We start from the raw sequence: 144,179 nt of genomic DNA on the forward strand, positions 1-144,179 counted from the left end.
CGTGAAACTGGTGGAACATCTTTTCTATATCGCACATTAAGGCAATAGGATGTTGCCGGAATCTCAAGAGAATGCCAGTCAGATTGTTTATTAAGTCTGGCCCTTGGAGGAGATGATCATTGAGACTAGTTCCATTGTGTTTGGCTGAACAGTCAAATACGACACGCAGTTTTGTGGGCTTTTTGGGGTGGTAAATCCCATGATGGGGGATGTACCATTGTTCACCTTGTATTCCTTCATTGTGTACTTCTTCCACGTCTCCTCTTTCAATTATGTCGTTCATGTATGCAACATAATCATTTTTGTAGTTCTAATCCTTGTTCAACCTTCTCCTTAAGTGTTCCAGTCTGATCTCTGCAAGTCTTTTGTTGTCTGGTAAGTTTGGCCTTTGCTTGAATGGAAGAGGCATCTCGCAGTGTCCTTGTTCATTTTTCTTTATCCCTTCCTTAAGTTTTTCCAGAAAACGAGAGATCCTCTTATGAGACCGTTTTTCACATGCCTTTGTGTCCTTGAAATCTGATTCAAGAACATTGATCACGTCCATTGGTGTTACAGCAGGCATTTCCTTTACCATGACTCTATGGCACAGACTTGCTTCAGTTTCATTTGGCTCTGATGTAGAGCCACCAACAATGCTCCACCCTAGATCTGTCTGTATTGCAAATGGCTCATTGTCCTTTCCGAGTAGAACCTGTTTTGGAGCTAGAGTTCTGGGACAGTTAAATCCAATGAGCAGTCCAACATCACAACTCAGGAGAGGAGGTATCTGATCAACGATCTCTGACAGATGGGGCCATTGTTTTGCAGTTTCATTTGTGGGTATGTTGTCATAGTTAAATGGAATGTAGTCCTTTGTGTAGGAGGGTGGAAGGTCAATGTGGACATCTGAATTATAACCTCTCACACGTAACCCTGCTACTCTCTGACTTTTGACTGTCATGTGAACTCCCAGCATCGTGGTTAGTTTTAGCTTAACTGGATGGGATACTGCTTGTAACTGGTTAGTTACCTCCTCACTGACAAATGTGTTGTCACTTTGTGTGTCTAATAACGCGTACACAAGCTGCTCTTTAGATGGACTCTGGGTAGAGGAAACCCACACAGGAACAATCATGGAGGTACTACCTGATTGACCCACCTTAGTAACATTCAGAGCTGTGGCTGCCATGGTGTCATTTTCCGTGGTTGAAGCGACGTTTATAGAGCTCTGAGGCCTTTCGTTTGCCATGTGACTCTCATTGTGCAAACAGGTGGGGTGTCATCCTTTGCAAGTGTTACATTTGTGGCGATGACTACAGTCTCTGGCATTGTGGCCCACCTTTAAGCAGCCGTACCACAGTTTATTGTCCTTCACAAATGTCCGTTTGTGGTCTAGTGACTTTTCTGAGAAGCTTGGGCACTTTGACAACTGATGACTTTCATCTTTGCAGAACATGCAGGCCACCTTTATCCTTGTGTCACTTGACTTAGTTTTTTCTCCTTGTACTGTGGCTTGTATTGTAAAGACTTGAGTCACAGATCTGTTTGGTTTGGTCTCTCTTGTGTATCTTTTCTCCAAGGATGAGCTGCATGAATGGAGTGCATATGAAGAAGTCACAGGATTACATGCAATTTCTGCCTCGAGTGCTACAAACTCTGCAAAATCCTTGAAAGAGGGAAAGTCTTTGCCTTTCATGAGAGCAACTGTGACTTGACGATTCCAACGTGTTGTGAGCCATTCTGGAACCTTTTGCAATAACTTTTGGTTTTCCTCACAGTCACTTAGTATCTCTAAGCCCTTTAAATGTGGTGTTGCTTGCAGACAGGTTGTGAGAAAATCAGAAAAGGCCCGTAGACCTTCTGCATCTTTTGAGTGGATTTTAGGCCACTTTGACAATTTGTCTCTGAATGCCTTTTGAACAACAAATGGCTGACCGTAGCGTTGGTCAAGTCTTTTCCATGCATCTTTGTATGCCTCTTCATCACTGCGGTAGAATGTGCCCTCAAGACACTTAAGAGCAGGACCAGTGATATACCTTTTTAACAAATGCAGTTTTTCAGCTGGAGATATACCTTTGTGGCCCACCAGTGAGATGAAGGAAGCCTTCCATTCAATGTAGGTGATGGGATCTGCGCTGAACACAACGGGCACTGGCACTGGAATTCTGTTTACTGCTATGCTGTCTTGAATAGCTTTAGCCAGCTGGAATACATCTGTGGGAGGCGATGGAGTGACAATTTGCGAGTGCAGTTGTTGTAGAGGATTATTGACAGGGATGGATGCATATTTTTCCACATGTGGGTGATATGAACCTGTAGAGAGCTCTGAGGCTGGTTGTGCAAAGCTTTGGTTGATAACAGACATCCCATTGCTCTGTAACATTAACTGACTGTCCATATCAACTTTAAATTCCTTGTCATAAATCTCTAATTTTGCACGTGCTGCTTGCCTTTCCTTTTCTGCTTGTAAACGCTCTAATTCAGACTTTTGTGCATCCAATTCCCTCCTGTGTTTCTCTTCCATTTCTCTTATTTTTTGTTTTTGTTTTATTTCCTCTTGTGTGATTTTATACTGAGCTTCTTTTGCAGCTAATTCTGCAACAGCATCGATTCTTTTGGCTGCAATGCTTGCTTCAGATTGGTAACTTGACTGTGATGCAGTACCAAATATGGACTTAGCATGTTCATAAGCTAAGAGCTGATGGAGGCGCTGCCTTTCTCTATCTGCATCATACTCATCTATAGCTGCTAAACGCTCAGATATGATTTTCATAATGTCCTTTGTCACTGATTCACAAGAGTCCATTTTGCGCCTTATGACATGGGATGGTTCATTACGCTCTCTGTATTCACTGTATGCTTTCATCATGTCATTTACTGTCCTTTCAATATCATCAGCCATTTCTGCTAACCGTGAATCTGATAAATCACTTTTCAGGTCTTCTCTGTATACTCTGACCTGGCCTTTCCAATGTTCATAAATGGTTAGCAGTTTCTTCTCTCTTTTATTCTGTTCATCCCTTTGATATAAGAGCATTTTCTCTGTGGGCACACTGGGCCGTTCTGATCGCCTTGGGAGCGTTTCATTAGCTGTTTCATCGGCTTCGCATGTCAATTCCTTTCGTTGTTCCTTTTGGTTTATCTGATCTCCTTCTATATTTTCCATTTTGAGAGCAATTGATTGTTACCGGACCGTTGCTGTAGCTTGCTGCTCCGCACCGTTCCGTTACCATTCCGATTGCAGGAAGCTCTCTCTCTCGCTTCTCCCGGAGGTAAGCTCTTACTGCTCCCGGAGGCAAGCTCTTACTATAGCGAACCCCCCCGAATGAAGGATGACACTTTACTGATGAAGTTTTGAAGGTTTAATGGCAGTAAACCATCAATCTCACCGTAAGAGCTGGGGATGTATACATAGAAACAACGTGTAAGCAAAAAAAATCCACACTCTTACAATCGTAAACATTATAACATAAAGTACGTTCAACGTAACATTTAACAAATGTAGCCTCTGTCACAAAAACACCTAAACATGTCCTTATTTATATCATAACCATACCTTGTGCCTCTATCAAGGGGGCTGCTAATAACAAAAGAAATCTCCATATGCTCCGTTACACCATGACATTTCAAACTCCCGCGACTGCTGCTGAAAACTGCGCCAAAAACAGTCTTACAGGAAATCGTCCCATCAAAATAAAAGCTTCTACACCCAAACAGGAAGTTAGTAGTAGAAAACAACAATGAGTGTCAAAATAAGGTGCAAGGAACTAAATAAAGGCATTTAGGGTTATTTACAATTTGTATGTATGTATGTATAGAGCACATCAGGACAGAGGTACAATCTGTCTATCTATCTGTAAAACACACTGGAGGTTATGTTGTGGTGGGATCATCCTTATTTCCATCCCATTGAACATGATCACCGTAAAAATAAAAAAAATTCATCAACTGAAATGTAAAAAAAAAATCTGTGCAAACAACCACAGTAATGTGTAAGAATCTGACAGAGTGGGAGACACATGTTCTGAACCTTTTAGTTCAGGTTTAATGTACAAGAAAAACAGTTATTTCCAATCATGCGAGGGAAGGAGAGAGTTGCAGGATGTACCACTAACACAGCGTTTAGCAGCAGAAAATGAAATCTACAGGGCACACTGCAAACTGCCTTCATTACTGATTCCCCTACACTGTTTGCTGACAAGCGGAGAGAACACTACATCCTCTGTAAAAACCTGAGAGGGTCTCATTTATCTGGTAGGTGAGGTAACCACTGTTAGGTACATTTGTGTCATAGAAATACATAAATTAGCATAACTGCAATTTGCTTGCAGTCTTATGCAGCTTTGCAGGCATATCCAAGCTGGAAACCAAAGACTCAATGCCTCCATCTGTGCAATCATCAAGGGACCAAAACGCAGTTCTTCTGTCTCCTACTACCTGCACTGGGTCGAGGATTGGCTCATTGACCTCTGAAGAAGCAAGACATACTGGCAATTCCACACGATTTAATACTCAGGGCTGTCAGTAGCAAGCGGAAGAGCCATACACAGCCACAAACGCCTGGCACCTTGTACTCATGCTGGTCACTAGCTTGGTCACACACTGCAGTGTGATAGCATCCCATTCTTCAACTAGCATTTGGCCCAATTCACTTATTGTGTTTGTGTTAATCACTTTAGCACAAACAACACGCCTAGACTAATCACAAAGGGTTCAGTGGGGTTGTGGTCGGGACTGCAGGCAGTCCTATCCACTCCCAAATTCTGGAGGTAGCCTCTGACAACCCCCACTCTGTGGACCGAGGGTTTGTCATCCTTTGGGACAGAGTTTGGGCCCAGGCTGTGGAGATATGGCACTGCCAGTGGGAGCAGAGTGTCATCTTGATATCTCCAATGATGTGTGAGTACAAGAAAATAATTATTATAATATGATGTGTTAAATTTGTTTAGATCAGAGGAATAAGGAAGGATTTGTGTGCGTTTCAGTTCGGCTTAGCTGTAGGCCTGAGTGTGTGTAATTGTTTAGAGGGAAAGGAATTTATGGACACTGGGGGTCTGCTGTCATAAAAGGAGACAGGAAGCTACAGTTGGGGGTTGCTGATGCTGATGCTTGTACCTTTAATAAAAACTCATAATTGTTATAACTTAGAAGTAGGTTTGCAGGAGACTCTCCACCTTAAATGTAAATGTAAGACAGCAAGAGGCCATTGGCCCAGTGGATGCAGAGTGGGAGTCTCAGTGTTTGTAATATGTTAACTCTGTTTTCAATGTTGTCTAAAGGAATTTGGTGTCGCTTGGGTGAGGAGATTACTTTTATGACCGGCAGGAAGTCACATACACAGAGACACACACAGTGCTTTGACTGTTACGATGCACCCACACCTACATGCACACTCACTCACGTGCACTTACATAGACATACGGGTACGCGCACACACAGGCACTCACATGCTCGTGCATACACACACAGACACAGAGTTTGCAGCACACCATGGGGGTTTTATGATGGGGTCGCTTCCATAAAGCTGACTGTAACAAACCAAGAGGTGGAGATTTTGCAGAGGGACACCGGCCTTGCACGTCTTCCCTTCTAGAAGGTGCATGCTTAAATGAAGATGAATAAAGATGAATAAAGGTTTTGTGAGATAACTACTGAGTCCGGTGCTGTTTCTGGATGCTCGAGGAATAAAAAGAACCGGGGTGAAACTGATTTCGCAACAGATGGCAAGCAGTGATGTAGATGCTCCAACATACTAATACACACACACACATATGTTTGTGTGTGTGTGTGTTTAATGGACCACGATAAAGTCATCACATAGATATTTGTGCATATATATAAATGTGGCTCACCTCACAATGTTAAGCACTGAGTGATCATCCATCCATCCACTCCAGCTCTCATATGACAAGAGGCAGGTACACAATGGACAGGTCGCCAGTCAGTTGCAGGGCACACACCTTCTTATCTTTCAGATCTGCTTTTACCACATGAACCCTCGCGGACCCTGAGGTCCTCTGGTACTGGCCTTTTGATTGTCCCTAAAGTCAGGACACATACTCACGGAGAGGCAGCTTTTCAGTGTTATGGTCCTCGTCTGTGGAACAGCCTGCTGGAGGAGCTCAGGGCCGCAGAGAACGTACATGTTTTTAAGAACAGGCTCAAGACCCACCTTTTTAATTTAGCTTTTAACTAACGTTTATTTATTTTATGCTTATTTATTCTAACCTGTTATTCTATTTATATTATTAATTTAGTTTTTACCTAATATTTATTGATTTTATTCTTATTCATTTTTTATCTTCTTACTCTGTTTATACTTATATTTATATTGTATCCCACTCTTATTTATTTTATCTCTTTATCCTGTTTATATTCTTATTAGGTTATATCTCCAGTGTTTCCTCGGAGGGGGCTCTCTGCACCGGGGCTGTGATCGACTGTGGCTGCTGGGGCTCTGTGGGTCTTCTCAGCCTGGCTGGGGGGCTTCTTTGCCTCCCTCCTGCTGCGTGCCCAGCCTGGAGGCTGCGGTCTGTGACCGGCTCCCGGTGCAGACGGCTTCCTGTGATAGTGTTTCCTCACTTGGCTAATGCGTACCCAGCTTAATATCATTCTTTAAGTGTGTGTGTGTGTGTGTGTGTGTGTGGTGGGGGGGGGAAGAATGTGTGTATTCATGATCGTTTCTGTTAATGAGAGTGTGGGGAGTGAGTGGGAGGGTGGGGTGGGCTGCTTTTAACCATGTAAAGCACTTTGTGCTACAGTTTTTTTTTTGTATGAAAAGTGCTTTATAAATAAAGATTGACTGATTGATTGACACAGAGAGACAGACAAACATTCACACTCACAGTTACCAGCTAACCTAACCCCACTAACTGCATGTCTTTGGACTGTGGGAGGAAGCTGGAGTACCTGAAGAGAACCCACAGGGAGAACATGCAAACTCCACACAGAAAGGCCCACCAGATGGTGGAACCAAACTCAGGACCAGCTCGCTGAGTGGAAATTAACAGTTCGTCTTTCATGTCATTGAGCAGATCGTGATCTGTAGCTCAGCTTGTTTATTTAAAAACCTTTTTTAGTAAAGCTGCCATGCTGTGGTTGTTTATTACTTTCATTTGTGGTTATTACCACTAATTGTTTAATATTAATGTGTACTTCTGATTAATCAAATATTATCTCTACTAGGTTAAGTGCTTTATACTATAAACTATAACATTATCATACCATGTTTCTGATACTATGTTCCACAAACCTACACAAAAAAAAGAAGATAGAGTCCAACATTGTTCAGGCAGCTCTGTGACCTCCCACTGATGTAACAGGGTGTCATTACTGCTCATGTGAATTATTACATTTATCCTTAGCCAACAGTTTTAGGGTTCCTTTAGTGTCACCTGCTCTGGCCTCTAGAAGACAATTATTTATGGTTGGTAGTGTCTCTCGAAGAGCCGCGTTTGTTAAAACAGAATAATCTTGTCCAACCAAACCAGGCGTTACCTCATGTCTCGCTGACAGAGCCTCAGCTTAGTCTGGAAAACATGCTGAGTCAGAGAGACATTAATATGAAAGATTTCTCAGCAGAGCATTGCATTGTAACTGTCTCCGGTTTGTTTGGCTGACTGGTGTATTCACTGCTGTTTGTACCTGTATAGCTGATTTCAATACAAACTGAAATTATCATCATTCAGCAGCACTGTAGCCTGAACTGCCCCATCACAACAGAGAAGCTCACTCCATATAGATCTTATAAGATCTAATGTTGGTGAAATTAAACACTATGTAGTGATGTTAGGAAGAAACAAGGGCAAACACATTATAACAGATGCAGATCTTCAGTAGGCGGATGTGGCTGTGCCTGCGTCTGTTGGCTCTCGTCAATTAAAGATGGACTCAAATGATGGTAAATGGACTGATTCTTATACAGCGCTTTTCTACTCTCCCAGAGTACTCAAAGCGCTGTATACAACATGCCACATTACCCTCAATCACACCCATTCTCATAAGCACTGACCCTAAATTGAGTGTTTTTCTAACGACATTCACACCCCGATGGATGCATCGGAGAGCAACTTGGGGTTAGTATCTTGCCCAGGGACACTTGGCATGCAGACTGGAGGAGCTAGGGATCGAACCACCAACCTTCCGCTCAGCAGGTGACCTGCTCTACCTCCTGAGCTACAGCTAAATGATCTGACTGAACGTTGTGATTTCTCTAGGATTATCTGCGTGAGTACCTCACCCCCAGTCTGGATGCTTAAGGACAGATGTGCACTTCCTGTTTCATTCCACTTTGAACTCTATGCACAGCCTTCACTCTTTGACTAAGAAACGCGGTGAAACGCCGGGGACATGAAGTGAAATACACTCACAGGCCTATTGTGGTGCCGTTATAGGCTGTAAGCTATTTATTTGTGCTAATGTGGATTTTACCAGCAGTTACTTTGCCGTAGATACTGTGTTGCGTTTATCTCCGTTAAAGCTGTCGGGGGGCGTTTTTGCAGGATTTTCCCTCTGCTGAATTTTTCCCCTTTGCAGCATCAGTAGCACAGAGCCAGCCTCCGACCAGACTACGCTGTTCCTGCTTGCACTGTGGGATTTTTTTTCCTAAGGTCTGGAACCAGGATTATTAGGCACAAGGACGGCAAAACAAACCGGCCCGTCTGTTGCTGCACAGGAGCGTCACAAGTTCGCGCAGATTCACGTTAGAAAAACAGGTAGAAACTTGGGCTTTATTTGATGTTTCATGGCTCAGCGCATATCCGGATTGACGGGGACGCGTTACTTTCCGTGTCTTGGAGCCTCCGTGGAAAACGAAGGGGCGGGTGGGTCTGCTTTAGAGAAAAGGCTCGTTCAGGTTCATGTCTGTGTTGTACGGTAACACGCGGGATGTGCGCGGAACCGTTAAACGTTGAAGCTGCTACATTGTGCCGACCGGACCTAGCTAACGTCCGCTCGTAGCTTCGTGTTCACGCTGACTTCATGTCCGTGAAGAAATAAAAACACTTCTCAGTGGGAGCGAAGCCGGCTCCGACACTTTCAGTGAGCCAGCCGTCAAACTAAGGCTTCTGTGGCGACGCCGTAAAGGTGCTGGCTCTAACTTAGCTCGGTACAGTAACGTTAGCCTACATGCTGAGGTCGCGTTCCCTTCTTTTTCCGTTTACACTACACGCACGTACACTATCCCCACTATTAACGCTAGCGACGTGATGCTGTTTGTACATACGTGGGAACGATGTGCGTGAACTTCAGCGGCGCGGATGCAGGCCGCAGCATATCAATAACCTTTCCACATAGCGTGGCCGGGTATCATGTGGCGTGGAAAACAAACACTGTGCCCTTCATTATGACACCAGGCGCACACATAGCGACACGTGTCGGGTTTCTCAGTAAAAGAATGTTAAATGAAAGCACACGCAGCTAAAGTGTTCACGCGGGGACTGAGTCTCCCACCAGCACCTGACTGACGTCAGAAACAATGTTCTCACCTGAGCATCATGTATGTGGAGCACAGCTGTGAACAAATGCATGCTTGAATATAAAAGCTGTCAAATAATAACTCGCTGATGTTTTTGATTGAATTTGTGTAATATACATTAATGTACAGTTTCCATCTAACTCTGTATGTAATTCAGTTAGTGTTATTTATACAGCACCAAATCACAACAATAGTTGGCACTTTATACTGTAAGGTAGGGTAGACCCTACAATAATACATACAGAGAAAAACCCAACAGTCATATGACCCCCTATGAGCAAGCACTTTGGCGACAGTGGGAAGGAAAAACTCCCTTTTAACAGGAAGAAACCTCCGGCAGAACCAGGCTCAGGGAGGGGCGGGGCCATCTGCCTATTTACAGGCACAGGGTGGAATTTTCCTGTTCTCTCTGTTCCCCTGTGTTACTGCTGGATACTCCAGCTTTCTCCCCAAAGTCATGCTGATTAGTTTGTGATTCTAAATTGGCAGTGGCTGTGAGCTACATATAAACAGTGCATTCATTTACAGTTAAAATGTGGCATGTCATCAGGATGATGAGAAAAGGGGTTATTTACATGCCACTGCATTGATCTGGTTGCACTGCAGCTGAGTGTTGTGGAAATTGTGACGACACGTATTTATTTAGTACAATTTAGAAGAACAGAGCATCCTGCTAACGAGAGTTTCATTATTGTTAGCATGTGTTTGTTTCAGTCACTGGCTGTTGTCGCACTGTGTCCAGACAAACATGTCAGCCAGAGGAGGAAAGAAGAAGGCCACCAAGCTGTCCCGTTCAGCCAGGGCAGGTGTCATCTTCCCGGTGGGGCGCATGATGCGGTATCTGCGCATTGGCACGCACAAATATCGCATTGGCATGGGGGCTCCTGTGTATATGGCAGCTGTCATTGAGTACCTGGCAGGTAAGTTTAATACATGACAACCTCGGGGTTTGTGAGAGCACATGAGTGTGTTCAGTGTGCTGTGGCATATCTAAGTGATCAGTACATAATTCAAAGTTGAATTTCTGCAACACTCAGAGATCAGAATACTTTGATAAACCCTTATGTGGGTAACAGTAACAGACGACACCAATTATAATAATATGTTACAAAATTTAGCACTAATAAATTTCAAATCACTCAATTTTAAATATCAGGAATATCACAGAGGTGAAATATATATGATTGACATTTAACCTGTGAAACTTTGTCACATATAGAGGCAGACTGACTCCAAAGAACAGCTCACAGTTCTGATACATTTCTGACTCAACATTAATGAACATACTGTTAATTAAAGCTAAACTTTTTTAACCTCACTGGATCTGGATGAGGTGAAAGACAGTTCTTCTATGTCATGGACCTGTAACCAACTAACCTAATTATGTATCTTTACAGCCTTTTCAGTTGTTTGTTGCCCGTCTCAGCTTCTTTGAAACATGTTGCTCGCTGTAAATGTGTCACGTTTGTTGGATGAAACCCCGGAGGAGGCCTGGGATACAACTTTGCCAGATCAAATGTGTGATGCTACCTGCTGTGGTGACTCACTGCTGAATAAGGGAGTAGCCTGTAAAACAGTAAATGTTTCACACTTTTAATCTGACAAATGTTGAAATGTACTTTTGAATCAAGGTTTGAAATACATTAAAAATGACTGAAAACTGAAAATAATTGGACTGTAATTTATATGTTATGAAACCTTTGGAGGGCCATACAGACTAGCACATGCTACAGTCATGTTTGGCCATGAAATGAAAATGACGACATGTTTACAGGTGCATCATAACACACAGCTGTGGTGGTCACATGACATCTGATATTATTTAAATCTTGACGGCTGCTCCAGACAGTGTTTGTAACAGAGACGACTTGGTGGAGTGAAAGGATGGAGGATGGACTGATGGATGATTGTCTCTATATGTCCAAATAAGAACAAAAAATAGGAACAACCAAAAAAATAGAAAGCAAAAATTACAATGAAGGATCAAACCAAATCACAGGACTAACATCTTACATCTCCAATGCATCCAAGATCTTAGTGTTTCTGTTTGAGATAACAATAAGGAGATGTAGTGAAACACCAAATATACATTTACACTGTACAGCATAGGTGTCCAACTCCAGGCCTCGAGGGCCGGTGTCCTGCAGGTTTTAGATGTGTCCTTGATCCATCACAGCTGATTTAAATGGCTAAATGACCTCCTCAACATGTCTTGGGGTTCTCCAGAGGCCTGGGAATGAACTCATCATGTGATTCAGGTGTGCTGACCCAGGGCGAGATCTAAAACCTGCAGGACAGCGGCCCTCGAGGCCTGGGGTTTGACACCTGTGCTGTACAGTAATCAGTTAAAAGGTTCTTTGTTCTCAGTCTGGTGTTTTAGACAGAAAGGCCTACCAGGCCAAAGAGTGCAGTTATATATACTGGTGGGTGTGGCCAACAGATTGACATGTGACAGGATATGACATATGGGTGGCTGTAGCTCAGGAGGCAGAGGAGCCAGGTCATCTACTGATCAGAAGGTTGGTGGTTCGATCCCTGACTTCCCCAGGCTGCGTGCCAAACATCCTTGGGCAATATACTAACCCCAAGTTACTCTCCGATGCATCCATCAGAGTGTGGATGTGTGTGGATGGCAGTTAGTGCTGGTGTGAATGTGGCATGTTGAGGACTCTGGGAGAAGTTATATAAGAATCAGGCAATTTAGCACATGCTGCTATCGTGAAGTTGGAAACTTCATGTGATTGTAACACTCCTCACACTGTTGTGACTGTCATACATCTGACATGACTTTACAAACACAACAATTGGGAGCACAGGTTTGAACTTACTGGAATTTTCCTACTCCATGCAGAGCCAGAATTATACACACAGACTGTACACATACACTCACGTCAATATTTTAATCAGTGGTGCTGAAGGTTTTAACTCATCAAGTTACCAGTAACTCCGACTGGTGGTTTCTCCTGGATTCTCTCATTGGATGAGATAACACTCGGAACAACCGGTGAATTCAGTGAAGCCCTGTGAGCAGACTTGTACACAAGTCGGGAAGAGCTCACGGAGCCATTTCTAAACACCTGCAGACTCCAAGATAAGCAGTTGGGACAGCTGTAAGTTATTCCGATGTGTAACCACTTTGCCAGGGTAACTGTCATTCTCAGATGAGAGTAACTAGGTTAGAGTGTTCAGGAACAACCCAGGAAACATCAAGGCTCAAGCCTGCCATGAACTGGAATATTCAGCACTGGTGTCCACTGTGAAGCCAGTTTAACATCGTCATGGATTGAGAGGGCGTCGAGCAAGAAACAGCCTCTGCTCTGAAATCGTCACCTTTAAGCCACGTGCCTCCTGAGAAACATTTTGCCTCAGTGAGAGAGGTCACTGCAGGAGTCGAGGCTTTTCAAACCTAACAACACCAAAAGTCAAGCATGGTGGGAGCATCATGCTCTCGGGCTGTTTGGCTGTCAGTGGTACAGGCACAAAATGGATAGCATAGTATAGACGGAGTGGGACGTCCATATTCTTCAACTTCTCCTCAAATCACAGCTAGATGGCTGAAACTTGGACATAATAATTCTAAGACAACAGGGATCCCAAACACACTGGAACAGCCATGGATAAATCAAGCTAACAGTAAGCTTCAGGGTTTGGCTGACGGCTGTGAAAAGCAGACGAGCTCCAATCGGCTAAGAGACATTTAACCAAGCATCAGTGGCTGTGTAACTATAATAATAATAATAATATTAGATTTTATTTATAGGCACCTTTAAGACCCTCAAGGTCACCTTACAGTAATATTCAATTCAATTTCAATTCAATGTTATTTATATAGCGCCAAATCACAACAGAAGTCGCCTCAAGGCGTTTTATATTGTACAGTAGATCGCACAATAATACATACAGAGAAAAACCCAACAATCATATGACCCCCTATGAGCAAGCACTTTGGCGACAGTGGGAAGGAAAAACTCCTTTAACAGGAAGAAACCTCCTGCAGAACCAGGCTCAGGGAGGGCGGGGCCATCTGCTGCGACGGTTGGGGTGAGAGAAGGAAGACAGGATAAAGACATGCTGTGGAAGAGAGACAGAGATTAATAACAGATATGATTCAATGCAGAGAGGTCTGTTAACACATAGTGAGTGAGAAAGGTGACTGGAAAGGAAAAACTCAATGCATCATGGGAATCCCCGGCAGCCTACGTCTATTGCAGCATAACTAAGGGAGGATTCAGGGTCACCTGGTCCAGCCCTAACTATATGCTTTAGCAAAAAGGAAAGTTTGAAGCCTAATCTTGAAAGTAGAGATAGTGTCTGTCTCCCGAATCCAAACTGGAAGCTGATTCCACAGAAGAGGGACCTGAAAACTGAAGGCTCTGCCTCCCATTCTACTTTTAAATACTCTAGGAACAACAAGTAGGCCTGCAGTGTGAGAGCGAAGTGCTCTAATAGGGTGATATGGTACTACAAGGTCATTAAGATAAGATGGGGCCTGATTATTTAAGACCTTGTATGTGAGGAGCAGGATTTTGAATTCAATTCTGGATTTAACAGGAAGCCAATGAAGGGAAGCCAATACAGGAGAAATCTGCTCTCTCTTTCTAGTCCCTGTCAGGACTCTTGCTGCAGCATTTTGGATTAGCTGAAGGCTTTTCAGGGAGTTTTTAGGACATCCTGATAATAATGAATTACAGTAGTCCAGCCTGGAAGTAATAAATGCATGAACTAGTTTTTCAGCATCACTCTGAGACAGGATATTTCTAACTTTAGAGATGTTGTACAAATGGAAGAAAGCAGTCCTACATGTTTCTTTAATATGTACAATGAATGACATATCCTGGTAACAAAGAATTCACAGCATTACTGGAGGCCAAGGTAATGCCATCCAGAGTAAGAATCTGCTTAGATACCATATTTCTAAGATTTTCAGGGCCGAGTACAATAACCTCAGTTTTATCTGAATTAAGAAGCAGAAAGTTAGCAGCCATCCAGGTCTTTATGTCTTTAAGACATTCCTGCAGTTTAACTAATTGGTGTGTGTTACCTGGCTTCATGGATAGATAGAGCTGCGTGTCATCTGCATAGCAGTGAAAATTTATGCTATGTCTTCTAATGATGCTGCCTAAGGGAAGCATGTATAATGTAAACAGAATTGGTCCTAGCACTGAACCCTGTGGAACACCATAATTGACCTTAGTGTGTGAAGAGGACTCTCCATTTACATGTACAAATTGGAGTCTATTAGATAGATATGATACAAACCACTGCAGCGCAGTACCTGTAATACCTACAGCATGTTCTAATCGCTCTAATAGGATATTATGGTCAACAGTATCGAACGCAGCACTGAGGTCTAGCAGGACAAGCACAGAGATGAGTCCACTGTCAGAGGCCATAAGAAGATCATTTGTAACCTTCACTAAAGCTGTTTCTGTGCTGTGATGAGCTCTGAAACCTGACTGAAACTCTTCAAATAAGCCATTCCTCTGCAGATGATCTGTTAGCTGTTTGACAACTAATACAGCAACAGTAACAACAGCAAAATAAAATGTAAACATAAAGTAACTATAGATTATATATGTGTGTGTGTGTGTGTGTGTGTGTGTGTGTGTGTGTGTGTGTGTGTGTGTGAACATTCAGACTTGTGTACCCAGGTGTTGTTGTTATCTAAAGTAATTAAAGATGTTTTATGTTACACACTGGAAAAAGAACCAGATTTGTTCATGTCTGCGAATTTCTGACCACAGGTGTTTTATACACAATCAGAGCTTTGTGGATATAAACTGGAGGTTATTTTCATGAAGAATACATAGTTTAGAAAGTATTATAGATCCATAAATGCTGTTAACAGCTCATTCTACCTGTTATTAGCTATGATTATGCTGCAATGTTTATTAGCATGTAGGAACAAAATGAAGGAGTTTAATGGATCGGACAGCCAGTGTTAGACACAGAATCAGTGCTGCAGTCGTGTAGTTTCATCCCAGTACAATCTGTTACAAGGAAAATACAGTAAATGTGTTAAAATACTGTTTGCCTAATGAGTGTGCACAATGTGTTTCCTCTCCTCTAAGCTGAGATTTTGGAGTTGGCAGGAAATGCAGCACGGGACAACAAGAAAGGCCGAATAACTCCGAGGCATATCAAGCTGGCTGTGGCCAATGACGAGGAGCTGAACCAGGTACCACAGTCCTCTCTATACGTGACACATACATGTACGCCAGCATGTTTTACACCTTTGTTCAAAGTTTATTGAAGGTTTGACCTTAAAGGTTGTCTAAAAATTGATGCATGTTTTCAGGACTACCTAATAAGAAGACAAACAAGGAGAGGCTTAAATACTTGCTGATGTACCAGGACCCTTGATTGGTTGATTGATTGACTGATTTACACATAAATGTTTAAAACAAATGTTAATATTAGAAAACGATGACCCAACTAAAAACAAAATTCGGTTTGTAATAATGAGCTATCCACACCCAGCTGGCCTGTGTGGAAAAAGTCACTGGTTTTTCCACCTTTGGTAACAACAGCTGTGGTCCAGGGATGCTGAGTCGCTCTCTGCAGAGTTCACTGGACAGTTTCAGAGTATGAAGGCCCGTTTAAGGTCGCGCCGAAGCACCTCAGTCTGATTTCAGTCTGGCCTTTGACTTCATTTAGTTTTTTCTCTTTTTAGCCATTTAGAGGTTTACACTTGCTGCTGCGCATGCTTGAACTTCAGGGCATGAACCTACGGCTGGACACTCTCCTTCAGGATTTTTTTAGTAGAGACAGAATTCGTGCTTATGGCGATTCGTCCTGAAGCAGCAAAGCAGCTCCTGTCCATCACACTGCCACCATGTTTCACTGTTGCTATGATGTGTCTGAGTTACTTCAGATATTACAGGACTCCATTTTTCACACAGAGCTGGTAGGTTTGGATTGCTATGTTAACATTAAAATGAGTTTGATGATCAGAAACATTGAAGTGTGACGTAAATGCTAAAGAGTGAGAAATCAGCAAGGAGCCAAATAAATGAGACATTCAGTGCTTTAAAAAAACAACCAGCTGGTTCTTCACCTGTCTCTCAGGTGCCCTCTATCAGGTGCAGTCTCTCAGCACACTGGTCGTGGGATCTCGGGGCTTTTCGTTGTGCCTGTGTGGATTTTTCTCTGTCTGCTGTGGCTTCCTCCCATAGGCCATTGACATGCCAGGGTCACTGATGATTTGAAAGTGTCTGTTGGTATGAGTGCAGTGAAGCACTTGGATATATGGAATAAAGTGCTCTGTGAATGTGTGTGAACAAGCTTCCAGAAAGCTGCTTCCAGCTGTTCCCTCATTCAGCACAGTGGGTGGATATCTGTGATTTGTCTGCTTTACCTTCTAATGATATATGCTTTGTGAATGTAGTTTGTCAGGACAAAGGTACTGCCCGTCATTACACGGGGGGGGGGAATCCTGTTGAGATTGTAGGTTTGCTCACCAAAAACTGAACTGTCTCTAATTTTATGGCAGTTTCATTGTAGTTGGACAGAAAACACGCTACATGAAGGTTACGGCTCGATTTGGACGTCAGTGAGTGAAATCATCATTTGATCCCCGACAGCCCGACCAATCGCAGCTCCCACAGACTACAGTGAATCTGATGGTAGGATTATCCAGAATAAGATATGAAATAAGCATCAGTCGCTCTCAGTCTGGAGCTGCATACAACATCCTCCTTCACAGGCTGAGGATGATGTTGCTAAATTGTGTCCTGAATGTTATGTAGCTATCTGCCACCAGATGGCGCTGCAGTTGTGACGTTGTTGATCCAGGCTGACCTTTTAGTTGTTAGTTTGAATGTGGCTTCCTTCAAAAGGTGGCCGACCTCATTGGAGAGGGGCTCCTGCTCCTCAGCAGAGGTGGTCACACCTTGGGCGAGGTGTTCGGGGCACGTTCCCCCAGGGCTGACCCGGGACACGGGGAGATTATGTCATCGGCCTGGAAAGCCTCTGGCTGAGGAGTCGAGATCTGGGCTGCTCAGACCGAGCGTGCTCAATGCTCCGCACTTTGACTTTGACTTATATTAGCTTCTTGTATTTTACTAACAAGTGAACATCTTTTTATATCTTATTCAGTTCTTCTTCTCAGCTGTATGTTTGAAGTGTAATGTTCATGATAATTCCATTTAAATGATGAATTATTAGTGAAGAATATGATTACCTTTTTTTTCCACCATGGGCACACACATATTTAAAAAAAAATCTCTATATACACTAATCTCTCTCTCACAGTACAGCCTGTCAAACTGGCTATGGAGTGATTTTTGTATCATCCTCAAATAAAGACAGACGTCACCACATGGTCCCTCACATGTGTGTGCACAGACGTTTCTTAACAGACACATCGTGAGTTCATTTATTAAAACGCTTCTTCCATCAGCTTCTGCGAGGAGTGACCATATCAAACGGAGGGGTTCTACCTCGTATCCACCCAGAGCTGCTCTCCAAGAAGAGGGGAGGCCGAGTGAAAGTGGACAGCCAGGCATCTGTCACAGACAAGCAGGAGGAACGCTTGAAGAGCAAGAAACCCACCAAAACCTTCAAAAAGGTTAAAGGCAAACGAGGGCGCAAGCCAAAGGTCAGTGTGCCCAGCAAAGCCATCTCTGCTGATGATGATATGCACAGGTGTGAGTCTCTAACCCTTCTTCTGTTAACAGCAGGGCCCGTGTGTTCTGTACATTTGTGTTAAATAGAGGATTTGACAAAAATGTTTGTGCTTGATTTGTTCGATCAAAGAAGAGACAAACCAGAGTTGGTTTAATGCTGCTGCACTAGAGAAAGAACCCGAGTCATTGTTATTTGGCTAACTTAAATGCTTCTTTATGATGTAAGTGAATGTTTTTCTCTCCATCTGGCAAAGAGCACAGACAATGACAAAGAGGCTGTATCAAACTCCACAGTGGAAGACGGTCCCGGTGATGGATTCACCATCCTGTCAGCAAAGAGTCTCTTTCTCGGACAGAAAGTAAGCCGTGTTAAAACCCCAGCTGAAAGTCACAGCACGTTGTGTTACTGCCAAAAGCTGTTTGTCACTCTGTCTTTGTGAATCCACAGCTTTCATTAACAGAAAGTGAAATGAGTAAAATTGGAACAATCAAGGTGGAGGGAATTATTAACCCAACCAATGCAGAGCTGGACCTCAAAGATGGTGTGGGTAAGCAGCATCGGTTCATGTAACGTTTCTGCTTCTTTCATGCGTCCTCATGCTGAGCGGCTGCTGTGCTGGTCTTTCAGGCAACGCCCTGGAAAAAGCTGGAGGTCGAGAGTTCCTGGAAGGAGTTAAGGAGCTGAGGAAAGCACAAGGGCCTTTGGAGGTAGCATCAGGTACACAGCTGTGTCATCATAGCCACTGAATCACATCCGTCCATGTCCACAGTAGGATGTAGCTGATGAGACAGCATGATACATGCAAATCTGGGCCTTGTAAATAGAGTGCACAGAGATCAGCTGTTAGACTGGGTGCAGTCATGTTTTTGTCTGAGGAGACGGTGGTCACTCTAACATGCTTTCATCCTGCAGTGGCAGTGAGCCAGGCCAGTGGAATGGCAGCCCGCTTCATCATCCACTGTAACATCCCACAGTGGGGCTCAGAGAAGTGTGAGGACCAGCTAGAGAAGACTGTGAAGAACTGCCTCTCAGCAGCAGAGGAGAAGAAGCTCAAGTCTGTGGCTTTCCCCTCGCTGCCTGCTGGACGGTGAGCTCCATCACACACAGCGTGTCGCCTCATAGACGTGTCTCTTTGGTCCCAGACAGCGTCGCCTTTTGTGGGTTAGACATGAGTGTAAATGAGCATGTAGCTGTGGGCTTCACGGTGACCATTACAGTAACATTGAGTGCATATCTGCTGATCTCAGCTTGTATTCTGTGTGTATAAATGGGAGAGCACACTCACTCAGGGCCTCAGCTAGCAGTGTGAAGAGCACAGTGTGGATCTGCAGCCTGGTACACTGTTTGTACCTCACAGTGTAACAAATACGTCCAGCTCCACTGATCTGTGTTTAACAGCTTTAAAGTGACCGTCAGCCTGCAGACCGAACACGTTTGCAGTGCTGACAGATTTTTAGCCGTAGCTGTCCCATTCCCATTTTCAGCTACTCTTCATCACAAACAGCTGTGTCGTTTGTCTTCCTCAGTCTTCACTTGTCCAACCGTCTCCCACAGGAACGGATTCCCAAAGCAAACAGCCGCTCAGCTCATCCTCAAGGCCATCTCCAACCACTTTGTGTCCTGCACCAGCTCCTCTCTGAAAAACATTTACTTTGTGCTGTTTGACAGCGAGAGCATCGGAATATACCTTCAGGAAATGGCCAAGCTGGATGCCAAATGAGGATTGCCGGTTTGTGCGTGCGTGTGTGAGCGTGTGTGTTTGGGGGCTATTTTTTTAACTGTTGTTTGTCACTGTTGGTATAGGTAGGTGATCCCACAGTAGGGCTTTCCATGTGGAATGTGTTAAAGAAGAAATCTGTGTGTGGAGTGCTGTTCACATTTCTGTTCCACTGTCCCTTCAAAAATTGTATTCTTTCTAGAGTAGATAATTTAAGTGGGTAGAGTTTGCTCTCTTGGCTCCTCGTTTCACTGTTTTTATATCCATGTACAAATGTAACAGTTCTTTCGCAGCCTCGGTATTTTCTGATATATTTAGTTTACTAATTCAAACCTGTGGTTGGCATTCTGCTTTGAAATAAAACTGTTTTACACCAGAGGTCTGCTCAGTGTCAGCACCTCTTCTTACCATCTCCTCTCATTTTTCACAATATTGTTTTAAAGTAGAACAAAGCACAGCTGGAGGCACGTACACCCTGTGTATATAAGAGGCTTTTTTGGATTTTAGAAATGCCATTTGATAGAAAACTTCATCTGTGATTCTACCGACATTCTGTCTCTAATTGATCTGGGTTGCTTTGGCTTCATTCTTGAATGACCTTTGAAGTTTGTTACTAGTGCACACTGCAAAGACTCTGTGTTTGTTAGTTACAACAAATATTGGTTGTATATGTCTTTGTCTCTGTAGTATTTTTTTTCCTCAGTTGAACAGTTTGACTCCAAAATAAATTGGCGTCATTTCATTTTGTTGTGCAGAGTAGTCCATCTAATTGTCAAACCCTGCTGTGGTCACAGGTGTAACCACGAGTACGAATACTGGAAAACGTACAGGGCTCAGCTCAGACGACTGTGAGAAGCTGCTAAGATGAAACATGTTGTGGTGCCACACCGATCGATCAGGGATGAAGGTAAAAGGGACAAAAAAGAGAATATTAGAGTTATTTTACACATACACATATGTATATACACACAATAATGTTATATATAAATATTAGTTATACCAGTTGTATTGTAAAGTATTAAAGTGTGAGACGCACCACGCCAGGCAAGACCCCAGGTGCAGACTGTGCAAAGATGCCCCAGAGACAATCCAGCACATAACAGTAGGGTGCAAGATGCTAGCAGGCAGGGCATACATGGAACGCCATAACCAATTGGCCGGCATAGTGTACAGGAACATCTGTGCCGAGTATAACCTGGAGGTCCCGAGGTCAAAATGGGAGACGCCCCCAATGGTGGTGGAGAATGACCGAGCTAAGATCCTGTGGGACTTCCAGATACAGACGGACAAAATGGTGGTGGCTAACCAACCGGACATAGTGGTGGTAGACAAACAGAAGAAGACGGCTGTAGTGATCGATGTAGCGATACCGAATGTGTCGCTGTTGTTTTTGCTTACTCCCTTCATTAAGAGTATTTTTCTGTGTTCTTAACATGACATCAGTTGAGAAAAGTCTACATTTCAGAATAAAAGAAACCATAGGCAGACACCAAGAGGAGCACTTTCTTACAACATATTTATTACATAGTAAAAAGTACATTACCTTTCATTTATATACATTAGACATTATATTCACGTAATTTCCTGTTCAAGTCACAATCAGCTTCTGATAAATCTACGATGCCATCCAACAAATAAACACTCCGCTTACGTGTTGGTGGCTCTATAAGGCCGTAGTGTTACCTGACTGACACACACACACTGCATCTATGCCATCGTACAGCAGCAGTCCCGTCTATTTTCAATAAATAACACAAAACATCAGTGAGAGAAGCCCAGGACTGCTGCAAATGTTTCCAGTCAGTTTGACATCAGATGGTCATTTAACCAATGAGTCAGCACATGTATGGAAGCAAAGAGGAGCAGCTGACTCAAACCGAGGACGTGTTGTGGAAATGTTCTAACTTCTGTTGGCAACCTCTCTCTAGAAAAGAGATTGTAATCTCAGTGAGCCTTTTACCTGGATAAATAAAGGAGAACAACAAGAAAACCACCGGTCTACATGTGTGATTCCTCTTTGGTACGATGCTGCAAACTTTAGATGTTTTGTACAAGTCTGTCAAATCAAAGATGCAAGTCAGGAGAAGGTGACGTGACAGCGTGGCGAGCTCTTCTCAGACTATTCCTCATGCATCTGCCATCATGTACCAGAGCAGTTACTGTGTGGAGCGTGCTCACTACAGACTGACACTTGGGAACGTTTACGCCTCCATCTGGCTGCTTGTTGAAGGTTATAAGGTGCAAGCTTGGGGCAAAACGATGAATGGAACTTGGCCATTTTACATATGCTGATGTGACTATGTTGCCATGCCTTCTGCAACTGTAGCCAAGGCTCTGGGAATCTTCTTAAAACATGCAGATTGTATAATCCTAACAACTCACTGTCCTTCTTATCTTTAGGTTGATGTGAAGCACAGGCATATATGAGCAAAGCTATGAGGTCAGCCTGGGGGCAAAGAGAGGACTCCTGCAGGTGTTTCTGCTGTAAAAACGTAACAGTGCTCAGTCTAGATGAAATGTTTTCATCACTCCCAACATGAAGCTAATCCTGAGGACGTTAGCATGAGGTGGTGAATAAAGGGGCCATGAAAACACTTTGGAGAAGCTATTTACAAGACGGAGCTCTGAGCCGATGTTTGCTGATATCCAGAGCCAAACGACACACAGTCTGGTACTGAATAAGCAGTGTGTGTATCAAATATACAGGATGTGCAGTCTGTTTTTCGTCTGTACCGTACGGCTCCATTCTTATGTAAAAACTGTTAAAGCAGTGAAGCACAGTCCGACCCCTGAACAGTCACTGTGTGTATCACGACTCAATCCCAAACAGACGATCATCATTGGCACTACAAAACTCTTAGAAACAGTCCTTAACACATCTGTACTATTTATTTAAAAAAATAAATAGTAATCAAAGTCAGCTTTCTGAACCCATCACCCACCGAGTTCAAAGAGAACAACTAACACGTTGTGTTGTTGATCTGTTTACAGACTTACAACAGTAAAAAACAAAAATATATATCAATGGGGATAAGTTCCATCTGTGGGTTTAAAATTACTGCCTGACTTAAAATATACGCACGGTGAAAGCTGCTGAAAATTGTGGAATCAGTAAATTGCTCTCAGTGTGTCGCACTAACCTCTCCTCAAAGACTGCGTGCGGTTTCTCCACCAAACCTTAACCTGTTGGGTTTTTCCTACAGTAACATCAGTGCTGAATTTTTATTGGTGTCACCAGGTTTCCATTCTGGAGGATTTCTCCTTTAAATGTGGTACTACTCCTCCAATTCACCATGTCCCATACATCTTAAGCTGTAGCTCTTCCAGTTGTTAAGGAGAGAACAGCACGGCTGGGGGGCAGCTGGACTTTACTGGACCTCGTCGGAAGGAGTTGTCGATCTGGGAGCAGGAAGCAGTGGTACAGGGGATGTGGCCTCTATGAGGGCGGGATTAAGAATGATTGGCAGGGACATGGGTGGGACTCCCACCTGCAGAGGAGAAGCAAGGGGCTGCAGAATGAGGGGGGACTGGCCTAAAGGTGAAGGACCCTGGACAGGAGAGGTTGTTAATGGCACTGGCATGGGAGGAATCGGGGGGGGGGCCGGAGATGATCGGCCTGATCCTGGAACACAAAACGAGAGAACACGATGATTCAGTCTCTGTTCTACATCAGTTATCAGTGTGAATGCCTGGAACATGGAACATGAGGCCTACACGGTCTCACTTGGAACAGTTTTTGTTTTTCTTTTGAGTATGGATGGTCTGACCTTGGGATGAATGTGCTGATCCACGGCTGCAAAGACTGACAACAGTCCTGAATGTTTCTGATGGAAATCAATCTTTGATGGGCCATAACAATTCTTTAAGACTCATATATACTTGGCATTGGGTTACCACAAACATGAATACTCCAGACCTGCAGACTGCAACATTTCTGACTACATGGATATGAGATGGTCAGTTAATCAAAGTGCATCTGATTACCAGCACCTGGCTTCTAATTACCCACCTGCAGAGGCGGCAATGATTTTCCTCAGGTTTTACACACTACTATTAATACCAACAGTGTGTAACATGCCACGTTCATCTGAGGTTATTCACTGTATTGCCTAAAGGATTCGTTCACCCACCCAAATAATTTATGTGTTCCAGCTGCTTCCATCCAGACTGCTTTTACAACCATGTGTGTAAGAATGGGTGAACAGCATCCTACTGTGATAGGACGCTATTCATGCAACGAGTCCAGTCATCCAGTAGTTTCCTCACTGCTAAATATTCCACAGTTAGTGGTAGGCCACTCATGACCATGACCTCAGCTGAATAGTGGCTGAGCCATTCGGCCACGTGGGTTTTCTAACATCAGGTTCCAACTTACACACAGACAGTCATTTAGACCATTTAAAAGTTTTGCCATTTTATCCATCTGAGGTTAAACAAATAAATATCCTACATGTATTTGTCCCCTGACGGAGATCATACTGTGCTATAATAGAGGAAAGTTTCAGAAGTTTTACCGTTGGCACTGGCTGGTGGAGGCTCCAGTGGTGAGGCCGGCCTGCTGGAGCTTTGAGCCACTGTAGAGTTTACTGGGGCTAGGGCGGGCGTTTGCATGGGAGGTGGAGACACCTGAGGCGATGGAGGCCGGCCTGCTGGGGTTGTCAGCTGCACCGACTCTGCTTGAGGATTGGGTACTGCATCTACAATGAAAGATGATACAACGGGGTAAAACTCTTGGTGACAGTACAAGCTCAAATTTACAGGTCGTCATGTCAGTGCCTCACACCTGGTATGATAGTCTGTTTGAAGAGCTCCTCCCTCAATAAAGGCAGGAAACAGACAATTCTTTCCCAAGTTATTTCCCACAGGTCCGAGTATCCTGTCCTAGAGTCAGCACTGTGGAAGATGCCTGCTGTGTCCATAACCAGCAGCATGTTCTTCAAAGACTCGGGGATGGCTTCCAACTACACGCACACACACACAGGCAACACAGTCAACCAGTCTACACACACTTTTCTCACAGTGACAGTCATAACTACCATGGCATTTTGTTATTGTGGACATAAGGATAATATTCTCCTTACCAACAAGTCACTTGATCCAGCATGCATGTACTTATCCATGAAGTCCAAAATAGTGAGCCAGAGGGCAGCAAAGGTAGGCAGGGACAAGAGAGGAGAGAGGTGCTGTAGGAAAACCTAGAAGACAATCACATGTCAGAAGAAATTGTTCTATTTCACCACCTAAACTCAAACTACAGCAAAGAGATGTGGAACATGTAGACAAAATGAACCAATGACAGACAGCGACTTTTATTAACATTGATTATCCACAACATTAAAGGCACTGACAGGTGAAGGGAATAAAATTCAGGATCTTGTTGGAATGTAATGTTCTTCCGAGCAACCCATGTAGTGGGCCTTAACTTTGACACATGGTACCACCTGAAAACTGCTACAGGCAGTGTTTATGTGAACTGTATCTGCCCGCCAAACACTCAAGACAATCCCATTCTTCACAAGAACAGGCCAAATCAGGGGAGCTGCCCTGCATGCCCTGTAATGACCTGTAATGACCCGCATGCCCTGTAACTGGACGGATCAATTGCTTATGTTTCAGTGCCCGACACCACAGGAAACATTCTAGGCACTATATCTATATCTGTCATATATATCTGGGTTTAGTGCTGTTTTGGTGGTACTTAGGGGACTTAAACAATATTAAGCTTGATTTAAACTTCTTCAGGAAATTTATCACCTAACTTGCGCAGTAACCGGAAACTCCTTTTATCCTAACACTGCAACCTTCCATGCCATTCAAATTGTTGTGGTATGCATGTAGTTTACCCGACGTGTAGTTATATTTCTCAGGTGCACGTCAGCGTAGGGTTAAAATGGGGTTCCGGTTACGATGTAGATCTGACGCAGGTTGGAATGTTGGTTTAACTTGTGTAACTGTGGTTGTGTGCAGTGCAGTATGTGATGCTTTCAACCTTTGACAACAGCGTGCACGCTCTCATTCTGGTCTCCTCCATACCACCGACATCTGCTGGGCTAATGTTGTCAAGCAGCTTAGTCAGCAGGGGGAAAAGCACCTGACAACCAACAAAAAAACACGAGTTAAAAAATTAGTGAACAAAGGTGTCTTCACAGTCCTGAAATAACGCATGAACATATTCTAGCAAACATTCAGCATTTACCTTGTTGAAACAGGACTCCCATTCAATTGCATCAAGTGTCTGCAAATCATGAACAAGCAGCGCCCTCTGGAGGTAGGTGAGGGCCTGCATGCGAACCGGTCGCCTGGCATCACAGCACAACCAAGCAATCCCTGTGGGAGTGACAATGGGTGGAGCTGTGACGAAGACACTGATATGAACATAAACTAGATTACAGAGCTGAAGCAGAACTGAAATCTGAGAGAAAACTAAACGTTTGGAAAAAAGAAAACTGCACCTAAAAAAAGACATATCAACCGTGTACTAGAAACAGTAACACACATACACTGAAAGAGCAATCTTGGAAAAAGTCTGAGATCTTTTATAACAATACAGATCTACCAGAAATTCAAAGAACGGATACTTGTGTCTTGTAAAAAGCATGTTGTAAGACAATATACATGACTGTGTATTTGGTCTACATTAAGAACAGAAACAAAAAAAAAAAGTTTATTCTATCTTAGCTCCAGGATGGTGCACTTCAGTGATCCTGCCAATTCCCTGAGTATCTGAACAGGGACTAGTTTTCCATAATGAGGGAAAACAAAAGTCTGGTCACAATTCTTCACAAAATACATTTAAAGAAATACAGTTTCAAGTTTTGAGTTAAGAAATTTTGCCCAATTGATCATTTTCCCATTTGTAAAACATTAAATAAGACTTCTGAACTTCCTAAATGCTGATCTTTATTACCAAAATCCCTTTGTTCATCTAACTGCCAAAAAGACTTAAGAAATCTCTAGTTTTCTGCTCCAACCATGCTTTTTACTACAAGTCATATTTACACACACACTTTGTGAATGTGTGCACGACAGTCAGAGAGCACAGAATAGTTTCCTACCTTGCAGCAGGGGGCACCAGCAGCTGGTCCACAAAGTCTGAGAATCAGCCTCAATCTTCCTGCTGGAAGCCTCCAGATGGCACTGCTCCTCTGCCCAGGAGTTGTAGATGCTGGCAGCCCGGGTGTGCAAGGTGTGCATCAGATCTAAGAGCTGCACCCCCCCACAAAAACCAGCATTAATAATAAGGAGATGCCCAGCTTTATGTCTGCAGCTCAAGCTTGACGAATGAAACCACGTAGAGACTATTTAGATGTTTAATCAGTTACTACTAGCAGCAAGGAGGCAGTGAGTTAATGTGTCTGTGACAGTAAACGGTTTGATGCAATTGCATAACAGGAGACTATGCTATATGTTATACAGACGTTATATTATGAAACTGAAAAAGGTCCTGCAATTAAATAAGAATACCACAGTGAATAATAGTGAGATTATTCATATTTATGCTTTAATATAAAAGCACTGCTCTTCTTTTTAATGGTTTATTTGGTCAAGGCATTTCAAACCAGTTTATATGGAACTTTAGCTAATAATTAATTTCATCATGAACTAATATGCTGACTATTTCTTCTATGAATTTACAGGAAAATATTTCAAAACTACTGGTGAACACAACAAAGTGGTTTAAATGTTTGTCTAAACAGTTTTCTGTCATCTAATTTCATCATAGATGAAGGTACATTTAATAAGTTCTTCATAAGCTGCTCTTTATGTGTCATTAGTTGGTAATGACATCAGTAAATGTGATCAAGGAAAACAAACCATGTTTGTCTGAGAGGTGCTGAACTGTCCTTATACAAAGAAACGACTCGAATAAAACAAAATAACCTCAAATTTGTCCACAAGTATTGTAGTTACAATCTCCCACTGACTACAAAACAAGGCTCTTTAAAATAAGAGAATTTTAACCCATGTTAGTTTAACAGCCATATAAGCAGGTACAGAAAGCAGTGAAGATTTGTGTTGAAGAAAAGAAGGGTTATGTGTGTGTGTGTGTGTGTGTGTGTGTGTGTGTGTGTGTGTGAATACATTAATTTGAAGTTAAATCCAGATCAACAACACAAAAATGTTCAAACGTTCATCCAACTCTGAACATGCTGACTAAAAGCTCCAAACTCTGATGTGCACAGACGGATGGGATCAGGCACTGAAACAGCTCTCAACTCTGTATTTAATGTGTAAACACTCTAAACACAACATGTTCCACCTACTTACACTGACGTCTGTGACTGTGTCTAGAACACTGACATGGAAAAAGAAACCGACACACTGTGTGTGAGTGAAATGGTCTTTGAAAACTGCTGAAAACTGGGGAACACTGAGAGTAACAATGAGAACAGGTAACATCCTTTAACCCAGTGTTCTGACTAGAGATGGACCGATCCGATATTACGTATCGGTATCGGTCCGATACTGACCTAAATTACTGGATCGGATATCGGAGAGAAATAAAAAATGTAATCCGATCCATTAAATATCAAAAAAAACACCTCACAAAACTTGCTACACGGCGTAACTCGGCTCATAACCGTAGCGTCGGAGCAGTATGTGTCAGGTGATAGAGGGCTGTGTGTATTTGTAGCCTCGCTACCAAACCAGCATTTCATCTCCGAGGAAGTTATCCCAGAGAGAAGTAAAGCAAGTGTGTAAGTTCATCTCTGAATGTTTGTAAAGCGTTCCCATGTTAAGCTTAACAACCGATATATGGAGCGACTGACTCTCTCTCTCCCTCACCTTCCTGCAGCTACTTCAATCGTGAAACTGCTTAATGATCAGCTGATCGGCTTTTCTGTCGCGAGTCCGTCTCTCTTCTTTGTTTTTGGCCCACTTTGCACCAGAAAGAGGAAACCAGCGGCTGAACAACAGCAGCACGTTTAAGCTTGATAAGCTGTTGTTAGAATGTATTTAATATTACTTTCTACACCAGGATCCTTTTCTACGTAGCTGACGGCTGGTAACTGTGCAGGGGCGGATCTAGCAAAGTGTAGCCAGGGGGGCCAATAGGGCATTAACAGGGAAAAGGGGGCACAAAGACATACTTTTCTTTCTTATTCTCATTTAAAATGTCTAGCTTTTAATAAATAATTATCTGAATCTTACACCCAAAGTTTTAATCTGATGTAAAATGTATAGAAGTCCATTACTGTATATAGTAACTGTTAAGTCTAATATACCCTAGTAAGCTATAGTACTTTTTTCTTTGAGAAGGTACCATCTGTGAATTCTGCAATTCTGTTGAAGAAAGATGTTGAATCTATTTAATTATTCTTGAAAAATAATTTATTTCTGTGCATTTTTTTCACCCTGCATCAAATTAAAGTTGATTACATCGATTAAGCATCATGAGGTGGAGGGTGGGGGTGGTTCCCTATTTTTTTGCTGGGAGTTTGCAACCCTATTAGTTAGGTTGCTTAATATTTCTGCTAAGTACTCTTTAAAATACCAGAATAGGGAGGATGGAGCAGGTTTAAGTTTATTAGATTGATCAGTGTTGCTGAACTATGAAATATTTTGGGTGCAGTGTATTTTTTACATACAGGTATAACAGAATAGCTTTAGTGTTATTGTTTATTTAAACTTGAGTATGAACTTATACAAAATGCAGCAAGATATTCAAAAAACAGTTTTATTGATTAAAAAACACACTATATCGGATTCATATCGGTATCGGCAGATATCCAAATTTATGATATCGGTATCGGTATCGGACATAAAAAAGTGGTATCGTGCCATCTCTAGTTCTGACCCATCACCACATCAGAAACAGAACAAATGGGATTCTGTCAGGAAGAGTGTGATGCTACATTTACAGCTGACATGGATTTACAGCTTAGCTCTATAACAGCTGTAAGAGTCCTGATGCAACACTTTGATTATGAGCTGCACCTAAAACTCCGTCTGTGACCCAAAACCAGGGGTCCTACATGCTGACACTACAGTGTCCTGAGTGGGAGGAGTTTCAGTGCTGCATTAAAATGCTCAGACATGTGTGGGTAAAACAAGATCCTTTTGGGAGAGCTGGGTTCTCATCAGCATTAGAAGGGTAAGGAAGGGTAAAGAGGGCTGTTGTACTTACATCCTGACTAACCTGTAATGACACCGTGTGGTAACTGGCTGGGACACCCTCATCCTCCTCATCATCACTGTAGGAACGTGATGGGCGCTGGCTGAAGGTCCTGCTGCTGCTTCGCCTCACGCTGCCTGCGCTGTCCTTTTCCCTGCCGCCTGCCTTTTTCCTCATCCGAGACTTGGAGGTGTCATATTTGTGGCTCTTCTTCTTGTCGTGGTTGCGGTAACCTGGAGAAGTATGAGTAACAGAGAGGAGATTCTAATCTCATTTGTAATCTACCAGAAGCATGGGTGTCTGAAATATTTGCCCTTCCTGCTTAAAGGGTTAAAAACATGCTATAATAATGGAAACAATTAAAGCCACAAGCAGCTAAGAGAGAGCCCTCGCAGCTTGGTGCACATCCAGGATGCTGCTGCTTGGGTGTGCTGTTGATGTGGCCACGTGGATGCAGTGTAGTTTACCTCCTAGTCTCACTAAATGGCGATTGAAAGTACACTGTAATTACACGACACTGCTTTATATCATCCATGAAACCATTAATGAAAATCAGCTCATTTCTGCTGCTTGAATCCACAATCTGTAAGCTTTTGACCACATGTGAGGCACAGATGTTTCATTCATCATTTCTTGGTACTTTCCCACAGACACTGGAGAGAAACTGGAATGTGAATATATTATATGGGTTGATAGATAGATCTGTGTGTCATCTGCATAGCAGTGAAAATGTATGCTTTGCCTGCTGATGATACTGCCTAAGGGAAGCATGTATAATGTAAACAGAATTGGTCCTAGCACTGAAACCTGTGGAACTCCATAATTAACCTCAGTGTGTGAAGAGGACTCATGAACATAAAGTAATGTTTCATTATTATACAGAATTTATGGACATCTGTGGTTTGATGTGTTTCCATGTGTGGACTGGATGTGTAGTTACCAACATCTGGTGAGAATTTCATGCCAGTCGCACCTTTAGAAATAAATTGGTGATGTGTTCAGTACTCTTTCTATAACTAGTGACTGACCTGCTATATTTAACTCAGTGTGTTTAGTACTAAGTAAACAAAGTTTAGTATTAAGTTCTTCTGATAAAACCGTCCAGATTTTAGTGTCTCACCTCCATTGAGGCTGGCCTCCACAAACACCCGTATCGCTCTGACACACAGTTCAAAGTTGTCAGGCGTGACGTGGGCAGCATCTCGAACGATGAAAGAGAGCGTTTCCACACACTTGATGAGAGACTTTGTGTCGTGCTGGCCAAGGTCCTGACCCAGTGTCAGACTGTACTGGTTGACCAGTGGGTGATTCAGCTGAGCCTTTGACCCTGGTATGGGGGTCTTACTTATCTCAAAGTCATCCTTCCCAACCTATGGGGGGGGGTAAAGAAACATCTGAACAAGCATCCCATGTTCTTTCCATAAATTAAGCTTTCGATTAAAAATAGGAAAAAAATAGGAAAAAAACCCATAACCATCCCTTTATATATGATACTGTTACAGTTTCAGTGTCATATACAACATACTGTTACTCAGTATCCAGGTGTGAGTGTGTGTGTATGTGCTAACCACGAGCCATCCACTGCTTGCTACATCCACATCAGTGGCCGAGCGTGGGATCCTGGTCTTGCTGTGCTCAGTGTAGACCTCTGAGTCCGATGTGTAGCCTCGGTCTAAACTCACTTCACTAGGATGATGAGACGACAGCTCACTGTCTGACTGGGCACCTGCAATAAATACCAACAAAAACATGTTCATGTAAACTGCTAACATGTTGTTTTTATGTATTTCTATTTGCTCTTAGGCGCTTGTTCAGCTGAACCTGTGTCATTGTCAGCTGTGGCCGAGGTAAGCTGGAACGCGACAGGAGGTTTCACTCCAGCTCCGATGCACTCCAGCAGTGAAAAGAGCGTGTACCAGTCATCTGTACAGTGGATATTGGCTGCATTAGTCTTCAGCAGCTCATGAAGGCCATAAGCCACCTCCCTGCTGACCCGGGAGAGGACATGAGGCTTCATCATCAGCAAGAGGCGGAGGGAGAGAAGAACCTGTGGGCGCACAGCGAGAGAGCACTGTGGTAATCGAGTAACAAACACTCGAAAGATTGTGTTGTGGTGGATAAATACTTTGTCTTATTAAAGAACAACAATATTCAAAATAGAACAACACAGGTATTTTAAAATGAAATGCTAATTTGTTTCCATTTTACAATTGGAATGCTTTTAATAATCTGTAAAAACAAACAAACAAACTAAATAAACACTTTCAAGTTATTTAGATGCTAAATTAAAAGTTAATTGAGTGCTGGTCAGATTACAGACTAGAACTGTGCTTGGAGTAAGGTTGGGCGATCAGACGAATATATCGACGATAGGCCGATCGTTTTCACAAGAGCGATTTATTTATTTATGTGCCCATGAGTAAGTGCCCATCAAAAAAAAAAAAAAATCACCTGTGTGAATACATCGCCTGTCGTTGGTTATTGGACTGATGAATCTAAGGAGCTTGGAAAGAAAAAGCATCTGGACGTCTTTAAGCTTCTTGAAGACGTTTCATCAGAGAAGCTTCTTCAGTTCTAAGAGCGACTGGTGAAGAGTCCCACCCTACTGGGAATGTCCCTAAGAGGGTTGTGGACCCATTATTGATCATCCGCCTAATCACATGCCCCACAAGCTCCTTTCAAAGCTCCTTAGATTATCATGACCATGATGACTGAGAGCCTTCACTGCACTTTGGGAGGAACACCCTTCAACTGTTGCGGGAGTATGAAAGGGAATCAAGAAAACTAGCCGATGATAGGAACCATCTCCATTTCAACCTAAGATGCAGACAAGACTTGTTTCCAGGGTCAGGAAACACAGAGCAGAGCTGATTCTATGGAGAGCACAAAGCCAACTTCTAAGTGAAAGGATAAGACGGGTCCATTTCATTATAGATGCAAGAGCAGTCACACTCTGCAGGAACTCACCCCCCGCCTTTACAAGAAGTTTGTTTGTGCACAAGGCTCAACAGGCCCAACAACACGTTGAAAGAAAACACAACTCCGAAATTTCCACACTTTGCTAACAACAGGGTTGTGTGGCAGCTGTATTGTTCTAGTTCTCAGCCATGCTGATCGTGGCCTTCACTGACCCAGACACAGGAGTCAAAATACACTGAAGAACTGATGGTAGTGTGTTTGATCTACAGTGGCTCAGACCAAAATCAGAGCTGTGAGGGATCTTCAGTTAGCACACCACAGAGCACTTCTACCTGATCGTAAACCGCTTTGCTTAAATATTTTGGTCTGACATAGAGCTGTGCGATATGACCAAAATCTCATATCCCGATATTAAGACATCTATCGTCCGATAACAATATAAATCACAAAAATGTAACATTTTCTGTAAATTCTGTGAATCTCGGGCAGCTCGACTTGCGTGAAGTGTTTCCAGCTGGGCGTCGCGTACCTGGAGTCCAGTGTTTTAACTGATGCATGAAACGATACATTTTTAGACATAAGTTGTAACAGCCGCCGTTTTCTTTGTATTTATTACACAGCGTGCTGCGGGGAAAAGCCTGTTCTAACATTTGAGTCTAAGGTTTATTTTTTAGCACCTGGCGGCTCTTTTTGCTTCTCATCCGTAAACACTCTGCATCTTTCACGTGATTGAGTTTATTTTGAAAAGTCTCAACAGGATCTTGAGCTTTATTGTGAAGGGTTCACGTGGAACATAAGCAAGCGGACACGCGATGGTTTTACCGTCGTTGTTGCTAACGACAACGCATAGAAACAGGCGCTTGTCCGTCCGTAGTGTGGTTAAATTAAATATTAAATATAAGAGAAAGAGAGAACTTTAAGAAATTAATATATCCACTACAGTGACCATCAAAATAATGAAAAAATATTGCCGTAAACAGTTTATTTTGCGACACCACGAAACAAACGATATCGTAAAATGAAACGATAGACGTTTTTGTATCGTCATCCGATATATATCGTTATATCGAACAGCTCTAGTCTGACAATTAGCATTAAGAAAACTGAAGTGAGTACACCAGGGCAGCTATCTCTATATCACCAAATGAAAATAGATGAGCGCCATCACAAGTGTATGGACACATTTTGCTGCCTGGGGAGCAAAGCGTCAAAGAGCCCCCTAGTAGTCCATGGAGTCTCACAGAGAGTAGCTAAAGCTAGCACATCATCGGCAGATTAACATTTGAATTAGGAGGGAACACAGGGTCAACACCTCGATCAAGGATCAATGTACTTGAAACTCAGAGCCTTTATCAAACACTCATAAAAAACTAGAAAGCTTTCATCTGCACAGCCTGAGATGGTTATGTAACATCAAATGGGAAAATTTGATTCCAAACACTCAAGATGTGGGATCACTGGCATGACTATGAAAGTCCAGCTATGCTGGGCTGCACATGCAGACACCCGGATACCAAACATGCCAACGTAGTTCTTGTACAAGGTTCTCTGGACACCCACAGGCTGACATCCAAAGACATGTGGAAGTAAAACCTCCAATAATGCGAGACACACCCAGCATACACTGGCTCAGGACAGATCCTACTGGTGATGCATCACAAATGGACCCAGGCATTTCTGTTACAGGAATGTGCCAGCCACGAGGCTGTAGCATAACTTAACACAACCTGAAGACCCGACCTGAAGAATCTAATGATCTCCACCACCTGTCCTGTTTCTCATTGTGTCCTATTGTGCATTTAACAGTCAGGTCAGACAATCTATGTACAAACCAAATTCTATAAAGTGCTGTTCATGGTCCTGTACAACATGCCACATTCACCCATTCACTCCAGCACGTTCTTTTATGCTTTTCAGTGCTTTCTAACTAACATTCACACACGTTCATACTCTGATGGACGCATCAGAGAGCAAAGTCATCGTGCTGGTCAAAGAGACCAACATCACAGGTGGCTTTGGACCAACAGCATCCAGCTACCTGGGTTTAAGCTGCCCTAAACTGAGACTGTCTGCTAACTTGAGATGATGATCCGAGTCTGCAAGACCACATCTGTGTGCCGGAGTCAGGAAATAATTTAGCATCTTTTTATACCTGTGAGCTAATGTCTTCTCGTCGTAGCAGGCGAATCGCGAGTCGAAGAAGTCCCACCACAGCTCGTTCCACCAGGAAGCAGCTCTCATTAGCATGAACACAGAGCTGGCAAAGGTGGTCGCGCACAGTCTGCCACACACAGGACACACGGTCTCTGCTCACAAACGCAGAGAAACAGCTCTTTATTGTGTTCAAAATCACTGATAACACAAACAATGTCACAAGAGTCATTCCCACCGGTTCTCAAGAACAATGCGCAGCAGCATCTCCAGGCAGAAGGCAGCATCCTCTTCATCATAGGTCTCTTCATCTGGGGTGACTGATATCAGAGCCTTAACAGGAGAATCCAGGTCATTTAGTGTGCTTATGGTGAACCATGAGGTGAATGGGAAACACTAAGCCAACACTTAGACTCTTAAAACAAGTATGTGCTGAACAATAAAAACCTTCATGAGCTCTTGTAGAGACTCCAGCTTCAGGAACTTGCTCTCGGTGATCAGCTTTTCAGGGTCACATTGCTGGAAGAGACAAACAGCAAACCTACTGATGTTGATCTGATAGAGTCTCAGCTGTCTGAACAGTGATGGTCAAAGTGCACACCTCAATAAGGTCAAATGTGTTAAAGACTGTTGGTTAAAAATAAACTATTAAGCAGGCTAACGTTGTTCCCATTTTCACAGATGGTCCCAGTTTAAAAACCAGTTTGTTGAATATCTGACTGTGACGTTCATATTATAACAAACCAAAACCATCACTGGTGCTGTTGTCATATAACTGAATGAAAATCAGACACTGTAACATGGGGCTAGTTTTAATTAGGCACCAATTACTGTACATACCCTAACTACAGGTAGTCTGATTACTTGGAGCATTTGCACCGTGTCATTGTTGCTACAATAATAACCCGTCAGTTGAATTGTATTTGTAATAATGCTGAAGATGACAGCAGGTGTTTCGCCTGTGTTCAGACATCATGGTGAATCAGTACCTTGATGCAGTGGATGGCAGCCTGTTTGGCTTCCTGGTTTTCTGTGGAAGGTCCTCTGAGTCCCGACTGCTCGGCTCCACTAAGCGTCAGCCAGTTGAAAACACTTAGCACTGCTGACTCGCCACTGAATGTAACAGATGAGGAGAAAACGTCCTTTTACTCTATGGCCTCTTAGCTAACACATGCCTTTGTACTGGTTTTAAAGATCCAGTCTGTTCTACGGGGAATTAAACATAAAGCTTGTATTTCACTCATGTCAAACATGTGGAGCTAACCACTGAGCATGGGAGCAGTTGAAAGCAGTTCTAGCAGGTAAAAAAAAAAAACACAAGTTCACCAGTATTTGGGAAAAAGTCACTGTGTGGTGACACATATTGATCTAAAAGATGGAGGATGAGATTGGTGTGTACCGATTTGAAGGGGTTTCCTCTCTCTGAAGAGAAATCTTCCCATTGGGCTCTACAAAGTCTTCCACCTGAGGACACAGGCAACAGTAGGTGTTAGCACAACACGTGAGACTAACTTTATGTCTCTCTTTACAAATGAAAACCCCAAACAAACAAAGAGTAGATGCCACTGATTATTTATGCAGTACTATCAGAAAGCAGAGCATGGACAGAATAACGACCTCAACCATGGCTTTGGGCAGCAGTTCAGCTCTGAACAGCTGTAGCAGGGAGTCCACGATGTTCTTCCAGCCCTCCCTCAGGATGTTGCCATGCCGATGAGCGAGGTCGAACACCGTCTTGGCGGCTGTCTGGGCCTTACTGTTACTGCCAAACACGGTGGGAAGATTCTCCACAGACTGTGTGTGGGACACAAACACTTAGACTTTCCAACACTATTTACACATCTGAATACATTATTGTTACTGAACAACATGCAGGACAACACAATGTGATTATTCACAAACTCTGTTGTTTCTGTAGATGTTTAAGAAGCTGAGAACTCTGAGGAAGGTTTCTTTTAAACAAAGGTCATTTTAAGGTGCTGACAGTGGGGACAGTGCATCAGCAGGTGGAAACACAGGTAACAGGAACATTGAATCAAATCTGGATGAATTAATTAGTGACAACAAACGTGTGTCTGTAACAGTTTAAACTGCTGTGTTCACACTCATCCTCACTACATTTGGCCATGTGTGTGACCATGGCTCAGTGTTTGCTGTGGAGTACAACTGATACAAAAAACTCTGGTACATTTTCTCACAATCACGGTTCAGTTCACAGTACTACACTGCACTATTTATGTGTGTTAGCAGTATTTATATATTAGCAGATGCTACATTTTGTACACATTGTTAAATGTGGGTTGTGTATCAGTGATTTCAGTTTGCTTCAAAAACCACCAAACGATGATTGTGTGAACCAGAACATCGGCAGTGACAGTGGACACAGTCAGCTGTGTTCTTTAATCAGGTCCTTAAACTACGACCCGCCTCAGCTCGCCCCACTGACTCACCAAAACACATGACTGAACTAAGCAGTGTCACATGTGCACTTACTGTGTGTTAAAGGTAAAGGTATGGCAGTGTCTTTGGCTGTGAACAGAAGTGATTAAAGCAGAGCGGTGGACCCACCTCGCTGCTCAGAGTGGTGAACTTGCAGAGGGAGATGATCAAATTGTCAAACACATCATTGAAGCCGTAGTGAGCTGCAATCATCGCACATTTCCTGCCAAACACAGACGACTGCACACTTTAACAGCTGACAAGCACAAACTGTTTACACTGCATTCTTTATTTCAACTTAACAACTGTACTCCTGTACTCCTTACGCCTGTTTTAAAATGTGTATTTTTTGTTGTTTGGAATCGAGGGCAAAGTTTATCCTACAGTAATCACATGATTTGTCCGTCCACAGTTAATACCAGTAACTTGTGTGTGGGTGGACCGTGTTTCTCCTACAGGCTAACCTGTGGATGTGGACATTTAAAGGCCATTTCCAGCCAGCAGCCTGTACTACAACGCACAGCGTCTCCTAGCTTTTACCACTGACTACATCTGAGTGTTGTATACCTGAAGCCAGTGATGGCCTTCTGGATGATGACGTCATCGAGGCTCTTGTCAAAGACATAGGAGAGTGCAGCAATAGTGGGACCCCAAGTCATAGTGAACAAGTCATTGTCGTAGCTGCCGGGCGGCAGGTGGAGAAAGATGCCTTCGGATGAGGCGCCGCGGTGCAGTAAGACGCTCCACACATAATTCTCCTTCACTAAGCCTGTCTGCTCGTCCGGCATCACAATCTCCTCGTTTCTACAAAGGAAAGAACATCAGTCTATTCATATGAGCCTAGGACAATTCTAAGAAATCCTGAACCAGGATAAGCACAGAAATGAGACTCAGGTCTGGCTGCTGACAGCGGATGCTAACACATCAGGGGGGTAATGCTGTGCGCCTTACTTGATAGCATTGTAGATATCCTCCAACATGTCCTGGTCAAAGTCTTTGTTTCCGTTGACTCCCTTTAGATTTTTCTTGAATTGCTGTTTCAAAGTAAAACATCATGTTAGCAGTGATCGGCTTCCCTCCACAAACTCTATTCAAACATGTGACCAGTAGACTTTTATTTCCACTCACACATCAGTGACAGCATCTAAGCTAAGATACCCAATCCTCTGTCATGTAGTGCTTTGTTCACAGAGCATCAAACCAACAGTTAAAAGGCCTTGGTTGGAGACGCACTCATGTGTCATTTAATATATTTTAGGTGCATCACTAGTAAAACAGCGATTCCACAGAGAGACACAGAAACAGGATGCTGCTGAGGATCAGGAAACTCACAGTGGTCAGTCAGTATCAGCGCTGGTCTGGGAGCAGCTGCTGGGTTTTATGGACACAGTACCTACCATCCCACTGCCCTCAGCTGAACCTCACTCATGTCATGTTATTGTCAGGGAACACGATCTGTGTGCACACAGCCATAGTTTTCCCATTCCAAAAATAACTGTGGTGCCAACACATGCTGTGATGAATGTTACATACTGCAACAAGCTCCTCAGTAAGCGAAGTGCTAGGCGCCACTTTTATTGGCCCTGTCCAAACTATTGTGTGGACGTCTGTCTGTTGTCTGACCCCGAGGTCGGTGAGTTTTCCCCCCAAACTGCATGGAAATGATTTCAATACACAACAATAGTATGATGAGGTCAGACTCTGGAAACACACAAGCTTTTATTAACTATGTGAAGAAGAGATATAGCAAGTGTGTGGTGTGTTTATCAGTGAGTGCCACAAACTGGTCACCAGACACAGAGTTTAGGTTTTGACACCATCAACCAAAGGCAGAGAGCAGAGACATACAGCCCTCCTCCCTGACTGTGTGGAACCAGTGACTACAGCTGTGGGCTCTCTGAACCACCAGCTTCACCAGTGCAAACACTAGCTTTGCTAGAGGAATGTCAAATCACCAGATGTGTCATGTTTAACAAAAATAAAATGATACGACCGAGACAAAAACTGTGGTATTGTGTTAATATAATAATAAATGAATTCACTGTGTGATTGTGTAACTTTATTAGCAGCGTCCTCCTGAAATGCGCCAACAACATTGAGAGTAACATCCTCCTCTCTTAATGCTCTCTGGTTGCTATAGTAACACGTAAATATTTCTTTCAAAATAAGACACACAACTACAACACGTGAAAGACCCCGGGAAACCGAGTTAACGATAAAAACCCTGAAAACCATAAATTTCACACCCGAGCCTAGACTCTCACGGCCCGGTACGGGGCCGTGGACCGGGGGTTGGGGACCGCTGGTCTAAACAATCATTTGACGTACTTCTCTTTAATTTGCTGTAATGCTGAATGGATTCATTTGTGTTCATGGATTTTTCACACATGCATGTCAGAAGCAGTGTTCTGGTTTTACTCTGTCTCAGCCTCACCAACATCCGACTGCATTCTGCTGGAATACACTGCTGCAAAGGTCAACAGCAACATTCATTTATCATTATTATTATTATCATTATCAGTAGTAGTATTATAATCATTTTTACAACATTTATGGCAGGTTTCAGTGACAGTGTTGTGTTACAGTCTATTTTTGTGGTGATGTGGTATCGTGTATACTCTTGTAAAAAGACTAACTTCAGCTGTACCAAACAAGCTGTGCAGCTAGTTTCAGTTTAAACGTCTCTATTAACTTGAGATCGTTCACTGAACTGTAAAATGAAACAAAGATTGTTCTTATACTGACTGCACCACCTGACATGTATAACAGCTCACCATTTTCATTTAGCTAGTTATATCTATATTTAAGAGAGCTGCAAAACTTTATTGACAGCATGATTATTGTAATCAGGATTCTGACTTTGTTATAGAAATGATAATGAAGGTATAACATAAAACAAACAGAATCATGCCAATGCATTTGACTTTTCATTTCTTATCATTGAAACACAACCTTAATAGTCTTCATAGTGTTTCCATGAACAGTCTCTCTACTCAACATGTTTGTGCTTTAAAACATTGCACAGAAATAACTCAGCATTATGACTTTTCTCTGTTAATGAGCTCCCTGCTGACCACTGAGTATTTACTCGATTACTGTGGGAAACAGTAGCAGCATTTTACACTTCATTCAGCCATTATTGCTCATGTACAACAGGCTGGTGAATGAATGTTTCCTATGGTGTCTGCAGCTGTAAGAGCTTCAGTTCTTCTGAAGGACAGAAACACGTATGTGAGGCATATACTGGTGTTGGACTACAGGACCACTATAAGACCAGTCAAACTTCTTCCACACCAAACTTATTTATTCACATCTTTATGGACTTAGTCCACTGGTGCACAGTCAGGTTGGAAGTGAAAGGGGCCACACCTGAACTATTCTCAAAACGGGAGCATGAGATGATCCAAAATATCTCAGCATGTTGAAACATGAAGTGTTCTGTTCACTGAAACTAAGAAGCTGAGCTTGAACATCAGCCCCACACCCTGATCAGACAGGTCCTGTTCTCCTGGCTGCTGCTGAACCCAGACTCGTCCACTGTGTAAGAAGACGGTGAATGATGATTCCTCCAGAGAGCGCGTGCACTGCTCCTGAGTCCAGAGGTGGCATACTGACTTATGGGATACTGATGTGTTGGATGCACATCACTGCAGCTGATGCTATGCCTCACACTTGGTGCACTAACACTTGGAGTGCAGCAGTACATGAAGTTTGTCGGTGTGTAGGAAGTGATTCTGCAGAAAGTTGTCTGCACACTACACGCTTCAGGTGAGATTCTACCTGGCCTACCACTCTGGTAATAATAGCATTAACAGCTCACTGTGGACTATTTAGTAGTGAGGAAATTTCTCGACTGCAGTTGCTGCACAGGTGGCATCCTATCAATGTGACCCTGCAGTCTGCAGCTAGAGGCTTGACTTCATGCACCTACGACCACGGATGTGAATTTTGACAATATAATGTAAACAAATGCATAGCTGTGATCATTAGAGTTAGGTAATTATCATTAGTAGACCATATGAATATATCTTGATTCCCATCCATGTACATCACAATGGTAGGTCGTCCCAATGTTACCACTGTTGCTTGGTTACATTTTGGCAGTTAAACCTGGTTTGATGAGAAAAAGGTTCAAAGTACAATCCCTGTGACACTCTCAAACACAATCATCATTTCAGATTCAAGCTCCTTACTGAGGTCTTTATTTTTATATCCTGTTTGACGCTCCTGTTGGAGCGGTTTTGTCCGGTGACATTTTCCATGTTTGGGCTTGCGAAACAATGAATCCGAGCTTTTGGGATAACTCAAACACTTCTTATACGTGTTATCTTATTTCAAAGCTCCGTTCTTGGTGCTATAGAGGCATATCCTTTCAGACCAGTGTTGGGGAGACCACTGCCGTCCATTAACACAAACTGTCATGACTATTTCATGGTTCACAACCACACACAGGTGTGTGATCACTTACCTCTACGGTCATGGGGATGTTCTGCTTGCGGACATTGTGGTTATGCTGGTCAGTGTTCAACATGATGACAGCGTAGGCCAGGGCGAAGCCAGCATCGTTGCTCATGAAAGGAAAGCCGTTGACTTTCTACAAACACACAGAGCATGGACCAAATATCACACAACAAACAGGGAATGCTTCCTGTTCACCTAATCAGAGCCTGGTGTGTCTCTATGGCACACTACAACTGCTCACCTTGTTCTGACCTCCAGACTCACCTGACCTCTCAGCTGATACCACACTGACCCCACAGAGTGGAAAACCCATTTACAGTGTCACTGCCTAGAATTAATCATCTTCTCTTTCAAAGCCTACTCCTGTGTGTCCGGCTGGCCTAAAAAAAGGGACATTACTAGGAATAGTTTCCAGGTCACATGGCTCCTCCTGCTATTTTGAGGCGTCAAATGTTTCCCCTGTGCAGTTTGTCCTTTGCCCGTCATACTCTATATGTGACTCTGTCTTGACACTTATGTCATCCCACTGCTATAATCTAGACAATCTGCAGGGTTGACCACAATACTGAGTGCTGTCTCTTACAAGTGGAGTTACCTTCTGATGGACACGCTTGGTTGTGACCAGGCTGGAAACATGAACGTGTACCGAGTTTGTTTCCAGGTATGATGGAACGAGTAAAAGTATTAAACTATAAATGCACTGCACTAGGATTAGGGTCTATTAGGGCACACTAGACAATTACATAATTCATGTCTTCCCAGTGGTAACATTATTAGCCAAAGAACAATAGAATAAAAGAGTATAATAGTACATCCACTTTATCAGTCTTTTGTTTGATGCCCCTGCAACACGCTGGTGAGCTGTTCAGGTGCATGCCTGCTTTTGCCCTGCGACAGCTGGCATAGGCTCCAGAGGCTGCCTCCTCTTCCTCCAGCACCGTGCTGCCACTTACCAGTTGGTCTGTTCTTGGAAGACTATTGTAGGAACTCCCCCCATAGCTGCTTTCAGACACATGCACCGTCCTTCCGGTGACTGAAGCACACTGTTCAGGCAAGCTCTGATGGACACATCCAACCTCACAGCATCCATCTGTCCATTTTCTGCCACTTATAATGGGTCAGATATCGGGCGGAGCAGCCTAAGCAGAGACATCCTGGGGCAAGATGTGCCCGAAACACTCAAACTGGGGGCAGCCCAGTCAGATGGGTGACTCTACCTTGAACCTTTCAGAATAAGAAAGGGAGAGCCGAGCCATGACGGAGGAAGATGATATCTGTGATCTCATTCTTTCAGTCAGTACCCACAGGCTGTGGCCATATGTAAGGGCAGGAACATACACTGACCACAGAATCAACAGCTTCGCTTTCAGGGTTTTCACCGTAACAGGCCAGTGTCCACATCACTGCAGACACTGCGTCAATCGGTGACTGTTCCACTTCACTCCCCCTCACTCGCAAATAAGACCACGAGATGTTTAAACCCTTCCACTTGGGGCAGCAAACTGCAGCCCTACAAGATCCAGTGACCTTAGAAACTCAGGGCGAACCTCGTCCACCCAGGGGTGAGGTCCAGGGGACCACCCAGTGGACATGACGTCTCCAGCCTCACTGTTAAAGCTTTTTTATTTGTGGGACCTGAACTGGTGCATCAGTGCAAATGACAGTCAGTACCTGCTTCCCTGCCCTGACCTGGAGGGAAGCAACCCCCTCGTCCACTGGGGAAACTCCCAACATACAGGCACCAAACTGGGGGAAACCAGTATACCAGGCTCTGTATCCCAGGCTCAGGCTCCTTCTCCACAAGAGCGCTGACATTCACATCACCACCCGCCCACGACCACAACCCAACCCCTGAACCTCTATTGGCCCTAATGTGAGAGGCTGATAGGAATCTAAACCTCATTATTACATTATTACTGTTGTACCTGATCCAGCTAACAGTCAGCTGATGCTCATTCTCAGGTCTGTTCTGTTTAATCTCTGATCACGCTCTTATATGGCTCAGTAACACCTTTGCAGAGGTGTCCAAACTTCTTTTAGCTTTAGCATTCAAACTAAGAGTGAAATAATTTAATCTCTGACTCAAGTGTAGCCTAGACCATGTGTGGCCTGACATCCTGTGTTAAAGCAGTAATAATGAATTGTAGGACATGTCCCTTACATGCCAGTTGTCTGTGAACGTTTCCAGGAGTCTCTGAATGACAGGAGCCTCTCCAGGTAATCTGAAGGCCTCCAGGTAGAGCCGCAGGGCCTCATCAATACGAAGCCCCTGGAAGGTAAATGTGCTGGAAAAGAAACCAGTCAGATTATTGTTTGCTCACACGGTGCATTACTGATTATTGTTGCTAAACGCACATGGCTCCACCTGTGAAGAGCAAACGTTAAAATGAAAGGATGCTAAGCCTACTTCACGAAGCTGTCCAGGAGTTCCGTGTTCTTCCGATCGCTGATGTACTCGCCAATCATTTTCTTGTCCAGTCGGGGGTTTTCTCTGAGCCACTGGGCCACCTGGTTGTTGTCTATGGGGCTGCTAAGGAGACCTTTTTCCTGCAGGAACTGGATGCCTTTCTTGGGCTTCTGGTTAAACTGCTCCGTGCCTGTGATCAGCAGCTTGACACACAGCAAGAAACGCTGCTCAAGCACATCTCATTCTTTAAGTTACTCACATTAAATGAATTCCACGTACCTTTTTCTTTGTTCTAATTTCCATTAACTCATGTGAATCAGGTAAACAGGACAAGAAACGCTGAGGCTTTTTCAGACTTCTCTTCTCAGCTGGAGAAAAGAATTTCTGTTAGTTTCAGCTGAACAGTTTCCATCCAGCGCTTAGACAAACTTTAAAGAAGACAGAGGCCTCACAAGGATCGCTGTCTCCCTGATCCTGTCTGCCCAGTCTCATCTTCTCGGCCATTAGATGTCCACTGGTTGGAGGATACACTGGTGCCTTTTCAGGCTGTGAAGGACTCAAACCATTGGTACTGCCAAGTCTACTAACGTCTGAAAACAGAAGGAAAAATGTGTTTTTACTGAAGCTGTCTGTTATGATTTAATGTTGTCAGTGTTTTGTTTTATGTTATGTTTAAGGATTTGTTCTCGTTTCCTGTTTTATTGTGAAGGTCCGCGTCTCATGTGAGTGTGTTCAGTTTTACCTCTGTCTCGTCTTGTTGATTATTCCCAGCTGTGTTCCCCACCTGTGTGCAATCTCCCTGTGTTTCCCTGTGTATATTTAAGTCGCGTCCTCTGTCTTTGTAGTTTGGGCTGGTCCGTCTGTGTATCCACTATGTTCCACTCGGGTGTCTGGTGTTAGTATTTTAGTTTTGTAAATAGTTGTAAATAGGCTTGTCATGTAGCAGTCGTGTATTTTGTTCACCTTGTACATATTCTTCACTGCAACAGCCTAGTAAGCGTGAGAAGCCATTTTTGTTGATTAAGTTTTCTCCTGTTTTTTTGGTTAGAAAGTTAGGTAAGTGGATTGTCTTTTGGTTGGTTTTATTTTGTGTAGGACAGCATAGGGACCAGTAGGGAGTTTTGTTTGTTATTTTTGGCACTGCTCACAGCTGAAGTAAATAAATGGCTGCTTAGCATTTTAGAAGACATTGTTGTTTGTGTTCTTGCTTTGGTGGAGCGTGAGTGGGCCAATTTCTTGTTGCGTTCATACACGCCTAGACAAAGAACGTAACAGAATTGGGGGCTCGTCCGGGATCCGTCTGTCTTCGCTGGAGGGCCCGAGGGGCCCGTCCGGGATCCGTCTGTCTTCGCTGGAGGGCCCGAGGGGCCTGTCCAGCCATCATTCGTCTTCGCTGGAGGGTCCGGAGGACCGCTTCAGCATTCTGTTTCAGCTGGAGGGTCCGAGGGGCCTGTCCAGCCTTCATTCGTCTCCGCTGGAGGGGTCCAAGGGGCCTGTCCAGCCAACATTCGTCTTCGTCTCCGCTGGAGGGTCCAAGGGGCCTGTCCAGCCAACATTCGTCTTCGCTGGAGGGTCCGAGGGGCCCGTTTAGCCTTCGTCCGTCTTCGCTGGAGGGTCCGGAGGACCGCTACAGCATTCTGTTTCAGCTGGAGGGTCCGAGGGGCCTGTCCAGCCAACATTCATCATTCGTCCAGCCTTCATTCGTCTGTCTTCGCTGGAGGGTCCGAGGGGCCCGTCCAGCCTTCATCCGTCTCCGCTGGAGGGCCCGAGGGGCCTGTCCAGCCATCATTCGTCTTCGCTGGAGGGTCCGGAGGACCGCTTCAGCATTCTGTTTCAGCTGGAGGGTCCGAGGGGCCTGTCCAGCCTTCATTCATCTCCGCTGGAGGGGTCCAAGGGGCCTGTCCAGCCAACATTCGTCTTCGTCTCCGCTGGAGGGTCCAAGGGGCCTGTCCAGCCAACATTCGTCTTCGTCTCCGCTGGAGGGGTCCAAGGGGCCTATCCAGCCAACATTCGTCTTCGCTGGAGGGTCCGAGGGGCCTGTCCAGCCTTCGTCCGTCTTCGCTGGAGGGTCCGGAGGACCGCTTCAGCATTCTGTTTCAGCTGGAGGGTCCGAGGGGCCTGTCCAGCCTTCATTCGTCTCCGCTGGAGGGGTCCAAGGGGCCTGTCCAGCCAACATTCGTCTTCGCTGGAGGGTCCGAGGGGCCTGTCCAGCCTTCGTCCGTCTCCACTGGAGGGTCCGAGGGGCCTGTCCAGCCAACATTCGTCTTCGCTGGAGGGTCCGAGGGGCCTGTCCAGCCTTCGTCCGTCTTCGCTGGAGGGTCCGAGGGACCGCTTCAGCATTCCGTCTTCGCTGGAGGGTCCAAGGGGCCGCTTCAGCATTCCGTCTTCGCTGGAGGGTCCGAGGGACCGCTTCAGCCTTCCGTCTCCGCTGGAGGGTCCAAGGGGCCTGTCCAGCCAACATTCGTCTTCGTCTCCGCTGGAGGGGTCCAAGGGGCCTGTCCAGCCAACATTCGTCTTCGCTGGAGGGTCCGAGGGGCCTGTCCAGCCTTCGTCCGTCTTCGCTGGAGGGTCCGAGGGGCCTGTCCAGCCTTCGTCCGTCTCCGCTGGAGGGTCCGAGGGGCCTGTCCAGCCAACATTCGTCTTCGCTGGAGGGTCCGAGGGGCCTGTCCAGCCTTCGTCCGTCTTCGCTGGAGGGTCCGAGGGGCCTGTCCAGCCTTCGTCCGTCTCCGCTGGAGGGTCCGAGGGGCCTGTCCAGCCAACATTCGTCTTCGCTGGAGGGTCCGAGGGGCCTGTCCAGCCTTCGTCCGTCTTCGCTGGAGGGTCCGAGGGACCGCTTCAGCCTTCCGTTTCCACTGGAGGGGTCCAAGGGGCCTGTCCAGCCAACATTCGTCTTCGCTGGAGGGTCCGAGGGGCCTGTCCAGCCTTCGTCCGTCTCCGCTGGAGGGTCCGAGGGGCCTGTCCAGCCTTCGTCCGTCTTCGCTGGAGGGTCCGGAGGACCGCTTCAGCATTCCGTCTGCCTGCAGAATAGCGGCCAGTGCCTTGTGCGCTGGTCCTCCAGGACTACAGCATTCATGCCTCTCTAGGTCATGAATCAAACATTTTCATTTGGGGTTAAATGTTTGATTTTTGGGTGGGGGGAAATGTTATGATTTAATGTTGTCAGTGTTTTGTTTTATGTTATGTTTAAGGATTTGTTCTCGTTTCCTGTTTTATTGTGAAGGTCCGCGTCTCATGTGAGTGTGTTCAGTTTTACCTCTGTCTCGTCTTGTTGATTATTCCCAGCTGTGTTCCCCACCTGTGTGCAATCTCCCTGTGTTTCCCTGTGTATATTTAAGTCGCGTCCTCTGTCTTTGTTTTTTTTGGGCTGGTCCGTCTGTGTATCCACTATGTTCCACTCGGGTGTCTGGTGTTAGTATTTTAGTTTTGTAAATAGTTGTAAATAGGCTTGTCATGTAGCAGTCGTGTATTTTGTTCACCTTGTACATATTCTTCACTGCAACAGCCTAGTAAGCGTGAGAAGCCATTTTTGTTGATTAAGTTTTCTCCTGTTTTTTTGGTTAGAAAGTTAGGTAAGTGGATTGTCTTTTGGTTGGTTTTATTTTGTGTAGGACAGCATAGGGACCAGTAGGGAGTTTTGTTTGTTATTTTTGGCACTGCTCACAGCTGAAGTAAATAAATGGCTGCTTAGCATTTTAGAAGACATTGTTGTTTGTGTTCTTGCTTTGGTGGAGCGTGAGTGGGCCAATTTCTTGTTGCGTTCATACACGCCTAGACAAAGAACGTAACATGTCCATGTCCAACATGTGTGTTATTCAATCACATGACAAAGGTGAAAAAGACACAGTAAAATGACACCCAAACTGGAGACCATCTATGAGGTATTAAGTTATCTGTGAAAGTGTGCTTATACCGGCTGCAGAGTCCGTCTCAGCTTTGGCTGCACCCTCTCCGTCTGCCAGCACAGTCTCTGCTTGGTTTTGCTGAGCTATGCTGTTTAGCACCCTGGCCTGGCAGTGAGCTTCGATGCTGTCGATCACTGTGAGCAGGGCCTCCAGTGACAGGAGGTGGGTGGTGTACAGCTGCCCCGACACTGGAAACGCGTTCTACCGCAAAGGAAGAAAAAATACTTTCACATAATACTCACATTATAATCTACAGAATATTAACCTGTACTTGTCTAAAGGTCTATTATCCAGGTACATAATACTACCTTTAAATCTACTACTACTATACTACTAAAATCGTATCATTCCTCTGATTGGACATGTTTGGCTCTGTTCTGACTGATCTTTTGTTTCTGTCTGCTTTGCTTGGATCATCTCTGGCAGCTCTGAGGTCTGAGGTCATTTTGAAGTTGATGGACTATTTGACCACATGTGTACCACTGTGCAGCATCCTCTCTTCTTTTAAATGTCTGGAAGCTGAGGAGCCTGGCTGGGGGACTTTGGGAAAGGAATGTCAGGCTGTAAATACAGGATTGGTTGGGAGACAGCTCTCTGCAGTCCTGATTAGTGATGTGATTAGTGCATGTTGTTTTTATTTACGTTTTACACAGCCCAAGATTTCGAGACTGTGTTTACACATTGATTCAACATCACTGCTGCACAGCAACCAAAACAGCTGATATCTCCAATGGATGAACAGGACGGTGGTGCAGTGAAAACAACTGGTTTGGAGATCAACGCAAATCAAAAACAGCCATGAGCTGCATCTGCTTTCTGTTATCACCTGTTTGTTGTTCATATGACCTAAAAACACTGATATTTTTCTCTCTAGCTCTTGACGAAGGCGGTCACACTTTTCTCCTCCTCCTCCTCTCCCTTAGCTTCCCTGCTTAGCCTCTTGTGTCCTTGTCTAGTCTCGTGTTTTCTGTATTACTTTTCCCTGGAACACTCTCTCACAGGCTGTTCTCTAAAACCTGAAAGAGGAATTATGGATTTGATCAATTGGTCTCTGAATGCAATTGACACCCTTTTCTCAACGAGAATTCTGGGCTCGGGTGAGCCTGAGTGCTGAAGATATCTACCTATTCGGAACCATGATAACAGGGTTCTTGCTGATTGGAGCTGGCTTGGCCCTGGCTTATCGAAGAATTAAGGAAGCGGAACCGGCTGTTCAAACCCCCACAAGGCTGCCCGCTGGGATTGAAACGATGGGACGAGGCGTGAGTTTCTCAAAATGGGCTCATTGAGTGCAGCACGGATAAGATCTTGGAGAAGCGCACGGCTGCCGTGAACACTCAGAATAAGACCTCTGAGTGCAGACTGGATCACATCTTGGAGAAGCTCACTGCGGTCGTGAGTTCTCAGAATCGGCTCTTTGACCACAAGAATGACAACATCACGGAACGTAAGTTTGATAACATCATGGAGAAGCTCATGGCTCTCCAACGGGAGATTGAGAGACCAGTGCTGGACTGTAGAACTGCTTGGAAATTCTTATGAGCTGTTTGCACTAAAGTAAAAACCATCATCATTTCATGCGGAGACCCCTTCGGCGCCAGCTGTGGTCTCAAGGCTGGAGCTGAACAACAACACCCTGATAACGACTGTGCTTTGACTGTTCTTCCCATTCTATGCAAGGCCACCTGGGTTGGCTGGAAGACTGTTTACTTAGCCTGGCAGGGCGAAGGACACTGTCTCAGCTGAACTCTGGACACACACACACACACACACACACACACACATACACACACACATGCACACAGACATATATACACATGCAGACATACACTCATCCCCCCTCCCCCCTCCAAACTCCTTCGACGCTTATTCCCTTCCGATGCTGACGGTGGATCATGGAGACCAGCGCATAGGCTGCAGGCCCGGATGTACTGTCTACACTGGCTGTCTCTCACCCTTTACCCATCCCTGTTGCTTGTCATGTGTTTCTTTGGTGTATGAAGAGTTTTTTCATGTGCTATGTGCAGAGGTGTTTTTTTCTGTTCTCAAACTGATCTCCCTGTTGGAGCTCAGTCTGGGGGGAGTTATTTTTTTCTCCTTATCTTTCCTCATGTTGTGCTTTTCCATGTTATACCCCTCTGACCTGTCTTCCCCATGTGATGTTTGTGTAATGTATGTATGGTCGAATGGGTAAGACGGCGCTGGCACGGCTGACAGCCTTAACCCAATTTCCCTTGGGATGAATAAAGTATGATCAATCAATCAATCAATCAATCAATCAATCAATCAATCAATATTTTACACTAAAAAGTGGTGATTAGTGTCTAAACAGAGCGAAACATTTTCTATAGAAAACATTCAGCAGTAGAAGAAATGGAGGATATTGTAAACCTCTTCTAATAGAAAACTGGTTTCTATTATTTTGCCATTCAAATAAATGGAAGCAGAACAACTGCAGCGGTCTGTCCTCTGTACAAAAAAGAAAACAAGGGCTTGTTCATCACTAGCAAGCCTTTCAGGGCGGGTTACCTTAGACAACAGCTTGGTGAGGTCTTCAAAGAGGTTGGAGCAGTAAAAGTCACAGTCATAGTTAATGTAGAGCTCAGTGACAAAACTGGGGATCCTCCATAACTGGACCAGTGCCTCCAGAGCCACCTCCTTCATCTCGTAGGGCATCTTAATGTTCTCTGAAGTGATGATGTCTATGAGTTTCTTCAGGTACATCTGAGCAAACAGAGACATGGCCATCAGGTCCTCAGGGGTTAACACTATGAAAGCTCAATGACAGGAGTGTGGATCAATGAGAAGAGCTACCTCTAGCTGAAACTTCAGGTGTGCTCTCATGCTTTCAAAGAGCAAGAAGCAAACTCGTATGGATGAAGCATAGAGGTTCATACGGTCCACACTCAGCAGCTGGAACACAGATGAGGTACTTCATCAGCAAAACCAGGCTTGAGGCCTGGTTTTGCTGAACTACACCAGTGTACTGCCCTGCAGAGGACTCAGGGCTCAACAAAGAGAACTAATCAGTCCATCTGAGGTCAGATAAATCAGTCGAGAAGGTTAAGAGCAGATATCTGGGTTTATAACCTAAAAACACTCCAGTCATGTGTGTCATTAGCACAAAGTGAAACACAAATATATGGTACACAGTTTTAGCCATCTCAGTAAGGAACCAGGACCAGATGTTTTAGTTCAATAAAAAGCCAATAATCACTGAAAAGACTCAGATCAGCACAGAGTTACCCAAATAGGACCGCAGGTTTGACGAGGACTGCTCCTCACTCAACATCGTGCAGCAATGACATCATCTACATTTAATTTACCTGGAACAGGTGTCTACAGAGCTCGTCTTTGACCAGCACTAATAAGGACTGGTAGTTAGGGATGTGTGCTGATTCAAGGGCCACAGTCAGCAGCTGCAGGCCCATGTGCATCATGGCATCAGTGTTGTGGCGGTCATGAGGGTTGGTCAGTGAAATCAGGAAACGAAACAGCTCTCTGAGACACGGCAGGCCATACGGGATGAGGGATGCTCCTACAGACACGAGGCAAAAGGAGAAGAGGTTAGAGAGAACCACTCTACAGCTTTCTTTATGCATCACAGAAATGTGGAACTCTCAGATCATCTTCTGCCCTTCTTGCTAAATTCAGCTGGATCCTACCATCTCTTTGCGTGGACTGTGTGAAGCGGACGCCTCTGGGGTTGACGTAATCCATATCATGGACAGAGGCACTGTCTGACTGCTCTGTAATGGAGTCTTTGTCCTCCAGAACCTCAGGGATGGACTCCACTGAGGCTGACGGGGCTGGTTCAGCCTGCTGGGCCTCAAACTAGACAGAAAGAGGCGCAGCACAAGAGATTAGGGAGAAGGACAGGGAGAACCGAGGAAATACAATCTCTCTCACGCAGCTGAAAATGCAAATAACAGACATTAGAAACATGTTCACCTGTGCATCTGTAGAGCCAGACTCAGTCCCTGTGAGTGCAATGGCTGCACCAGCGGTTGATGCAGAGCTGCACTGATCCAGGTCAGAAAGGTCTTCCCTGGAAGTAGTTTTTGAGCAGGTGCCCAGGCCGCTGTCAGTGGCTGTTGGGCTACAGATAGATGAGGCAGAGCTGTCTGAGACGGGAAGGCTGGGATTGGACAAGCCCTCCTCCATGAATGGGACACCACCTGAGAACACAGGATCCAGTCATACAGCGTTACACCAAAGACCTGAAAGCCAAGCTCGGCTTACAGACGGCTGTGAGTCCATTATTACCACAGTGTGTGTCCCACCTGAGAGGTTGTTGTTGAGCGTGCTGGGCTGGCTTGGTTCCATCTGACCGGAGGAACTACGGACCATGTGCCGAGGAGGTCGCGGGGAACGTTTCTGTTTCTTCCACTTCGATGACTCGCTCATGCCACCGGCACGCATCTTCAGCTGGAGGAAACACAGTGGTTCACTGAGTCAGCTGGTCCATCATCACTGAGCAATGACAATGTTTCACTTCTCTTTAGATTTATATCCAGATAATTTACTCATTGGTGAACTGTCTCCATACTCTTTCACGCTACTCTTGCTTAGCTAGTACAGCTTTGTTGTGTCAGCGTCTATTTGCCACATAATTTGCACAGCACAGTTTTCTGCTCTGTGTCAGACTTTTCATGTTACAGTTTAGAAACGAGCTCCTTGATTTGTCTGGCTGGTCCTCCTGTGGCGCACTATTACAAACCATCATCTAAAGCAATGAAAAATTATTGCATTGAACAGAGTATAATATGAAACGATCCATGCATGTAGTCGTATCACACAGCCCTGCCCCAGTATGAGAAAGTGTCTGCAAAAAAAGAACAGGAAGAGACTTCTGCTGGAAGAATATTCCCAAAGGTTTTACTCCTCTAACTATTTATTTATTTAACACTTGAGATAGTTGGAAGTCTGTTTTAAATTTAAAAAAAAACAAACGCAAAAACACATACAAAAAAAGCTATCTGCTAACAGCTGGGACACATATTGGCACATGATATCCAACAGCTGAGACAGTGTAGCCCAAATGAATTCCATCATTTAAAGCGAAGTATGATAATCCAGATGTAATGTGAGTATTACACAGTCATAGACTGCTATGTGTCACACAATGACCAGCAGGATCTGCAGGTCTGCTTTGTGTTTATGTGTCATGTTATGCCTCCATCTTCCCAAGGTCACAGGTAAAAGAAAAGAGGGTAAGTCAAAGGTTACTGGGAGAGAACCTCTATACTGGCCCAGCCTAAATACTGAGAGTAATCTTCCTTACCTGCACACGTTTGTTTTTCCACAAGATATTGTAAGCCTCAGAAGAGAAGGGGAGCAGGCAAGGCCCATGATTAGTGATGGATAACATTATCAGCAGATAAGTGGGACCAACACATAACACAACTGAGCATACACATCTATGCACAATGGGAGGAATGCAAACAGTGCTCCGGATCAGAGTGCACAGTCACTGTAGGCTGTAACCAAGAGCAGCCAGCACAGATGTGTGAGTGGACAGGCAGACCATGCAAGAAGCAACAAGTGATAGAACTCTGGGAACACCCCAATCTGCATCTAATACACATATGTGACGTGACACATAACCAGCAGCTCGAAGGACAAAAAAGGGTCATTGTTGTGTTGTGGAGTATATGGTGTACAGTGCTGTACCAGTCAATGCTTCAGAGGCAGGGACATTCACAGAAAGTCCAGGTTGAACCACAACAGGCATTCATAAAGGTGAGCTTAGCAGAAGTAAAGCACTGCTGACTGAATGAAGCCGTTTACTTTGCCTCATCTGTACGTTTGACTTATGGAACTGCTTTGCAGTGATTGAATTTACCTGGAAGGTCAAAGTGTCTTCATTTTTAGTCATGTGATACATCTTCAAATTACATTAAATATGTGTAAAAGAGATGTAGTTTACACATTTAAAGCTGTAAAGTGATTTTGCCCATAAAGCCGGTGCGATGTAAGAATGAGCTTTAGATTAAAAACTGCCATAAAAAGTTGCAGAGCAGTCAGCAGCAAGTGTAAAGAACAAATGACACCACAGCCACTGCTTTAACACCTCTCAGGGGCAAAAAGAAAAAACTCACCAAATTATTTTTGACAATAATTTTGCATTTACAGTACAAAGGATTCAAACAGACACACGGATGCTGTCTTTAACAGTGCAATAAAATAGCAGCATCTGATAGATAAAGCCAGAGTGTAACTAGTTCTACTGTTAACTGTTCTTATTCTCACTTAGTGCAACTGCAACATGTAATGCACTTGTAATTACAGTCTACACCACAGCACCACTGTGCTGCTCACTGGTGGATACTGCCTCTGCAGAACCTCTGAACCTCTGCAGACATGTTGAGATGCTGATGTTTGATTCAAATACATCCTTATCACCTTGTTTAACACTCATGCACTCCCAACAAGAAGCCATGCTAACCTTGCCAATTAAATACCCTCTCTAGCCCACTCTGACTTGTGTTTCTATGCTGCTCTGCACAAATAACATCCTGAGTGTCCAGTATGATGGATAGGGTCTATGGGAAGGAAAACAGGGACACATACAAGTACAGGAAACTTGAAAAGAAAACTAATAGTTACAAATAATAAAGTGAATCCAAGCACAGGGGGAGGACACAGACTCAGACAGAAGCTTAACAAAGAATAAGAGAAAGCATGATAACAGCAAGCAGCACACATTCACAATCTCAGCCATGTTACCTTCTTCATGTTAGCACCAACATAACTCTTGGCCTCCTCTTTGAACTGGGGGAGTCTGTAAAGAAACATGCACATGTTAAAACATCCCATCTACAGTCTATGACATAAATCACCAACCTATCCCAGCCGCCATCCCAACCTCGCCCACACCGTGCATCTTGATGTAAGTGATGATGTAAGTGAATTAGAAATGGAAGCAAATACACCAACAGTCAAAAGACTGGACACGCATTCTCATTTCATGGGTTTTCTTTATTTTCATGACTATTTCTATTGTAGTCTACGGAAATCATCTAATCCAGGTTTAAGGTCTCATCCCAGACACCTCGATGTCCACTCACATCTTGGGTCATTTGGTATCAATAAATCACATGATAGGGCGGGGCTAGGTCTCCCAATGGGTTCACCCAAAACCTTGGCTGATACTGACCACACCTGTTTTCACACTTTGGCACGTCATTAGGCAGATGATCAATGGTGGGTCAACGACTCTCTTAACCCTCTGGGGTCCAGGGTCTGGCCGTTTTTCACTACTTTTGATTTTACCTCTATATTTCACTTTTAACAACTGTTTACCTTGCCTTGTTTGGTATCATTATTTTCAGCACAACCTCAAATATTTGAAATTGGAATTATTTTTTCCATTTTGACATACTATATTAGTACAATTGATCTAAATTCAGACAAAAAATTAAAAATCTGAGTAGAAAAAAGTTCTATTTTTTACAGTAAAAACCACAACAACTGATACACCTCCTGTCTGACAGCAGGAGGTGTATCAGTCCTGTTTTCCATGTGGAGACAGTGTTTACACTGGAATCTGCCTGCTGTGGCTTTTTTGGATCAACTGTATCATTCAGCAGTATAACTGACACATAAAACAAAACAATGACTACACTACACACTAACTACAGCCTCCAAACACAATAAGCGTCACTAACGTCTCACATAGGAAAACTCGCTCTCTCTCTATTCTTTTTTGCTCGCCCGCTTTCTCTCACCAGCGTCGCTCCTAAAACTTCCCCTTCTTCCTAAACAACCAAATGCCACATGTTGCCATATCATTTTTTGATTGGTTGACATGGCACACTTTAACACCAATAGGGAAGGGGTCTTTTTCCTTTTTTCACTCGCAAGCGGAGAGTGTTTGCTTGCGCTGTCCGTAGAAAACGGTGTTTTTACTGTTCTTCCCGCTGTAAACACCACTGTTTTGTTCAGAAAAAAACATTGTGTGTATTTTTTAATCATAATTCTGGTTTTACGTGGCCTATCAACACAATTTAAAAGCTACTATATAGTTTGAAGTCCACACTTTTGACCCAAGTTACAATGGAGACTCTGGGTCGCTGCATCTTTTTGCTGTTTTGACGTGTCATTCGACCCCAGAGGGTTAAAGGACACTCCCATAGAGCTTAAATCTGGGACTCTCCACCAGTTCCTCTTAGAACTGAAGAAGCTTCTCAGATGAAACATCTTCAAAAACTCATAGAAGTCCAGTCACTGTTCTTTTCAAGCTCCTTCGATTATCATGACCTGGCTGATCGAGGACCTACACAGACATAATAACCTTCGCTCTGACTACCTTCCCTCTTTGTTATCATCCAATTACACTTCTCCAGTCCAAATGACACTCCAGTACCTTTGCTGTTTTACTGAGCGGGTTCAGGCTTGCACAGGACAGACGCATCCCACACTTGATAGCGTTGTGTGCTTAAAGTAGGCCTCTAGTGTTGCTTGCCACATCCCCACCGACTTCCTGATGAAGACTCCTAGGGTCTTGTTGATCTTGTGGAGTTCTAGGAACTCCAGGATCTATCTATGAGGCATTTGTAGACTTTCTTGTACTGACATATTCATGTACTGAGCCATGTGCCTGTTCATTATGTACTCTGCCACTGAGAGCACACCTTGGATGGCGGAGTGTAGAACAGCTGGTTTATTCTCATGACTTCCATCTCTGGTATACCTGCTCAGGCAGTAAGCCAAGGCCATGCTTTGCTTGGCAGTTTCTAAGGCCTAAAGTATAGAAGGTAAGGTATTCTTCATCGCACCTTTCTCCAGCTCCAATAGTTGCCCAGCTTTACTCCACACTGCCTTGATCTTAGACAAATCTTGGAGGGTGAGGATGATGATATCTCCCCCCTGATGTCCTGGCTCCTCCTTGCCATAGCATTTATATTGTACATTGTCAATATCTAGTTGTGATAACATTTGCTTCTTCCGAATGTTGGAATGCTGAGCTACTAGTTGTTTCACCATCAGTCTGGACATTGGCTGTCGAAGCAACCATAGACCCACATCTTCTTCATGTAACTGCTTCCCCTGGGATTACATGCGGAGTAGCATTCAAACACCTCCCCATTCCCATGCCCTCTCCACTTCTGCCTTCATGTTCCAGCATCCCACTTCTGCTGGAACAAGGGCATCCCACTTCTCATCAGTGCGTCTTGGTCAACACCTGATGCAGACTCTGACAATCCAGGCAATTTCCGAGCCGGTATGGCTTCAGTTATATATCTTGCACATACTCTGAGATAGGCTTGGGTAGGTAGGAGGCCTAGCCCGGGGTCTTACTGGATACACGTCGGGATTCGAAACCCTAACCTGTTGTTCCAAAGAGGAGCACGGCTGTGTTTGGCAGCCCCCAGGTGCCCAGGTGGTGACTTTAGCTGCAGTGTGAGTAGACCTGCAAGACGGGAAGATGATGAATCAAAGGCTTATGTCCCTTACAGGTTGAGAACCGACTTCCTTGCAGCCAGAGATGTTTCCATGAGCCCTGCAAACTCTGCTAACGCAGCTGGTTCTCCATCCCACATCGTTTTTCCTTCATCTTCCTTGTCTCGTCAGGCGTCTCTGTACAGTCTTCAGTTCTTCCTTGTTTTCTGACCTGAAGCCTCTTTTTCTGTTTAAGGGCAGCGTTGATGTCAGGAGTTATCCACAATTGTTGTTTGAAAAACACTGTACGGTACTGGCTGATACAGCGTTATCCACACAAAAATTCATGCAGTCTGTTATGCAAACCACCAGATCAACAATGTCCTCTCAGTGGTTATAACAAAGCACTTCCCACACAGCTGTCACAGTAATAGAGTCTCTTCGCTCTCCTCAAACCATCTTTTCAGTGACTGTTGACTCCCCATGTACTAAATCAACCACTGACCTCCGTCATCTTATTCGCCAAAATGGTGAAACCAGCCAGCCACGCTAACACTGCCTGACACCAATGTTCAGCACATATATCCAAAACAAGGAGCAAAGTGTTGTTGTTTTTTGTTGTACAGCGACGGTTGCTTTTATCACAGTTTGTCACATGATAAACTATAAACAGCTTTAACGATTATAATAAATGTAGTTATTAAAGAATGCAGTGCAGTGGCTCCATAGTGTTTGGGATTACACATTCACCGATCAAGTGGAAAATCCCTGGTTCAATTCCAAATATCCAGGAAAGGCTTCCAATAAGGAAAATCTGCCAAATCAAATATACATAAGTACCTGCTGTGGTGAGCCCTGGTGAATAAGACGAGGGAAAGGTAGCTTCTACAGTTAACAGCCCATTACAGCAAATGTAATGTATCTGGATGACAGAGCCAAAGAAAAACAAATTAAAGCTGTTTTCAATCAAATTTGACTGGTAGTCTTTGAAAAGTGTCCAGTGACCGATTTGTTGAAGCCACAGCAGTCACAGCCATTCCTTTATTAGCGTGTATGTGTGTGTGCGATGTACACGTGCGAACACCAAAAGTTCTACCTCTATTTAGACAGAGATTTAAATAATTGTTTTATACTGGCCCAGAGGTGGTAACTGGTTCATACAAGGACACTGCTTTAAAGTTATTTAATGCATCCTTTAGCCCTGAACCAAAGGGCAGCCTTAACTCTCACAAAACACTAACAACGACTTTTTGATTAAAACTCTACAAAAGTACAATAATAAATAATAAAATCCACAAAAAGAAGAAACGTATAACACTAAACACAGAGCCTGTGATAAGCTGCTTAAGAGGAAATATTACTGTAAGAGTCTCAGCACATTCAGCCCAAACCACAAATGTGAGGCATCACATACAGAGTGTGTTTGTGTGCGTCACCAGGTTTCTGTGAAGCTAAAGCTTCACTAGAAAATGATGAGATCTCACCAACAACCAAGCACACACACACACACGCACGCAAACATACACACACACACACACACACACACACGCGCGCACACACACACACACACACACACACACACACACACACACACACACACACACACAGCCAGAGTGTGTGTGAGCCAGCAGCCTTCTCCTGACATTAGCTCAGCGTTAATAGTGTTGTTCTGTAAGCACGATTATTGGATGATCTGTGGGTCCAACAGATTAACATGCTTAATACTTTCAGCAGCCAATCTAAGACTGAGCAGAGCTGCTGCTCATTACTCTCTGATGGAGGTGGGTGAGGGTGGAGGGCATCCCAGACTCACATCTCTATTATCCAGGGTCTGTGGACAAGCAGGGGGCTGGGGTTGAACACGAGGGAAATGAGCTGGGAGACGTGTGTGTGTCTGTGTGTGAGAGAGTGCAGGATGAGAACAATAGAGTAAGAAGTCCAGACTCATTCATAGCACCTGCTCATGTGCTGAAATGTCTGTTAGGGAGATTTATGCTCACACAGTAAAGTCTTGTAATAGGACTTGATAACAAGATGCCACAAGAGTCCTGGCAGCAAATAACAACAGGACTGCTAGGAGGAACTGGCAGCAAACAGCAACAACCTCAGCAAAACCTAATACTGGACTTCACTGAAAGGAAGATAAGCTAGCGCTTTGTAACAAATCCCATGTCAAATAGTCTTAGTTAAGAATGCACAACATCAGGGAGGAGGTGAAACAAATCACACCTTTAATTTAAGCTCTGTTTGTTATCCAGCTGCAGTCCGTGTCACTCACATCAGCAGACATGCTTTTGCTGATTGCTTCTATGTGGCATTGCTGGCAATGCTAACTCTCAGTGCGTGATGTGTGTGTGTGCTTAATATTTATGGGGGCTGGAACATTGCTGCTGAATCAGAGAGCAGCTTTATCTATATGCAGATCATACGGCATGCAGCTCAAGTGGCTCATCCCTTTGTCTGTGACCAAATGTGACTGGCACTCCTAAACACGAGGTGTGGACGATGGTGCTGTGAGTGAGTGAGAGGGGCGTTTGATTAGACCAAGGCTAGACAACCTTTGCTAAAGAGCATCTTTTCATCCAAAGCATTTGTGTGGAGCTGTCAAACATACCTTAGCCTTACAACTCCTAGTTAGTGTTGGTATTTGTTACGTATGTGCTGTGGTGGAATTACATTTCTTTGTATCTGTTCTAACATCAGGATCTCCCAACTTGAAGATAAATAAAAAACATCTCCTCTAATCTCATCCTAATGATGGCGACACAGACTATTAAGCATAATTTAGGTTATCATCATTCACTGTACTTTTACCCTCTCTTACACACATACTCAGTTAGCACACCTGCAGTTAAATCTGAGCACAGTTTAATGCAAAATGTCAGAAACTGTCCAAACACAGGAACCTGGAGCCATTAATCCCATTCTTCAATAATGAATCATGCTGCTGAACTGTGTGTTATGAATGGCAGGTTATTGGCCGGCAGTTGGATGGTACAGGTCCCTACTGGAGATCTTCGGGGATCAGGACAGTCCAGCCTTCAGTTAGCCATTAGCTATTATGTCTCACACTAGCAGCTGGTTCATTTGCGCTGCCAGAAGCAGTACAGTCAGCTTCTTCAGCCTGAATCATGTCAGCCTGGCACTGTTCAACTCTTCATACCTGAGATCCTTTTTATGAATGTCTGCCACTGTGGTGGTTACTGGATCCTGTTCAGGTAGATATGGCCTGCTCTTAGATCCACTAGCTACGGAGCATTGCTGTTATGGGTTGTGTCTTCCATCTCTCTGGTATATCTCTATAAGCAGCTGGCCAAGGCTGTGAATCTTTGCCTGGCCGGTTCCAAGGCCTCAGGTGTGGACAGCTACCTGTACTTCTTAGGCACCGCCTTCTATATCGCACCTTTCTGCAGCTCTGATATTTGGCTAACTTCCCTCCACACTGCCTCGATCTTGGCCTCTAGTCTCCTCCTCCAAAGAGGCTACTGCTCCTGGTGTTCATCTCTGTGATCACTGCTGCCGTTATGTAGATCAACTTCTCAGTCTTGATGATGGTCGCAGTAAGGATTGTTCGTGATGCTGCATTCACATCTTCTAGCAGATCTCCAGGGTACTTCACATAGTCTTGGCAATTGGCCACGGAGGGTTCGAGATTCCAGCTTCGCAATGACCCTTTCTCTCTCTCGCACTCATCAGGCTTTCGGTTGTATCTGGGGCTTGGTACCCAATCCTGGGTGGAGATGATATTATCTTCCCTCTGACCTGACATCCTGGCCCCCCTGTACCTCATCGATCTCTAGTTGTGCTAGCAGTTGCTTCTTCGGAATGTTGGAACACCGAGCTACAAGTTGTTTTACTGTCAGGCTGGATTGCTGGAGATTCTATCCTCTTCCCCTAACCCCTTATGCTGGGGTTACGTGCGTAGTAGCATTGGAACAGTGCATAAGCAGTCTTAGCTAATTATAGGCCAATCTCCAACCTTCCTTTCATATCAAACATCCTTGAAAGAGTAGTTGTCAAACAGCTAACAGATCATCTGCAGAGGAATGGCTTATTTGAAGAGTTTCAGTCAGGTTTCAGAGCTCATCACAGCACAGAAACAGCTTTAGTGAAGGTTACAAATGATCTTCTTATGGCCTCTGACAGTGGACTCATCTCTGTGCTTGTCCTGCTAGACCTCAGTGCAGCGTTCGATACTGTTGACCATAATATCCTATTAGAGCGATTAGAACATGCTGTAGGTATTACAGGTACTGCACTGCAGTGCATATCTCAGAACAGACTCCAGTTTCTTTGTGTAACTGGGGAGTCTTCTTCACTCTCAGGTTAATTATGTTCCACAGTATAATTTACGTTATACATTAAAAGTAGAATGGGAGGCAGAGCCTTCAGTTTTCAGGCCCCTCTTCTGTGGAACCAGCTTCCAGTTTGGATTCAGGAGACAGACACTATCTCTACTTTCAAGATTAGGCTTCAAACTTTCCTTTTTGCTAAAGCATATAGTTAGGGCTGGACCAGGTGACCCTGAATCCTCCCTTAGTTATGCTGCAATAGACGTAGGCTGCCGGGGATTCCCATGATGCACTGGGTGTTTCTTCTTCACTCCCTATGTGTTAATAGACCTCTCTGCACTGAGTCATACTGGCTCTCTTCCACAGCATGTCTTCCTCCTCTCATCCCAACTGGTCACAGCAGATGCGACTAAATATGAACCACTTATATGTGTCCATCTTTGTTATTGAGGATTCATAAAATTAAGAGGATAATTTTCATTTTCATGTAGTTTTCTATTAAAGCCAAAGTGGAGACTGACAAAAAGCCATGATTTGAGAACCCAGATTAGACAATGAAGTGGCTGCTATGCAATAATTTTACATTTTAAATATCAGAATAAACTTGTCAAACTTCATATATAGAATCTTACATTGGAAGAACCAGACTGAGGTAACAACAGCTTGGGGTGAGTGTTCTGGTCAAAAGACAAACATTTAAGACAAAATAACCATTTCTCTCACAGATCTTACTGAACTTGTGATCATGTACTTAATGTGGATACAAAGCCTGTCAGTGAGCCCAAAGCTAAAGGGCCCAGCTCACAAAGCTCTGCATCCACTTCTGAAGATTCTGCCATGAAGTGTAACCTGTATCTCTGGCATTTTGAAACTTACTATGGACATTTATTTTAACAAGTTTCCAAGACGAGAGTGTTTGTCTTACAACCTTTCTCGTTTATATTAAAGACGGTCAGCTTGTTGTAACAAACAACCAACACAACTACTCTCTCATTTATTTACCTGGAGAATAATAGCTGCACCATGTCAACCAGTGTATGTTCAGCTGTCTTCCTGAGGAGCTCTGCACACACAGACATTAGAGACATGAGAACCAAAAATTGAGAGAGAGAAGACGTCTCTGGGTGGAGACAGTTTAAGACATAATTTGATATTTTTATGTCAACAACAGGACTGGACTAGTTGAACCTCACAGAACACAGCGGTACAGCCAAAGAACAGGTCGTCAAACAAGATGAATAAGATGTGAAAATGTCTTCTGTTATCAGGCTGAGGCTAATCTCACACAAACACTGTACTTAGTGTCGAGTCCTCAGGGTCAGAACAATTTAATATTCTTATTAATTTAGCTTTATTCTTCACTCTCAGACTGTTTGAATACAATTTCACAGGCATTAAATGGTGAAATGATGTAAAATGTAAAAAACACTGTGCATCAAAGGAATCATACACACAAGCTGTGAAATACTGTGTTGTGAAGCAGCTGCTGGAATATGCCAGTAAAACTTGATCAAACTGTTTCAAATAAGGATGCAACGCTTCCTGGAATTAGCTGCAAATAAACTTACCACTTAGACGCATCTCAAAGCAGATCCTGAAGCAGGACTGCATGATCTCACAAACAGACTCGTTGGTCAGGTGGGCTCCCACTGGTGTCAGCAACAAAGTCCTCAGGACCTGAAACAGCAGGTATAACTGTACTAACATGCATACTGTGGTTCATGACCTTCTAAGACGATGACAGTCAAAGACTATAATGGCAGTGACAGTGCTGACCAAACAAACGGGACATACCTGTAGAATTTTCATAAGGACAACTTCATCACTGGCCGGGTCTGTTCCTACAAATCTAGCGTGCGTAACGGCGTCTGCCATGTTCTCGATGGCCTCCGCTGCTGCCTCGTGGTTAGCATCTGCCAACAGACAACAAACACAGAAGGTTCTCAAACAGTCACACTGTCGCCACTGAAGGCAGCGCCGAAGAGAAACTGACTCTCAGACACACGTTCATTGATGAGGTCCAGCTCGACCGGACTTCATGCTACATAGTCTCCTCTTCATCTTCAGGTTTTGCACAGCTGGCTGAATAAAGGAAGACTTGATTCAGTGATCTCAAAACTTATGATGGCCAGTTTTGATATTTCCTTTATTAATAATCAATTATTATTTTTACTGCTGCAGAAAACTGTGGCACACAGCAGGATACACAAGCATATTAAAAAAATATGTAGCACAGAGCACCGTAAAGTGTCGTATATATGTTTGAAAATGCTTTAAAATAATGCAGTAAATCCATGGCACACGTGTGTACCCTGCACCGAAGGCTCAAGAAGCTGCTCCGGTATGTGCTGACAGAACAGGAATAATCCTGCTTCTGTGGAGCTCTTAGAGTGCTGTCCACCATCACATCCATAATGTATTTGCAGTGAGGTCAGTGACTGCTGCCTTTGGTGGGCATGTAGGTACTGCATGAGTTCATTCACCAGATTTTCTTTCTTAATTTAAAACAATGTTTAAATCTGAAATCTGAAATATATATGAAATATATATAAATATATCATTTTAAAAGCTTTTAGATTTTTATAACAAGCAAGTGGTTGAACTGATGTGGCCTCCCATCTCGACTCTGAGGCTTCCAATACTTAAGACTCAAAAAGGACATATTAGGAACCCTACACATGTGCACTGTGTTGCTGGTATGAGCAGTGTATAAATATCCTAAACCATGACATGAATTAAGTGCAGAGTTTCTGCTTGCATGAACCATTTAGGAATTAGTGCAACTTCATACAGTACACCGTTCCCCAGTCTCAAAGGTAACTGGACAAACTAACGTAGTTCTACAGTTAGAGCATTTTTCCTCCAATCAATGTCTGCCAGATGTTCAGTGGTGACATAAATACAGTCTGAGCCATGATATCCAACAAGTGGTGGCAATGATTGTTGGTGAAATGAGCAACTATGAAGACATGTTCAAACAGCATCCATCGACACGGTGCTTCAAACCGTGGATCTAGTGACAGATGTGGCCCTTTATTGAACGTAAGCTTGGACAAACAGCTTACATCCACCGGCTCCTGGCAGAGCAATAGACCCCAGTGTTTCTGAAACCAGAGTGCCTGAGCCATCTTGTTTTTCTTTCCCACCACCCTCACGAGCAGCAATTCATTAACTAATAAGCAGGGGGGGGGGGGGATGGGAAAGATTAGGACTATCCCAGCAAGGCAGCAATGCAGCCTGTCAACATTAAGACTCTGACAGAACCTTTCCCTCTGAACATGTGTTTACTACATGATATGTAATTAAAGTTAAGGACGCTTCTTGGGAATTTGCTCTTTGACAGATGGTGTGGAGAACAAGATTCAGACGTTTGTTTAAGGCTGAGAACTGGTTTCAGAAAAGTCCAGGGAGATGGAGTCATGCTGACATCCCTCCAGAGTCGAGGGTGACAACAACCGTGGAGGTCGTGTTGGAAACATCCAATACCCACATAGAGAAACTGGTGCCACATGGGGATAGAGCAGAGAGACAGAAGTGATATAAAACACTAATCCTTCCTCTGGCACAGAGCGTAGGCAAGTGGTGCCCAAAGGTGGGCTTTGGTGGGGGTGGGGGGGTTTAAAATAACACTGAGGAAAGGAGAGGCTCAATGTATGTGTGTGTGTGTGTGTGTGTGTGTGTGTGTGTGTGTGTGTGTGTGTGTGTGTGCGCGCGCGCGCGCGATTGGGGTAGCAGGGGTGCAAAGTCAACAGGGGGCTGAAACAGCTGCCACATGAAGTCGAGTCTATCAAACTGTGTCCAAACACACACAATCTGAAATGTGGCGTAACAGAGTGGGCACAGAGGCAGGGACACACAAAAAGACCTCGAGCTGCACTCTGCATGACAAACCACACACAGGGAACACTTACTTTATTGGATTTATACTCATTCTGTTCCTGAACACAGTTTGTTCACCGTTCGTCGTCCTAATAGCACACCATGGCTGCTCTGCTAACTGCTAACTGTGAGCTATGTTTTCTTCACAGAGCGTGGGCTGAATTACAATGAGCTTTTCATACACTGAGCATGTGTCCAAAAAACTCTGACTGTATTTTCACTCATTTTTCTCATTTCAATTTCTTTAATGCTCTGACGTAGAGATTCAGCAACTGGCCTTGTTGTTTCATTATAACAGGCAGTTTATTAAGAAAATAAGAGTTTATTCCAGCCTCAGCCCCAGGCAGGCTTCAGCTGTACTCTAAGCTCATCTCTTCTGGCAGTCCCTGCAGCCTAAGCCTCGGCTGAGCCTCACTCTGAGCCCTGTGAGGTCCAGTGACCACGCGGCTGCTAGCAGCACAGTGTGGGACTTTGCTGACTACAGGAGAAGCTGAGAAAACAGAAGGGGCAAAGGAGGAAAGATGAGCAATAAGATGAGAGTGAATAGACCCCATTTCTGGATATCTGTCAACAACCAGGCTTAGTTTCCGCTCACTCTGTGCCAGAAACCTCAGACCACAGAGAGAGGAGCCACTGCTCTCTGAGTAAAATTAAAATGTGTGTATCTGTGCGTCTTACAGTCATTTCCACGTAGATGTCTGTAGACTATTCCACTATTAAATTGTATTCCATTGTAGCCCCACAGTGTGCTGACCTTTTTGTTTTTGTATCATATTTGTGTGACTCCTACGTTTTTCCTGAGCGTGCGCAGGCTGTTCTCTGTCTGCACTTAGACAGGCCTGTCATTACGCAGCATCTGTCTGACTGCAGGCAGCTCCACAGACTCACAGGCAAACACGACGCTCAGTGAGGAAAACTTGCATCCAGAAAACAGAAACCCACCAAAGTCTTACTCTGTGGTGTCTGTGTGGCCAGCAGATGGCAGTATGTGACTGGAACAGTCATGTTTGAGTATTCTGTCCATTTATCTTCTACTTGCTCAGCTACATAATGACATGCAGCGTCTAAGTATCAGGTTTTTCCTTAGCTGGCCTAGATGGGATTACCAGCTTCACTTGCATTAACAGTGAGTTGAGCATTACTGTACATTTTCACAGAGTACAGTCAGTTCAAACACATAAGGGAATGACTGGAGCTCCATAACCACGAGGTTCATTTGGCGTTCACTCAGCATCTATCCATCAGTAACACCTCTGTCAACTGCCCTGCAACTCTGCACCGACTGAAGCTGCTCCCCAGTTTTATTCACATCCTTCAAACACACGAAAGCTTCAATGTAAAGAAGTGAGCACCGAGATAGTTTCCCAGCAGGGTGAAACACTGTAGTAATGGCTAGCTCTTACTGGTGCCTACAGCTGTTTGACAGCACCATCACGCTGCCTCAGACCCTGCTGCATTTCACACTGGGCCATATTTCCCTGATGAGGCTAATGATGACAGCGACCTCCAGTTCATTCTGCATCAGCTATGAAGAACAGAAACATTCCAGGCGTTCCTGGGCCGACTGCGCTCCTGGATTTCATCTGAAGTTGGTTTCCTCTCTTGTTGGCGTCATAAAGAAAATCACTTCAGCCAAGTATTCGTATTCTTTCATCTGCTGAACCAAGTTACACAGACACAGCCACATTCTGTCCTGGATTTAAACTAGAAAAAAGGAGGCTGCTGGTGCTAGCACACCACAGTCAGCCACTATTCCAACACTGTGTGCTACACATGACAACATCTGACATACAATCTGAATATTGAAGAATGTAATTCATGGTTTCAATGGCTCTTACACACACACGTCTGACCTCACATTTAACTGTTTTTCTGCTATTTAATCAATTAATTACTAGGAACCCTCCTGTTATTACTATTAGACCACCAGAGAACCACTCCCACACCAGTCTCACCATTTGAAGGAAATGTGATTAAACTGGGAAACCATGCTTTCTCAGCCTGGACATGAATCAAGTTTTGGGTTTGTTTAAGAATTGAGTACATTCATCAGCATGTTTAGTTTTCACATGAAGCCGCTCCACTCCTATCTGGAAACCAGGTAATTTTCATATACAGGTAAGGATTTTCTTACCTATAAGGCCATGAGACAGGAACTTGTTGACAGAGGTAAGAGCAAGGCCTGTGATCGGTCCGGTGGTGTCCTCGGAGCGCACAACTTCTAGGAAAGGCCTCAGGAAAACATTGGGTTCAACATCTGACAGCTCTGAAAAACAATACAGGCACACAAAATCAGGCACACGGTCCTCTGCAAAGGGTTTACCACTGTCACGATCCAGAGCAACAGCGGCCAACGTTTCACGTAGTTTCCCCCGACACTCGAAACGATGGTTTGTGCCAACAGCTGTGCTGATAAATCGATGAGGAATTAACATGACGGGAGGCTCCGACCTGTGTTTTACTTGACGGTGAGAGGATGACGAAGAGGGTGGAAGATATTTGATACACGCACTGCAAAGGCAGGGAGAGAAGTGTGCTAACAGTAGGCAGGTTAGCATTTGGGCAAAGAGGCTCCACACTCCACATTGATCTATTTTTCTTCATTTTTACCTCCACCAGTGTTTTTAGAGTCAATCTGCAAAACCCGACCAAGGAACAACAATAAGACTCTGTGATCACCGCAGGGCCACCAACACTCTAGTTTTTTATATCACACATTTAAACACAACAGATAATGATCAAAGTGATGAACAATAAGTAAAATGAATCAATAAAATGATTTAAGAGCATATTTAGAAAGGACCACTACCCACTCAGTGTGCTTCGAGAGCCTGAAAGCTTTTCCCACAACGTTGGAAGCTGTCTCCGTGTGCTGCAGCAGTGTGAGTGAAACTAAGGCTACGTTCACACTGCAGGCGAAAGCGCATCAAATCCGATTTTTTTGACCCTATGCGACCCATATCCGATCATGGTCTGACAGTGTGAACGGCACAAATCCGATATTTTCAAATCCGATCTGGGTCACTTTGGTATGTGGTACTGAATCCGATACATATCCGATGTTTTAGAAAGCGACTGCTGTTTGAACGGTCAGGTCGCATTAAATCCGTCTTTCACGTCACTGACACAAGACAGACGCCAATTATCAGCGCCGGAGAAGACATCACGAACGCTTCCTGGCCATCCAGTGTAGATGTCAGTGAAACTGTTGGGAAGACAACGTTGGAGAAACGTGAACATTTTATTTTTACTGTATTTTCTGCAGATTCTGACAGAAATCTGCGACTATCCTTTGAAGCACCGCTCCTCTAAAACAGCAAAAAGGATCATTATTAGGTTATTTACATTATTATGTAAATAACAACATAACTTAAAGCAAAAATTGGGAAACGTAAAGTCCCAAGTCTTTATATTAAGGGCCATCAGTCAAACAATATTGTTTGCTCTGGGTCTAAACAGAGCGCGTTGTGTGTGACGTCTTCCTTTGCGCATGCGGGCCGCTTTGAGCGTTCACACTAGAGCGCGTTAGCTGTCGCATTTTATTTGTAGTGTGAACAAGCAGACAAAAAAATCGGATTTGATCAAAAAATCGGAATTGAGCATTAAGACCTGCAGTGTGAACGTAGCCTAAGAGCCCGACTACAAGAACCCACACCATACCAGCACAGTGCAGTCAGGTGCTGTTCATCAGACTGTCAGAAGCATCATTTCTCACATGTCTCCACTGCTTTACAGTCCAGTGGTGGCTTGTTTCACACCACTTTCACACCACAGTGGTGGCTTGCACTGCACGTGGTGATGTAAGGCCTGGATGTAGCAGTTATGGAAACCCATCCCATCACGGGTCCTGAGAGCCGTTCTTTCACAAATGTCTGTAGAAGCAATCAGAAAGCCTCGGTGCTTACTTTTAGTAAGAGATCATGATATGTCTGCTGCTTTGAGAGCTCCATCAGCTTTCTACAGGAGGGTGTCAGTGGTTTATTACTTTATATTCAAACACGTTTAGTTTAAGTGGAGGAAGGCTGCTGTCAGCAGATCCTGAAGACGACTTCATCAGAGACCATCCAACAGTGAACACAGGGCTGAATGGAGCCTCTCTGTGGGCTTTGAGAAGTCAAGGAAAATAAATAATTATAGCTGCAGCCAAGGTTAGACTGACCTCAGGATGACACTGACCAAACTACAATAAATAAATGAGTTTTCAGTCAGAGGTGCGTGTTGCCTTCTATGAGCTGTGTTTGCTGGATACAGTCTATCTTGTACACAAGTCCAACTGGAGTTGAGCTTACTTGGAGACAAAAAGAAAACCAGTTTGTGAAATGAAGCCATTATGATTCACCATGAGCCTGATCCCATCTACCTTGACTTGCTGGAGCTCGTCTCTCTGCTCAGAGCTGTAGCAGAGGATCCAGCCATGTGTGCATTACCTTCACAAATGGCCCTCGCAAAGAAAGGGAAGAGAGCCGGGAGTGAACCTCTGCCCCCAGAGAGCACATCAGGATGAGGCAAACTCTCTGAACAACAGAGGCCATCTTTAACACATGCGCATCTATTGGCATTGGAGCAGAAAAGCTTAGAGCACAGGGAGCAACTACAGCAGATGAATCTGAGCTGAAGACACTGTTCAGACAAAAAGGACAAACGCAGAAAGCAAATGCTGGAAATGAAATGGAGACAAAATCACACGCCTCTGTTTATCACTGTGGTGTCTTTGTAAGGCTTTCTAAACAGAGTCGTGGAGCTCTACAATCCCAAAACGCAGGATCTAAGCACAACATGGAGTTCTTCTAATGATGGAGACTCACTAACTTCCATGTATCCCTTTAAGAGGGAGTTACAGGGCTGACTGGACTCTGTGGGAAATAAACCAGAACATTGCAGACGTCTGCTGATTTTAGACATTTGTTGCTATTTATAAGAACAGATATAAATGAGGCCACAAACACAACAAAGTGTGGCGTTTTTCTCCCTTCTACATTTGCTCATGACCATCAGTGCACAGTCAGCACTTACTGTCCCGTTCATGTATCAGCAGCATCCTTTCACTGCCTACTTCATGCTGCTCATTTTCCTTTGCAAGTCTGTCAGTCAGAGGTCAGAGGTCACCACATCCCTGTGACACAGTCTATGTTTAATGTTCTTCTACATGATAAAGAAAATGCTGCTGTGACAACCAAACAAATCTGTCAGCGCGACTCTTCATTTATCATAAACACATCTGGAAAATTACAGAAAAGTTTTTGGGGTTTTACACTGTAGTCGTAAATAAACAGAACTTTGTAAAGTAGAAACATTTCTGTCATTTACTCGTTTATTTCTTAATGACTTTGTGTGGTAACATGCACACACTTCTGCATATAGTTTATTTTATGGAACATTCAATAACTGTACATTTAGTCTTTTTCCATTTGGCCAGCTCCTAAGAAATTCTGCGCTCAGCTCATCCCCGTTATCACTGAAATGCAGTCAGAAGCTGCTCTCTTCACGTTCTCCCGACACGCTTGCCTTTAAACCCACCTCCCCATGTCCCTGTGTACCTGGCCTGTACCACTACAGTTGCTGTCTTTGGAACGTCTGCCCCCTTTTCCTCTTTTACATAATGGTATGATCCCAGTCTGTCGTTGCATGTGATTGGCCACATGGTGTGCCCATTGAAATAGAGTCCCACCCCTGCTTGCACTGATTCTCAGCAGGGCTGAACACTCGGCTCCCACACACCAACGGGACACTAATAATTGACATATGAAATTATCTCGCGGGGCAGATATAATTGTATAATTGGGCCATAGGTTTGACAGGCCTGCTGTGAGGTTTGCCTATGTCATTTGTATTTATTAAAACTGAACAGAGATGTTAAGAATTTGATATATGGACAGGAAGTGTGTAAGAGCAGCACAGAACCTGTGTTATAAACTGTCATCATCACTAAACCGACCGATGATGAGTCATGTATCTGTGGGAGCTCTGCCAGGTCAAAGCATCAAAATAAACTGCGCTACAACAGCAGCAAGAGAAGTGAAACGCCCTCTACCACAGACGCTGTGGCCCGGACCCACACACTGATAACCACCAGTGTTACGAGTAAGAGTCAGGGTCCGTGAATGCAGTGCTGAGGCGCCACATGCTAAGGCAAATATATATAGCCCTAACCCTATTAATTTGAGTATTTATGACCTATTATTTTGGAAAGGTTGTAACACCTGTCCAATCACCAAAAGTTTGAATGCTGTTTGTTGGATGTATGGACTGTAATACAGCTGTGCTAATCTGTTTTAAAGCTAGTGTATGAATACTCCTACATACACACCTACAGGATCAGCCATGATGAGCTTTAGATGACAGAGAAAGTGTGACATCACCACACAGCTGTGGGGACCGGTTGCTATAGCAATTAAAGCCACTGAGAGGAGGGGGAGGTGTGGAAAAAGCTGCCGTGTGGGTCACTGAGACAGAGACGTTTCTGCAACTGAAAACCTCCAGCTCAGTGGGGCAGAGAGGAGAATGTATATATTTTACGTATACTTCACTACGAGACTGAATATAACATCCTTATGTGTAAAGTGCAGAGCCTCTGTGCAGCACTCCATGGAGGCCTGAACAGTCCCATCTAAGGATCCCTGCAATGGGGGTGAACATAGCTGTTGGTGATAATGTGCACGGTGGGGCTGGTTCTTAAATGAAAAGAACAAATTATAATTGTTCGAAAATGACTTCTAGAGAGTTTTTAAATGTAACATTTTACTAAAAGTCATGTAGCTCCATGTTAACGTGGTAGTGTTGTCTGCATCAGGGAGAGACACAGAAAAGGGAGGCAGACACAAATGTGGCTCTGAAATTAAAAGTACAAATTTTATTTGAGAAATCTTTTCACCATGAGTGACACCAGCCACCCAAGAACAAAATACAAAATTTGCACATTTTTCAGCCAAAGTCTGAGAGCGCGCTATGGGCAGGTTGGTTGGAGAAGGTCGCATATTATCATTATTACCGTCAGGTGAGAAAGCCTCAGATATGAGATGCACGTATCATTAAGCCTCCCTTAAATCTTTGATTTGTCTAAAAATGTAGATGATGTCCAGTTATTACTGCTGCCAACAGAATCCTGTTTCCAGTCTAAAAAGCAGAGCTAATAAAAAGGAAGCAGGTGCATTATTCAGCCAGCATGACTTTATTACCAAACCGTGCCTAGGCCACAGCCTGCCAGCCACTGTGCTGCTCTGCACCTGTTATCCTGTACATAAAATGTATTTTCAATGGTGCATACTTTGCACAATGACTACATTATTCCAGCAAGGAGCTGGCTGGGCCCCAGCATCCACTTAATGTGTTTCACAGTCTGCTGTCCCCTCTGTGATGGATGAGCACTAGTCACGGTCACTGTGATTATAGATAACGGATGTTTTATCACAGCGAATTAAAACCTGAGCACATACGAACGGTTCTGTACTAATGGGGGTGTTAAGAGGGAGATATTCTGCTGCACACTGAACATCATGTAAAATGTCATTGCTGACATATTCTATCATCTCTTAAAGCATAAGTGCAGCCGCCTGATTCAAATGGCTCCATTTCATTTGGATGCATAAGTGTTTGCTTGTAGTATCACAGTGAGGTGCCCTTCAGATAAGATGGGCTCATATTATCACCTCTATTTCCAGAAAAACAAACAGTGGAGAGCAAGACGCACAATTTCCATCCCATCTTTTAACCATGTATCCTTGCCAATGTCAGTGTGCGTCTTGGTTATGATGCAGGGCAGGGAAGGGGGGACAAACTTCAGGTGGGCAGCAGGAGCGACAGCGCATAGAGCCGGGAGTGTGTGAGGTTGGAAATAGTACATGGTAAGGCTCTGGACTGTCATTCAGCAGGATAAAGTAATACACGTGTTCAGGCTCAGACTGGATCGTGTCAGTTATCCACGATACAGAAATGAAGAATGCAGAGTCAAAGAATGAATGATTTAAAGAAAAGTGGAAATGCAGGGAACGTCAAAGTATCCACCACATATCAGCAGGCATGAGGACAAGAAAACAAACAGCTGATAGGTAATAAGATGCTGCACTGGAAATACTCAACTCTACATGTGCCTTTAGACACACACATCTAAATGATGTGGAATTAGACTGTTGTGTATAGAATAGCAAAAAAACTAGTGTGAAACACCACTGTGATCATTTTCATACATGGTGATAGTGCTGGCACTAACATCCAGTCTGCATGAGCCAAAAAGAGGCATTAGGTCAAGAGCTGACGACAAAAACAAAGTCAAAGTTGTGACTAAAGGGTAAGGGAGGGTGTGTGTGTGTGTGTGTGTGTGTGTGTGTGTGTGTGTGTCTGTCTGTGTAGCTATCATCCTTATTTGTTTCACCTGCTGCTCTCCTTCAGCTCCCCATTAATGGCATTCCCAAGGAATGGGAGAGATTCCAGAAACCACACACTGTGCAAGCTGACTGTGTTCACACACTATGCCACTCCCCCACAGGATCACACTCCAGGCGCACTCGACAAGAAACAACGCACAGCCGCTATTAACGACTGATGCAGCGCCTGAAAAACTACCATTGAATTGTAAAGATCTCCTTATAGGCAGTTCTCCACAATCACCAAGTACCATTAAAGACAGGGGCAGGGAAGTCCAGGCCTTGAGGGCGGCTGTCCTGCAGGTTTCAGATCTCACCCCGGGTCAACACACCTGAATCACATGTTGAAGTCATTAGCAGGCCATGGAGAACTTCACAACATGTTGAGGAGGTCATTTGGCCGTTTAAATCAGCTGTGTTGGATCATCATCTGAAAGCCACAGGACAGCGGCCCTCGAGGCCTGGACTTCCCCAGCCCTGATTTAAGAGAACCACTTTTAGATCTGCTGTCAGCACCTATTCTAAAATTACCCGTGTTTATGTCAGGCTAAACTGAATTAAATCTATTCAGTTTGACCTGAACCAATTAAAAACAAAACCCAACAAAGACTTAAAGCTTTAGTTGGATTAAAGTGAATCATACATCTAAAGAGGAAAGACAAAGGCAGGGCAACCAAAGACTGTGACATGTATGCCCAAAGTAGCATGGAGTTTGTGGAGGAGCAGCGGCTCTACTCTCCAGGAGAAGCTGGGCTCTCTGTAGGAGATGGGGTGAGCCTAGCTACTCTTCAAAGGACACTAATGTTGCTGCCCCGACCTCACTACCCAGAGCACCAGGCCTTAGGTGATGGATGGTATGTCTTGAACACTCAGGTGAAGAAAGGTGCTTACGTTTGGTAACTAATGTTACTTTCAGTAGTAATAAAAAGTCCTTATTCCTGCTAATTACACAGAAAGTACCACAGGTGTTTCCTGTAATTGTCACGCTTCTTGAAATTTGCTTTAATAAACTTGTAGTATTAACCAGAAACAGTCAGTTTTACAATTTGCAGCTTATTACACCAAACCTAGCACACACTACACGTTACATTTAATAAGTCAGAACAATAAACTAAATATTAACTTTACTGCTTTAAGCTGAGCAGAATGCTGGCAGCCTAAGTTAGGATTAATTTAAACATTATAATCTGGTAAAATCCTGTTACACTAAAAGAGTAGCCCATAAGGTCAGTATCATTTAAAGCACACACATTACCTTCTTATTGCTGGCAGGTTATCAAATTGTTACCAAGGGATTACTAACTGGTTTTGCCTCATGGACCTAGCTCTGTTTCTTAACTTGTTTTTGGCTCCTCTTATCCAATGAAACATCTCAGTGTGTTACTGCTCAGTCATCCATTTATATTTCTCTAAATCACCCAGTTATTACTCTGAGGGGTAATAACATCCAATATCCCATAATAATACCTTTAGTTTCCACCTTGCTGCTGCCTTGTCTATACTAACATGTCATATTCAGATTTCATCATGAAAATCTTCCAAATCAGAACCACTCTCCGAACTGGAAATGCATCCACAATCCAAACATCACACCTGAGATGGGTGTGTTTCATTTCCCTGCCAAAGAATAATTATTCATCTCACTGTGATACCACACACACCAACTGTCACACATGTTATGTGATATTTGGTTAATATAGTTATCGATATATTGACAGAATTAGATGGGAGTCACGGCTTGAACATGTCACAAAGTCTATTCAGAAAGTGTGTTCTCAGCTCCGTTTGCCTCACACCAGTCAGTGTGACAGAGTGCTGCCCATTCCTGAGCCCAGTTTTTCCACAGGTCCTGTTAAAAGTACCAGAGAAGATCGTCTGATTCTCTCTTCCAACACAAAGCACCCTGAGAAGGCTGCTGTGCTGACTTTAGAAACAACACTCAGATAAATAAGTAAGAAAAAGGAACACCAGCATGCAAATAGTTACCACATCCTATGCTACCCACTGAGTACAAATACAGGTTGGTAAACTGACACACAATCAAACAACAGGAGCCTACATGCTAGCTGGCTGCAATGCAACTCCGATACTTGGACTAAATGCAGGAAAGCAGGATTCAGTTGAGAGTCATCCCATTTCATCCCTCCCTCAGTTTGAATGTAACCACTTACAGCACAGCTCATCAGTCTTAATAAGCTGATACCACTGTATTTAGACGTGACGTTCGCTTTATGTCCACACTGCATTGACAGCAAATCCTCTGTGTGTTTAATAAATCACAGCAGTTAGGTGGGATGGCTTAGTCTCAAGTCACCTAATGACTATATTATAAGCTACAGCATTAAGAGGGATGAATACTAATCTTGGCTGTTTCAGTTTACCCTGGGCTAAAGGGGAGGGTGCTTTGAGCAGACAACGGAGCAGTGTGTGTTTCCCTGGCAGCCAGCGTGTCAGCCGCTTTCCAAACACAGCAAAAGTACATCACTGACTTAGTTCTGCATGCTAATCTCTGCCATCTCACTATGTTTGGGGATGGTGAGGGTTCACAGCACCCACATACTTAAAAAGCTGTCCAACATTCAACTCCTCACCCCTGCGCTTCACAGCTGGGATAAGTACCCAAACACACACAACTTGGGATTGGATACACAAAGGTGAAAGCCTTTGGTCCTCGAGGAAACGTTTGCCTCATTCTTCTAAGAATACTTCACAACTAGGACTGCTCGATTATGGCAAAAATGATAATCACAATTATTTTCACTGAAATTGAGATCTCGATTATTTGACAATATTTATTTAACAATAACAATGTATTGAATAATGGTTTTAAAGATTGTCAAAAAATAGCATAAAATAGTGTGCAAATAGAAGTCACTTGGATGAGTGACGAAACGTTTCTCCCACCAAACGCTACGTCCAGATGAACAGATTCAACTTTTGGAGAGTGTGCAAATACTGATTACAGTGGAAATGTTTGCAATATAAAAGATAAATGAAAAATGTAAACATCTATGTTTAGTGAACTTCAAAATACTGCACAATATTTGATCCACGTCTGACTCCGCGAACCCATAATGTTTCCACACCACTGAAGTCGTTTTACCTCTCTTTTCAACCAGCGGCATTCTTTCTTCAGCAGCCATTATCCTCTCCTCTCCAAATAACTTCTGCTTAGCTTTCCGAGCTTCCCTCGGGTCCTCTTAAATGTTGTGACGCGTGTTCGAAACGCAGAGAGGTGCGCTTGATTTGCCACACGGAGCAGCGCGAGAGTAAAGCACGAGGGAGGTGCTAATAATCGGCTCAGTCATTTTTAATGATCGTTGAAAGCCCAGATCGTAATCTAGATTAAAATTCGATTAATTGAGCAGTGTTACACACTGTTACAAAGTGTTATGCGCTGTCACTAGTGGTGCAACAGATCAAAAATCTCACGGTTCAGATCGGATCATGGTTTTAAGTCACGGATCGGATCAATTTTCGGATCAGCAAAAAAAAGAAAAAAAGACAAAATTTTAACATTTACTTATTAACTTATTTAAGTATTTTTTGCCTATTAAAAACATTCAACTCAAGACTCATTATTATATATATATAAAACACCCAGCACGCCCCTGCGGGCGGTTTATCCTTCCTTCAAGCTCGGGTCCTCTACCAGAGGCCTGGGAGCTTGAGGGTCCTGCGCAGTATCTTAGCTGTTCCCAGGACTGCGCTCTTCTGGACAGAGATCTCCGATGTTGTTCCCGGGATCTGCTGGAGCCACTCGCCTAGCTTGGGAGTCACCGCACCTAGTGCTCCGATTACCACGGGGACCACCGTTACCTTCACCCTCCACATCCTCTCGAGCTCTTCTCTGAGCCCTTGGTATTTCTCCAGCTTCTCGTGTTCCTTCTTCCTGATGTTGCTGTCATTCGGAACCGCTACATCTATCACTACGGCCCTCTTCTTCTGTTTGTCTACCACCACTATGTCCGGTTGGTTAGCCACCACCATTTTGTCCGTCTGTATCTGGAAGTCCCACAGGATCTTAGCTCGGTCATTCTCCATCACCCTTGGGGCGTCTCCCATTTTGACCTCGGGACTTCCAGGTTATACTCGCACAGATGTTCCTGTACACTATGCCGGCCACTTGGTTATGGCGTTCCCATATATGTCCTGCCTGCTAGCATCTTGCACCCTGCTGTTATGTGCTGGATTGTCTCAGGGCATCTTTACACAGCCTGCACCTGGGGTCTTGCCTGGTGTGATAGACCCCAGCCTCTATGGATCTTGTACTCAGAGCTTGCTCCTGTGCTGCCATGATTAGTGCCTCTGTGCTGTCTTTCAGTCCAGCTTTGTCCAGCCACTGGTAGGATTTCTGGATATCAGCCACCTCCTCTATCTGCCGGTGGTACATACCGTGCAGGGGCCTGTCCTTCCATGATGGTTCCTCGCCTTCCACCTCTTTCTTGGGTTTCTGCTGCCTGAGGTATTCACTGAGCACGCTGTCAGTTGGGGCCATCTTCGTGATGTATTCGTGGATGTTTCTTGTCTCATCCTGGACTGTGGTGCTAACACTCACCAGTCCCCCTTCTTGTCTATGTCTTTGTCTTTAGTGGCTTCTATCTCCTCCTTTGGCCAGCCTATTACCTCAGCAGGGTACCTGATCACGGGCAGGGCGTAGGTGTTGATGGCCCGTATCTTGTTCTTACCGTTCAGCTGACTCCTCAGGACTTGCCTGACCCTCTGCAGGTACTTGGTGGTTGCAGCTTTTCTAGCGGCCTCTTCATGGTTCCCATTCGCCTGCGGGATCCCCAGGTACTTGTAACTGTCCTCTATGTCTGCAATGTTGCCTTCTGGTAGTTCGATCCCCTCAGTTCTGACTACCTTCCCTCTCTTTGTTACCATCCGACTACACTTCTCCAGTCCGAACGACATTCCAATGTCATTGCTGTATATCCTGGTAGTGTGTATCAGTGAATCGATGTCTCGTTCACTCTTGGCATACAGCTTGATGTCATCCATGTACAGGAGGTGGCTGACAACCGCTCCGTTCCGTAGTCGGTATCCGTAGCCAGTCTTGTTAATGATCTCACTGAGGGGGTTCAGGCCTATGCAGAACAGCAGTGGGGACAGAGCATCTCCTTGGTAGATCCTGCACTTGATGCTGGCTTGTGCTATGGGCTTGAGGTTGGCCTCCAGTGTTGTACGCCACATCCCCATTGAGTTCCTGATGAAGGCTCTTAGGGTCCTGTTGATCTTGTATAGTTCTAGGCATTCCAGTATCCAGCTGTGGGGCATTGAGTCATAGGCCTTCTTGTAATCAATCCAGGCTGTGCACAGGTTGGTCAGTCTGGTCTTGCAGTCTCGGCTGACTGTTCTGTCTACCAGTAGCTGGTGTTTTGCGCCTCTGATATTCTTGCCAATCCCTTTCTGTGCCCCGCTCATGTATTGACCCATGTACCTGCTCATCTTAGCCGATATGATGCCTGACAGGAGCTTCCATGTAGTACTGAGGCAGGTTATTGGTCGGTAGTTGGATGGGACCGGTCCCTTCTTGGGGTCCTTGGAGATCAGGACCGTCCGACCTTCGGTTAGCCATTCCGGGTGTCTCTCGTCAACTAGCAGCTGGTTCATTTGTGCTGCCAGATGCTCATGGAGTGCAGTCAGCTTCTTCAGCCAGTAGGCGTGAACCATGTCGGGCCCTGGTGCTGTCCAACTCTTCATACTGGAGACCCTTTCTTGGATATCTGCCACTGTGATGGTTACTGGACCCTGTTCAGGGAGGTCGCTATGGTCTACCCTCAGATCCACTAGCCACTGAGCATTGCCGGAAGAAGGAACACGAGAAGCTGGAGAAATACCAAGGGCTCAGAGAAGAGCTCGAGAGGATGTGGAGGGTGAAGGTAACGGTGGTCCCCGTGGTAATCGGAGCACTAGGTGCGGTGACTCCCAAGCTAGGTGAGTGGCTCCAGCAGATCCCGGGAACAACATCGGAGATCTCTGTCCAGAAGAGCGCAGTCCTGGGAACAGCTAAGATACTGCGCAGGACCCTCAAGCTCCCAGGCCTCTGGTAGAGGACCCGAGCTTGAAGGATAAACCGCCCGCAGGGGCGTGCTGGGTGTTTTTTTTTTTATATGTATAAAACACCCAGCACGCCCCCTAGACCCCCTATGCTAAGTGAGCCTACCGCAGACATGAGCGAGACAGATAAATATGAAGGCATGCCGGCTCGGACGTCGCCCGGATCAACAAGGTCCGCGTCAGGTGTTGAGGAACCAGGGCACCCTGACGACAAGTTGGCTACTGGAACAAGAAGGCATCGGTGGGCAAGAGACGAGATACATATCTATATATATATCTATATATATATATATATATATATATATACATACATATCTATATATATATCTATATACATATATATATCTATATATATATCTATATATATATATATATATATCTATATCTATATACATATCTATATATATATATATATATATATATATATATATACACACACACACACACATGTGTGTGTATATATATACATATACACATCCATCCATCCATTCGCCCGCTTATCCTTTTCAGGGTCGCTGGGGCGCTGGAGCCTATCCCAGCTGTCATAGGGCGAGAGGCGGGGTACACCCTGGACAGGTCGCCAGTCTGTCGCAGGGCCAACACACAGGGACAGACAACCATTCGCACTCACATTCACTCGCACATTCACACCTAGTGGCAATTTTGATTATCCAATTAACCTATCCCCACAAGCTGCATGTCTTTGGACGGTGGGAGGAAGCCGAGTACCGGAGGGAACCCACGCAAACACGGGAGAACATGCAAACTCCACACAGAAAGACCCCGGCCTGATGGTGGAATTGAACTCAGGACCTTCTTGCTGTGCGGCAACAGTGCTAACCACCGTGCCACCGTGCATATACACACATATATACATATATATATATATATATATATATATATATACACACACATACATACATATATATTATATATTATATATATTATTATTATATAAAAACAAATTAAGGTGCAGTATAGGGCTTTGTATCTACCACTCCGCTGTGATATAATGAGCGGTCACGGTGACGTAGCTTTCCGTTGACCTGGAGCTCCACCCATTTGTAGTTGGGCAACAGAAGATGCCTGGGACAGTTCAACCATAACTTTAAACTTTTCCTGCTCATACACGCCTGGGTACGATCTTGTCACTGAAGTGGACGCGCAACGGGATATCATAGCGTGGCTCAAGCACGTTCATCACAGTTTAAACCCCTTGTTTTGCACAAGGGAATACGGCCTCCTGTCTGCAGCTAAACACCCCAGTAGCTTTTGTAATAGCTTTAGCCCGATCGGATTGGGGAGCAAAGGGCTGCTTAAATGCCGCAAACTCCTCTGCTCCTCCACTTGGACCGCTAGCGCTGGCCATAACTATCGCTTGACAGACTGACCACGCGCACCATACGCATACTTTTTTTCCTTCTTTTTCGAATCTTCGGATCACGTGCGTCCCGAACCGTGGAGTGGGATCGGTTCGGATTACGGATCAACTGTGATCCGTTGCACCACTAGCTGTTACACACTGTTATTCACTGTTACAAAGTGTTATGCGCTGTTACACACTGCTACACACTGTTACACGCTGTTAAAAAGTGGAGAAACAGAAAAACAAAAGACAGAAACGATACAGAAAACTTCTATCCACTTGTTATGTCACTAATATATTTGGGGAAATTTCCTGATAGGATTTATAGAAGCCTTATAGGATTGAACTGAAAACTGGTGCAGGTAAATAGAAGCCAGGGCTAACCTGAGAAGAGGCATCAAGATTGCCAAGCAGCAGCACAGGAGGCGCATCGAGGCCAGGTTTGAGAACATCACAAACCCAAGACAGGTCTGGGAGGGCATCAGGGCTATCACGGACTACAAGAGGAGAACACCACCACCCTCAGCCGACAGTCCTACTCTGGCTGAGGACCTAAACCTCTTTTATGCCCGTTTTGATAGGGATAACACCGACCCTGTCCTGTCTCCACTCCCCTCAACCGACCCTGCTCCAGTCCTGAGCGCTCGTGAGCTGAGGCGGGTGTTCCGCAGCATTAACACCAGGAAGGCGGCCGGACCAGATGGAGTGCTGGGCCGGGTGCTAAAGGACTGTGCTGCGGACCTGGCGGATGTCTTCACCTCTATATATAACACCTCGCTGTCCTGTTCACTGGTACCATCCTGTTTCAAAGCAGCAACCATCGCTCCCATCCCCAAACAGTCAAATGTCACATGTCTGAACGATTTCAGACCTGTGGCACTCACCCCATTCCCGCCAAATGCCTGGAGAGACTGGTCATTAAACACATCAGAGCTGCCCTTACACCACCTCTGGACCCGCACCAGTTTGCATACAGGGAGAACCGGTCAACTGAGGACGCGATCGCCACAGTGCTGCATACACTACTGGAGCACCTGGAGCACAAGAACACCTATGCACGGCTCCTCTTTGTAGACTACAGCTCGGCTTTTAATACCATCCGCCATACAAACTCCGTCCCAAACTCCATCAACTGGGACTCAACTCCTCCCTGTGCAACTGGATTGTGGACTTCCTCACTAACCCGTAGACAGAGCGTCAGAGTGGGTAAGAACACCTCTTCCACCCTTGTGGTCAACACCGGTGCCCCTCAGGGGTGTGTTCTGAGCCCTCTGCTATACACTCTCTTCACTCATGACTGTATTTCCTCCTGCGCGTCTAATCTCATTGTTAAGTTTGCCGACGACACTACAGTGCTCGGACTCATATCTAACAACGATGAGACAAACTACAGGACAGAGGTGCAACAACTAGAGTCATGGTGTCATGACAATAACTTGGTCTTAAACACCAAAAAGACCAAGGAGATTATTGTAGATTTCCGGAGGAAAGGTCACAACAACCACCTGCCTCTCTTCATTGGCAGTGAGGCAGTGGAGAGGGTGAGCAGTTTTAAATTCTTGGGGGTAACTGTGACTGAGGACTTGTCCTGGGGCAACCACATCACCTCAGCTGTACAGAAGGCCCAACAGCGCCTCTACTACCTGAGGAGACTGCAGAGCGCACACATTCCCAGACCTCTGATGTTGAACTTCTACAACTGTGCCATCAGCAGCGTTCGGACGTACGGATTTCTAGTGTGGTTCCCCAGCTGCACCAAGGCCGACCAGCAAGCACTCCAGCGGGTGGTGAAAGAAGCTGGCAGAATTATTGGAACGACTCTGCCAGAGATTAGCAACATCTTTCCCACTCGCTGTCTGAGGAGGGTGCACAGTATCCTGCGGGACCAACATCACCCTGCGCACCACCTTTTCCACCTGCTGCCCTCAGGGAGAAGGTACAGGTCCATACAGGCCAGAACGTCCAGATTGGCCAACAGCCTGTATCCACAGGCTGTGAGGCTCTTGAACTCTGACCCCCCCCCTCACGGACATTAACCATATCCAACCTATTAAGAGCAGTGAACTGGTCTGAAAAATAGACAATTATCATATCTCACAGTACAATAATTGAACGGGTTGCACTGTTGCACTTTGTCATATTTCTCAGGTCTTTGTCTGAATGTCCCATGAACATTACCTGTCATATTCTCATGTTTTTGCTAAGGATCGTCCCATTGCACTGAAGTCACACTGGGTTAAATAGTCACACTTGGGTCTAAGCGGAATTTAGTATTTATTATTATTTGTTGTAGAAGCTCCAAACACAATTTCATTGTTCTTGACAATGACAATAAATAAATACTTGATACTTGATACTTAAACTCCAGTTGGCAATAACGTGTCTTACCACAGTCCTTACCAACTTTGTCTGTTAAGCAGAGCTTTCTGCTTCCATTAAAAACTGTCCTTTTAAAGTCACGTGACAAACAATCCCCAATCAGAGACATTATCAGAGAATGAAGGGGATAAAATGGAGATTGAAAATCTTTAAGAAACACAAAAAACATAACAAGAAAATAAAGCAATGTTGGAAAGAAGACAACAGATGACTGAGATAGAAAATGTGGTGAAATAAACATGTAAAGTCCAGTGAATAGTTTTGCTTGCACGCTCAGAGCTGCTGTTGATTTCTACAGTGAGAGCGGGGCATCATACATTTAAACATTAAAGGTCACCATCCCACAGTCGGTTAAAGAAAATCTCTTTAGTTTGTCAGCAGATCAAAATGAATTGAATTTTAGTGACTGAACAGGTATTTCTGTCTCCTATGTTCTCTTATCTGTAATTCCAGCAGCAAGCTTAAGCAGCAGATTACACTCAAGTATAACAGCATTTATACTTTTCCTGCATTACAGAATTAATAAAAGCAAAAATACAGGGAGTGCAGAATTATTAGGCAAGTTGTATTTTTGAGGAATAATTTTATTATTGAACAACAACCATGTTCTCAATGAACCCAAAAAACTCATTAATATCAAAGCTGAATGTTTTTGGAAGTAGTTTTTAGTTTGTTTTACTTTTAGCTATTTTAGGGGATATCTGTGTGTGCAGGTGACTATTACTGTGCATAATTATTAGGCAACTTAACAAAACCAAATATATACCCATTTCAATTATTTATTTTACCAGTGAAACCAATATAACATCTCCACATTCACAAATATACATTTCTGACATTCAAAAACAAAACAAAAACAAATCAGCGACCAATATAGCCACCTTTCTTTGCAAGGACACTCAAAAGCCTGCCATCCATGGATTCTGTCAGTGTTTTGATCTGTTCACCATCAACATTAAGGTGCAGCAGCAACCACAGCCTCCCAGACACTGTTCAGAGAGGTGTACTGTTTTCCTCCTTGTAAATCTCACATTTGATGATGGACCACAGGTTCTCAATGGGGTTCAGATCAGGTGAACAAGGAGGCCATGTCATTAGTTTTTCTTCTTTTATACCCTTTCTTGCCAGCCACGCTGTGGAGTACTTGGACGCGTGTGTGATGGAGCATTGTCCTGCATGAAAATCATGTTTTTCTTGAAGGATGCAGACTTTTTCCTGTACCACTGCTTGAAGAAGGTGTCTTCCAGAAACTGGCAGTAGGACTGGGAGTTGAGCTTGACTCCATCCTCAACCCGAAAAGGCCCCACAAGCTCATCTTTGATGATACCAGCCCAAACCAGTACTCCACCTCCACCTTGCTGGCGTCTGAGTGGGACTGGAGCTCTCTGCCCTTTACCAATCCAGCCACGGGCCCATCCATCTGGCCCATCAAGACTCACTCTCATTTCATCAGTCCATAAAACCTTAGAAAAATCAGTCTTGAGATATTTCTTGGCCCAGTCTTGACGTTTCAGCTTGTGTGTCTTGTTCAGTGGTGGTCGTCTTTTTCAGCCTTTCTTACCTTGGCCATGTCTCTGAGTATTGCACACCTTGTGCTTTTGGGCACTCCAGTGATGTTGCAGCTCTGAAATATGGCCAAACTGGTGGCAAGTGGCATCTTGGCAGCTGCACGCTTGACTTTTCTCAGTTCATGGGCAGTTATTTTGCGCCTTGGTTTTTCCACACGCTTCTTGCGACCCTGTTGACTATTTTGAATGAAACGCTTGATTGTTCGATGATCACGCTTCAGAAGCTTTGCAATTTTAAGACTGCTGCATCCCTCTGCAAGATATCTCACTATTTTTGACTTTTCTGAGCCTGTCAAGTCCTTCTTTTGACCCATTTTGCCAAAGGAAAGGAAGTTGCCTAATAATTATGCACACCTGATATAGGGTGTTGATGTCATTAGACCACACCCCTTCTCATTACAGAGATGCACATCACCTAATATGCTTAATTGGTAGTAGGCTTTCGAGCCTATACAGCTTGGAGTAAGACAACATGCATGAAGGGGATGATGTGGACAAAATACTCATTTGCCTAATAATTCTGCACTCCCTGTATGTGACAAAGCAGCACTTCATTCATTGCTTTTATATAAACTGGCCTGTAGGGAATCAATATCACCATACTTTCAATGTGTTTGTGGTGTGTTGCACATTATAGCAGTTTATTTAGTTGATTTGTTACAGAGATCTGATTAAAATCTGGGATGTAAAGGTTGCATAAGGATTGGAAAGTCTCCAAAAACTGACACTACAGCATGAAAGACTGTGGAGATAAGCTGTGGTAGGCTTGTTCTTTGGTAGCTAACAACAGCTGACAATGCTCCAAAAGACACCGACAGCACAGTGGTAACATGCAGTGACACAATGAGCAGGAATGAGGCCACAGACAGATGCCAACTATAACTACTGTTCACCACAGTTATCAGTCATAGAGGCAGGTATACAATCAAAGCTGGAAACACTAAACCAGTGTATGTATAATTGTGTAAACATGCTATTTTAACAAAACCATGATGGGATTGTACAGGGACTGTTTGTACTGGTGCACTGGCTTCATGCACACGTTGGACACTGAGCTTAAAGTTTATGATCCAACCCACTCATCTATTCCCCAGTGTTGCCATCTATTTCAGTTCTACATGACCATGATCTATACCAAGGGTATAAGACAGGGGTGTCCAAACTCCGGCCCGCTGTCCATTTTTAATTGGCCCGCAAGTAATTTTATAAATAGAATAGAAAATGGCCCGCACTTCAACTTTTGCTTGAGTGTATTGCACTTCTTAGTTTTAACACCAGGGGGAGCTACTGTTGATCAAGGCAGTTGCTCCACCAAAAAGGACAATCACAGAAGAAATTTATCCTAAGTTACTAAACATGGCAGAACCAAAGAAGCGAAAGGTAGAAAGTGAATGCAGAAAATTTCAGACACGGTGGGAGAGTGAATATTTCTTCAAAGAATTCAAGGGGACGTGTGTCTGTTTGATCTGCACTGAAACTGTGGCAGTTATGAAAGAGTATAATGTACGACGTCATTATGAAACCAAACATCAGGCCTATGCATCCTACACTGGTGCTGAGCGAGAGCAGAAATTAAAGCAAAGGGTAGCTCTCCTGCGGGGTCAGCAACAGTATTTTTTTCGTGCTCAAAAGGTCCAGGAAAAGGCTCCAATAGCAGCTATGAGGTCGCCCAACTCATGGCAAGACATGGCAAGCCTTTTTCAGATGGAGACCTCATAAAACACTCGTTAAAGTCACCGAAATAATGTGCCCGGAAACAGTGCAGGACTTCAACAACGTCAGCATGTCCAGAAATCCAGTTGTGCCACGCACTGAAGACTCGCCAGCCAACATTAAACCGCACAGCTGCTAATTTTTTTGCGGGGAGTGGACGAGAGCACGAGCGCTTTAGGTGAGTAAAAATATATTCCACAGTACCCGTGTGTTAATAAGCATGCATGTGCAGGTACACATGCTTCAAATATCAATAATGTGCATCAATTCTGTCACTACCCTGCTTTTGCGCACCACTTTCTTATATGCGTTTTTCTTGTTAACACACAGAGTACACACCGCTGTGCACAGCGCACGCACACGCAAAGTCAGCTGATCTCATCTGATGCAGATCTGCTCCTTCATCAAGTGACATTTGTCCGGATTTTTGGCACGAGTGGCGTACGATCAGCACCGCGGCTGGATGGCCCGATTTACATACCCAGCGCAGCTGATACTCACCAGCAGGGGTCCCCAATCCCAGTCCACGAGGGCCGGTGTCCCTGCAGGTTTTAGACGTGTCCTTGATCCATCACAGCTGATTTAAATTGATAAATTACCTTCTCAGAATGTTTTGAAGTTCTCCAGAGGCCTGGTAATGAACTAATCATGTGATTCAGGTGTGTTGACCCAGGGTGAGATCTAAAACCTGCAGGGACACCGGCCCTCGTGGACTAGGATTGGGGACCCCTGCTCACCAGAATAATTTCCTAAAATTATATGCACTCCTGTTATTATGTCCAGTTCAGTCTGTTAATGTTGATAACCGTTTCAAACGAACGTTAATAGTTGTGTTGCTAAGCCTAAGAACTTAAATAACAAGCTTGAAATGTACCCGTCCCATTTTCCCCTTTATTGTTTTTCCTCTGTGTGTAAATCTTCTGTCCAAGAAGAAATCTGCTGCTGTTCTGAGAATGAGCTACCAAAGCTTTTTCTGAATAAATCAATGAAGATACATTTATGGAAAGCTGTGAAGAAGGCAGTTTTGTCTTTAATTATATTCAACAATATAACATATTTGACCACTTTTAAGTGATTTTTCTAACTTTAATACACTAAAGTTAAGGTTATATACCTAATTTCTAGTAAGTGGCCCAGCCCCTCCTATATTTATATGTATGTGGCCCTCAGTGAAAAAAGTTTGGACACCCCTGGCATAAGAGGACCATAAGTCGTCATTTTTGAAAAAGTGATGAAACGTGTAAGCTGTCCATGGCAACACATGAACAACACTGTGGACTGTGGATGGTGGGGAGACATTAAACCCAGTCAGGTTGATCCACAGTGGGGCATTGAACTGCCTGTCACAGTCCATGCCCCTTTGGGCCTCCGTGAGCTGCACAGCAGAAACACAGCAGGGGGGCTCTAAGAGAAAGCAGGTGTGCGGGGGCATCACAAAGAAGTACCGGTCTACCGTTGATGTCAGCCAATCGTTTTTATAGTTCCTGGGCTCACTTTCAGTAAGAAAATGTGCTGATCATTTCAAATAAAAGTAGACTTTTGCTCCTTCCATGAAATCCACGTTTCCTTGTTCTGCTGTGATTGCCAACGTGAGGACAGACTGAGTGGTTAGAGAGGAGGAGAAAAATTCAGCCACTTCACTGCTGTTCACATTGCACCCCACTTCCACCCATGTACAAAGTGCACTTCCCCAGGGCTTGCAGTTTGTCATAAAACATCTTTCAGCACATAATTTAACCAAACTTGAGAGGTAAAAGGGGGGGGGGTAAAACATTTTTCTAAAGGAGTGGTGAAGAGTAACACTGAGGCTGTGTGCCAAGAGCGCAGTAATCCTAAACCAAGCTCAAGTAGTGCCTCCTCAAAGATACTGTGGCGCAATTCCAGGCAGCTGAGCAAATGCGAGGCATTCCAGAGAGTGCATTATCTTTATGCATTTATCACTGCATCTGCACTGACAATGATAGACGTGCACGTGACTGCAAACAAACTGTTTTCAAAAATCAGTGTTGAGGAATGAAGAGCTGCTCGGGTCTAAATGTGATGGTTTTCACTTTGTTCCTCGAGTAATTACACGGAACAGCATAATTTTTAAATCGTGGATTATACAATGGCAAGTATTTCTGGATTTCAGCCTGCACAGATATGAACCATAAGAAACCAGAGCCAAAGAACCAAAAACCTCCCAACAGAAGAACACACTGCACGTTTAAAGCACAAAAATCACCAAACTCACGTGCACATTTCTAAATAACGTATGATAAGATGACAGATGTACACAACTGAAAATATTCTCAGTATCTGCCGGGTTTTTTTCAAACATGTAGACAAATTCTTTCCCATAAAGTTGGTTTCTGCAGTGCAATGTGTCTCCCTCACATCACGCTCGCTCTGCACACGCAAGGCTGCGCCTATCCAATCCGACTGGCATCACGGCCATGGAATGCTGAAGTCCACATTTTTCCCATTCAGCAAGGAAAAACGGCCTTTCAAAGCCAATCAGCTAGAAATGTTGCTTTGTTTTTATTTTTGACTGAACTTCCTGGAACCTATTATGGAGCTGTCAGGGATGTATATTTAGTTATGGCAACACAGGGCCTCCTCGCCCCCTTGCGCCACTGGTCATGTCACCTCTGATAAACAGAAAAACAATTGGCTATCCCCTTTGTCACCTTTAAAGAAAATGGTGTGGCCACTGTGTCTGTGGGTGGAAATGATGAAGCTGTCTGTAAACACCAGTACAGGGGTCTGGGACTGACACGATTCTGCCTTTATGTGATCAACAAGGTTTTTCAAAAGTTACAAAAAAACCCCAAACATTTCCAATCAATCTGTGTTTTTTTAATAACTGTACTTTCTTTTCAGAAACATCTGTTAGGCTGTGATCTATACAGCAACGGGCAATGTTCACACAAGTCAAAGGAGAAAGTCCTGAGTCTTTGATCTTCAAAGGTCTGATCAGTGGTGCTGATTTGGATTTGCAGCAAGACAAGGAGCTGCAAGAGTGAATATACCAACCAGGTCTCCACCTAACACAGAGTGTGGATCAGCCAGCTCACAACAGCTGCACACTGAGTAGTGCTGCTAGCTGCAGTCCTAAACTAAGAGAATGTTAGAGAACAGCCACAACTGGCAAACTGACAGGTAGCTACCACCTTTTCAAAATAAAAGTACTGTAACGTGGCCTTATTTTCTTACACACAGAACATGAGAAACAAACGAGCAGCAGCCTGGGAGCAGCTCACTCTCTCGACAGCAATCCACGTTCAGAGAACAGTTTTATATTTTTTATATACTTTTTCTTTGTTCTTCTCACGCGTTCTCCAAGAGTGCAAACCTAGAGGGAGTCAAAGTCAGATAAGGGTACCGTGACACATGATTACTGTGATTACACAAACAATATGTAGGAGCAAGTACTGAACAATACGTACTGATGTGTAAATAAATGTATACGATTTACTTCAGCTTAGCACATTTCTATGCAGATCCTTCTCTTTCAGCAGACAATACTTTGTTTAAAGGGTAAAAGGCTGGACATGGAACTAAGGTGACATGTGAGGAGATCAGAGGTCTAATGTGACGAGACAAAGCTCCAGTGTGACATCCTTGTATGCCAGGGTCATTAAAGACATGAAATAAAAGTTTGATCCTATTTGACCTTGAAGGAGAGGTCAGAGGTGATGTCTGGAATCCCCACATTTCATTTTCTGCACGCCGACATGTTGTCAGTCCAAACAATAAGAAATAGTTTCAAATAGCACCGTGTAGCATTATTAGCACTCTGATGTTCAGATCCTCAGTGTTGAAGGAGAGGTCAGAGGTTGAATGGGACATGTTCATTTACATCTGCCTACCTTACTGTCTACATGTTGACAATACACACAATGCGTATACGTTGAGTAGACCTTGAAGACCTTGGTGGACGTAAGGCAAATTTCTAAAGTGTTACTGTGACCCCACTGTACACCACAATTCATTCAAAACTGTGTTTACTTACAGATCGCATGCACGCTACCAAACACATGACCTCCTTGGCTCTGGATTAGCTTGGCCTGTTCTTGATTTTTAATATTAATGCCTGAAAGTGAACGTCATTGCCCTTTGACCTCTGAGTCCAACTCTACAACAACCCAAAGCCCCCTGTCCACACAGGACAATCTTTGCAGGTTGGACATTTTGTAACACCACTCAGTCCTGCCAGTTCAGTGGGAATTTACACTGAATTTACACTAGGGATGGACCGATCTGATATTACGTATCGGTCCGATACTGACCTAACTTACTGGATCGGATATCAGAGAGAAATAAAAAAATGTAATCCGATCTATTAAATATCACGAAAGCACCTCACAAAACTTGCGACATGGCGTAACTCAGCTCATAACCGTAGCATGTCGGAGCAGTATGCGTCACGTGATAGAGCGGCTGTGTGTATTTGTAGCCTCGCTACCAAACCAGCATTTCATCTCTGAGGAAGTTATCCCAGAGAGAAGTTAAAGCAAGTGTGTAAGTTCATCTCTGAATGTTTGTAAAGCGTTCCCATGTTAAGCTTAACAACCGATATATGGAGCGACTGCCTCTCTCTCTCTCCCTCACCTTCCTGCGGCTACTTCAATCGTGAAACTGATCAATGATCAGCTGATCGGCTTTTCTGTCGCGAGTCCGTCTCTCTTCTTTGTTTTTGGCCCACTTTGCACCAGAAAGAGGAAACCAGCGGCTGAACAACAGCAGCACGTTTAAGCTTGATAAGCTGTTGTTAGAATGTATTTAATATTACTTTCTACACCAGGATCCTTTTCTACGTAGCTGACGGCTGGTAACTGTGCAGGGGCGGATCTAGCAAAGTTTAGCCAGGGGGGCCAATAGGGCATGAACAGGGAAAAGGGGGCACAAAGACATACTTTTCTTTCTTATTCTCATTTAAAATGTCTCGCTTTTAATAAATAATTATCTGAATCTTACACCCAAAGTTTTAATCTGATGTAAATGTATAGAAGTCCATTACTGCATATAGTAACTGTTAAGTCTAATATACCCTAGTAAGCTATAGTACTTTTTCCTTTGGGAAGGTACCATCTGTGCAGTCTGCAATTCTGTAGAAGAAAGATGTTGAATCTATTTAATTATTCTTGAAAAATAATTTATTTCTGTGCATTTTTTTTCACACTGCATCAAATTAAAGTTGATTACGTTGATTAAGCATCATGAGGTGGAGGGTGGGGGGTGGTTCCCTATTTCTTTTTTGCTGGGAGTTTGCAACCCTATTAGTTAGGTTGCTTAATATTTCTGCTAAGTACTCTTTAAAATACCAGAATAGGGAGGATGGAGCAGGTTTAAGTTTATTAGATTGATCAGTGTTGCTGAACTATGAAATATTTTGGGTGCAGTGTATTTTTTGCATACAGGTATAACAGAATAGCTTTAGTGTTGTTGTTTATTTAGATTGGAGTATGAACTTATACAAAATGCAGCAAGATATTAAAAAAAACAGTTTTATGGATTAAAAAATACATTATATCGGATTCATATCGGTATCGGCAGATATCCAAAGTTATGATATCGGTATCGGATATAAAAAAGTGGTATCGTGCCATCTCTAATTAAAACCAGCATAGACACACTGCATACCTGGGATAACTGCTAGCTGCCTGAAGCACAGCAGCACTGGTCATACTGGGAGGAGCAGACCCACAGTGGTGTTCTTCTCACACAGAGATTGTGAAGTATAATGGACAAATCTAGGATTAAATATTTATTCAATTTAGTTTTATTTTGTTTGTACAGCACCAAAGCACCAAAACAGCAGCTGACTCAAGGTGAAAACAAGGAAAACCCAGCAGCGAGAGCTTTGGCGACAGTGGGAAGAAAAAACTCAACAGGAAGAAACCTCCAGCACAACCATGGTCAGGGAGGGGCGGGCATCTGCCACATCCAGTTGGGGGTGAGGGAGGAAGACAGGACAAAGACACACTATGGAAGAGAGCCAAAGATTTACAATGACCAACATGGGTTCAAAGAAGGTGCTGCACCACAACACTGCTTTGGTTGCACTGAGCAAATTATACAGCAAACGGGTTCCCAGACAACCCGTCTATAGATATATGCTTTTGTGCACTGCTCAACACTCGATTCCAGGTACACAACGCTCAGCCAAAAACACTTCACCTCATTTATACTACAAGTGTTGGGTCAGAGTACTGAAATCTGCAATGTAGCATCCTCAGCTGCAACAACAGACACGTGGACGAGCCAAGCATCACAACTCTTTATAACCGTGCACACAGACTGGACACTGTGCAGGTTTGTAGACAGATTGTTTTAATGACCAGCACACAGGATGATGGAAACTGATAACTGCTAGTGTGTTAAAGCCATGTAAGGTCCATATTTATTTCAATTTGATTACTGAACTTAAATGAAAAATGAAATAGTACTTTTAATGTGGTGATTGTACAAACTATTCACTCAATTTACAGAAAAATGCGTATTTTGTTATGGAGATGAGACATGACTTGTATTGGGATTTGGGTCGTACAGCACAGCCCTACATAGTAACATTAGCAGCCAAAGAAAACTCACAGGGCGTTAAACTGTCACAGAAACAACAGACACCTAAAACTCGTGTAGATTTTTCACAAAAGACAAAAAAAAAAAAAATAAATAAAATGAGTGGACAGACTCCCACATCCTCCGAGGAGAAACCGACGCCTCCCCTGTAGCATCAAGCGCTACATGAATGTGAATGTGACTGGGTGAATGAGAGTCGCAGGAGAACGTACGAGCTCTGAGTTCTCAAATCAAGGAAAAGGGTCCTATGTATGTTCTAGTTCATTTAACATTTTACCATTAGCATTCTTTAAAAAACACTTTTAAAGTTGTAACTCTAAACAGAAAAACTTCAGACTATGTGAATTAAATAAAGACAAAACCTAAGCTCAGGCTTTCAGGACACTCACACTGTTTAAACTGAACAGATCAGACTATAGAGGTCAGAATACTATAAATGATGTAATGTTTAACTGAGGACAGGAAAATGTAAAAGCAGTATTATCTGATAGCTGTGTGTAGGACAGGCAGGCGTGGATACTCCATGAGAATCCAGAGACATGTGATGCAATCCTTAGCTAATTGGATATGTGTATTACAACGTCTGTGGTCACAGCTCCCTTATGGGGGCATGAAATAACAGGCAGCTGTGTGTGTGTGTGTGTGTGTGTGTGTGTGTGTGTGTGTGTGTGTGTGTGTGTGTGTGTGTGTGTGTGTGTGTGTGTGTGTGTTTGGGTACGGGATGGCTGCTGAGAGGTTTATTAACCCAGTCCATCAAACCAGTGTGGGATTCACACTGAGACACCAAAGGCTTAAGGATGCAAGCATCACACAAGCAAGACAGCAAGACAGTTCCTCCCTGAAATACTAATATAATCTAAGCCCTCATTTTCTAACTCAGCTCTACCACCTACACACACACCCTCGCCTCCACAAACAGGGTGGGGGTGCTGCATACACAGGTAGTGAACTGTGTACTGTGATTTGACCAGCTTTGCTACCTTTCTAAGGAGAATACCAACAACAGCCTCGCCTCTTTACCACTTTCTTTCCGTGTGATTCACACTGTTGTACAGCCATGTACAACATACAGAGCACTTTTCTACTCTAAGCACATGTTACTACAAACTTCATTCATTCAGTCATTCAGTGTTTGTTTTTGTCCAAACACTGCATTCAGTCTATCGCCCAAGGATAAGTTAACAGAAACCGTCCCAGCCTCCTGAGTGTGGACAACACTGTCTGGGAGCCTCTGATCAACAGCTGACCAGCAAAAGTGACACACATCAAAATCTACCTGTTTGCGTCTGAAAGCTCCGAAGTCTCGATTTGGAAATTCTGGGTGACTTCCTTCTTTAATAGGGATGCTCCTGCAATTAATTTTTCAGTCGACTAACATCTGAGTAATCAACTCTCTCTCTTAACATCTGAGTGGTTCTGAGGTAAATTTGAGTCTAATGTGAAAAACTCTGCAAACAAATCATCTGAAACCATTTATCACATTCTTCAGTAATGAATCATGCTGCTGTGAAACATCATCACCGACCACTGTACGTAATACAGCAGAAGAACACTTACATACGAATGAAAACATGTTCTATAAAAGATGCTCACATATTCAAAAGATATAAGAAAGAATAACATTTGAAAATCTAATAAACCTAATAACTGGACATCTCTTCAGTGTGTCCTGGGTCTCCGGTAGGTCATGCCCAGCCTCAGCTGGCTCCTTTCGATGTGGAGGAGTAGCATTTCTACTCCCAGCCCCGACCCACCTCCTCACCTTATTGCTAAGGGAGAGCCCAGAACGAGCCTCTCATTCTAGTGGTGTTAACAAAACAACATGTAAAAATCAGACCTAGATTTATGGCGTTTCAACAACTATGCTCCATCTGGTGGACATTTAGACATAAGAGCTTACCGGACTTGAGCATCAATGAAAATGTTTACAATCAGAATAAACACGCAGCACGTCTGGTACCGACTGACAACAGTGCCGATTAGTTGTCTAGTCGCGCACATGCAATTCTTGAGTTATGGCATTCACAGCGTTACAGAGATTCAGGCTTGTCCACGACCTTTGGTAGATGCACCTCCTGTATGGACTGGAAGCTCCTACGTTACTCCTTTTTACAGCTGAAGGGTTAAAAAAATGATTTCCAGTTATTACCATTTAGTCATGGCACAAAAGACACTGAATGTTCACCATTTTGTTTCAAGTTACGTTCTTTTGAGTCGTTGAGCCAAAATTAGCAGGGAATTAAAGAAGCACCTTCATAAGAAAGCGTTCCACTAAACTATCAAACGGAGGATTCACTGTGCATGTTACTACCATAACATGTTTGAGGCTTGCTGTGGATCATCAGCATCCTTTTTTTTCATGCCATCATTCATGTTTGATTACATCCTTAAACACGTTACATGATATGTTTTGTTTTTTGGTTGTTTTTCATTTTTAGCCGTGTATTACCACTGGAGGTAGACCCTTTGTCTTTACAGTCATGAAGGCGTCTCTTAGTCGGAGCTTTTTTGATACAATAGCCCAACAAACTGTTCTTGACCAGGCTAGATTTTGGTTTACCAAGCAAAGAATGTTCTTTTTTGGCCATTCAGTCCAATTGTGACCTTCTTCACTTGCAGTTAGGATTAGCATCAAAAGGCAAAATTCAACTACTGGATGCTAGCACAGGCCATGAAGCTGGCTGATGTTCCTGTGGTGAACTCAAACCACCACCCAGTAACAACATGCTAACAGCACATTAAAACACAATCCTAAGCATCCAGTCAAAGCTGACAACACATAAATACCTACATCTTATAATGGTTGGGTTTGTACATCAGCTCCCTGATTTATGTCTAAAAAACAAAATGATGAGCCCTTTGTCCCTAAAGATTAATAATGATGATAATAATAATAATAATAAGCCAAAAAAAACAAGCAATCATATTATTTGTAGGTAAAGCTGATAAGCGCCAACAAAAGGAAATTCCTCCATTGCGCTGCCAGACTGTCCTTACAAGCAAATTGCATCCAAAGCAAACGGTCCAACACAGAAATGTGTGGCAGCGACTACATTTAGGAATAATAAGAGTTTAAATGTGTATATCGTGCTTCTGTGACCTTTGATCAGAGTTTTATCACAAATAAATTATGTCCACGAAAGGTCAACGGCTTGAAAAATCCTGAACTGATCTGAAATCGTTTCAGGATTATTATGAGTGAACTAAAACTTCAAAAACTGTGACGTTCAAGCCAAGGCTGCCTTCCTCCACCACCTCCTCTTTCTCCACCTCGGGTTACATGGGGAATAGTTTGCTCTCTTCTCAGCTCTGTCAGAACATCCAGATCCTCTGTGGCACCTTCGACCCTTTGTCTCATGTAGCTCTCTGCTGCCTCTGTGACTGAGTCCAGACCCCCCACCCCCACCCAAACAGACAGGATGATTAATAGCCCTCTGATGGGACTCTCGATCCACTCAGCACATTGTTGAGAGCGTCTGAAACAGAACAACAGTTGCATCCCCACTTCAAACTGGGCCTAAGCCCTGCCTGTCATTCCCCGGTTAACTGGCCAGATTTACAGCGACTAACCAGCACTAGGTGGCAGCCTGTCTGAGGACCCGGGGCTACTTCTTTTAGCTGTTCTGATGGGACTCTTAAAACCAAATGCTTGGCACACCTGTATAATCCATGCTGTCTCCCATCAGACATCCAGGACCATGCTACACCGAGGCAGCTAACATTTATAAGCATTTAGTTTGGTTCTTTGGGCAGGAATGAGAAGTTGAAGCTTTGGCACAAAACTGTCAGGCAGCACTGCTTAAAGAGTTCAATCTAAAAGCTCCACAATGTTGTTCCATTTACATCTTATTCATACTACAACTTGTCATATTTATTTAATGCAACAAGAGTTGAATGAAAACAGCATGTTTGTGATTAAGCGTTTCATATTCTGTACATGCGTTATTTTACAGCATCGTCTAATTAAAGTGTATATCTGAAGCTCAGGTTCCTCCTGATGCATTAATCCCAGTGTTAGAGTTTGTAGGAGAGCAGTATACAATAATGTCTCCACTCAGTAGTTAATCTAGACTATTTATCCTGAAAAATCAGATTACAGATTAATAGAAGGGAGGGCTTGACTCGCTGCGATCGCCGTCTTCTTACTGTGTCATAAAATGACACTGACAGAAGGAATGAGAACCTAATCTCATGCTTAAGGGTATCAGACGCCGGGGCCTGGCAGCAGACATGTGAAGCATTGCCATGAGGCACATTCTCTGTGCTCAGAATGCCTTCATAAGTAAACATATTTGCATAAGCAGCTAAGCAGCATGAATTATGGCGCCTCTTCATCGGCATTTGCCAGTTGTCTTCTGCCACTTCAATTGGGAGTGATATATGTGTGAAGATCAGGTGGCAGAAGAGGGAGGGAGGGGTGAGACTGTTGAAGGTGGGGGTAAAAGGCCACAACCAGTTCATAAGTGCTTGGGCTGCAATCCCTAGAGGCATGCCGATGCCTACAACTGCATGCACGCGACCTTGAAACGAGACTACGAGGGACAGCATGTGTGCATGCTCTATTGATGACTGACATGAAGGTAAAATGGGATGAATTAGCGAGGGAACGCGAGCATTGTTGTTCTTGTGGCCCTCAAATATCACTGAAATCAAACAAAGAAATATGAGCATTCAAAGACCTCAAACTAAATGATTAAAAATCTCATATTTTTGCCGTAATTCTGTGATTGCAACGCCTCATAAGCCGAATAATTATTACGAAGCCCATCTAGAGAGCAATCAAATCATCCTCCACCGTGTTCCTTCTGCAAGTCCACTGCCATGCCCCCAAGACATCCACTCCTCGTGCCGTGCTAGTGATTCGAGTCAATTAGAGGGCGCTTGTGGATTTCGTTATTGTCTGGACGTAAAGGGGAAAGCTGTCAGTCAAAGAGCCACTCCTGCTATGTATCTGGAGGGTGCAAGGGGCTCTAAACCTGTATTTGTATGAATAAAAATGAAGGGATTTAGGAGCAGACTGTTTGGCTGCAGCACAGGGATGGGGGAGGTGGGAGTGCAGGGAGTAAAAAGAAAGAATTGAAGATTTGAGTAGCTGAGGCTCAGTGACTTCTGCATAACAAAAAAGAAGGTGAGCAGGGGAGGAAATAAAATCTGTTTCAGGAAGGGCTGTTCTCTGCTCTCCTGTAGTCTCAGAGGGATAGTCAGCCAATAAAAGAAATCCACAGAATTATTCAACAAGAGACTGAGACGGATTTCTCCGTGTGATAACGGTCCTGTGTGAGAGAGACCCCCTGCCAATGTCAAGTAAGAGATGAAGACTCAATCTGCAGGTCAGAACAACCTCCAGCCTCCATGTTGGAACACCAAAGCTTTGAGTTCATAGTCACAGGGAATCTGGTTGTGAAGACAATATGTCACCGTCGGCGGCTTGTTTGTAATTCCAGCGCAGCGCCCGGATTAGGAACAACATTGTTATTCAGGTCATTACAACTGTTCCCCAACGAGCATCTGATAATGTTTCCTTCCACAACGATCAAAAGTATTTATGCACACCCCTCACTTTTGGTCTGCATGTTTCACAGTGTCGTCAGAGCAGTGGGGGGCAGCAGAAGAAAAAATAAATGCATTACCATTTTCTGTTTGGGTGACTTTTATTTGTGACTAGTGAAACGTGCTAACAACTACGACCACAGCCAGCAGCAGCCACTGCTCCTCTGCGGTGCAGAGACAACAGACAACTGCTAAACAATGACCAACAGAAATAGACAGCTCACAGGGCGTGCTATCCCGAGGACCTGATTTCATACTGAAATGAATGTTCAGTGCTTTCAGTGGACTGCCACTTGTGCTACAATTTTTAGCAAGAAAATACTGATTCAGTTTCTGGTCACAAAGCTGTGAAAAGCACTCAGTTACACCAGTCTAATGAGATTAGCGCCGGAGCATTAAGTATGGCGCTCAATACAAACCGTCCCATGTAAATCGGTGGAATAGCTCCCGTTTCCTGGGACTGCCTGCCTGAATAAGGGCGTTACAACACATGGTCCATCGCTGGCCCAACTATTTGACTGTGCTCTCATTGTTCTGAAGTCAAGAACGGACCTTATACTTTCCAGAAGTTGGGGGAAATCTTTTCCCGCTTTCACAAAAGAGACACAACACTTCCTTTCCCAGAACAATTCATCTCTTTACTTGACAAGACTCCCTGCTATATTTACCCAACTAAAATTGCAGATGATATACTTCCAGCTGCACCACGGCACATGGTCCTGTCAATCACGCTGGTTACAGCAGAGCAGGACTGCCAGAGCAACCAATGCTACCACGACACTAAGCTGCAGAGAAAAACGAAAAGAAATCTTGTGGGGACTAATTCCTGTTTCCTCTGCTGGTTGACTCGTGTCGTTAGAGGAACGGAGATGCACACGAGTGCGAACGGAATTACCGGGCTTTCATTAAGCAGACAGCTGGGCTACTACCAAGCAGCAAAACACAGCCCACCCACAAGATTTATCCACCAGCACAGCGCTGAGGTTCTGTGTGAAAGGCAAAGCTACACAGGTTTATTAGGCTGTTGTGCTGCTGCGAAAACAAAACAAATTGATCAGTCTCTCAAGCACTTTGGCTCTGCTACGGTTATTCCTCTAACCCAAGTATGAATGAAACATTTGACAGGCTGGCTGCACAGGAGATTTGGACTTAAGGACGGAACAAGGCCTTCAAACATTCTTGACATCAAGTCATTACTTAATGCAAATGTCTAAAAAAGAAAAAAGAATAATCCAGCATTACATTCAACTTCATTCTGGTCAAACACAGAACTATCATGCAGGCAGTGAGGTTGTGATTTGACGGCTGAAGGGAAAAGCTTCTGGAAGGAGAAAAAGAAAAGAGGAGGGTTAGCCTGTGTTGTGGATTCCTCCTCAGCCAGCAGTGCCTGTCCATCTCACAGTGGCAGAGGCATTCCCTGGAGGAAGGCAGCAGCAGCGGTGGGGGCTTAGTGCTGTGTGTGTTTCATCTTTCCCACTGCCCAGAGCTGCAGGGCCATGGGAGCTGCCAGGATTCTCACTCCAAAGGCATGACAACATGCGGGACGGAGCCAGCTTGGACCTCTCAGAAAGAGCAGGCCAGCTGACGGAGAGGCAGGGCTTCAGCACCACCATTGTACTTACAGACACGAGGACTCGTGAATAACTGGTCCCACTCAGTAACAATGTTACTACAACATGCTGTAACTGCACTGCAAAGTGTTCCAATGGCACAACCTGAATCTACTGGAAACATAAGTGTGGGTGTGCCCTGGGGTATGTGCGCTATACCCTCTGCACCTTTGGTGGCCAGCAGCTTCAGGTAGTTAAACTGGAAACCATCAATTCATAAAACCGCCCAACCCCTCCCTGCACATTTACTTATTTTTGCTACTTATACTTTGTAGCAGCACTACTGTAACTCTCATTTTAGCCTGACCCAGATGTGCTATCAACAAGAGCAACAAATGTCTGCCTGACCTGATCTGTGTATTGGCTAAGAGTAATGTTAGATAAAAAGATCCCATTTAGAGCCAGTCAATTTCATAGGTGACCTACTGCGATCTCTGACATTTTCCACATGAAGCATGAAAACATGAGTCACGTAGACTGTCCACAGGAGCTCTATTTATACACATGTATACATGGTACATTTGGCATTAATTGAAAAATTGTGGTCAAGGTCAAAAATCTCATCATCACTTTATACAACATGCCTCATTCAACAACACTACGCCCAGGTGCTTTCTAACATTTATACACTCTCACTCTCCACTGGACGCATCAGAGGAGAGTGAGAATGTACGGTATCCTACCCAAGGATACTTTAGCATCCAGCCTGGGATCAAACCACTAACTTGCTCTGCCTCCTGAGCTAAATCCAGATATAGGCCATGATAACACATCTATGCTGACTGTGATTTACAGAAGAACAGTGGACCTGTCCTTTAATTTCAACTTCAGGTCATTTGATAAATAAACTTGTAAGTACGTGGAAGTCCTGAAAACCAAGATAAACAACAAAGCAAATCTTGATGAATAGTAGCAGACTTGTATCGGTATCTGCTTCAATAATACAAATTCATAACACTTTTTACAGATTGAAGGTTCTCCAGTGAAGCTGTGACTCAAAAATCAAATCTTTCAGTGTTTAAATTGGAATTCATATTAGCACACAGCCTGAATAAGGCCACGTACCTTTTATGGTGTTCAGTATGTCCTTGAGATTGCCAAAGCTGTTGAGTAATGGGTCTTGTTCTTCGTCCTGGTTAAAGAACAGAATCTGATTGGTAAGAAAACACTTACACACAGTATTATCATTATTATGGGTTTACTGTTTGGCCCTGAACAAGCACCAAGCAGACTGACTATAGACAGACATACAGCCAGCTGGAACTCATCACGTCCACGCTGGTCACTTTTTCATATTGTTAGTAAATCTAACTGTAACTGTGTAAAATAACACAAAACACACTTGTGTTGAACTTACTAGTGGAGTGTGGGTATTCCATCTGGAGTTCCTCTTTATGGCTCCAACAACAGTGCTAATTTCACCCTGGACAATGTAGATGTTCTTATCCACCATGCTGCTTCCTGACAGAAAACACATAATAGCATATGGTCACTTCTAGAGCCAGGCTAAATAACCTGAAGTCACTGAAAGGCCATTTCTACAGGCGTTTATAGTACAGCTCTTCATCTGTGGCTCCATGCTACACTGATTTACGTTCACTTGGCAAGTGAAAGGTTGCTTGCTCAATTGTAGGTAGAAGAAGGGCATCCAGTGTAAAACTCAAAGTACACTGGGGAAAATAATGATTGGATACCTGCTGAATTTGGAACATTATGCTTTGGGCTGTTTTTCTGCTGAGGAGGCAGGAGGGACTGGAGCTAAAGGAAGGACCATGGGCAGGTACAGCTACTGAAAATGGCCGCCTTCTCCCTGACAGGACCATGAAGGAATCCTGACTGACTGCCGACTGATGGGTGACCGTAATGATAGCCCCCACCTGTGACGTGGATGATGCAACCTCAAGTAGTAACGCAGCTAAACAGCATTTAGGAAAACCAGTGGTAATGTCTAATGTATCCACCAGGGGGAGCAGTGTGGAGCTGCAGTCATTTACAGGCTACACAGTATGTTTATACTTGTTCAGGGTTTTTATAATTATGACAGAATCATAACTGGATATGTGTTTGCAGCAAATAAAATACAGGCTGTGCACAGCGAAGCAGCCGGACAGAAAGTACAGTTTGTGATCTCTGATTATTGTCGACTTGTGTTTCTGAACATGAAATCAGAATCAGAATACTTTATTGATCCCTAGGGGAAATTATTTTGGTTACAGTGCTCCAGTACAGGGAGTGCAGAATTATTAGGCAAATGAGTATTTTGTCCACATCATCCTCTTCATGCATGTTGTCTTACTCCAAGCTGTATAGGCTCGAAAGCCTACTACCAATTAAGCATATTAGGTGATGTGCATCTCTGTAATGAGAAGGGGTGTGGTCTAATCATCAACACCCTATATCAGGTGTGCATAATTATTAGGCAACTTCCTTTCCTTTGGCAAAATGGGTCAAAAGAAGGACTTGACAGGCTCAGAAAAGTCAAAAATAGTGAGATATCTTGCAGAGGGATGCAGCAGTCTTAAAATTGCAAAGCTTCTGAAGCGTGATCATCGAACAATCAAGCGTTTCATTCAAAATAGTCAACAGGGTTGCAAGAAGCGTGTGGAAAACCAAGGCGCAAAATAACTGCCCATGAACTGAGAAAAGTCAAGCGTGCAGCTGCCAAGATGCCACTTGCCACCAGTTTGGCCATATTTCAGAGCTGCAACATCACTGGAGTGCCCAAAAGCACAAGGTGTGCAATACTCAGAGACATGGCCAAGGTAAGAAAGGCTGAAAGACGACCACCACTGAACAAGACACACAAGCTGAAACGTCAAGACTGGGCCAAGAAATATCTCAAGACTGATTTTTCTAAGGTTTTATGGACTGATGAAATGAGAGTGAGTCTTGATGGGCCAGATGGATGGGCCCGTGGCTGGACTGGTAAAGGGCAGAGAGCTCCAGTCCGACTCAGACGCCAGCAAGGTGGAGGTGGAGTACTGGTTTGGGCTGGTATCATCAAAGATGAGCTTGTGGGGCCTTTTTCGGGTTGAGCATGGAGTCAAGCTCAACTCCCAGTCCTACTGCCAGTTTCTGGAAGACACCTTCTTCAAGCAGTGGTACAGGAAGAAGTCTGCATCCTTCAAGAAACACATGATTTTCATGCAGGACAATGCTCCATCACACGCGTCCAAGTACTCCACAGCGTGGCTGGCAAGAAAGGGTATAAAAGAAGAAAAACTAATGACATGGCCTCCTTGTTCACCTGATCTGAACCCCATTGAGAACCTGTGGTCCATCATCAAATGTGAGATTTACAAGGAGGAAAACAGTACACCTCTCTGAACAGTGTCTGGGAGGCTGTGGTTGCTGCTGCACGCAATGTTGATGGTGAACAGATCAAAACACTGACAGAATCCATGGATGGCAGGCTTTTGAGTGTCCTTGCAAAGAAAGGTGGCTATATTGGTCGCTGATTTGTTTTTGTTTTGTTTTTGAATGTCAGAAATGTATATTTGTGAATGTGGAGATGTTATATTGGTTTCACTGGTAAAAATAAATAATTGAAATGGGTATATATTTGTTTTTGTTAAGTTGCCTAATAATTATGCACAGTAATAGTCACCTGCACACACAGATATCCCCTAAAATAGCTAAAACTAAAAACAAACTAAAACTACTTCCAAAAACATTCAGCTTTGATATTAATGAGTTTTTTGGGTTCATTGAGAACATGGTTGTTGTTCAATAATAAAATTATTCCTCAAAAATACAACTTGCCTAATAATTCTGCACTCCCTGTATAAATATTAACAAAGACAGACAATACACTAAGTAAGAAATAGACACAATATATACAGTATATACATGACTTATATGCATATAAGTCAATTATTGAACAACAAACACTACTATAAAACGATTATTTTATTGAACTGCTAATGTATTTATATACAATGCAAAATCAAAATGTAGTATGGTATTTTAATGGTGAATAAATAAATGAACGCTTTTAAAACACAATTGGTAAAAATATATTGACTGGATGACTTGACAGTAGTTTTACTAATAAAGTATGGATTGCATCATGTTAAAATGCAGTAAATTGCCTGCTGTGACTTTTACAGACAGGTAAGAGAGCACAGGCTGTTATTAGCATCACAGTGGGTTGCTTTGTAATACAGTAGGTGACCATTCAGAGCACTCTCCCACCCCCACAGAAGCCAGCGACTTCCAAACCCCGGCCCAAATATCCTCTCGATGCCAGCCATGATTTTAACATAAACGGTATTCCTGGCATCCTGGAATCATTTTCTCTGTCATAAAGTTTAGGAAAGTACAAAGTTCAAAAGATGGATTTTCTCATTTCTCATTTTAGTGCTTGTTGGTTCAGCTGCAGCATTTCATTTGCACTGAAACTATCGTCACCTCTTAAAGAACATCCAAGCAGGTGCCTACCATCTCTGCCTGTCTCTAAGTCTTTCTTAGTGAAAGTCATCAATGTTTTTTCACCCTTAATAAAATTAATCACAGAAGAATTTTAGATTTTAACATTACTGTTAAATTCCAGTTTTTAAAAAGTATGCAGTCATGAGTATGTTACTAACATTACTGTTACTACATCTGTAAACTTTGTAACGTTGTGTTGAATTTATAACACACACACACACACACACACACACATATATATATATATATATATATATATATATATATATATATATATATATATATATATATATATATATATAATTCCCCTCTTTCCCCTGCGGGCGGTTTATCCTCCAAGCTCGGGTCCTCTACCAGAGGCCTGGGAGCTTGAGGGTCCTGCGCAGTATCTTAGCTGTTCCCAGGACTGCGCTCTTCTGGACAGAGATCCCCGACCTTGTTCCTGGGATCTGCTGGAGCCACTCGCCTAGCTTGGGAGTCGCCGCACCGAGTGCTCCGATTACCACGGGGACCACCGTTACCTTCACCCTCCACATTTTCTCGAGCTCTTCTCTGAGCCCTTGGTATTTCTCGAAGTTTTTGTGTTCCTTCTTCCTGATGCTGCTGTCATTCGGTATCGCTACATCTATCAATACGGCCATCTTCTTCTGTTTGTCTACCACCACTATGTCCGGTTGGTTAGCCACCACAATTTTGTCGGTCTGTGTCTGGAAGTCCCACAGGATCTTAGCTCGGTCATTCTCCACCACCCTTGGGGGCGTCTCCCATTTTGACCTCGGGACTTCCAGGTTATACTCGGCACAGATGTTCCTGTACACTATGCTGGCCACTTGGTTATGGCGTTCCATGTATGTCCTGCCTGCTAGCATCTTGCACCCTGCTGTTATGTGCTGGATTGTCTCAGGGGCATCTTTACACAGCCTGCACCTGGGGTCTTGCCTGGTGTGATAGACCCCAGCCTCTATGGATCTTGTGCTCAGAGCTTGTTCCTGTGCTGCCATGATTAGTGCCTCTGTGCTGTCTTTCAGTCCAGCTTTGTCCAGGAACTGGTAAGATTTCTGGATGTCAGCCACCTCCGCTATCTGCCGGTGGTACATACCGTGCAGGGGCCTGTCCATCCATGATGGTTCCTCGCCTCCCTCCTCTTCCTCCGGTTTCTGCTGCCTGAGGTATTCACTGACCACGTGGTCGGTTGGAGCCATGTTTCTGATGTATTAGTGGATGTGCGTTGTCTCATCTGGCCTCCTTCCTTTCCTCTTAGCATACAGTCTCAAGGTGCTGGATTTGGAGTGAAACCCTCCATGCATGGTCAGGAGCTTCCTTGTCTTGATGTCAGTGGCTTCTATCTCCTCCTTTGGCCAGCTTATTATCCCAGCCTGATCACGGGCAGGGCGTAGGTGTTGATGGCCCGGATCTTGTTCTTACCGTTCAGCTGACTCCTCAGGACTTGCCTGACCCTCTGCAGGTACTTGGTGGTTGCAGCTTTCCTAGCGGCCTCTTCATGGTTCCCATTCGCCTGTGGGATCCCCAGGTACTTGTAGCTGTCCTCTATGTCTGCAGTGTTGCCTTCTGGTAGTTCAATCCCCTCAGTTCTGACTACCTTCTCTCTCTTTGTTATCATCCGACTACACTTCTCCAGTCCGAACGACATTCCAATGTCATTGCTGTATATCCTGGTGGTGTGGATCAGTGAATCGATGTCTTGTTCACTCTTGGCATACAGCTTGATGTCATCCATGTACAGGAGGTGGTTCACAACTGCTCCATCCCGTAGTCTGTATCCGTAGTCAGTCAGTTCAGGCCTATGCAGAACAGCAGTGGGGACAGAGCATCTCCTTGGTAGATCCCGCACTTGATGGTGACTTGTGCTATGGCCTTGAAGTTGGCCTCCAGTGTTGTACGCCACATCCCCATTGAGTTCCTGATGAAGGCTCTTAGGGACCTGTTGATCTTGTACAATTCTAGGCATTCCAGTATCCAGCTGTGGGGCATTGAGTCATAGGCCTTCTTGTAATCAATCCAGGCTGTGCACAGGTTGGTCAGTCTGGTCTTGCAGTCTCGGACGACTGCTTGATCTACCAGTAGCTGGTGTTTACCTCCTCTGGTATAATTACCCATCCCTTTCTGTGCCCCGCTCATGTATTGAGCCATGTGCTCATTCACATCATCTAGTAGATCTTCAGAGGATACTTCACGTAGTCGTGGTAACCGGCTACGGAGGATCCAGGTTTCAAGCTTCGCCATGATCCTCTCTCTCAGGTCAGTTTATCTCACACTCAATGATCCTTCTTCCATCACACTTGGGGCTTGGTACCCAATCTCGGGTGGGGGTGATCATATCTACCCCCTGACCTGTTGCCCTGGCTCCCCTTTGCCGTAGAACTTTTGCCACCGTCAATCTGGTAGTATTGACAGCGTCATCCAGTAAAAATACTGGTGGTCGCCAGTGCTACCCCTCAGCCTCCTAGTAGATGTTATTTTTTATAAATCCTAGGTGATATCTTTCCCCAACTTATTGTTGTCAATAGATTTTTCAGAAAACTGCCCTTGGTCACCAGGATTTAAACTAGTACACGATTTTTAGCAGATGCACCCCACTGGTATGCTTTTCAAGTCAACCCATAGATATAAAAAAAAATAACAAACATACATTATTGATCATACTATTCAGAGAAGATACGTTCCAATAAAAATTTGAGTAGGTACACTGTGCCATTTTATGTGTGAGAGTTCTGCAAAAAGTATATAAAAGTTAAGTCTTCAAGCTTCAAGTTTAAGTCTAAGAACTATGACCCCTAAATGTGCATCGAATACAAGAAGCAAACAGCAAATTTCCATGTCTGACTTTACAATGCCTAAAGCCAATATGGATAACCAAACAGAACCAAAATGACATGTGATTTCTATTTGACAAGCAGTACAGGTCTGAATAGTTGGATTAACCCTGTTCCTTTTGCCATGATTCTCATGGCAATTTTTTCATACCATTCTTTTTTTGAATACACAGAAACCAGACTATATAAAATAACACCCAGATAAAAGTGTAATAGCTAGATACAGGATACAGTGAAAGGCTTATAGCTGATGGAAAAAAAGGATAATAATATTAAGTAGATATTGGCAAGAGAATGAACCCAATGCTCAGGAGCTGACAACAGTCTGGAAGAATTACCAGACATTCATTTCATGAGTCACAGTTGTTAACGGGTCTGTATTTCCCCTACAGCATATGCACAAAGTCAGAGGTCTCTAGTTCTTACATCTGGGTGAGATAACTAGATCTACAGTCTTACATACAGAAGAGGACAGAATCATTAGGTCCCTATTGAAAAGAAGAAGAAAAAATAACGGAGTATTAGAGCCAGTGTTAGAGTCGAAATTTAGAGGCTAAAGTTGAAAATCCATTTTGTATTTCCAGAAAAAAAGTCGAAATGGTTGTTTCGAGACAAACCGCTGCAGTTCCCAAACTGTCCGAGTTAGTGACATCGGACTTCAGAATTGTTTTTTATTACAAGGAAGGAAATTATTTCTCTTTTAGCACATAAACACAGTGTGGTGATAAACATAAGGATGTTAAAAAGGCGGTAGAGAAAGTTGCATCAGGTAACATGGAAAAACCACACAAATTTGGAAGAGTGGATTTATAGAAGTGAAATGCTGGTAATGGACAGATACAAGGTTATCTGTGGTTGGACCCTTGTGTAATAAAAGAGGACGTGTCGTATCACAGGATGGCTGATGCTCTTTCACTAAATCCACCCAAGGTATTCTGTAAAGGGTGCAGCAGCTGTGGTAGTTGATCTTTAAACAGCTGTATTCTGCACATTTCAACTTTATTCTCAAAACTTTGACTTTATTCTCAAAATGATCCATAATATTTTTTTCTTAATGTGGCCCTAATACTCCTTTTTCCCTGAGAAGTCACAGCTCATTCTTCTTAGGCAAATCTCTCAAGCTTTTTTTTTTAAACATCTGTCCTCTTCAGCAGTGGCAAGCAGAATCATGGCATGAATACTTTGTTGCACCAAGCCTCTGCAGGCTTTTTTTTTTAGCCTTTTTCTGGCTTTATCTGACAGATAAAGTGAAGAGTGACAGGGAAGGCATATGGTCACCTGCTCATCCCAGTGAGCTAAACCAGCACTCTGTAGGGTCCTCTTCTTAATTTATTTCATTATTCATATTGAATAATGAATATGAATATTCATTAGACCCAAACATATACTGAGGGTGCACTGGGAACACCTTGCAAAGGGCCGGGTTTAACGCCCACCTCCAACAGAAGTTCGACCGCATTACCAGGGAGGCTTGGGGCATTGAGTCAGAATGGACGATGTTTTGCGCCTCCACAGCAAGGTGGTTGGTTCCTGTTGTGGTGGTAAGAAGGGAGCCATCAAGTGAAGTGGAGTGTCATCAGGTTTGGTTACCCTATGGAACTTCAGAAGCAGCTGATGGGTACTGGCAGATCAAGCAGAAACTCCGGTGTGGGACGAGTTTGGTGAGGCCACGGGACAAGCCTTTCAGACTTCCTCGAGGCAACCCATCAGGCGATTCGGGAAGGAAAACCAGTGCTCTACCTACCTACCTACCTACAATGTAGGGCAGGGCGATATGGCCAAAAATATATATCATAATATATATTTGAAAATTTGCGATAACGATATAACTGACAATATAATTTCTGCGAGACAAAATACAACTCCACAACTTTACTAGCGCAAAAAAAAACCCCCCATCCATTTATTTTACTTAAACAAGCAGCTGCTTTTTTTTATGTGCATTAAAGCTATATAAACATTTAACAGTGCAAATGCAAATTCCTTGCTGAAAGTTTAACCAGAAGGCATTTCCAGTAGAAATGGGCTGACATATCCTGAGCATAACCATGTATAATATCTACTGAAGTTAAAAAGAGGTGCTTTGCAACATTAAACTGCAGTGTGCCAAATAAAAAAGCCAAATATGTATTTTTCTGACCATAAGGTGCACGGGATTATAAGGCACATTAAGCGAAACAAAGCAGTCAGTCCAACTTTATTCATCTCATTCTTCTTGCTTCCTCCACTTCTGTACCATTGATTCATTAATGCCTTATTCTATCACAGCTGCTCTATTCCCATGTTGTTGCAGTATATTAATGACTAACCTCGTATTGTGGATGGATTATCTCAGTTGTTCTCCTGACTGAAGTTTGGTCCGTTTACAGCATCATGCCATGCGATTGCATTTGTCTCTAACCATCAGGAACCCTCACGTTAACTTTTATCGAGTGGAAAAGTGTTAGTGTTCATCCTCCAGCTTCACTGTTTATGTTATACTAACACAGCTGTGTCGCTAGCGATCACGTAGCACATCATTATATACCAGCCAACCCAACTTCAGTAACCCTACAAACATCACTGCTGTTTAGTTTCCGGTCTTCATTTATGTTGGAAGTGATAGCAGAGCTGTACGTTTGAATTTTTTCAGAAATTTCTCAGTCAGAACATGATATATCATGTTTAGGTAACTAGCGAAACTAGCGAGCTAACTTCCGCTAACTTCCTGCTAACTTCTAACTCTGTTAAATGTAATGAATTCTGTTTTCATGGATGCCTGGATGTTAAACATCATAGTTACACCTGGTAAAGCAGCAATGCTGATCGTTTTATTAAAGATGAAAGAATTTAGACAGTTTTTAACTCTCAGTGATGTTCGTTTGACTTCGGGACCTTAAAGGACGGAGTTTAGGACCCAGATTACTCCCAGATTTACGAGCACCTTAGTCCGACAAATACGGCAATAACGACGGCCCGCTTGCATGTTCTACAAAAAAAATGTGCTTTGTTGTGTATCTGACGGACAAACACCAAACCAGTTAAGTTGCACCACTTTAACGAACCAATTCTGGTTCATCTGTTTCACTCAACAATCTGCTTTTCCCATTCTCATTCTCTGTTACCACCGTGCTTTTTCGGCACTGCGCATGCACGTTTTACCCATATTCTATCGCGATATTTCATTTTCTTATCGTTGCCTAGCATTGTACCGGTATTACCGTGAACGGTATAATATGGCCCAGCCCTACTACAATGTATAGTGGGGATGAGGTGCTGCTGACCTCACCTGAGGACATAGTCGCTATTGATGGAAAGAATACTTTGAGAACCTCCTTATTCCTACTGGCAGGCCTTTATAGGAAGGAGAGTCTGGGGACAAGGATGATGACGTACCCATCACTAGGGGTGAGGTCACTGAGGTAGATGAACAGCTTCATGGTGGCCAGGCCCTTGGGATAGACAAGGTTTGTCCCGGGTTCCTAAAGACTCTGGATGTTGTAGGGCTGTCTTGGTTGGCGTATCTCTGCACATCGCAGGCAGGTCTGGGGCAGTGCCTCTGGACTGACAGACTGGAGTGGTGGTTTCTATCTTCAAGAAGGGATAGAGGAAGGTGTGGTCCAGCTATACGCAATCAGAGTCGTCAGCCTCCCTGGGAAGGTCTATGCCAGGGTACTGGAAGGGAGCATTCATGTGTTTGTGGAACTTCAGATACAGAGAAACAATGGGGGTTTTGACCTGGTCACGCAATGCTGGACCAGATCTTTATACTCTCAAGGATATTTGAGGGTTGTAAGAGTATGCCTAACCAGTGTGTTTTATGGACCCAGAGAAGGCAAGACGACTGCATCCCTTGGACTGTCCTATGGAAGGATGCTTCAGGAGTATGGGGCGTCTGGTGTCTCGTTTCCGGTTGGTGTAGATTATACCAGGGCTGCCCTTTGTCACAGATTCTGTTCCTTATTTTTATGGACAGAATTTCTAGGTGTAGCCAAGTGGCGGCAAGCTCCAACATTGGTGGCCTTAGAATTTCCTCTCTGCTTTTTGAAGATCATGTGGTTTTCTTCGCTTCATTAGGTGATGGCCTCCAGCTCAGACTGGAGCAGTTCACAGCCAAGTATGAAGGGGTGGGAATGGGAATCAGCACCTTCAAATCTGTGACTATGGTCCTCAGCTAGAGAAGGGTGGACTGCGCAGTCTGGGTCAGGGACGAGTTGCTGTCCCAAGTGGAGAAGTTCTTCAGAACGGGTCTTCAACACCACTGGTAATATTGTTAACCATCTGCGCACACTGCTAAAACCTGATAAAGTAAACATGCTTGTTTCCCTGTCAAAGAATTTAAAAGATTTGTTTGGAGGGAATATTTTACCGCCTTTTCTTGTTTGTTTCAATATTAATATAGCTACTTTTTGGAGTATTCATTCATTTATTTAGTTATTTATTTATTGAGCCAAATCGCACAAAAGACTTAATTTTACCTCTGAGATTTGACATCTGACATTTTGGTTTTTAACTTATTTTTTGTTTGGTCGAGTGTGTCAGACAGTCAAACACTGGAACGGCCTGTAAACACAGAGTGGGGAAAGAAGCCGGTTTCTCTTTGTTTCCCTCCCGCCATTGTGGTTTTTATTTAAATAAATGTTTTTGCTTTTTCTGAACACAGGCTGCTGCTGTTCTTTCTTTATGAGTTTGAGTAAATGCAAAGCTGCTGCATTTGAGCGCACTCTGAGGAGGGTGTATTTGCTCGCAGCTAAAGGACGGTGCTGTTAAAGCAGAGCTATTATTTATTTCTGTTGACTGCTTCTGTTAGCTTCAACCAACATTATTAGCAAACTTACTCATGGACACATAAATAAATAAATGGCCCTTGTAAAAACGATCGACGACAGCCTCACCCTTTCATCGACAGTTGATATATTCATCCAATCGCCTGACCTTAGTGGTACTGCTACCTTTTGCAGCAACGGTTTTACGGCATGTTTTGCAAATTACCACATTTTGTTTGAGATCCCTTGTGAAATCCAAACCACTGCCAGGTTAGGCCTGCTCAGGGCAGTGTGCAAAGTAGAAAATTTTAGAGCTGAGAAAGGAGATCAGTGATGTGTTCACACAGGATGGAAGAAAAAAAAAAAAAACCTCAGTGAATTACATGCAGACAGCTTAAAAATTGCCATGGCAATTTACTCTTGATGTTTACAATTGAGCCATAATAATCGAAGAGAGAGCTCAGTGTAAAACCAAAGCTTTCCATTTACCAGATACAAGATCACAGATACAAGCAGCAGAATACAGATGGATGGATGACATACTTGTTGGTTTATATTACATTCACAGTATTTTTGGCAACAGTGTAATAATATAGCTTGGTTGTCTATCTTGAGGTTTGCTCTGTAAAAATGTTAAAATAAAATGCACTAGTAAATGAATATGACTGTGTCCTTGCAGGACACCAGGAGAGATGAGCCCTCCATCAAAGATGCTGCATTGACTGTGGTCAGTTAATATGGTGTCCTGCAGGTTCAAGGTCATTGCATCTCCAACTTCATCACCCAAATCTATCATAGTCAAGCAGTAATGCCTGAGCGGGGAAACAAAACACCCTAAAAACTTACAATACAAAGTAGGGCTGGGCCATATTATACCGTTCACGGTAATACCGGTACAATGTTAGGCAACGATAAGAAAATGAAATATCGCGATAGAATATGGGTAAAACGCGTGTGCGCAGTGCCTTTGTTTTCATATTCACATGGCCGAAAAAGCACAGCGGCAACGGAGAATGAGAAGGGGGAAAGCGGATTGTTGAGTGAAATGGATGAACCAGAATTGGTTTGTAAAAATGGTGTAACTTCAGTGATGTGGAACTGGTTTGGTGTTTGTCCGTCAGACACAACAAAGCACGTTTTTTTTGTAAAACATGCAAGCGGGTCGTCATTATTACCGTATTTGTCAGACTAAGGTGCTTGTAAATCTGGGAGTAATATGGGTCCTAAGTTAACGGAAGTTAGCTCGTTAGTTTCGCTAGTTACCCAAGCATGATATAGCATGTTCTGACTGAGATTTCTGAAAAATATTCAAACGTACAGCTCTGCTATCACTTCCAACATAAATGAAGACAGAAAACTAAACAGCAGTGACATTTGTAGGGTTACTGAAGTTGGGCTAGCTGGTATATAATGATGTGCTACGTGATCGCTAGCGACACAGGTATGTTAGCATAGCATAAACAGTGAAGCTGGAGGATGAACGCTAACACTTTTCCACTCGATAAAAGTTAATTTGAAGGTTCCCGATGGTTAGGGACAAATGCAGTCGCATGGCATGATGCTGTAAAATGCACCACACTTAAGTCAGGAGAACAACCGATCCATCCACAATACGAGGTTAGTCATTAATATACTGCAACAACATGGGAATAGAGCAGCTGTGAGAGAATAGGGCTTTGGAGTTGACGTCACGCCGCAATGTATTGTGGGAGCGCAGCGCCATTTTCCGGGTCCACAAATCAAAACAAACACACTGTGTTGGAATGACAACTACAAGAAAGATGCTTAAAAGCAGCTCAAAAGAGAATGGACTATATAGAAACCGATTGCGTCCAGAGGCGAAGTGGCGGCACTTGCAGAAATAGCGTGCATTGGAAATGTGGACCCGTATGAAATATGGCCGTGGAGTAGAAACCCTGAAGACCAACCGCTATTGACGTAGCCTGACATGTTTTCGTACCTTGTCTGTGGAGTCAGCGCGTACAAGTCGTCATTCAAACAAAGGTAAGTCAGCTTGAGTACTGCGAGTGAAATGCGTTTGATTTTCCCCCGAACATTCAGATTAGTGCAGCATAAATTCATTCATGAGGGGAAATTACAGTGAGAACATGTGGAGGCTCTGTTAGATAAATAACATAGTGAGTTCAGTGCACTGATGTGACATTGTCCTGAAGGATTTAGTTATTCTTTATGGTTAAAGAAATTGCAATAATTTATTCATATTTATTATAAATAATTCTAATTATACATCTTGCTTCCATGTTTGTATCCTGTGCCACTAAAAATACATCTTTAGTTTTATACATTGATTAATGACCTGCAGAATCTCCTTATCATATTAAGTGATTCATAATTGTCACTTTATGCTTTCTCCATCTCTAAAGTGATGACATCCTTGCATTACATACTTTAGGTTCATTTTCTGCAGGCAGGTTTCTGACAGAGAACAGGCTGATTTAGAATACAACATGCAGCGTTCTATAGAAGGATGCATTAAAAAAATGAAAAATTACATGTATGTGCTAACTTTCTAAACACTTTGTTACATTTATGATAAAGTAGATAAAACACATTTATGTCGGCCTTGGCTCATAGTTCTTGTCTTTAAATGAACTTTGTCTGTGTGTGTTTCAGGTACTGCACTCTCAAAGACTGAATGAACCAGCATTGCAGCCATGGGTCACTGTGAGCATCACAGGGAAGGTTGAAGCCGCCCACTGCACCTGTATGGCCGGAGTCGTGAAGACCTGCAGCCATGTCGCTGCTCTTCTGTTTAATGTAGAAGTAACAGTGCGGATCTGTGGCACAAGGCCTGTTACAGATGAACCTGCATACTGGGTTTTGCTGGGTAATGTGACCAAGATACAGCCAGAGGTTGGCCATAGGATAGACTTCTCCTCTTTAGCTGCCCAAAAAAAGGCTCTTGATAAAAACATAAACAGACCATCCGTATTGAAAGGTAAAAGGAGCTGTCCTCAAAAAAGAAAAATCCCACCTGCTACTGTGGAGGAGTTGTCACTGCTATTGGATACTTTGCTGGAGCACAGTAAAGCTGTGGGTTGTGGGAATGACCCATAATGTTTTATCTAGGGGTCTAGATTTATGCCTGTAGTGCACTGCCATGTAAATAATTTGCATTTACTGAATATGTACTGACTGAGTACCACTGTTCAAAAATTGAATAAAGAAACAAACAAATTTTTGCCTCTTTTTTTTTTTTTAATTAAAACCACTTTATAGAACATCTCATCAGTTACAGTGTAGAATCCATGTCATTTATAGTTTACAAATGACAAAATGTTTACACAAAATCATGACAGTGTTTACATGATATCACCCACTACTAACATTACTTTATTTACTGTATCTTTTGAAAAATTACCGCTATTTATACAGCACAAGACTTAAGAATATTTAACAGGAGCAAGTTTCATTTTTCCCTGGTTTTACTACCACACTGTTCACCAAACGCAGCAAACCTTCACCATCTTATCCAGAAGGGTCACCTCTTCAGCCTCACATGGAAGAAGTAATCTGATTGGCATGGTGGTATGTTTGAAGCAGGTCCCTTGTGTAGCGCTGGAACCCAGTCACGATGTGTTTCATCCATTTCATAGGCTGGTTTGCTGCAATAATGCCAAATAATTAGAAACTCTATAAAGAGAAGGTAGTTCTGCAAAATCACTCAGGATGTTTGTTCTAATTTGCTATGACCTCAGAGCGCATCGGAAATAAAACTAATAGGCTATAAAGAGTGATACGAACATATTTAGAACTTACCGGAATGAAAATGTCTGGAGCACCAACAGATATTTGGAGATGGAAGAGAACTGGATATCAGCTCGTCTCACAGCTGCTATCCAGGCTAGACGCCTTTGTTTGGTAACATCCGATACATGAGCTGCCTCATGTTGCTTCCAGGTTGGGAAAGAATGAAAAGATAAACCATTTTCAAGCTTATTCTCTTGCCGGTCGTGCGATCGAACATTGCAGCCGACCACACAGCAAATACGAACCATGGTTGTTGTGTGTGCCTTCGCTCCTTTTTCGCTTGCGCTTTGTTTGGACAAGGAAAATGGCGCATCAGGCCAAAATCCTTTCCACGCCCACCCCCGTGACATCACGCTCCAAAGCCCTATACAGCATTAATGAATCAGTGGTACAGAAGTGGAGGAACCAAGAAGAATGAGTTGAATAAAGTTTGATTTATCTGACTGCTTTGTTTCGCTTAATGTGTCTTATAATCCCGTGCACCTTAGGTCCGAAAAATACGTATTTGACTTTTTTATTTGGCACACTGCAGTTTAATGTTGCAAAGCACCTCTTTTTAACTTCAGTGGATATTATACATGGTTATGCTCAGGATATGTCATATATAGCTTTAATGCACATAAAAAACAGCTGCTTCTTTAAGTGAAAATGAATGGATGGGGGTCTTTTTTGCACTAGTAAAGTTGTGGAGTTGTATTTTGTCTCACAGTCAGTTATATCGTTATCACAAATTTTCAAATATATATGTCGTGATAAATATTTTTGGCCATATCGCCCTGTTCTAATACAAAGTTATGGAAAGCTTACACTTAGTTTCAAAATGATTAAATCTGAGACTTTTTTTTTTTATTGTAAGGTTATTAAAGTTTTAAATTGTTTAACAAATCATTCTAACATATACATCTGATAATACTACAAATATGAAATAACAACATCTCCAGCAGTCACAATACTCACAATTCATAAGTTACCCAAACTTGGCCATCGTAAGTAAGCTCATATTCAACATATACACCCAAGATTTCTTCAACTCTGGTATCTGCTTCCTTCAGAAGTTCTCTGATGCCTCAGCAATTGTTGGCCTCATCGCCAATGAGGAAAACAGGGACTACAGAGAACTGACTGAGGACACTGTCGACTGGTGCCACTGGAACCAACCCCAGCTCAACGGTGAAAAAACAAAGGAGCTGCTGGTTGACTTCCACAAGCACAAACATCCTCCACCTTACACTACAGTGAACATTCACAGAATGGACATTGAGATAATAGAGTCATAAGTACTGATGTGTTCAGCTGACCAATAAACCAGACTGGCTGGCCTTTAAGGTGTGACGGATAAATACAACAAAATAAAATGATACGGTCGAGACAAAAACTGTGGTATTTTGTAAATATAATAATAAACGCGAATTCACAGTGTAACTGTGTAACTTTATTAGCAGCGTCCTCCTAAAATGCGGCAATAACATTAAGAGTAACATCCTCCTCTCTGCCCTTTAATGCCCCTGGTCGCTATGGTAACGTGTAAATATTACTTTCAAAATAAGACACACAACTACAACACGGGAAAAGACCCAGGAAACAGTTAACGATAAAAACTCTGAAACCATAAATTTCACACCCAAGCCTCAACTGTCGGGGCCCGGTACCAAACAACGGTACCGGTCCATGGCCCGGGGATTGGGGACCACTGTTTTGGAACGCAGGGGAGCTCCTGAAAACCTATCGCTCTGTCTTGGCATTGGCTTGTAGAAAATATTCTACATCCTGTATAAATCTTTGATTTTTTCTTTTCTTTTTTTTTTTTGAAATGTGAGCTGACAACACTCTCACGTCTGTCATACACATCAGTCCCAATGCATTTACACTGAAGGTGCATTCACGTGCACACATGTAGATATGTAAATTTGAATCCAAACTCCCAAATGTCCTCACGTGGGCCAGTCAGGGATAACTACAAGGCTGGATGTGGTCCAGGGCCATACAACACCCAGATGTGGACTAATCTTTGACCATTTCATTGACTAGGAAATTACTTGTCAAAACATCTTCAATTTACAAAGTATTGTACCATTTACTTTGTTTTTGACTGCAAGTCTGGGCCTAAAATGAGACTGAGAGGGACCTTGTTCCACAACTAAGTAACTTTGTTTTAGTGGTGTCCTCTGTGTGCAGGGGCCTTTATTTAGTGACTCCTTGTCCTATCTGCTCCTTGTAATGTTCATCTCAGTGGCTGGTGATGTCACTAGAGTCGTGCTTATGGACGATGATTTCGGGCATCAACGATGGTCAAAATATGCAGCCGCAGCGACTCACCAATTAAGCTTAGCACATTTTACTATTGTTAAATTAAATTAATGTAATTGCAGTCATCATAATCAATTGGCCTCATATATTTATGTCTCATCTCCAACAACACCTGACACAAGCAACAAAAATGAAATGTATTTTAGCTTCAGCAAAACATCTTTGATGGGGAGCCAGGATTTTTTATGTGCAGGAAAACATTTTTATGGTTAACTTGTACTAACCCTATGAAATCGTAATATTTCCTTACACAGAAAGAAAAATCACATAATATCAACCCCAGATCATAAACGAGCTGAGTAAAAAGTAACAGTGTTTATGGAACAGTTTATGCTTGTTTTGGGGGAAAGTGGTGTTTTTAGCCTGTGTTTGGATTACAAGTAACTTCCGGTGATTCAAGCTCTGTGTCAGAATGCAGACAATTTTACCAATCAGTGTAAAAAGAAACAAAAAAAAAAACTAACTCAGCCATGCAAGCTTCTGATAATCTAATATGCTATGTGGCTAATTAGATTAGGCAGCATCTCCTTAAAGACAACCCCAACAGTCTCTCTCTTAATTGAAACGCATTTATCATTTGACCAAAACAAAAACATGGCGTCAGACTTAAGTTTAATCGACGTCCTGACGAACTCAAATGTTAATGAGCAATTTACGGGACCAATTACCTGCAAGCTACCTATTTAGCTTAACTAGCTAGCACCTTATTTAGCTACTGGTAGCTGTGTTTTCATCATCCAAGCCACTATGTACTTCCCTGATTTGCTTAGGATAAACTTCCTCTGAGTAACACATAAAACGCTTCTGTTGTCCATTTGAAATGAATATATTACCTGTCTACGGCGGTTGTATCACAGATGAAGTCCTTCTATAGCTAATGCTAGCCTTGCTCGGTAAGCTAGTAGGCTAGCCGGCCAAGAGTGAATGAAAAAGACCAGAGTTCAGTTCAGGCGGCACAATGAAACAAAGCAAAAACGTCGGACATTCCACTGTGCGATACCGAAATATTCCCAAACACCGCCTCTTCATTCACTTAAAAATGCTCGACAGGTCAGTAAAGTGTACACCTTCCAGCTGTCACTCTGCTCTTAGTAAACACACTGACGTGGAAAAGCTCTACACTCTCAACCGAACATGATTGCACAGTTTTGATTGACGTGTTACTAAACTCAGTAGTTTTTAAGGTTTAATACGGCTTCATTATACAAGTACGTATCAGATCATGAAGTAAGGCTGATTTTTATATTAATGCTTGTATTATTTTATAATCATTTACAAATAACAGGGATTCTCAAAAATACCACTTGTGTTCCATAGCGATAAGGGCGGTACTAATGGCGTAGTTAGGTTGCGAATGACAGATGACGAAAGCACGAAAGGAGCAATCCCACTGTGACGCTTTGCTGTCATTTGGCTGCGCTCTGGCCATTACACGTACGTTTCGTTACATTTCTAAAGCAGTTTATGTAAAATATTTGTAAAACTGCTTAATTAAAGCTGAAAGTCTGGAAGTCAATCACATACTGACTGATATAAAATCCTCTGTGGTGCTGTACCAAAGCAAAACGACACAAATTCTATCTTTGTCCAACAAATCATGACCCTAATTGCATGGTTTGATCTGACATATTATTGTGAGTCACATTTGCATAATACTGAAGCATCAAGCTGCATGTTCCTCTTGCTGCTGCAGGTCACTCATTTGAACTGCTATGAAACATTTTTGCCACCAATTTTCTAAATATTGCTCTAAGGTGCTACTGACACACTCCATGGTGGCTGGGTGCATAACTTATTGTTTTCTTTGAAACAACTGTACCTGCTGACTCCAGGTCCTTCTGTAGCTCTCCACACGTCATCCTCGACTCTCGGCTGTTTCTCTTTGTACTAAGTGGAAGGATTGTTTTCTAATATCTGGTGGGTTTAAGCTGTTGTCATGGCTTCCCATATCCTTTTGCACCTCTCTTTTTCAAGAGTTTAGTACTTCTCATTATTACACATGACTTATCTATGGACACTGATGGTCTGATTTCTTAGCATATGTGGATTATCTGGGTTGTCAGTGAAACCTAATAAAACATTTCATGTCAGGAGCACCTTTAGAAATTGGTGGCATGTTCAATACTTATTACACAGCTGTGCAGGTATCATGGTCCCCTTTGGCCCTTTTTTTCTGGTTGAGTATTCCGTCTTTCCTGATGTTTGTGTGTGTGTGTGTGTGTGTGTGTGTGTGTGTGTGTGTGTGTGTGTGTGTGTGTGTGTGTGTGGCTCAGGGGCTGTTTCGGGTAATCTCCTGATTCAGTATCCGAAAAGAGACACTGACTGCCCCAGGCACATCGTTGATGTCTCGCACACTAAGAGACAAGATTGAACATGAAAAATTCCATTTTATTTATATAACACCAAGTCACAACAACAGGTGCATCTAGGGAAATAATACAGAGAAACCCAAGATGACTACCTATGAGCAAGCTGTTTGGCGACAGTGGAAAGGAAAAAGTCCCCTATAACAGGAAGAAACCTCTGGCCCATCCAGGCTCAGGGAGGGGCGGGGCCATCTGCCATGAACAAGTAGGGTGAGAGGAGGAAGACAAGACAAAGACACTCTGTGGAAGAGAGCCAGAGATTAATAAGAACTAATGACTAAATGAAGAGTGGTGCATGAAGACATAGTGAGAGACAAAGCTGACAGAACAAGAAACAGTCATGGGAATCCCCCGGCAGCCTACACCTATTGCAGCATAACTAAGGGAGGATTCAGGGTCACCTGGTCCAGCCCTAACTATATGCTTTAGCAAAAAGGAAACTTTGAAGCCTAATCTTGAAAGTAGAGATAGTGTCTGTCTCCCGAATCCAAACTGGAAGCTGGTTCCACAGAAGAGGGGCCTGAAAACTGAAGGCTCTGCCTCCCATTCTACTTTTAATGTATAATGTAAATTATACTGTGGAACATAATTAACCTGAGAGTGAAGAAGACTTATGGGCAGAAATCTGTGCCATCAGAAACTGAATTTGAATAAGTTAAATTTGAATTTGAATTGCTCAGATTGAATCTGAATTGTAACTTGAATAAATGCTTTTGAAAACTGAATTTGAATTAGTCTAATTTGAAATTGAATTTATGGTTTGAAAATGATCATCACTAAACTGAAATTGAATTTTATATTTTGAAAATGAATTGATTTGCTTTGAAACTGCATTTTATCCTTTAAAAATTCAGCTCTCAAATAATTTCAGTTTCACTCTCACCATTCAGTTTCAGTTCCAAAATTCAGTTTATTGGGACTTACATCCGGTTCCGGTTCAAGAGTAAACGAGCGCAGATTAATAGAACTACGTTTTACTAGCGGACTGAAAGTGTTACTGACGGAATCTACAGCGTCTTGAGCTGAATTAAGACTTCAGAAGTCATTCGTCATGTCGAATGACCAGCGGATAAACTCTCAGGTTGGTAATAAATGTATTACATGTATAAGAACACGCGTCATGTTAACAATTGATAGTCGTACAGTAACTTTTATGCTTATTGTAGCTGTTAGCTAAAAACGCTAAGTTTGCCCCGGATTTAGCTTTGACAAACAAATATGATCGACTGTTTCTAGTAGAATTCCAAAGTTGTCATCTTGTACCCTGTCAGAGCCCTGTATGCTTGCAGAGACCCCTACAGTAGGGAAACATGCAAAACAGTGTCCAAACCTTTGTATTTGAGCTTTATTTATGTCTTACACAGCATCCCAACTCTTTAGCTAACTTAATAACTTTAGCTAAAGTGAATAGTTAGTCTAATTCATTAGTGCAGCATTACTGGATCACCTCCGTTTGAAGTGATATGATATGTGACTATCACTGTGTTTAACTATCATAATAATTCTTAGGGTACTGAGTGCATGCTTAATTATTAGATATTGTTTACCTGTAAATGCACAAAGAGAATTTAGAAATGTAATTATTGTCAAGAGTGAAAAAGCACTGATAGTGTAATCTACAGCTGTGGCCAAACGTTTAGAGAATGAGAAGTGTTGTTTATTTACAAAGTTTGCTGTTTCAGTGATAGTTGTATATCATATTATATCACTTCAAACAGAGGTGATCCAGTAATGCTGCACTAATGAATTAGACTAACTATTCACTTTAGCTAAAGTTATTAAGTTCGCTAAAGAGTTGGGATGCTGTGTAAGACATAAATAAAGCTCAAATACAAAGGTTTGGACAGCGTTTTGCATGTTTCCCTACTGTAGGGGTCTCTGCAAGCATACAGGGCTCTGACAGGGTACAAGATGACAACTTTGGAATTCTACTAGAAACAGTCGATCATATTTGTTTGTCAAAGCTGAATCCAGGGCAAACTAGGCTAAATTAGTGTTTTTAGCTAACAGCTACAATAAGCATAAAAGTTACTGTACGGCTATCAATTGTTAACATGACGCTTGTTCTTATACATGTAATACATTTATTACCAACCTGAGAGTTTATCCGCTGGTCATTCGACATGACGAATGACTTCTGAAGTCTTAATTCAGCTCAAGACGCTGTAGATTCCGTCAGTAACGCTTTCGGTCCGCTAGTATAACGTAGTTCTATTAATCTGCGCTCGTTTACTCTTGAACCGGATGTAAGTCCCAAAAAACTGAATTTTGGAACTGAAACTGAATGGTGAGAGTGAAACTGAAATTATTTGAGAGCTGAATTTTTAAAGGATAAAATGCAGTTTCAAAGCAAATCAATTCATTTTCAAAATATAAAATTCAATTTCAATTTAGTGATGATCATTTTCAAACCATAAATTCAATTTCAAATTAGACTAATTCAAATTCAGTTTCTGATGGCACAGATTTCTGCCCATAAAGACTCCCCAGTTACACAAAGAAACTGGAGTCTGTTGTTAGATATGCACTGCATATCTAACAACAGATACCTGTAATACCTACAGCGTGCTCTAATGGCTCTAATAGGATATTTGATCTGAAACATGTACCTGTGACATATCTGTCAGCATCTGAAAACCTACTCAAAAAGTAAGAATTAAGGAAGGGAGCAAATCCTGTATGTATGCATATTTGCTTTGTACTGGGTGGGTGTGGGGGTCCACTCAGCAGCAGCTACAGTTCCACTCAGTGTGTATCCAGAAGCCAGCATTTGCTTAACACCCACAATCAAAGTACTGCTCCATGTTTAAAGTGTCTAACATGTACTTGTGTGTGATCCTCTGCTTGCTCTTTCCAGTCTGTTTGATGACTTGGGAGATGTGTAATTGCAACATTTCTAAAGCAAATATGTGCATGGGTTTCCACAGTGACAGATACACGTGCACCCCTGCGGAAATAACACTCTGTGTGTTTTTGATGTCCTTACATAAATATTTATTTAAATATATTTAATTATCAGAGAACTGGTGTTAGCCGTCAAACCTTCCAAGACTCAAGAAATCATTTTTAATAATCAGGAGTTTGTGTTGCACTCAAACAAATCCATGTGCTACCCATTATCAGTGGCTTATGAAACATCCGGAGTTCTGTCCATGACATTTCTTTCATCCAAGCTAAAAATATTGATTTAAAGTCGTGGACATGATTAGGTTTATCATGAATGACAGACACAAGAATAAGAGCACTGATCTTTCTTTAACTCTGCAGGGTAAAGTTTAGACTATGGATGCACTTTCTTATTGGACGTAAACTGGGTCAATTTTCAGTAGAGTCCTGTGTTTGAGTCGCGCCTACCTACAGAACGATCCCGCCAACAAAACTGACTCAGCGGACCGAGTTTGATCTGTCCACTGTATTCAGGAAGCCCAGGAGAGCAGGGTGCGATCATTCACCGAGTTAATAGTTCTGATTAAATCTTCTGGAACTGAACCTAAACCATGTCCTCCTCACAGTCTGATGTTCCTCGACCTGCTGAGCCTCCGAAGTCGCCTGAACCTGAATTCTCTGTCAGTGGTTTAGAAAAATGTGTCAGATCTAGTTTCTGTCAACACAACCGGGCTGATGCCTTTGACTTTAACAGCATGAAGGTGGATTTCATCATCAGCTTAATTTGAAATTAATCTCTGCTATAATGTAACCTGAATTGGACTATGAGCTTTATTTGAATCCATCATTACTCCGAGCTAACCAGTTTATCCTCCACTAAACTGCAGATTATTTTCATGCAACCTTTAAATAACACAGTTTGTTTACCTTAGTTTATTTTGCAACACATTTCACAACATGAGAGGACATAATGTCACATGTACAGACCCAGTAACAGATATGAAACCATGAGGACTTGGATGTAAGCTTTAGATTTCCAGTTTATCAAACACTGAGCAGTCGTCAGCAGCAAACCTCTCTTCTTCCTCTCCTGTCCTTCTTTCTTATCTTTCTCCATCTGATTGAAGTGATCTCTTTTTCTTTTCTCTCCCCATGAAATGCAGCAGCTGGACCTTTAGCAGACACACTGAGCGACACACTGCACACATGAACAGTTTGTGTTTGCTGCTGTTTAGAAACGCTGCATTTGTAATGATCTGCTACTTAAAAACATTACTCCCTTTATGCCCCCTTGCTCCTCTTTCGTAGCTAGATGCTGAGCACAGCAGCCATACTTATGCACAGCTGCACTTTTTGAACCCAAAAAACAAACAACAACAACAACAACAACAAAACAAACAAACAAAAACCCACCAACCCACTTTAACCCCCGCCTTCTTCATCTCTTTCGGTGCAGCATAGCCCGGTGATTTATACACGATTGTCTTTCAGTTGTTACTACTTACTGCCTCAAATCAGTCTGATGTTTAAAAGTCTGCAGTGATGTGAAAAAGTAAATGTGTTCAACCAAAAGCAACGAGCCTGTTTAAAACATGTAAGGAGTAGAAAGTACAGAGTTTAAACATGCAGGGACTAAAACTAAAAAAAAAAAAAAAAACTCAATTAGTAGTACACATATCTGAAAAGTCTACTTAAGTACTGTAACGAGGTATTTGTACTGAGTTACTTCCCGGCTATGTTGTATAACATTTCCTGCTCGAGTCTCTGGGGTCTCCAAAGTCAGCTGTGCACTGGTTGTTTCAGTCCCTCCGACCGTCCAGCTTTGTGTCACGACCTAATGGAGGTGTTCACCAAAGATCTCGGACTCTATAGATCTGCTTCCGTGTGCGCCGGATTCAAACCCGGTCCTTTGCCAAGGCTGAAATATGCTCTCAGCCATATCACATATGGCACATGGTCACCTGCTCTAAACTGGCGCCCGGTGAGGTACATCTGTGCCGGTTGAGCTGCTGGTATTATCGGTCTCTCTTCCTGGTGCAGGTTTTTTCTTTGTTTAAGAGAAAGATAAATAACTCTGTCCCTGTTTGGCCTGAACAAAATAACTTTAAAGAACTGTGACATCTGTTCTCCTCTGCTTTTGACCTTCTACAGCGGCTATCATTTTCTGGAGTTGGACCTGTGCACCACTTCCAAGCGAATATAAAGGACGGGGAAGACGGCCTTCGCTTCTAGTATTTGGTAATAAACTAATGCACCAGTTTTTTTTTAGCCCCTAGTGAACGATGTCCTCTATGATTTCATCAACTACTCTGTCTTTGTCTAACTCGACCACATCCTAATCCGAGTTTAAGTCTTACATGTGTCAAGGCGGTCAGCATCTCTTGGAAAACCGTCTCTGTGTAAAGGGTGAGATGTGAGAGGTTCACACCAAGTTTCATTTCTTGGTTTCACTGTTGAGAAAAGTCAGTGCAAGCAGTGATTGCGTGGCCTGCCCCCTCAACAGAACGCAGCTTCAACGATTTCTGTCGATTACAAATAGATTCCTGGAGAAACAATTTCCAAAATTTTACCACCATGTCAACTGTGATTTCAGGAAAATTGCCCTAGACTAATCGCAGCTCTCCCAAAGTTAGGTTTCATTGGGACTCAAGAACGAAAGCATCACTTCCTGTTCCTGTTACAACACACAGCTAATCTGTGTAGCCAACCTGTAGATAACATCTTATTTCATAGTGCAATAATTCACGTTTCTGTTTAATCATCTGCTAATTAAATTCCCAGTATTCATTCACCCTTAGAAACTGTCTCTGTGCCCAAACCAACAAAAAACAAACCAAAAAAGCTTCCATCCACTCTCAAAAGCACCCAGCTGTTTATTGATCATGTCTTCTTATTTCAGCATAATTATTCACCTCTCGTGTGTGGAAGGAAGTCTGTGGAGTGCTCAGTCTTTTATCCCCAGTTTCATCCCTAGACTAATGGAAAAACTGAGCATCCTAACCACCTGCACTGAGGCCACTCTTTGCTGTGTTGCATCATCCAAGCAGTCAACATGGAGATCTCACCTGCCCTGGGTTGAATATACACACAACCACATGACATCATCTACAACTCTGCTGTCCCTGTTTGCATCCCCAGTCTGCTACCAACCTCTACTTTCTCCAGATGCTCTTTGTTTCCTCTGTACAGGATACTTTACACCATCATTTCCATGTCCCCCAGCTGAAGCATCAAATGGCGTGAGAGATGCTTGGTGGACTGTGAAGGGTATGGCCTGGTTGCTCCAACCTGGACAAACATTACAACTTTGTATAATCTGAAGACTCCATACATTTTGATGTCATTACTTCAGCTTCATTTCTGAGAAATCTGGTGTTGTCTGATGATCAAAACTAAAACCCTTGAAACTGGTCTTGTGCATAAACAGCTGCAGAAATAAAAAAAAAAAACACGGATTATGATTGTGTTTTAAGATATAACAATAAAGCTTAGCTTCCACCCACTCGTAGTGGCCATGGATGAGAAAGACACAAACCACGTAAACACAATTTTCTTACCCTCTAAAAAATGCCTTCTTTGTAAAAAGTGCAGTGGAAAGGGAAGAGAGTCATTAATCCCCTCATAATCACCTGTCCCCTCAGCACCACCGCTCCACTGCCACGAACTTATATTGATCTTATCTGAAAAATAAACCAATAAATGTAGAAATACAACATCTTGAAATACTTTATTTATCAAACACAAACCGTCGCTAAACCTAATAAATTCTTGAAAGGTTTACAACAGACAGGGCAAAAATCTCCATAGTCCTGAATGCACTCCACTGATTCCAGAAGCCAGAACTTGAGCTGTAAACTGGGAATCAAACGAGGCTTTTATGGAGATCTCATGTGGGATATGTGGTCTTTGTCTCTGTATACTGACCTACATGCTTAGCTAGCTGCACAGTCTGAATTCTTTGAGCTGGTTGCAACAGTCTTCTTTAAAACCAAAGAACTGTCTCTTGTTTACTATTCACTTTCTGCCCTTCTGTATCACCTGAGCTGCAGAACATGGAAAAGTAGTTTATCAGTGCTGGCATTCAGCGTGGGCTTTTCACACACCAGGTGTAAAAGAAAGACAAATACACCTGCCTTCGATTGCCGGTCATTTTCATACCCAACCTGCACCAGTGGTTGGTTTTGCAAGCCTCCAGGGCTAGCATCAGCAGCAAATGGCACTGAAAGATGGCAAACACGGTATTGTGTATATGTGTAAAATCATATCTCAAAGGCCACAGCTGTGTTTAGAATGTGTTAACGTGTCAGGTAAGTGTGATTCATTTGCTTTTTTGAATCAGTATGGAACCGGTGCTCTCTCACTATATTCCAAGCGTCCTATTCCCCATAGTCAAATTAAAAAACAAAACCTAATGTGAGATGTTTTTGCTGTGATTTTTGGACTTTTTGGAAGTCATCATGTGTTTGTTATTTTTCCACATTCCCCCAATCTTTATGGAAATTAAATATTTAATAATTGATTGGTTATTCAGACTGACAGAAGACAAAGTGACTGTGAGAGGATTTCCAGAAACTAATGAGTCAAGAAACGTTATGGTCCAGGGTCAGTGAGCCAGGGTGTTGGACTGTTCTGTCTTTGGGGGTTAATACTAAGTTAAATTATTGTCTGTGGGTGATGCATGTTTGGTTTTGTGGTACTTAATTAATTTCTCTTTTGATCATTTCATTTTTCTGTGAAGTTGTAGCTTTTAGTTTCCTAGTTATTCTTTCGACATGTTTAGTTCATGCTTCCTTCAGTTCGTGGTGATTGTATTCTCCCTCACTCAGTGTCCAGTCCTGTGTTTGTGAGTCTTGTCTCTGTTTTCCTTCCCCAGTCACAGTGTAAAGCTCATGTATCTTGTCTGCGTATCTTGTCTGCATCTACGTATTTGTCATGCTTCCTGTTTTATTTTGATAGTCTTGTCCCGTCTTCAGTATTTTTCAGTATATTTAGTTTTGCAGTTTTCCCTCGTTACCCTCTGTGTATATACAGTGTGTGTTTCCTTTGTTCGTCGATAGGTTGTCTGTTTGTCAAGTTCAGGTGTTTCATGTTTAGTTATTTTCGGTCCATGTCCGGGTTTTGTGTTTTATGTGTCAGGTTCTCATCTCATCATGCTTCCAGGTTTCATGTATTCAGCTTTGAGTTGTTTTCCCAGTTTAGGTTTGGTCAGGTTAGTCTTTGTTTCCCTTTTTCCTTTGCACTGAGTTCAGACATCAATAAAGTTCAGTTCAGTCTCTGGTGTCTGCATTTGGGTCCACTCTCCACTTCACACCGTCTGCCAGCACTGACCTGGACAGTAGCTCTGTGCAGTTCATCCCAGTTTCACATCAAATTGATCCAAAGCATCAGTTTTACAATATGCTTACAAAAGAAACCAATCTCTAACACACACACACACGGACGCACGCACACACCCACCCACGCACGCACACACACGCATACACGCACACACACTCACGCACACACACTCACGCACACACACACACAAATGACTAGACTAAAAATATAAGGAAAATTACATAATAGAAATAACACACACTAATTACACCAGAAAACCACTTTCCCTATCACAGGCAAACCAATGCGCCCAACAGAAGGTTTATTTAACTCAACAATAGCAATAATGTTTATGTAAATCCATATCAGTGGTCTAAAGCAGTGTATGGGTGAGCTGGCAAGAAAGTGAGATATGTAAGATAAAGATTATCTAACATAATCCAAACAAAGAAACCAAACAAGCACCGGCACTGGCACAGGACTGGAGCAGAACAGCAGCAGCAACTGAGAGTGGGAAGGCCCAGAGAGGCAGGGCAGAACACTGGTCATCTCCACCCAGGAAACTCGTGCAACACAAGGACCATGATGACCTGTACCATGATGCTACACAAAAGAGTTCTCAAAGTTAGGTTAAGCAGAGTGGTGAGAATCAGTGAGAAGCAGTAAGGGTTGCATTTGTCTGCTGCCTGTCTGATTATATCTCTGCTGACCTGGGAACGCCTTGGTGTTCCCCTGGACAAGCTGGAGAAATGTAGAGGTGAGAAGGAGTGACACTGTGTCTTTGTAGATCCAGAGAAAGCATATGATGCAGTGCCAGGAGAGTAACTGTGGTACTGGATGAGGAAGTCAGGAGTGGCAGAGACGTATGTGGGGGTGAAGCAGGATGTATATGAGGACAGTGAAACAGTGGTGAGGTGTGACAGATGGGTTGAAGGTGGAGGTGGAATTACATCAGGGGTCAGCTCTGAGCCCTTTGTTGTTTGCACTGGTGATGGACGAGTTGACAGATGAAGTCAGTGAGATCTGTGGGATCAGGTGGAAAAGACGGGCAAAGGGTTTCATTCGACTTTCTTTGGTAAGAAGCAGAATGATTATGAATGAATGACGTTAGCAGAAGAAAGACAGAACTGGTGTGTTAATGGCAGGATGGCAGGTGAAACAGTGAACAGAGCAGGGGTAGGGAAAGGGACTCAGTTTAAGTATCTGGGGGAACCATTCAGAGACAGTAAAGAAGACAAGTGAAGTGGAGTGGGTGGAGACAGGTGACAGGGGTGATTTGTAACAGAAGGATAGCAGCAAGAGTGAAACAGAAAGTTTACAAGATGCTAGTAAGACCTGCTATGATATATGGTAAGGAGACGGTATCACTAATAAAACAACAGCAGCCAGAGGTGGATGTAGCAGAGCTAAAGATGTTAGAGTTTCACTGTCAGCAACAACGACAGACAACATTACTAATGTGTATATCAGATGCACAGCTCAGGTTGAGCAGCACAGACAAGGTGTGGCTACCTGCGGAAGCAACAGGTCATCCACTAAGTGGAAGGCTGGTGGTTCAACCTCCGCCTGCTACAGTTTGGATGATACTGAGCCCAAAGTTGCTCCCCGATGCATTAATTGGAGCGTGGATATCTGTGAATGTTAGAAAGACAGCACAAAAAATACGTGTATGAATGAGTGTAAATGTGTGGGGCATCTTTTATAAAGTGCTTTGAGTGTTCCAGAAGAACCAGTTAATTTAGCATCATACTAAGGCAGAGATGGTTTCAACATGTCTGTTCCGGTTATTTTAAATAGTTGAAATACCAATAACTGTAAGCTTATTTGCAAAGACATAGACTGTGAATTAACATGGCATTACAAAAGTAATAAAAATAGTGCATATTCTTTATGATTCTTACCATACAAATGTAATGTGCTGAAAAAACAAATATTATATGTAAATTATAGGTTTGCATGATTAAAAATATAATCAGTATCATTTACAGTTTTTTCTGATGGCTTGAGCACATTTTTTGTAACTATTGGCTATTTTTGCAAAACTCTACACACAAATAAGAAAACTCTTCACCCAATCAGCAAAACATTGTAGTTTTCTTGTAAAAGCGAATAACCTTTGCTTAACTCACCACACCTTTGTAAAAATTGTATTTTTGTATCAGATCTGGCTTTTGCTTTCTCTGTGCACAAGGTAGACTATGTCAGATTGAGCTCATACTTTTGTCATAGATCCGTAAGCATAGAGGGATCCAAACTTCAAGTACTGGTGTTTATTCACACACATCAAAACAAACACAAGTGTTTATTTCCAAGTCAAAACGAAATAGTAATTTCACTGAGGAAAAAAAAGAAATCAGTCTACATTGTGTCATCTTTGTGGATCTGGCCACAAAATTTCGTCTACATCACATGAAATGTCCTCTAGTCCAGCGGTCCCCAACCTTTTTTGTGCCACAGACCGGTTTATGCCAGACAATATTTTCACGGACCGGCCTTTAAGGTGTCGCGGATAAACACAACAAAATAAAACTAGTACCGGTACCAAAAAAAAGAAGATTTATTCATAACACACGTGAAAAGACCCAGGAAAAGCAAGTTAACGATAAAAACGATAACAAAATAACGCTGAAAACCGATAAAAACCCTGAAAACCATACATTTCACACCTGAGCCTCAACTCTCGCGGCCCGGTACCAAACGACTCACGGACTGGTACCGGTCCGAGGCCCGGGAGTTGGGGAGCGCTGCTCTAGTCCAAGGCACAGGGGAAAATATCTTCTGGAATTTTACATCTATGGTATTATTGTGTTTCTCATTAGCATGGCAGTGCTACAGATCTTAGTGCAAAGTGACTGTACTAACCGACTCTCATTTCAAAATGTCCTTATGATGCTTGCTACAGTGTAGCGGCTCGAGTTAGGCTGAACCCGTTGGCCAGCTTCCCTCAGGGTCACTCCATGGTTGATTACATGGTCCACTATTGTAGCTCTGATGTCATCAGCAATTCTATTTCTTACTCTTCTTACCCTTCCTCTCCCCCTCCTCGTCCTCCTCTTGCTCCTCCTTGTCCTTGTTGTCCTCTTCGTCCTACTTCTTCACCTCCACGTCCTCTTCCTCGGCCTCCTCTACTTCTCACTCTTCCTGCTCCCTCCACTGTACTCCACACACACAGCTTACCTGTATTATAGTGCTTAGGCTGATTGCAAAGTGAACTAATTATCTAAAAAAGTTTTTCACATGTGACAGTGTGCCAGACAGTTGATAAAATAGTGTAAATAATAGCCATAAATGTGTATAGTTTTGCTAGGAGTGTGTTGATCATTTGGAAATTGAGTGTAAAGCAGTGAGTTGTGTTTACAGTTCTGCAAAAAGAGTGCTGTGCAGTGGATTGCAGCTACAGGTTTGCAAAGTGTGTGTTACAAAATGGCAAACTGAGTGCAAAGCAGTGTTTGTGCTTTTAGTTTTGCACACTCAGTGAGTGGTTTTGCTATAAGTTTTAATAGTTTTAGAAATTGTGCTATAAGAATCACAGTTAGGGTTTAAGCATTCAGAAAAAACTGTAAGAAAGGTTTTACATGTAACTATGTAACTACTACATTACCACATGGACCAGTGTTGTCTTCACCCTCCCCATCTTCTCTAGCTCCTCCCACAGCCCCTCATATTTCTTGAGTTTTTGTCTTCCTTCTTCCGGATGTTGCTGTCACCAGCTGGTTAGCCATCACCACAGGATCTTAGCTCGGTCATTCTCCACCACCATTGGGGGCGTCTCCCATTTTGACCTCGGGACTTCCAGGTTATACTCGGCACAGATGATTCTGTACACTATGCCGCCCACTTGGTTATGGCGTTCCATGTATGCCTTGCCTGCTAGCATCTTGCACCCTGCTGTTATGTGCTGGATTGTCTCAGGGACATCTTTACACAGCCTGCACCTGGGGTCTTGTGCTCAGAGCTTGTTCCTGTGCTGCCATGATTAGTGCCTCTGTTCTGTCTTTCAGTCCAGCTTTGTTCAGCCATTGGTAGGAATTTTTGATATCTGCCAGGGGTACAGGTAAATGCTGTCCAGGGGCCTGTCCTTGTTCCTTTTTTGCCTCCCCCATTCAGCACTGTACCAATCAGAATTATTGTCTGAAGGCCAAGAAAAATGCCCAACAGATTTATTTTCCCATCATTACGGCTTTGCCATACTGGTCCACTTCATTGATCTTTATTATTTTTTTTATTTTTTTATTTTAAATCTTTAAGTTTAAAATAAATAAATAAGTTTATGTTTAACAAGCCATCAGAACGGACATCACCGGGGAATAGGAAAGGGAAAGACATACACAAGTTGGTGGTTGCTGGAGTCCTGTTCTATGCTGTGGTGTGCTGGGGGAGCAGCACAGCAAAGGAGGACTCATCCAGGCTGGAAAAACTAATCAGGAAGGCTGGCTCTGTGGTCGGCATGAAGCTGGACACCCTGGTAACAGTGGCAGAGAAGAGGACATTAAAGAAACTGCTGGACATTATGGACAGTGCTGGGCATCCTCTGCACACGGCCATAAACAACCAGAGGAGTCTGTTCAGAGACAGGTTGCTTCTCCCAAAGTAAAGGACCAACAGACTTAAAAACTGCTTTGTCCCACACGCCATCAAACTGTTTAACTCCACGCTGGAGGGGAGAGGGAGGGGAGACAGTGGGACAAAGGAGGGTGGGGACAACTAAACTGTAGTGCTTTTTTTCACTGTGCAATATTTTTCTCTATCACTATTATATACTCTGTATTTATATATGTGTATATGTGTATATATGATATATTTCTATTTCTGCTTACATTCTTTTGCCATTTCTGTCAGTGCTGTGCTACTGGAAACAGAATTTCCCGGAGGAACCCACGCGAGGGATTAATAAAATTTTTATCTAATCTAATCTAATCTAATCTAATCTAATCTAACAAGAGAAGTTCAAGAAAAGGAGAAGGAAAGAAAAACAGAGGGGAAGAGGGACAGTGAAAAAAGACACTAAAAACCCGCTAGATCACCTGTTGGAAAAAAAGAAGAAATCAAGCAAAAACAGAACAATGCTGCAGGGAAACCATGGCAACAACCTAGATAAGCATAAGTAACAGTAAATAATAAATATTGAATGTTACTGAGCAGCACACAAAACCGACTATCTAATAGCAGGTGTGGAGAGTCATAGCCCTGCCCCCCAGGACATGAAGCAGGCATGGAGAAGATCCAGGCCCCAGACATCTAGAGGCCCCCCAGACCACGAGAGCACCCAGCCCCAGACACCAATGGGTGAGGACATCAGCCACTGCCAGGGAGTGTGGTGGGGGGAGACTCCTCGGGGGCCCTGAGATGTTAGCAGAGAGGTGGAGTGCATACAAATAGGGGTGGGTTTTTATAATCGATTTATCGATTAAAATCAATTCTGGCTTGGATAACGTAAAATCGATTCATTAAAATCCTGAATCGATTTTTTAATATAAATTTATTTTGCCCGAAATGCCAGAATCTCAGGTGAAATCTCACAAAATTTCAACAACCACCAAACAGCTAAGACAGTAAGTGAGAGCAGGAACAAAGACGTAAACACACAGCGCAACACGCGGATCAGAATCAGTGAGATGTTGCCTTTTTCACGGTCGGGGCTGAAAGCCGACAGCTCGCTGATTCTGATCTGTCGGCGGGTCCGCGCTTTGTGTTCACGCCCTTTTTGCGCTGATTCTAAAGCTGTTAGTTTGATCTCTCTCCAAACAATATTGACCGAACCAGCAGCAAAAGAAGATCCAAACTACGCTTCACATAAACAACAACAACTCTGACTTTTACTGTTTTGCTTCCACCACGATGCACAGCTCTCTCTCTCTCTCTCTGTCTGTACTTCAAGAACAGTTTCCCGTCTAAAAATCTGTTTTCTGCATTATTCGCTTGCTTGTTACGCACAAATCTACCGTTGTTTACAGCGCTGTCGCCGCTGTTTTTTGTCCCTTTTACATTCTTCCGAAAAGAAAACCTAATTTCTGCTGTTCAATACTGAACCAATTTAAACTTTTTAAAATTATGCAAAATGAAAAACGCTTAACCGTGTCTCTAATAAAACCGCTGTAACATCAGAGGTAATGTTCATATGTTCATTAATGGTTTTCTTTCGTTTTTGATGTACTGCAGAATATTTTTATAAAATCCCAGGCCAGGAAAACCACCTTCATGTTTTTCTGTGTTTTATCTTCAGCTACTTTGACACAAAGGCATCTGCTGTGATGCTCACACCTTTGATAAAGTCTTGGGTGTGTCAGCTTCCTTTTTATTGATACAAAAATATGTAAATGTACTGATCTGAATTATAATATTTCTGACTGTCAAAATTTCCCAGATTTAAATCGAATTGAATCGAATCGAATTAAATCGAATCGTGGATCGAATCGATTCAGGACCTTGTGAATCGGAATTGAATCGATTCTAGAAATCAGTGATGATACCCAGCCCTACATACAAATACTCAGCACTCGCCCAACGTGGAGACACACAAATGAACACTGTACACACACTCACACTCCCCAAACATACTCTGTACCCTCAGGTACCATCACCCCCAGAGGGGCAATCCGCTCCCAGACACAGTTCAATTCAATTCAATTCAATTTTATTTATATAGCACCAAATCACAACAAAAGTCGCCTCAAGGCGTTTTATATTGTACAGTATATCCTATAATAATAGATACAGAGAAAAACCCAACAATCATATGACCCCCTATGAGCAAGCACTTTGGCGACAGTGCGAAGGAAAAACTCCCTTTTAACAGGAAGAAACCTCCAGCAGAACCAGGCTCAGGGAGGGGCGGGGCCATCTGCTGCGACCGGTTGGGGTGAGAGAAGACAGGATAAAGACATGCTGTGGAAGAGAGACAGAGATTAATAACAGGTATGATTCAATGCAGAGAGGTCTATTAACACATAGTGAGTGAGAAAGGTGACTGGAAAGGAAAAACTCAATGCATCATGGGAATCCCCGGCAGCATACGTCTATTGCAGCATAACTAAGGGAGGATTCAGGGTCACCTGGTCCAGCCCTAACTATATGCTTTAGCAAAAAGGAAAGTTTGAAGCCTAATCTTAAAAGTAGAGAAACTGGAAGCTGATTCCACAGAGATGGTAGGGGGGCGACCGTGGCTCAGGGGGTTGGGAAGCGCACCTGTAACCGGAAGGTCGCCGGTTCGAGTCCTGGCCTTTCTGTCCTGGTCGTTGTGTCCTTGGCCGATGGCGCGATATGGCAGCCTCGCCTCTGTCAGTCTGCCCCAGGGCAGCTGTGGCTACAACCCTAGCTTGCCTCCACCAGTGTATGAATGTGAGCGTGAATGAATAATGGCATTGTAAAGCGCTTTGGGTGCCTTGAAAAGCGCTATATAAATCCAATCCATTATTATTATTAGATGTTTCCCTTTGCTTTGGGGTGGAGACAAGTGGACCCCCCCCCGGTCCTTCAGCAGCAGGGAGGCCCAGACTCCCGACCAACTCCTCCTCCTCCTGGCCCCCCACCCCCTTTCTTGGGTTTCTGCTACCTGAGGTACTCACTAAGCACATGGTCAGTCGTGGCCATCTTTCTGATGTATTCATGAATCTTTGTTGTTTCCTTCTGACACTTATTAGTTGTTACTACACTTCTCCAGTCTGAAAGAAGTCTTGTGAATGATCTGGGTTAGGGGGTTCCTGACTGTAAAGAACAGCAGTGGGAGCAGAGCATCTCTGTTTTGATGGTCACATGTGCAATTGTCTTGAAGTTGGCCTCTAGTGCTGTTTGCCACATACCACTGAATTTCTGATAATGGCTCTGGTATTTCTGTTAGTTCCTCTCTAGGCTCAGCTTCTGTACTGAGCCATGTGCCTCTTCATTTTATCCACTAAGTTAACTGGCTTGTTACATGCCAGTAGTCGGATGGGGATCGTGTCCCGCCTTTGGGAAACCATTCTAGGTGCAGATCATCCACGAGCATCTAGTTCTACCAGACGCTCATGGAGTGCAGTTAGCTTCTTTAGCCATTACATGTGAATCATGTCAGTGCCTGGTGCTGTACTACTCTTCATGTTTGAGGCTCTTTCTTGGATGTCTGCCACTGTGATGGTTGCTGGACCCTGTTCAGGGAGGTGCTATTCGATCCACTAGACACTGAATATTCAAGTCAAAGTCAAAAAAACTTTTTTTATCCCCAAGGGGCAATTAAGATAGATGATACCTTGCCGACCATACATACAATACACAAACATCTTGTGATTGTGACAAAGAATGGATCAAACAGGTGCAAAATGAGCAGAAGAAGAGATTTAAAATGGCAAAAACAGAAAACAAAAAGAAGATAGAAAGGAAGCTACAGTACAGCAACATCTGTGAGGAGGTGTGCAAAATCAGTGCTCTGGCTACAGCAAAAAGAAAACATTAACACTTGTAGGTGATGTGGAAAGAGCTGATGAGCTCAACCAGTTCTTCAATAGATTCAACCCTATGGTCACACCCACTCCCACTGCTTCTTCTTCTCCTTGCATTTCTAACGTAGCAGCTGCTTCCTCTCACACCTGTGTCCCCACCTCTGTCTGTCACAGACACAAGGGTAAGAAGCTGGCCCAGATGGTGTGTGTCCAAGGCTTCTTAGGGTTGTATTGCCCAACTGTGTCCACCTCTCTACAGGATCTTAAATCTAACTCTACAGTTGGGGCGGGTGCCGACACTTCAGAAAACATCCTGTATTGTGCCAGTAAAAAATAATAATTGCACATCATGAAAACCCTGAGAGGTCAAAGACTAACTTGAGCCACTGCAGTTTGCATACAAACCACACATTGGAGTGAACGATGTTGCCCTACATAATTCACCGTGAGAGAATGATGTTCTTGCACTTACCTCCAACCAAATATGCTCAAAGTTGTTGCCTGTACAACAGCAAAACTGCTTATAGAGATTGGGATCAGAGGACAGGCACAACGGCAGGCTATAAGAGAACTGGCTAACACTGCGGAGAGGACCACTGGCTATGGCTAAAAAGGGCTGACATCACCTGGGCAGCTAAGGCAGTAAGCTAACTGCGATACACATGCCCAGGATTGATCGACCCGTGGTGGGCATGCCTCAAAAGGGGGCGATACAGCTGTCTCAGGGCCTCCTGGGGACTGTGCAGTTAACCTCATGGTAGTGAAACTAAAAGGATGAATGAAAGAATAGGAAAGAAAAATGTTCCGCTCTTCTCCCCTCTTCTGGGAGGCAGTGGGGAGGTAGAGCGTACAGCCCGATCTGGCGGGGAGGTGTGGGAAGCCAGATCAGGTGCCCCCCTTCCGGCTCTCCTCTCTGCTCTCTCCTGTCTTATCTTACTTACTTGTCTTACTTCTCTCTATCACTTTTTCTGTCCCTTTGAAATGAGGCTCCATAAATATTAAAGAGGTAAGTATTTCTCAGTTGCAGTGAATAGATAGAATAAACTGTAGAAAACAAAACAGCTAAACAACTAAGGTCCACTACTTCTGATGTGTCCCAAATTTTAATATGATAATTTAGATCAGATCTCTAATACCTAAACCTAACCAAGGAAAAATGGCAGATTAGCTTGGGTAAAAGAATGAAAGTTGAGGCACACAATGATGTGTGCCGCTGGTGAAGTTTCTGGGCTGCTTTTCCTCATAACAGTCATACCCCAAGATTTTCTCCATTTAAATGCATTTAAAAGCATTGTCAGGGATTGTAACATCTAGTTCTTTTACTGAATCAGAACTCTGGAGTGATCCAGTGGCTGCTGCGAAAGGGCAGCTGACAATCAGCAAAAGACCAGATGACAGACTGGAAAGACTGCTGACAGGAGGGAATAGACCCTAATACGACTGCTGTGGGTTAACGCCTCATACCAGCAGGACCCAGCACTTTTTAGCGTACTTGGGTACACCCATTATGTCACGACCTGCAGGATCGGCAAGGCGCTGATCAGAATCTCCCCACTCCTAGCTCTCCTTTTCTTCTCTCTCCCCTCCTCTCTCCCTCTATCTCCCCCCGCTCTCTCTCTCTCTCTGCTGTTTTGCCGGGGCGGAACTCATGGTGGGTTCATGCCCTCGGTCCACGCCTTCCTGGGCCTCATCAGATCAGCTGGTACTTTAGAGGGAGAAGGTCAGCTGTTCAACGCTGGATTGTTGTGAAGACTCTAGTCAGTACACGTCGAGCTCAAGTTTCCCGTGCCTCCATCTCAGAGAATTAACGTGTGTTTCTGTGTTCCTAGATTCCCCGGACCTGTCCCCGTGTGGAGTGTGGAAGGAGTGACTAGTCGCTAGCGGAGAGAGAGAGGTTGAACTGAGCGCGTGTGTGATTCCCCCGTTTTCCCTGGAGCCCTGGAACCCTGCCCCTCACGTCGTGTATATAGCACTATCCCCGCACTGTCTGTACATACACTTGGTGAAGATCTGTAAATAGAATCATCTCTGTTAAAACGCTACTCTGGAGTCCTGCGAGTGGATCCTCAAAGCAACCCGCGACAGTAACAATCCAGCCATACTATGGATCCAGCGGACTCGGCTCAGCAACCCGCCCCCTCACCTTGTTGGAGCAACACGAGCAGATGCTACAACACATTAACCATCAGTTGCTCGCTCTCATTTAGGCTCTCGCTCAGCACATAGCTCTGCCAGGTCCCACTATGCCTCCTCCGTCTGCTCCCTCACAGTCGCCAGCCCCGGAACCCTCCACGCCACCAACCCCCGCTTCTGCGGAGCCTCCGGAATGAGCTCTACCGTCACCGAAGCCATTTGCTGGTGAGTTCCACAAGTGTGCTGGTTTCCTAACACAGATTACGTTGCAGTTTAGGCAGCTGCGGCGGACATATGAAAGTGATGGAGCAAAGATAGCCTTTTTTGTTCAGTTACTCTGCGGTCAAGCCTTAAACTGGGCTCAAGCAGTGTTATGAACTGACTCGGAGATTGCCTATGCTGATTTTCTCTCAAAGTTTAAAAGTGTGTTTGAAAGGGGCACCGGAGCAGAGGCAGCGGGCCACCGTTTGCTGAACTTAAAACAAGGAAGACGGTGTATGGCGGACTTCTCTGTGGAGTTTTGGACACTGGCTGAGGAGACTGGATGGGGGAAGCCTGCGCTGATAAGTACTTTATTAAACAATGTTTGTGATGAACTCAAGGGCAAACTACTAGTGAGGGAGCTACCCAAAACCTTGTCACAGGTGATAACCTTGTGTGTGAATGTAGATGAACATTTGAGGGCGCGTCGCCGCACCAGCAACTACAGTTCCCAGAGGCCCGTGGGGCGAGCGGAGACAGCTTCCGGTGGAAGCGGAAGTAGCAATCGGGATGTGGATCGCGGTGACGAGCATGAGCAACCCATGCAGATCGGACGCTCCCAAATCTCCTCGGAGGAAAAAGCATGCAGATGGAGGACCGGTGAGTGCTTTTACTGCGGCCGCAAGGGCCATATCACCATTGTCTGTCCAGCACGTCCAAAAGATCACGCCCGCCGGTAGGAAGGAGGATATGGGTGGGCGAGGTCTCCTTTTCACATTCTCCTCCACGTTTCATGCTAGCTGCTAAAGTGACTGTCCACTCTGCCTCCCACTCCCTTCAGGCGCTGATTGACTCCGGGGCGGAGCAGAGTTTCATGGATGCTTCCTTGGCTCTCAAACTCAAAATTGACACACAAGCATTGCCCCACTCATTGCAGGTCACCGCTTTAAATGGTCAGTGTCTCCCCAATATAACTCATGTTACAGAACCCGTGTCCCTAACCCTGTCTGGTAACCACACTGAAACGTTACAGTTTTATGTCTTTCAAGCTCCTCCCACACCCCTAGTGCTAGGATTTCCATGGTTGCGTCAGCATAACCCCGTACTCTAGAGGGTTCTAGGGTGGGGTGAGGAGTGCCACATGACCTGTTTAAAAGCAGCTACTCCCGTAAAAACATCTAACCCACAACCACACGAGCCCCCTGACCTTTCAGCCGTCCCGTCAGAGTATCACGATCTCAAGCAAGTGTTTTGTAAGGACCGAGCTCACTCTCTTCCTCCTCACCGCACTTACGATTGCAGTATTGATTTGCTCCCAGGTGCACCTCTTCCCACTAGTCGCTTGTACAGCCTCTCTCAACCTGAATGTGAATGCATGGAGAAGTACATTAATGAATCCTTGGCTAATGGACTGATTCGCCCCTCTTCATCCCCCGTGGCTGCTGGGTTCTTTTTTGTAACTAAAAACGATAAAAGCCTTCGGCCATGTATTGATTTCTGGGGCCTCAATAACATTACCATTAAGAACAAATACCCTCTGCCACTCTTATCTTCTGCTTTTGAACTCCTGCAGGGGGCAACCATTTTCACTAAACTCGATCTGCGAAATGCTTACCACTTAGTCAGGATAAAAGAGGGAGATCAGTGGAAAACAGCCTTCAACACGCACCTGGGCCATTTTGAATACTTGATCATGCCGTTTGGACTAACTAATGCCCCCGCTGTTTTTCAGGGTCTAGTCAATGATGTTCTCCGAGATTTCATCAATCGTTTTGTGTTTGTGTACCTTGACGACATCCTCATCTTCTCCCACTCTCTCTCTGATCATGTAAGCCACGTCAGACAAGTCCTGCAACGCCTCCTGGAGAATCGCCTGTTTGTTAAAGGGGAGAAGTGCGAGTTTCATTTGAGTACTGTGTCATTCTTGGGTTACATCATCGAACGGGGCGATTTAAGAGCCGACCCAGCTAAGGTGCAAGCAGTCTTGGACTGGCCCACTCCACCTAATCGTAAGCAGCTTCAACGGTTCCTCGGTTTTGCCAACTTTTATCGGAGGTTCATTCGTGACTACAGCAAGATTGCTTTGCCGCTAACCCATTTAACTTCCCCTAAGGTATCGTTCTGCTGGGATGATCGAGCTCAGGAGGCCTTCACCCAGCTAAAGAAACGCTTTGCTTCAGCTCCCATCCTCCGGCAACCAGATCTCAAGCGGCAGTTTATTGTAGAGGTGGACGCCTCGAATGTAGGAGTTGGAGCCGTTCTCTCTCAACAACAAGAGGGTAAGCTCCACCCTTGTGCTTACTTCTCCCGTCGTCTCTCTCCCGCAGAGCAGAACTACGACATCGAGGACCGGGAACTGCTGGCAATCAAACTCGCCCTGGAGGAGTGGCGCCATTGGCTAGAAGGCGCAGCAGAACCCTTTGTAGTATGGACGGACCATAAGAACCTTGAATACATCCGGTCGGCTAAACGGCTAAACACCCGACAAGCCAAGTGGGCTCTGTTCTTTACCAGATTCTGCTTCACCATCACCTACAGGCCCGGTTCTCGGAACATGAAACCCGATGCCCTTTCCCGCCAATTCACCGCCTCAGAGGATCACACCTGTGAGTCTCCCATTCTCCCTCCCACATGCGTCATCGGAGTCCTGTCGTGGGAGATCAAGTCCGCCATACGGGAGGCCCAGCGGGCGGAACCGGATCCAGGGACTGGTCCCCCTGGAGTGCTCTTTGTTCCCACGTCTGTTCGCTCACGAGTGCTACAATGGGCCCACGGGGGCAAACTCACTTGTCATCCGGGCATTCATCGCACCATCACCTTCATCCAGCGGTTCGCCTGGTGGCCCACACTGGCCAAGGACGTCCAGGAATACATCGCCACCTGCCCAACCTGTGCCCAGAATAAACCTGTGCTGACCTACTCCATCCCCTACCTACGCCAAGCCACCCATGGTCCCACATTGCGGTTGATTTTGTCACTGGTCTTCCGCCGTCATCAGGTAACAGTTATCCTCACCATTGTCGACCGTTTTTCTAAAGCCGCCCACTTTGTTGCTCTCCCCAAGCTCCCTACTGCCCTAGAGACCGCCCAGCTTCTGTCAACTCATGTGTTTCGCCTCCACGGGATCCCAGCGGAAATAGTCTCGGACCGGGGTCAACAGTTCACCTTGCGTGTTTGGAAGGAGTTCTGCACCTAGTTAGGGGCCCAGGTCAGTCTCTCGTCAGGTTTTCATCCGCAGACCAACGGTCAGGCAGAACGGGCCAACCAAGAACTCCACAATCCACTAATCAAACCACCTGGAGTGAGCAACTGACGTGGGTGGAGTACGCCCCCAATAGCCTTACCTCGTCGGCCACAGGCATCTCTCCGTTCGAGGCCTCCCTGGAGTATCAACCTCCCCTGTTCCCTGCAATCGAAGGTGAGCACTTTGTGCCCTCCGTTCAGCAGCACCTGCGGCGATGTCGGCACGCATGGCGGGCCACTAGAACTGCCCTTCTTCGCACTGCAGACAGAAACAAACAGCTGGCGGAAACAAACAGAGGCTCCCGTTGGGGGGGGGGGGACTGTCACGACCTGCAGGATCGGCAAGGCGCTCATCAGAATCTCCCCACTCCTAGCTCTCCTTTTCTTCTCTCTCCCCTCCTCTCTCCCTCTATCTCCCCCCGCTCTCCCTCTCTCCCCTGTTTTGCCGGGGCGGAACTCATGGTGGGTTCACGCCCTCGGTCCATGCCTTCCTGGATTGGGAACACCTGGGCCTCATCAGATCAGCTGGTACTTTAGAGGGAGGAGGTCAGCTGTTCAACGCTGGATTGTTGTGAAGACTCTAGTCAGTACACGTCGAGCTCAAGTTTCCCG

The 144,179-nt window shown here is 43.7% G+C and overlaps 2 protein-coding genes across 6 annotated transcripts; one reads left to right on the forward strand and one right to left on the reverse strand.

Moving 5' to 3' along the window:
- Positions 1 to 8,296: 8,296 nt before the first annotated feature.
- On the forward strand, positions 8,297 to 20,541 carry LOC116326575 (core histone macro-H2A.2). 4 transcript variants are annotated; one of them, XM_031747906.2, is made up of 9 exons: positions 8,297 to 8,693; positions 10,169 to 10,374; positions 15,526 to 15,632; positions 17,856 to 18,053; positions 18,336 to 18,440; positions 18,530 to 18,629; positions 18,710 to 18,799; positions 18,995 to 19,169; positions 19,637 to 19,802. In XM_031747906.2, the coding sequence occupies exons 2-9, from the start codon at positions 10,203 to 10,205 to the stop codon at positions 19,800 to 19,802; spliced, it is 1,113 nt and encodes a 370-aa protein (XP_031603766.1). In that variant the 5' UTR covers positions 8,297 to 8,693; positions 10,169 to 10,202. The 4 variants fall into 4 exon arrangements, with proteins under 4 accessions (XP_031603766.1, XP_031603765.1, XP_039477869.1 ...); XM_031747905.2 differs by having other exon boundaries at positions 8,298 to 8,693; positions 10,197 to 10,374; XM_039621935.1 differs by lacking the exon at positions 8,297 to 8,693 and adding an exon at positions 8,779 to 8,801 and having other exon boundaries at positions 10,197 to 10,374.
- A 756-nt stretch (positions 20,542 to 21,297) lies between these two features.
- On the reverse strand, positions 21,298 to 120,119 carry gbf1 (golgi brefeldin A resistant guanine nucleotide exchange factor 1). Of its 2 annotated transcripts, none has more exons than XM_031747913.2 (40): positions 119,842 to 120,119; positions 102,278 to 102,381; positions 101,986 to 102,052; positions 67,885 to 68,016; positions 63,666 to 63,784; positions 63,440 to 63,548; positions 62,874 to 62,934; positions 54,925 to 54,979; positions 52,479 to 52,623; positions 52,147 to 52,373; positions 51,861 to 52,029; positions 51,522 to 51,733; positions 51,010 to 51,108; positions 50,725 to 50,919; positions 48,204 to 48,396; positions 44,746 to 44,883; positions 44,573 to 44,661; positions 44,294 to 44,496; positions 44,048 to 44,171; positions 41,894 to 42,019; positions 38,377 to 38,459; positions 37,993 to 38,229; positions 37,555 to 37,648; positions 36,604 to 36,780; positions 36,386 to 36,450; positions 35,976 to 36,099; positions 35,434 to 35,505; positions 35,225 to 35,319; positions 34,988 to 35,141; positions 31,738 to 31,963; positions 31,485 to 31,642; positions 31,037 to 31,286; positions 29,941 to 30,149; positions 26,855 to 27,005; positions 25,996 to 26,126; positions 25,789 to 25,890; positions 24,881 to 24,994; positions 24,583 to 24,760; positions 24,314 to 24,496; positions 21,298 to 23,421 (listed from the first exon to the last, which is right to left on the reverse strand). In XM_031747913.2, exons 2-40 carry the CDS (start codon positions 102,371 to 102,373, stop codon positions 23,168 to 23,170), a joined length of 5,616 nt encoding a protein of 1,871 aa, XP_031603773.1. In that variant the 5' UTR covers positions 102,374 to 102,381; positions 119,842 to 120,119; the 3' UTR covers positions 21,298 to 23,167. The 2 variants fall into 2 exon arrangements, with proteins under 2 accessions (XP_031603773.1, XP_031603771.1); XM_031747911.2 differs by having other exon boundaries at positions 29,929 to 30,149.
- Between the last annotated feature and the right edge of the window lie 24,060 nt (positions 120,120 to 144,179).

The sequence above is a fragment of the Oreochromis aureus genome, linkage group 13, assembly GCF_013358895.1.
Source record: "Oreochromis aureus strain Israel breed Guangdong linkage group 13, ZZ_aureus, whole genome shotgun sequence".
In the NCBI taxonomy this organism is placed as follows: Eukaryota; Metazoa; Chordata; class Actinopteri; order Cichliformes; family Cichlidae; genus Oreochromis; species Oreochromis aureus.

What these genes read in the sequence shown, in the direction of transcription:
- gbf1 (XM_031747911.2), bottom strand. Translation starts at nt 102,373, where the DNA reads ATGGTGGATAAGAACATCTACATTGTCCAGGGTGAAATTAGCACTGTT. An exon ending in CTTTGAGATGCGTCTAAGTG is followed by an intron (nt 62,935 to 63,439) that starts GTAAGTTTATTT and finishes CTGTGTGTGCAG; the next exon opens with AGCTCCTCAGGAAGACAGCT. An exon ending in TGAGACGGACTCTGCAGCCG is followed by an intron (nt 44,884 to 48,203) that starts GTATAAGCACAC and finishes TTCTGTTTTCAG; the next exon opens with ACGTTAGTAGACTTGGCAGT.
- LOC116326575 (XM_031747906.2), top strand. Translation starts at nt 10,203, where the DNA reads ATGTCAGCCAGAGGAGGAAAGAAGAAGGCCACCAAGCTGTCCCGTTCA. An exon ending in TGTCATTGAGTACCTGGCAG is followed by an intron (nt 10,375 to 15,525) that starts GTAAGTTTAATA and finishes CTCTCCTCTAAG; the next exon opens with CTGAGATTTTGGAGTTGGCA. An exon ending in CCCTCGCTGCCTGCTGGACG is followed by an intron (nt 19,170 to 19,636) that starts GTGAGCTCCATC and finishes CGTCTCCCACAG; the next exon opens with GAACGGATTCCCAAAGCAAA.